Source organism: Peromyscus eremicus, chromosome 3, assembly GCF_949786415.1.
Source record: "Peromyscus eremicus chromosome 3, PerEre_H2_v1, whole genome shotgun sequence".
NCBI classification, from domain to species: Eukaryota; Metazoa; Chordata; class Mammalia; order Rodentia; family Cricetidae; genus Peromyscus; species Peromyscus eremicus.
Genome location: NC_081418.1, coordinates 82,993,151 through 83,124,811, shown reverse-complemented (window position 1 = coordinate 83,124,811; position 131,661 = coordinate 82,993,151). Strand labels below are relative to the sequence as shown.

Genomic DNA, 131,661 nt, shown 5'->3' with positions numbered 1-131,661 from the left:
AACAAAAAAAAATCAGCTTCCATAGCAATGAAAGAGATATCTTGAGGCAGACATCATGGGGATAGGGAGAAACCTGGTGCTAGGAAAATTCCCAGGAATCCACAAGGATGACCCCAGCTTAGACTACCAGCAATAGTGGAGAGGGTGTCTGAGCTGGCTTAACTTGGCAATCAGACTGGTGAATACCCTGTCATCGTAGAGCCTTCATCCAATAATGGATGGAAACAGATACAAAGATTCACAGTCAAGCACCAGAGCAAGCTCCAGGAGTCCAGTCGAAGAGAGAGAAGAGGGATTCTATGAGCAAGGGCATCAAGATCATGATGGGGAAACCTACAGAGACAACCGAACCAAGCTAGTGGGAACTCATGAACTTTAGACCAACAGCTGTAGAGCCTGCATGAGATTGGACTAGGCCTTCTGTATAAGGGAGACAGTTGTGTAGCTTGGTCTGTTTAAGAGGCCCCCTGGCAATGGGATCGGACTCTATCCCTGGTGCATGAGCTGGCTTTTTGGAGTCCATTACCTATGGTGGGACACCTTGCACAGCCTTGGTGCAGGGAAGAGGGGCTTGGGCTTGCTTCAACCGAATGTACCAGGCTTTGCTGACTCCCCATGGGAGGCCTTATCTTTTTGGAGGAGAGGATGGGGGGTGGGTTGTGGGGGAAGCCTGGGGGGGGCAGCAGGAGGAGCGATGAGAGGGGAATCTGTGGTTGGTATGTAAAATGAATAAAAAAATTTCTTAATAAAGAAAAAAAAACCAGCTTCAAAGAGAATACTGCATGGCCCCTTTTCATGTTAAGGCGATTGTTTCCACATTATGCTCAAAGAAAGAATCATGAAAATTCTTCACATTGCCATGCACAGACAACAGCTTGTTAGCCATGAAGAGACAAGTCATCCAACCCAACCAGTTGCCTCATGTTACAGATAGGCAAACTGCGGCCTAGTGAGTTGTTCAGGATTGTGAATAAAGTAGAGTCAACCATGGGCTCCAGTCTGTTCTCTAGGACTGCACTGTGGCCATTTGATGCTTGTTGTGATGCCCTAGTCTATGAGTGAAAACAGACCCAGCGAGTGTCAATCGTGACTGGGAGCTCCTTAAATTATGGAGCTTTTTGTAGTTAATAAACTGTTTTTTGAACATATTTTTTAATTGATTTTTTTGGAAATTTCATATCATACACCCTCCAATCCCAGCCATTTCCCAGTCCCTCCATATCTACCCTTCACCCTTGTAGCATACCCCCCCAAGGAAAACTTAAAAAGAAATAATAAAAATAAGAAATACAAATACAAATAAGAATATTAATTAATTAAAAACAAACAAAAAAGAAAGAAAAAAAACCCAAAACTCAAAAACTAACAAACCAACAACCAAAAAAGCCAACAAACAAATACCACTTCCCTCCTCCATCTTTCCCACCTCTCCATCACCTCTTCACTTGTCTTAGTGGCATTGGGAGATGCTGTGTAGTAGTTAATAAACTCTTACACATGCAGAGGCATGGATATGTAGAAGGTTTATTTAACATTTCATGAAATAGTCTTAATCTACTAGCTTTTTTTTATAGTGCTTTCTTGTGATTTATGAATTATTAAGGGAAAAAGTCAATGAAAGGAAACTATATATACTGATTTTATTTTACTTTAGTCATGATCATTAAAAAATTATTAATTTTAACTCTAAGCTTTCATTCCTTAAGTAAGGCAACAAATGTGGAAATTTCTGAGGTTATTTAGGAAACTCTGGACATTTCCTTATCTCTGCATTGAGGTTTTTTTGTGATGTGTATGTACATGTGTGTGTGTGCAGGCGCAAGTGAGTGTATGTACATGTATGTATGTATGTATGTGTGGACACCAGAGGACAACCTCAGGTACCACTCACCTTTATGTTTTTGAGACAAGTACTTTCATGGGTTTGGAGATAACCAAGAAGGCCAGTCTGGCTAGCCAGTGAGTCCCAGGAATCTAGTCTTTCCAGTCCTGGGATTCCAAGTGTGTGTCACTCACTGTTCCTGGCTGTTTTTATATGGGATCTGGGGATCAACTTACAAGGCAAGCACTCTACTTGCTGAGCTGTATTCCCAGCTCTGAATTGAGATGAAAAACAATTATGTGTGTATGTGTGCATCTGTGTATATGTTTATACCACGTGTGTATGGATTCTTATAGAGGGCACAAGAGCATGTCAGCTCCTGTAGAGTTACAAGTGATTGTGAGCCACCAGCTGTGGGTGCTGGGATATTAACCTGGGTCCTCTGCTAGAGCAGCAAGTACCCTTAGGCACTGAGTTAGGTACCTCTTCAGCCCCTGGATCGAGATGTTTGATTTCATCATTTTTATGTGAGCGCTGGGGGTTTGAACTTGTCTTCATGCTTGCACAGCAAGTGTTTTTACACACCAGTCATCTCCCTAGCCCTTTGACTGATTATTTTTTGTGAAAGGAATTGAGTTTGCGGATTAAAAAAAAAAATTGTACACAGTAAGTCTTCATCAGGTTTTGATGGAGAAAGGTGGTCTAAGACATGATTTAAGCTAAACTTTGAAAAATCTTTCCGATTTGATTGGCAGATTCTCAGAGGGAGGGAGACAGTGCAGCCTGGTCTCTGTGTCACTGGTGAGACACTACAGATGGGATTATTGCTTGTGTTCTGGTGTGAAGACACAGAAAAGTGAAGCCTCTCCTCTGAGCGTTGGAGCTCATTTAGTGGTGTTCACATGAATTTATAACAATAAGAAGAGAGGCCTGCAAAACGGCTTAGTGAGTGAAGGTACTTGCCGCCAAGCCTGACAACCTGAGTTCAAGCCCCAGAATTTACGTGGTGGAGTGAGAGAACTGACTCCCCTAAGTTGTCCTTTGACCTTCACATGTATGCTGAGGCACACTCAGGGGTGTGTGTGTGTGTGTGTGTGTGTGTGTGTGTGTGTGTGCAACTAAATAATATAGAAAACAGCAGAAACATTTCCCTTCCCCTCGATCCCGCCCTAGGTGCTGTTCTGCCGTCACTATAGTTGTAATCATGCTCAGAGGTGTGCTTTGTTATTATCTTGAAACATTACAAGTGGGGAAGCTGAGGTACAGGTAATGTTAGCAATTGGGTCAAGACTAGTCAACTGGGTTGAGGGAGAGCTAAGGTCATAATCAGGTTTGCTGGCTTCCTGGTTTGCCATTTTTTCACTGCGGTTTTGTTATTATACTGAAGACACGATGGTTAAGATGGTTTCCTGCCTTTTCCTGTCCCATGGCTGCTGAGCAGGGAGCACAGAGCCCTAGGCCCCTCGCTTCTGGCCAATGGCAGTGCTCTAGCCTCTCCCATTCTTTCTGCTCAATCAGCAAGCATTGGGACTACACAGCAGCCAGGATATTAACAGTTCTTCCCTCTGACTTTGCCTTGTTTTTCCCTTTGGTGTTGGGGGACAAGCTAGAGGAGAGGAAAACTGGAACTCTTAAGGCCAAAGATTCTCCATCTGGATGGCCTGCATGGCAGAAAACTTGGCTCCTTCATCGTCACTCAGCTAGCCTGTGTCCTGCACCTTCATGCCAGCCTGGCAGTGAGAAAAGACTGTTTTCATTTCTTCTTTTGCGAAGGCCATCTGCCCTGTGCAGGTGCAGGGCCGGGCTCTTAAAATAGAAGCTTTCTTGTGGTGATGTGGCATGGTGGAAAACCCCTGGCTTCCTTACATCATGTTCAGATGAATGAAATGATGATCTGTCCCTTCCTTGTGGCGTTGTCCTGGCTTCTGTGAGATCTTTCATTTCTCAGTTAACGTCTCTAGTTTCTCTGTCTGTCGAACAGCACCTGCTCTTGGTGGTGTTCGGTCCCACCCTACCTTTGATTTCCTGTGCTTGCGTTTCTGATTAGGACTCTGACTTGGAATTCTCTTTGTCTTGTTGGATTCTCCCAGCCATGCTGTTCTGACAAAGATAGCTGGGGATAACAATGGTTTTTGAGACTTACAATCCCTTGTCTTACCATTTTGACACCACACTCACCCTGTGGTAGTCGGGGTAAACTAAATGTCAGTCAGTGTATCTAAAATGGTTATAACACCCAAAAGCTTGATTAAGTGCTCATGTGTATGTTTAGAATCCCAGAAAGTGAGAGCTGGTTCATTTTAAAATTTGGGATGGATGTTTCCATGACAGCTGTTTTTACATTTTAGCTTAAACATTTAAGATTCTTCTCAGAAGCTCAACATCCTGAGATGTTGTACTGTGGAAGGTTGGTATTTATTAAAGTTCACTAATTTCTACAACAACCCTAAGAAAAGGGGATTGTTACTGCTTTACAAAGAAGACAGCAAGGGTCAGGATCTACCAACAATCCTGGATGGGAATTTATGAGAGGAAAGACACAGTACTGTTTAGCAAGTGTCTGGCGAAGCATCAAGAAAATGGTTACTCTGGGTCAAATGGTTAGCTCCATTTCCTTTGCTATGAGCACTAGCTAGTGATTAACTCTGAGGTTAGAAAATGTTTAAGATGGGCCCTACGGTTTCAATTTTATTTACTTGTTTGTTTATTGTTGTGGTGGTGGCGATCACGTTCAGGGCCTTGGATATGCCAGCCATCTCTCTACTACTGGGCTAGACTTTGAGCCCATTATCAAACAAGCTAGCAATGTTTTCATGAGACCAAATAAATACAGGTGAAACATTTACAACACGAGTAGTGGATGGATTGGATAAAACATACCCCAGGCAGAGCAGGTGAATTCTCACGGTGATGGAGACTGTGGAGAGCCGCATAGCTGATCATCCTAGGAAAAGTCGAGACTGCAGCTATGAGCTGTAACAACAGAGAAAAGACCAAGTCAACTACGGACTGTTAGAATGAGAAAAACACAGCGTTCAAAGTGATCAGTGTGATGCCTTGGTAGAAACAAGTGCTCTGTGTGCACAGAGTTGAACATGAAATTGTAATTTTGTGGCAGATCCAGGGGCTATGGGTAGAATATGCAGATAAATATCAGAAAAGAACATGATGTGAGAACTGAAAGTAATAGATACAGTGGTTAGAAATTTATAGGTGGATTTGAAAGTCTTTCTCTTTAATAATTGACATATTTTTTTAAATTAAATAATGACTGGATTGAATGATCAAGCAGTCCCCGCCGGAGGGCTCCATCCATCTCAGAACTCCCTTCCTGGTTTTCATGGTGTCTTAGCCTTGGATGGATGGTTTTCTTAAAGAGTGTGGGGTGCAACACACACAGTGGGTGATGGGACTCTCTCCTGCTTGTCTTGCTGTGGCTCTGCTTTCCCAGATTCTCTGTCACACTGGTTATAACCCAGTACTGAGTGCAAAGGAAGGGAGGCCCTGGGAGCTCTGCTGTCAGGGTTGAGGAGCCTGTCCCACTGTCCCTTTGGGAAAATGCCCAGTTCTTCTAAGAGCCAGTCAGTTCCAGAGCTATAAATCCTTTAGAAGAAAGAAAGAAAAAGAAAAAAAAAGCAGTACAGCATCTCTCAGCTTACCAAGTAGACAGCAGAGAGATTTACACCTTCATTTTGAAGCATGTGTGTGTGTTGTGTGTGTGTTTTCTAGATGTATAATTTGTGTATTTGGATGTGAGTTCAGACACATGTTGCTTTATGTGGAAGTCAGAGGACAACCTTGGGCCCTGGTCCTCCCCTTCACTTTGACAGAGGGTCTCTTGTTTGCCATTACATACAGCCGGCTGGATGGCCTGTGTACTTCTGGGGTTTTTTTCCTTTCAACCTCCCATGTCACTATAGGAGTGGCACAATTACAGATGTGTGCTGCTGGGTCTGGTTCTGTGTGACTTCTGGGGATCTGAACTCAGGACTTTGTGCTTGCATACGTGGCAAGCGCTTTAACCACTGGGGCATCTCCTCATCCCCACATCTTTCTTGATAGATGGAGACTATTCTCAGAGGAACTTGTAAACTTAGGAAGTTTGACTTTTTAGCAATGTGCTGATTCCTCGCAGCACTTGACGCTGTAGCTAGCGGTACTTTCTTAGGGCTTCCCTTTTTGGGACTTGAACAGCTGGGTTCTTGCCAAGGACAGGAACCTGAGGACCTGAGGACACACAACACCACTGTGACATTTGTCAGCCTTCTAGCTGTTGGTTTGATTCAAGGCACATCAGTTTAAACCAAGCCAACCCAGGGAAACTTGTTCAAAGAACTCATTCCCTAAATCCATGAGTGTTTGTGCCAGTCAATGTAGTGATTACATTCCTGCCTGAATTAGAAATTAAACCGGATGGCTGATATGCTCTGGCCTTTCTGTCATAGAGGGGAAGCTCATGGACATTCTCATGCCACTGACAGCTTCTCAAGGTCTCCTGGCTTAAGTTAGGTTAAGAGTGAAGGGAATGAACAAGATAGAAAGTCCTGAGCTCTAGTTTTTAATCTTGTTTTAAAGTTAGCTGCTAACAAGGCCGAGTAAGCCAGGCCATGCTGTAAGGTGTGTACCATCACACGTGAGCTCTATCCTGGACTCTTTCTTGTGTCTATAAAACAGTTGTAACTCAAGTGAACAGTAGTCACTTTTTAATAAGTCTGGAATGTTACAGATCATATTTATATATGTATATACTGCAATAAATGTTGAAAAGTTTTAAAAAAGATTTATTTTTATAATTAAATGATGTTTAAGAAATTTTTCTGGAGATGCGCGCGCGCGCGCTGCGCGCGCGCGCGCGCGCACACACACACACACACACACACGCACACACACGCACACACAAACCTGTTCGCCAACTTAATGAACTCTTACATGGGACCAAATCACTCACCCCCATTGTAGTCTTGCCCTCTTGACTCTAACAGCAAATGACCACGTGCACTCAGAGGTGGTGAGTGTGGCCATGGTACTGGGTGGAGGGTTGGGTTGTGGAATAGGATTGGATTATCCAGAGTCAGAAGTGAAAAATAATTTCTAGCTGCCTGGTTCCGGAAGGTGCAGCCTGCTGTCTCTGGAGCATTAAGTAAAAATGCACAGATATGACACACAGAGTGGATTGCTTGTGCAGCAGAACTCTTCAGAAGCTGGTGACATTGATCCAGGCATTTGATTGTGTGTACAGAAGGACTGACTTCACAAGGCAGGTGTGAGAGGTGACTTCCACTCGAGCGAGTCTCTAGATGGTTCTGCTCCTTCACCTGTAAACAGAGGGTAATAATGTCACACTCTGTCAGTCAACGTACCCAGAAAACAAGTAAATACACCCATGCGTATAGAAAAACAACCCTATAAACCCTGACAAACATCAACAGCCCATAGCCATCAACAACTCTTTTGCTCATCTATTCATTTATTCAGCAGGTGCTTGTCTGACCCAGGCGCCATGCTTTGTCCAAAGCTCTGTAACAGCTATAAAATGATGTAAGCTTCAAGGTGTGAAAAGTCCTAGTTCAGGTTTCCAATGAGTGGTAGATAAGCGGAAGTGTGGAAATCAAGAATGATTTTCTATGAGTCCTCTATGATTACAATTACAATTACATTACATGCTTTGGTGCACAGTTTTCAAGGGAACAGTGTCAGTTTCTGCTTAGTGGACTATAGATTCTGACCCTTGGGAGTTAATGAAATATATTTATAAAAGTTTGCTATATAAAATTTATTATTATTATGTACATTGTTGTTTTGTGGTACATGGAATTAAATCTAGGGCCTTATACATGCTAGGCAAGTACTCTGCCATGGAACTATATCCCCAGCCTTTCAAATATATATATTTTTAATTTTGAGACAGGGTTTCACTCACTTGACCAGGCTAGCCTTACACTTGCACTGCAGCCCTGGCAAGTCTTAAATGTGAGATCCTCCTGCCTCAGCTTCCCAAGTAGCTGGGCTTTCAAGTCTGTGCTACTGGGCCCAGCAGCTTTGCATTTTAAAAGGAAATACTTGGAACCTGCACAAGTCAAATACATATGTGATAGGTGGTATTTAATAAATACTTTGACATGGAAAAATCAAGGAGAGGGTGAGCGTGGGGTGGATAGTAATAGGAGATTTTCATTACGGATGCTCTAGGTAAAAGGAAATTTCTTCAGGTCAGATGGAAGCAGAACCAAGCTTTCATTGTTCAGACATGCCTGAAGATAAAAACTCATAGGAGTTTTGAAGTTGACAGATTTGATGGTGTTATAGTGAAGCCATTTATACCTCATTATTTGGGGGCATTGCATGAAACTGGGAAGCAAACTCAAGTCCTCTGGATGAGCGGTGCACCCCTTGAATGCTGAGTCATTTCTCTATAGCCCTATGACATGTATCTGGTATCTGACAACATGGTGACAATGTTATTTGCCACTGTCAAACAGTAGGTCAGTGCCACACATGTTAGGAGTTTGTTTAACGTCACTTAACATCTATTGCAACAGGATAGAGGACTGGAAAGAAGACATGCTTTCTGTTTTCTTATGTGATAATTAGGGCTCACTGTATTTCCGAAGAACAGTGTGTTAGAAAACCACAGTGAGATTGAGAGTGGAGAGAGCCAGCAGGAGAGCAACAGGCAGTCTGGGCAAAAGCATGTATGTACGTTTGCATGTCCGTACGCTGGGGTGGCAGAAGTGGGCTTGGGCACCGCCATTTTTCACACACGCCTATTTTGCTTCTACAGTTCTAGAATTTTGATACTTTTTAACTAGTTATCCTTAGAAGATTCTGTCTGTGTGTTCAACATTTCCAACCCTAAAGGGATGCATGAGATGGAGGGCAGACAGACAGATGTAATTCAAGCACAAACCACTGCAGGTCTATGAAGCATGAGCTTTTCCAGCCTTTTGGCTACAGTGGGTCATATCCTTCTTGCAATAATCCAAGGGAATCTTTCCACATTGGTTTGAGCTGCTTTGGTTAACATCACCATTGGAGTCTCCAAAAGCATGCCATTTAACAATGGATCCTGGTATACGGGGTGGCAGACCAGGTGATAAGCATTGCAACACACAGCCTCATTCCCACACACACACAGCCAAGCTCTTCGGTCATTGTAACCTCCCACTGGTCTCCTTGTTTTCTTCATTATTTCTACCTCTAGTATCTTTTTCCCTGTTCTTTTTAATCTTTTCTGGATAATCATTTAAATTTTTTCTATAATTGTGCATATTATAGAACTAAAACATAAACATTAATTTGTTAAATAAAATACTTCATGAATACTCTTACCCACATCCATGGAGTATTCTCACTTGCTTGATAAAGAAAGAAAAAAAGATTGGAGATGGTGGCACACACATCTATAATCCTAGCACTCAGGAGGTTGAGGCAGGAGGATTGTGAAATTAAGGCCAGCTTTGGTACATCATGAAATCCTGTCTCAATAAAGTCAAATAAACAAAAACTAAACCAGAACACACACACACACACACACACACACACACACACACAACACACACACACACACACACACAAACACACACACACACACACACACACACACACACACACACACACACACACACACGGTGGTGGGTGGGCAGGGGAGGGACAGGCAGAGGAAGAAGAAGAGACTGGACAATTGTAGAGAGTGTCAAATTTAGTGTTTGGGTGGTGAACCTCCATCCAGAATTTCCTCATGTCTAGATTATTGTGTTTGGTGGTTGACAAGGAAATTATGTAATGGGAACCTGTATGTGGACCCTTAAGTCTGTGAGAGAACATTGTGAACTGAGTAGGACTAGGTTAGAGGCCTTCTCCTCCTCCTCTTCCTCCTTCCCCGGCAACACATTTGAACTTTTGTCCAGAGACAGGCTCCGAGTGGAAGGAGGGTGAGTGCTGAGTGTGGGCGAGCTCCAGCACCAGAAAGGCAGGGCTTGCCACTTCCTCCTGGTCCTTGACCACCTTCCCCAATCTTCCTTTGATTCTAATGTGCAAGTCATATCTATAGACAAAACAATTCAGGGATGCCTGTGGGGGTAAAATGTTATAATCTCTCATAACTTCTGTGTTAAATATGTCTTAATCCCCTAAGGTGGTTTCTTTTTCTTCCTTCCTTTCTTTCTTTCTTTCTTTCTTTCTTTCTTTCTTTCTTTCTTTCTTTCTTTCTTTCTTTCTTTCTTTCTTCCTTTCTCTCTTTCTTTCTTCTTCCCTTTTTTATTCTTCTCTATCTACAATGTAGTTTGTTCTCTTAAAAATCGCTGCATAATGAAAGCCCCCATTTTGTGCCCCCAATTCTTAGGCACGAAAGAGTGTCAGTAAACACACCATCACTCCCTGACTGTGAACTGAGTGGGTAGGAAGGCAGGTCTTGGTTGGTTGTAGGCCAACAAGTGTTTGTGATGTTTTAGTGACCAGGGTCTCTGTTCCCACAAGGGTAAAGATCACACCCTCAACTCATGGTCCTGGTGAGGAAAACAGCTGGATGGTTGGATTTCTTGAAACTCTATGCTCATGATTAGAAAGCATGTTTCTTTTTTCTTCAGTATTAGTCTTTTGGGAAATGCATGCTGTACCTTAAGCCTGCAATATTTCCTAAGCTCCTTTATGGCACTGGATGGTGTGGATGGGGGAAATATGGGGAGCCAACCAAGATTCCTAAGCCTGGGGGTCAGACACAGGATTTGCAAACAATCTCTTCACCTAGTGCCTCATTTTCTCTATCTTCCCAATTGTGAGATTTTTTTTAAATCACCATTTTCTGTTGAATTGGTAAATGTGTTATTGCATATTGGAAGAAACAAATGTTTCAGTCTAAGTTGGATGATTCCTTGTGGCATTACTGCAGGGAGAATATCTACTGAGCTTAGCTATGGACCCAAAGAACCTGTTAATAATTAAGAATATAAGCTGGGTGATGGTAGCACATGCCTTTAATCCCAGCACTTGGGAGGCAGAGGCAGGTGGATCTCTGTGAGTTCAAGGCTAACCTGGTCTACAAAGTGAGTTCCAGGATATCCAGGGCTACACAGAGGAACCTCATCTAAAAAATCCCCCAAAAGGAAAAAGTAACTAAGAATATGAACCATATACAGTGCCACATGCCTCCAATGTAAATACTGGGAAGTGGAGGCAGGAGGATCACTGCAAATTTGAGGCTACCTTGTTCTACATAGTGAGTTTCAGGTCAGCCGGGGCTGTACAGAAGGAGGCTTTGTCTCAAAAACCAAATAAGCACAACAACAGCAACAAAATCAAATCATCAAACAAACGGATCAATAAAAAGAGACTATAAAAGGTTCGAGCACATGTGCTACACCATGTCCTATACTAAGCAGATTATATGTAGTACTTCGTTGATTGCTCATGGTGACATTGAGGTAGAGACTTTATAGATACTGCTTTACTATAGCTGGAGAACTAAAGACAAAGGAAGAGCAAATACATTTGTGATTGATGGACTCCCACCTGACCCATTTCTAATCAGAGGGCTGAAGCATTGGAATGATCTGTGAGGACACCCTCAGTGCCAGGTCGTTCCCAGCTTGGCTAGCATTTGGCAGGTGGGTGAGGGCATACATTCTCTGACCTTCAACATGAGTTACCTGCCCTTCTTGAAGCTTGCTTCTGCAGAGCCATCTAGATAATTCACCCATGTTGCAACTTCCGGTTGATGATTGCTTCCACTGTAGGCTAAGAGCTCCTTGATGCTGGATTTCTTTTTGTTGACTATATTGTTTGCAGAACAAAACCCAGAGGCAGGTGCATGGAGACACCAATGATTGGAATGAAGTCCAGCATGGTTGTATACATCTGTAACCACGTTAGGTGGGAGAATTATGAGTTTGAGGCCAACCTAGGCTTCATAGTGAGACTCTGCCTCAAAATCCATCCACAAGCCAGGTGGTGGTGGTGCATGTCTTTAATCCCAGAATTTAGGAGGCAGAGGCAGGTGGCTTTCTGTGAGTTTGAGGCCAGCCTGATCCACACAGCTAGTTCTAGGACAGCCAGGGCTACACAGAGAAACCCTGTCTTGAAATACAAAAACCAAACCAAGCCAAACCAAACCAAAAAACCAAAAAACAAAATCCACAAAATAAATAAAAGTGACTACTTACATATCCAAACACACAATTTTCTCTCCTGGATGCTAGGCTTTCCTGGTGAAGGACAGATGACCCAGCTTGAGTTGGGTAGGAACTTACATCTGGATTAATAGATATGAGGATGGCCATATGCATGGATGGAAAGGGATACAGAAAGAAGAGAATATTTCTGTTGTGGGCTCTGGAGCATTTGCTGACATCTATCCTGAAATGCTGATAGAGTCCATCCCTATCTTTCCAAGTCTCTCAGCCTTGAGATGGCCAAACTATTTAGCACAACTATTTCTTGCTGCTCTCAGGTACTTCCAGAACCTGTCTGGGCCTCATGAAACATCTTTTTCACATGTCTTACGTTGTATATGGGCCCAGTGACTGTATCAGAACTGTTGAAGGGCACTGGTTATTCCAAGCTGAGCTTTGACAGTGAAAAAACATTAGGACTGGGAGACCAGTCTGGAGCTTGAGATAGAGTAATATCAAACAAGATGGAGGTTGGTATCATTTCCATCCCAGTGCTGGATACAGCCTTGGCCAGGTGCTGGGGTGGGGAGCAGGTGTGTGAGGCTTTGGAAACTTGCAAGGGTGTGGAGTGCACCACCCAGTCTATCGGTGGAGGATGGGAGTGAAAGCAGCAGATGTGCCTAAGGTTCTGTTTTCAGTTCCTCAAAGGGTCTTCTTGATCAAAGCAGTGTGACGGTTGCTATGACAGCTGCTATCTTGGTCCATGGGACACTCCCTCATAAGGTAGCATTGCTTTTTTTAATATTCTCAGACCAGTCACCATGAAACTCCATAACCAGTCTGGGGTGGGGGGATGGGTGGGGAGATATGTGAGGGTCCTCAGTACTGTATCAAAGTGGAAGATGTTGGCTGATAGTACTTTCCTAAAGGAATCTAACACTCTCAGTTGTTGTAGAGATCAATAAAATGTTCTCATTGTATGTCTACACTTAGATCCTTATTGCACTTTAAAAACATAGCAGGCAGAAAACACTGGCTTTGAATCTCAAGTCTGTCTCTTAGTGACCAGATCTTATCATTCAATTTCCTATTAATTAAGCAGTTAGTAATTATTTTGGGGACAGTTTCTATATGTAGCATAAGCTGGTTTGAGCTTGAGGACTTCTTGTCTCAGTCTTCCTAGCATTGGGATTACAGGAGTGTACAACTGCCCTGAATCTATCATTCTGTCTCCATCTTTTCATTTCCTCGTTTGTTAACTGGGACATTGACTGATCCTTTGTATCTGGAATCAGAAATTGTATCCAAGAACTAGTGAAAGAACAGCATTAGTTTTGAATTGGGCCTCTCCATCAGGCCAAGTTGGACTTAAACTGGTTGTATGATCTTAGACATGATATTTATTCCTTCTGAATCTTAGCTTCCCTATCTTTAATAAAGGGAATGATACAAGTTGCTTCAGGGGCTTCTTGAAGATGGCATGAGTTGGGACACTCCGTTCCTGTTAACAGAGCAAAACTGTTACAAGTTGGCGTCTGTGGAGCCACCGCAGGGTAGAAGGTCTCTCTGCTGGTTTTCCATTTGGTCATCAATGTTTTACAGCGTTGTCTTAGGTTGGGGGCTATTTCTCATTTGCTCTTGAACCCATAGTGGAATCAAAGCTTATGCATTTATGTAGATGGCTGACAGAGAGTGAAAACCATTATTCATTATCCATTTGAGCTTACAAACCAATGTTCTTAAAAAAAATCCATACCCACCTTACCATGTGGAAAACTTGGAGAAGGCATGGGCCATTGGGCTTTATAGCCCTGCCTTAAGCCTTATTCTCCATCAGCCCTGTAATACTCAACTATGAGAACTCTAGCACTGGCTTCTTCATCTGTGAGCCACAGCTAACAATGCCTGAGTGTGGGGTATCAGACGTTACGGTGCCATGCAGGGGACAATGCCCGTCAGCCTTCCCTACTGTGTTACCCCTCTTCTGTCATTTCCTTTCTGAGTCTATGCAGACAGTCTCAGAGCTCCAGGAATACAAAAAGGCCCATCCGGATTTGGGAGGTGGAACCTTCCATGAGATACTCAGTCACACAGGAGACATGATAAGGACGACCCGATCTTGTGACAGGAGTGCAGGCAGATGGAAGGACAGAGCAAGTAGAGGGGAGGAGGCAGACACTGGGAGAGAAGAGTGAGGGCACGTGGACAAGGAACAAGAGGAATGGGAAGGGGCAGGAACGTGGCACGTGCGGGGAGAAACGCGAGGAATGAGGTTTCTTAGGATGCAAAGACAATGTGTTGGGGTGTGTCTGTAAGGAATCTTTCAGGGAAGAAGACATCAGGAAGAGCCAAGGCAAGGCACATGACAGGCAGCAAGGGCATTCTCTAGCAAGAGCTCTCTCCTTTCCTGTACTCTCTTCTCTTAGCTACATCTTGCCTACAACCTTGAGGGGCGTACACCAATCTGCAGGGTCTTCTCCAATGTCTGCAGCTACAACATCTGAGCAATACGTGTTTACCGATGTCACGGGCTTCTCTGCAGCTATGTCTGGCACACTCCCTTCTCCCTTGCTGTGGTGGCGAGCCTTCTGTGCCCACTCAAGGGTGACACTTCCACCTGTGTCACCTAGCCGGGGACATCGTTCCAGAAACTGCTCCTTTTATGCTGCACTACATTTTTTCCACCTCTACTGGATCCTTCTTGTCAGCATTAGCAATGCTGCCATTTCTCTGAAATTCACATATATTTTCTTTCTTCTTTTCTTGGTTTTTAGAGACAGGGTTTCTCTGTGTAGCTTTGGCACCTTTCTTGGAACTCACTCTGTAGCCTAGGCTGGCCTCGAACAGAGATCCACCTGCCTCTGCCTTCCGAGTGCTGGGATTAAAGGCATGTGCCACCACCGCCCGGCCACATATATTTTCTGTAGATACCTTTCTCTTTCTATTCTTTCCCTCGTTACGGCCTCATTCTCTCCCTCCACTTTCTACTTCTTTCCTGGAAATACTTTCCCATGCATTCTGTGTCCGATCTTCTCCCTTTCGTTTTCTCTTGAATCCCTTTTGATCAAATAGTTGCCCTTGCCTTCTATAGAGCTTCCCTCTTTTAGTTTACCAGTGATCCTCACATCGCTGAATCTGTCAGCCTATCTCTATCCTAATCTTAGTGACCTGTCATATTCCATCAACGCAGCTGAAATATTGATCCTTTCTGTAACATTTTTTTCCCCTGGATTATCCTGGATTCTAGTGTATCGCCGTCTTCCGAGTGTCTCTCAGCCTCTGGGGAGTCCTTTCTGCCTTCTTTTTCTGGTCTTTCCTCATTTTGCCAGCTTGCTAATGCTGGAGTGCCTCCCAGATCAGGGCTTGGATTTCTCTAGCCATGCTCTCCAGCTGATCATGATGGCATCTCTGTTTCCAGGATTTGCCTCTTTGTCCTGACTCTGGATATAGTATTCAGCTGTCCACCTGACATCCCTGCTTGGTTATCCAACAATTGTCTTAGAATCAGCATGTTTGAGAAAGATCTCCTAAGGCCTCAGCAATCAAGACGCTGTCTCATGGCATCAGGATGGTCAATTATTTCCATGGAGTGAATAGGAGACTTAGATATAGGGTCAACTTATATGATCAGTAGAGTTTCACAAAATAACCCAAATCAATCCAATGGAGGAGGGAAGTCTTTCTAAGCAAACAGTGCATATCCATATGGAAAAGAAGGAACCTTGAGTCTTACTTCACAGTATGCACAAAATAAATTCTAGAGAGTCTTGGCTTTTTCGCCCAAACCTGTGCCTTGCATCAGATTTCTAGTTAAGACAACTGGGTCCTTCTAATTACAAGGTGAAGAATCCCAATTCACCCTTGAATCTCAACAGATGCCCTGTTAGTGTGTCCTGTCAGTCTGAGTTCCTAAGTAGCACCATGTCTTGTTTGGACTCCTGCCCTACGTCCATTCTTTTTTTTTTTTTTTTTTTTTTTTGAGACAGGGTTTCTCCATGTAGCTTTGCGCCTTTCCTGGGACTCATTTGGTAGCCCAGGCTGGCCTTGAACTCACAGAGATCCACCTGGCTCTGCCTCCCGAGTGCTGGGATTAAAGGCTTGCGCCACCACCGCCCGGCATCCATTCTTGAGAATTTATCAGCAGAGTGCCCAGAGGAGGCCAGATAATATATGTCATGTGAAATTTATTCTCCCCCCCCAGTACTCTCTATCACTAAGCTTTATTCCCACCCCACCCCCCATTTTTAAAATTGAAGCTACCAACCCTCACTCATTTGAAGTCAAATTAATTCTTTCTGTGATTCTGGAGGGTCTGCCTGACCTGCTTTTCATCCCTGTAATCATGAGCTGTGCACACATCAGCCACAGGTATACCTTAGGACTTTCCATTGCTATTCGTCAACATCTGAGATAGTGTATTTTGGGTGTTTAATGAACACTTGTTGAATGAAAGCATAAACAAAATCAGGTCCTTAAGTTTACAATTCCCCCAAATTTGATAGGATTTGTTCAATTTCCCTATATATGGCTTGGCTGTTTGCTGGATTATAAGAACATTAATGGCAGGAACTATGGATCATTTCTCACATGACTTTGTATTCTCCACTATTGGCCACATCAGGAAGGGCATATGGGAGTGACTTACCTTCTCTGAGTCTCCTGTATCATGTGTCATATCATGTCAACATACCAGTGTTTATGAGGTCCACTTATATTTGAGTCTTAGTGAATTTATGTTCTGGGACAGTGATATAATTATGACTTATATTTTCATAACTACTTTGATCACAATTGCAAGCAAAAACATTGAGGGTATTTTCTGCAGAGTAATTAACTAGCATGAAATAGAATGGGAAAAAAGAATGAATTTCTGGAAGCCACAAACTACTTTCAGTAGTTAGAGAATCTGAGGCAAACCTTTGCCAGTTTCTCATCTATTGCCACCAACCCTGAACAGCGCTGGAGATTGAACCTGGAGCCTATGCATGCTTGGCAAACATTATCACTGAGCTGTGCCTTTAGCTTGGGACTGGATCCTTCTGTTAATGTTTATTTAATATCTGGTAAGGTATAGAGTGTTCAGGCAAACTCCACCTTAGTTCTTCATACTTAATATCAAGTCTAGAAACCTTTTGTTAAAACTTAGGATCACTAGCCAGGCATAGTGGCACACACCTTTAATCCTAGCACTCAGGAGGCAGAGGCAGGTGGATCTCTGTGAGTTCAAGTCCAGCCTGGTCTACATAGTGAGTTCCATGACAGCCAGAGCTTCAGACCCTGTCTCCAAAAATAAAATAACCAACCAACCAACCAAAAAAAAAAAAAAAACAACAACGAAAAACAAAACCAAAAAACAAAACAAACAAATAACTTGGGATCACTTTGAGGACACATTTTGTAGTTTAGTATTATCTAGAGAGCACTATCTGATAGAAATAGAATACGAGACATATACAAAATTTAATAATTTCTAATATCCCCATTATAAAAATAAGCCTGTGAAATTAAACTTATGAATATATTGATTTAACCTAATACATCCATAAAGTTATCATTTTGACATGTAATCAAAATGTAAATTGTATCATAGCATTTATTAATTATACATATATTGTATAAACTCTTCAAACTTTGGTGTTAAAAATATTGTAGCACATCTCAGTATGGACTTCCCTCTCTTCACAAGGGTACCCAGTAAAAACAGCACTTCTATGAGAAGATAAAAGGGCCTGGCATAGACACCAGTTTACTGGGGGCCTGGTTGTAAGACAGAACAAGATGTTGCTGGGTTGACACAAGAGAAGAGCTCAGTCTTAGATTCATCAATAACTTTGCCATGACTAAGTGAAAATCACAAACACTGTCCATATTGGCTTCCCCTTCCTTCCTGTTTCCTTTCTTACCCAGCATCAATCAGCTTTGCCTCCTCTTCCTCCTCCTCCAGCTCCCTCCACCCCTTTCCTAATTTCCTTCTCTCTCTCTCCCACTAGTCCCCTCTCTCCATTTACCTTTTCTCCAAAGTGATTTATTTGACTTGTTAACTTCTCCAGAAGCACATTTTAGGAAGCATAGTTGACCCTGGAAATTCTCTGTTTTAAAAAGAAAAGTTTTAATTAATTCTTTGAGAATTTCCTGCATTTCCTTCACTAACTCCTTCCAAATCTACCCCCACCTTTCTAATCCCCAGCTTCACACCCCTTTTTATTTTTAAAATGACCCACCGACTCCAGTTTCTGCTGTCTGTGTACTCCTGGGTGTGAGGCCATCCATTGGAATATGCTGGATCCAGCAGAAGCTGGACTCTTAAAGAAAACTGACTCTCCATCCCCTAGAAGCCCTCAGTTGTCCATAGCTCCTCATTAGTGCTGGAGGGCTCATGCACCCTTTCCCACTTCAAAATTCTTTCATTTATAGACAAAAAAAGTTGCAAATGGAAAGCTACCACTCATTTGAAGTCACAGAGGATCCCACTCTGAGATGTAGACATTAAAGCTGGAAAGGAACTTCAAGATCTCTGATGCAGCTCTTTGTCTTGCTGACAGGTGTGTGTGGAGGCAATCACACACCTAAGGGAACCAGGACTGGGCTGGAGGAATGTGGGTGACTTGAAGAGGTGGTGGCTTAGCTTTCATCCCAATCTGTGATACTAAACTCCATTGCCTACTATCAAGAAGTTCTAATTTTACCTACTATCTTTTTGTCTCAGTATAATCTATACACTGCTCTTAAGATGTCTAGGCTTATTTACTATACAGTAATTGACACCCCCCTCTGTACCGTGAGTGTGGGCCTGCCTCTTCTCTCTCACTAACAGGCAAGCCCCACAGTGTGCTAAGAATCTATCTGACCTGGAGATGGGACACCCTTCTTGCTATGGGTGGGGAATGCCATGGCAGGGCCTTCCTAGTTTTCCTTAACAGATCTCCTCCTCTTCCTTCCTTCTTCCTCCTCCTCTCACTCATTATGTAGCTCTGGCTGGCCTGCAATTCACTCTGTAGACCAGAGTAGCCTGGAATTCACAGAGACCCGCTTGCCTCTGCCTCCTGAGCTTGGGGATTATTGTTTTATTTTCTCCCATCTTTTTCTTGTCTTCCATCTTTTCTTTCTCTGTAGCATCTTTTCCCTCCTATATCTACCACAAGACTCATGGGACTTGGTGCCAAAGCCATAGTCCATCCTGCACATCACTGAAAGCAAATGTACTTATTCACTGGCTAGCTTCACTGGGCTTTGAATATGAGGCCTGCAGTGTGTCCAACTCTACACTGCTCCTTTTAACCTTCACAACTTCTTGCCTGTCCAGTGATTGCCATCATTACATGCATCATACACGAAAGAAATTGAGTCCCATGCAAGGTAACGAACTTATATAGCCAGTACACGACACCGTTGAAGGCTGATTCCACACTATTTTAGAGTAGAAGGCATGTATGTTACTTACCAAGAGAAGCAGTTCTTCTGTATTTGATCTTTAATTCAAGTTGACTTGAACTTTCCAAATTTGAGGGGCTAGGGAGGCCTATGAGTGGACACAGCCATCTTTGGGCAGATGAACATAGCCATCTTTGGGCAGATGAACACAGCCATCTTTGGGCAGATGAACACAGCCATCTTTGGGCAGATGAGCACCTGTGGGCCAACTCATAAATTTAGAAGGAAGGTCCTTGAAAGCTAAGCTAGCCTTTTGGCTGTCTGCTTTGTACTGGTTTCCTAGCTCTACCCTAACAAGGCGCCAAACACTGGGGCTTAAAACAATAGGAAGTTACCCTCTCACAGTTCTGAAGGCTAGAAGTCTTAAGCAAAAAGGTATTGGTTGGGTTGGTTTCCTCTAGATACTTTGAGGGAGAAGCCATTTCATACCTCTTTCCCAGCCTTTGGTTGCTTCAGGCAGTCCTTAGTCTTCCTTGACATGCTGCTGTGTTACTCCAGTCTGTCTCCACAGTGATAGGGTGCACTCTCTGCATGTCTCCACGTCATTAATCTCTTTCTCTCTATAAAGAAGCCAAACATTGGGTTTAGGACTCATTTGGATCCAGTATTGTGGAAAGATGGGCCTATGGGCTGTAAGGCTCTCCTCAGGATGTCCACACAAGATATGTCTTTTTAATATGCTTTATCCACACAAACATTCCTTATAGTATCATATTAATATAAAAGTTAAGCAGACATCTCACCAGGCGGGAAACACTTATTTGGGCAGAAATGCTGCTGCAGGGTTCCACTGGGGAATCTTCTTTGGTGAGGATGCTTTGGAAACTTTCAGGCTCAACCCAAGTCTGCAGTGACGGTCTTCAGCCGTGGCAGCTTGGGAGACAGGCATTGATGGAGGTTCAGGAGGTCCTTGAGAATGTAGGCCAACAGCTAGTGCTGACAGATGGGCCTATGTGGGCCCAGCGACTGTGGGAAGTTCAACAGCAATCGAAGCCAGGGCCACACAGAGTCTCAAGTCCCCTTGCTGATGAATAGCAACACAAAAGCTAGAGAAGCCATGTCTCAGGAGCATTGCAAAGTGATCCTAGAGACCATTCCCAAAGTTCCAATTTTTGTATCATTTTATTGGCAGTAGCTTTGTGCTATCAAGGCTCACAGCTTGAGGCTGATTCACTAGCCTATCAACACCACCACCTTGGGGTTAGTTCATTAGTATATCAAGATCTGTCCTGGGCTTAGGTCCTATCTGAGTTGCTTGGTGACCTGCCAGGGGCTTGCTTCTGAGGCTTAGGTCTTATTAGATCTACTTAGTGACAAGCTTAGGCATCATACTATTTTAAGTCACACAAAATGGTTTTTAAGTTATGTTCCTAACAAGTATGGTCTCATCTTTGATGTGAACTCCACTCACTTTATCCAAATAGTTATTGCATAATTATAATATAATGCCAAAACTAAGCATTTGACATTGGCGCAATGTGTGTATATAACTCTAAACCATTTTATCACATATCTAGATGTATATAACCACTACTGAAATCAAGACAGTGATTCCATGACCATGATAGTCACATCTGCTTTCTTGTCCCTACTATCCCTAGCTCTTAGGAATCTGTGATCTGTTCTCCTCTTTAATAGTGTAATTTCAAGAATGTTAAATAAAAAGAATATGGCATGGGGCATTAGACTAGTTTTTTTTTCACTAAGCACAAGGATGCTCAGAATTATCTCAGAGCTTATATATATATCCTTCCTCCCTTTATATTGAGGGCACTGTTGTAGTTAAGACTTGAGCATATATATTTTTGAGGAGCATGATTCAACATACAACATTTATTTTCTCTTGTTTGGGTCCTGATAGTCTGGCTTCAGAATCTTGCCTCAGAAGAGGCTTGCTTTTCATTCATAGCCAGATTAGAGGTGTTGTTGATTGCTAAATTTGGTTCACAGATATGGGTGAACAAGTTCATGTTATTTGAAAAGACATATTAAGTAAAAAACAAAACAAAACTCAAAACCTCTAAAGTTTCAAGAAGTGGATAGTAATGAATATTCTCAAGCAGTAGAAAGGCAAAGTGTTTCCCTATCTGATTGGGTGACTGTCCTTTCTCTTCATTTTAGAGCCGATTGAGAAAGAGGAGGAGTAGGAAAACTAGACTTGTACTAACTGAGGGGTGGGATATTATCTTAATTATTTCTCTATCCCCTTCAGAGTGTAGGCTGAGAAGGTGCTTAGTAAATGTGTGTTGAGTGGATGAACTCATGAGGGACTAAACCCAGGCATCTCCAGGAAGAGGGGGAGGGTGAAAGTGTTATGTATCCTCTTTCTTCCAAAACATAACCTTTGATACACAGCCTCTTCATACCTGGACAAAATTATATGCCTTGACCCATTGCTGAAGGTCTCCTCCATCCCATTTTTATACATGGATGTTCCTAGTTTGATGGATGGAGGAGGACACCCCAAGGAAGTATCACGTGTTTGACTCACTACAGTCTGAGTTCTGGAAGGTAGAATAACAGAGGGCACAAGAGAACAGATTTAGGAATGTGGACATTTGATCCTGGATCTCCCATTAGTGTCTTTCTGGCCTTGACCTGTGGTCCGTTCCTTCTATCTTTTCTTATCTGTGCACTAGGTATTAGCTATTTCTTTATGTGAAGTTATTAAGAAAGAACATAGATTCCAACACCACAATATTAATTTTCACAAAGTGACACAGCCCACACCGAGACACAGAACATGCTCCAATCTCCAGAATTCCCTTCTTGTTATGTCATAACTTATCCCACCTCCACCAATGTGTCTTCCAAATCTTATTTTTTGTCTCTTTCTTTTTTTTTTGCTTAATATCATGTTTATGAGATTAAACTAGGTTGTTGGTTTAGTTGTACCTCACTAATTCTTTATTGAGTAGCAGCTCATTTGTGAACATACCAAAATGTAACTGTTGGTGGACATTTTGGTTGTTTCCAGTTTTAGGCTTTCATAAATGAGTCTCTGAACATGGATTGCTGCTTAAGGTTTCCTTCTGGTGTATAGAGACAGGCATGTAAGAGTGGTATGGCCAAAAATAATGATGACCACCTCTCAGCTTTATGGAACCTTTCCATAATTTTGATGAACATGTTTAATCTCACGGTATAGTGAGTCTTGAAGTAGGCTGTGGACAGTGCCCAGCATTGCCGATGGCAATAGGAATCTACCCATGTTTAAGAACACAATGAAGGCGTAAGAGCTCATAATGCTCAGGTGCTATGATGGCCACAATCCTTTCCTATTGCTTGTTCCTTTAGGTTCTCTCCACTCCCTGGGGCAAAGGCTCTCCATTGCTTTGTCAAGTTTTCAGGGTAGGCTGAATCAGATCATAGAATACGTGCTTGTAAGAACTGTCCCCTTCTGGACTTTGAGGACTTAAGAGAGGAAAACTAGGAACCTCTTCTGACCCACCATGGCCCAGAAGGGTGAGATGTGAATAGTACTTGTGAACCTTAGAGAGGGCCGTCATGTAGAGGACAGCCACACAGGGCAGACGGAGGATTTTGTTTATGTTTTAAGTGTCCTGGATTTCAGGGTAACTAAATATTTAACTTTGTTAGAAGAGAAACCAGGTAACTAGAAAAAACAACTGTTAACAGTTAGTAAGAAAGGAAACAAAGATCTCAAGTGCAAAGATTCACTTTATTCAATATCTTCCCCAAATATTAGCAGGATAAAAGCCAAGGAGAGGGAGGGGTTGAAGTGGGGAGGGGACTTGGAGGACTGCAAAAGTGGTAGGTCATCTGTGGAGAAAGCTCCAAGACCTTAGGAGGGAAGACTGAGGATGGTCCCAGAGAGCAGGGTCCCAGGGAGCAGGTGGTGGTGACTCAGGACCTGTGGCTCTAACACTCATCCTTCTTGAAGCTCTTGACGATGGCTGTAGGCGACGTCTTATGGGTGACCTCACAGGCATACATACTATGACTCTCATACTCTGCTTTGGTCAACGTGAGGGTGCTGCTCATGCTGTAGGTGCTGTCTTTGCTGTCCTGATCGGTCACACTGTTCAAAACTCCATTTTGTTGTTCACTGCCATCTACTACCCACTTGACTTTGGCGTCCTTGGGGTAGAAGTTGTTCAGGAAGCACACGACGGAGGCAGTTCCATCCTGTAACTGCTCTTTGGATGGTGGGAAGATGGAGACAGTTGGCTTAGCATCATCCCCTGAGGAAGGAAACACAGAGGATGTATGAAGGAACAGGGAAAGTCTCTCCTTGGGTGCATTGTGTGTGGACAGTCACATGCATTGTAGACAGACACACAGAAAAGCACACTTCTCCTTCAGACTAGGAGCAGTGAATCCAGGAAGTACACATATACAATCTTGTTGGTTTTGAGTTATTCCCTAGTTCCTGGCTACTTCTTTGGAAAGCAAATTGCATCTGACCCTTTGAAGCTGTTTCCAGACTTCTTTCTATACCTATCTTCCCTGAAACTGTGTTCCCCATCAGCTGCAATGGTTGCATGCTTCAGAGAGAGAAAAAAATAGGTCAGTTTACCTGACATCCCTGGTGTTTGGGAGACTGAACACACAAATACCTAAGGTAGGAGCAGAAGGTTGGTTTTCATTTTCTCCTGCCTCTTTCAAGAATACTCTGATTTCAACTTCTCTATGGCTTCCTTTAGAGTGGCCAAGCTAGAGACCCACCCTATGGATGGGGCCTTGAGCCAGGGTCTGTGTTTAGGTGCATGTTCAGCAACTCTCTCAGCTCTCACTAAGGCCTCCAGGTGAGACCTGGGCCCTGGTCTGATGGTCTGTAACCACATGGGGCAATTTTTAGCCACCCCAGAAGAGGTCAACTGTAATCTTGGCCACCTGCCTGGGAGGAACTGGCTGGCTTCACTTCTGACCTCCAGCAGCTGCCAGATGGCTTCTCGGAAATCCCCCTCTGTGGGGACACCAACCCTTAGGTGACAGAGTGACAGCAAAAATGAAAACCGAGAGCCCTTTGTCAAGAAAAACAGCAGAATTATGAGCAGCTTTCTCCCCCTCTAAATAAATTAGCAGTTTTGAAAGAAGTTGACATCGTTTTAAAGTAATTAAAAGTGGTTAAATAACTTAAATTGACTCTAAAATAGTTTCAAGAGTTTTAAAAGGCCCTTCAATAGTTGTGGTTAGCTGGGAAAGGCTCAACCACAAAAACAAATCAGCCAACAATTCTAGAGATTATGGAATTAAAATAGCCAGCTTAAACATTTTTCTATCACTGAATTAAAGTGCTGGAAAATATGTTTACGCTAAATTTTTATTAGTCATATTTTTGTACAAAGAAAAATAGCTTACCTAACCAGCTAAAATCATGTCACCAATTTATCTCATTTTAACCAGTTAATATGCCATACAATTTAATGGAATTTAATGAGAGTTCAGTCAAAGTAAATTTACCATGACTTGAATGGCATATGAGTGGTGTTAATTCAATTTCCCTGGAATTGGTTTTACCTCCAAAGAATTACAGGCATTAAGATCTTTATATAACACTGGGTAAAACAGTTTTCTGCCTTTTATAATCCCCTAATGGGAAAATAAGGGAATACAATGATAAATACATTTTATCTCTGAGATCTCCGATAAGTCACCTTTCCCCCATGTTAGTGTATTGTCTTTCCATTAGTGGCACTGTTCTTAGCACCGTGTCCCAGGAAAGCGAACCGCACGGAGTGAAGGGCCCTGCCGCGGGCTTCATGTGGCCCTTAGCAGCCACTCTGAATGGTTGGCATGGCCGCGAAGCCATTCAGTCATAAAGAAGAGGCTACGGACCATTTCATACCCCTTTTTGGCGGTATAAAAATACAAGCATATAATAACTGGGAAAAACAAAGGTCCATATATCTTACAAAACCTTGGCCATTAAAAAAAATATAATTTACTTTTTGAGCATTTGGACCCAACTGTATTTCTACTATAATTTACATTCATGTAGAAATGTGACAAAACACCAGCTGTCTATCAAGAAGTTGTTCCCATAGAGTCATTTTGACATTTTGTGAAATATTCTGGACTCTAAGAATCACATCTCTTCTGATTATTCAGTAAGCCACCTTTTCTACATGCCAAGCAGTCATGCTTTTAAACATTTTACTGATTTTTATTTCAGGGCCTGATATTGATTTTTATAGTTATAAAAAATTATGAGACAATAGAGGCAAGCCGCTTAGGGCCCAGCTCACTCAATGTTGCTCTACCACATTTACTGTAAAACAACACAGTAGTGAGGAAACCCAATATAAAGGAATCCATTTCTGTTCTCAGAGCTCCAAGTCCCTCTTTTCATCTGTAGTTTTCATCCTTTGAGTCCTTCAGCTCATCTCAATGAGAAACTTTGCTTCCACATCCATTTTTACAGCTGAACTTGACTTTAGCTCTTGTCCATCCTGAAATGCCCTCTTTTCTCCTCTGCCCAAATCTCCCACTTAAACATCTAGAAGTCAACACTACCAGCAGTTAGACCCAGGTCTCAGAAGAATATAGACAACAACGACTTACATTTAATCGCCAGTCTAATCTCCGGATGCTGACCACAGTATTAACTACCTTTTTCCTCAGCTAAAACCCCCTTTTCGCCCCTAATCTCAGTAGCTCGATAAACAGAAAATCGGACACTGTATGCCATGTTAACTGATGAGCCCCTTCCACTTTCTCAAGATGAACAGATTTTCTGCCACTCAGCTTCTTTTTGGACCTGACTTTAACTCCTAACATGACAATCTTACATGTAAAAGAAAGATGAGAAAACTGCACTTACGTTTGATTTCCAGCTTGGTGCCGCCACCGAACGTGAGCCACAGTGACGACTCTGACATGTCCCCCCTCAACAAAAACCTGCCTCTGAAGTCAATCCAACTAGACTTCAGACGGAAAGCCCAGCTCTTTCTTATCCACTCCCTTCACAAACCTATTCCCACAAGTCTAACATGAATTTCTTGGCTCCACTTTCCACTGGCTATTTTTCTGGGACTATTGATGTATATGGGTCACCAGGAATGACTCATTTAGCCAAAATATCACAAACTAACAGAGATGATACAACAGAATCAAAATGTCACAAATAATTGAGCAAAAATCTACTTACGTTTCATTTCCAATTTGGTCCCTGCGCCGAACGTGAATCACAGTGGTTCACGTCAATGCCCCCCTCTGTCAAAATCTGCCTCTGAAGCCAGTCCAATTAGACTTGCCAAATTCAGAGAAAAACTGTCTCTTTCCCCTTCCTCTCACAAATCCCACGTTTTCTCACAGAGCCAATGTGAGGCCAGTCTGTCTGTCCAGCTTCCATACTGGCTATTTTCTGGTGCTCCTATTTAACTTTTGGATGACCTGGAACAGTTCATTTAACCCAAAATACCACAGACTCACACAAAAGACACAACGGGACCCAAACTTCACAAACAGTTGAGCAAAAATGTACTTACGTTTTATTTCCAATTTGGTCCCTCTACCGAACGTGATTCACAGTGATTCACTTTAACTTCTCACTCTACAAAAACCTCCCTTGATAGGCAAGTATCCCTCTTCCCCCAACTTAGTTACATTGGTTTAGAAAGCCTAAAAATCAGTCACTAGCCAGACTCCTGTGGAACAGTTTTCCCTCCCTAACACCTAATCTGAGACTTGAGTTTGTTACATCCCTGAAATCCCATTAAGGAAGGCACACAAAAAAGTACAAAATAATCTGATTAGACACAATGAAGAATTGGTTGAGAAGAATACTTACGTTTGATTTCCAGCTTGGTCCCGGCTCCAAACGTGTATACACATTGGTTTCCCTTCACTTCCCCCCAATACAAAAACTGAGTATTGCCTTCTGACCACTGAGTAACACGTTGTCTAGAACTATCTTGTCTTAATTATTACACTGACATTTGCTCTTCAGAGAACATGTACAATCTATTCCCAGTTTGGCCTACAGTTATTATTTATCTTTGCCCTGGAGAAAGCCAGAATCTGGTTTCAAAGTCAGATTTTTGTACATTACTTTTAGACACAGAGACCATGAGACATAGACAGTGCAGGAAAGAGAGTTTGGAGTCTACTTACGTTTGATTTCCAGCTTGGTCCCGGCTCCGAACGTCCACCACAGTGGTAGTCCTCCATTGTCTGGCTGTACAAAAACCCTCCTCACCGAAGAGGAACAGAGCCCTCGGTCAGCTGCTAAAGCTTAACCCCTTCTCCAAGCATGCGTGGAAGCTCTTTGGTTTCTCTGACAGAGAAATGCTCATTTTCATAGGCGAGACTTGAATTTGTAGAAGATAATTTATTTTATATATATAATATTATACATTTTGTCTCTTTCTTTAGCAGCCTACCACATAGGATTGCTTATTATTTATCCATTTAAAAATAAAGAAAAACAGGGTTGGAGAGGTGGCTTAGCAGTTAACAGCACTTGCTTTCTTCCCTAGGCCCTTAGTTCCTGGCACCCACATTAAGTAGCTCACAACTGCCTAACTCCAGCTCCAAGGAATCTGATTCTGGCCTCAGTACTCACAAACTCGTGACACTCACTCACACATAAAATGAAATAAATGAAAGAATAGCCATTTCTTTATAACATTTCCTGGGGCGAGTTGGTATGGGGACTTCTGCAAATTATAAACTTTGATATTAAGTTAGAACCCAGTAGCATCTCTCAGTTAATAATAACTAACACTGATCTGCTATTTGAACTTCTTTGCTTTAATGCTGTTTAATAAAAGGTAATGTATATATAGATATGTACATAGGTACACACACACACATATATAAAATCAAGGCTCATATCTTTGACATGCACTTTGGAATTGAGTTATGGGTGACATATGAGGCAATGGCAACCATCAGTAAAGGAGAAAAATAAGCTTTTAGTCTTGGATTGGTTTGTTATTACAGGGCAGGTAGTGCTCAGGTGTCACAGAGATCAACCAAATTTATACTGCCTTTGGAGTTAGTGTCTCCATAACAACCAATTAAAGACACCGAAGAATTTGCTTTGAGTGCCAGCTTCATTGACCTGTTTCCCTTGACCATCCATTCCCATCCTCTTCCGACCACCCTAAACTCCTTAGAGTTCTACCATGGCCCCCAGCATTTGCAAAGCATCTTTCTTGCTTCTACCCTCCCTTAGGATAGCTCAGAAATAGCAGTCATTCAAGATTCAGCTCAAGAGATTCTTTACAGATAGGTCATTAGGCCTATAGAACTTCTTTACTCTTAACTGATGTTGGATTCTCTCTTCCCTATTAGATGGTAAGCAGTTTGCTGTTTTATTAGCCAGATATTTGGGAACCTTGATCTATTATATCTAACTGACAAGCACTCATCAGATATTTGCATAATAAATGAAACAGGCAATTGAAAAGTCAATAATATAATCAGTGATAGTAATCTACAATATAGATGAAAGGTTAGTATACAGATCACGACAACAACCAACTTTCCTAGAGAAATTACAAGTGTAACCAGATTAGAGAGACCAATTTGTTTTTGTTACTGGGAGTTTTGCTAATCTGGAATGGCAGATTCTACAATATTTTTCACCAGAAGATGCAGGAAGAAAACAATTGAGTTGGAAGTAGAGAGAAAACAGAAATTGTCAATAGAAAAGAAGTGTGTAAAATAGCCGATGAACTCAACCAAAATGCATTCTAAAGAGGACAGAGAGTGATTTTCTCTTTAGTTATAGATGTGATATCAATCATAAAGATTGACATTTGTTGAGAACTTATAAAATGCCAGGCATCACATATGGCTCACTGTATTTAGTCTTATATCCATAAGACTCTATGAACCAGAAATTAATATCGACTGTCTTATGGCATTGAAGGGTAGAGCTTGGATCTGAATCTGCTGCTCATGTGCTTAGCACTCTTACTGCAGGGTGGACACCAGCAACACAATCACCTGACGGAAGCAGCATGCATGTGAGAGAACACCGGAGTCGGAGGAAGGAAAACTCCTTAGGCCGTCCTGGGGCGGGAAATGAGTGGCTAAGTGTGCCCAGACGTCTGTACAGATTACATTGTTATTTAAAAGGTGAAAAAAAATACAAATACTAAATATCCATCAATAGGAATTTGCTTAAGCTAATTTTTGTAGAGCACAATGAACACAAATCAGTTGATAAGAGGAAAAATATGGATATTTTCATGAAAAGGTGGGGCAGTGAATACTGTATATGGCCTGACACCATGAACCTTTTAAAATGGATCCTGAAGTACAGGCTTCTTCTAGAAGGTTACACAAGCTGTGCTCAACAGTTTTTCCTGGGACTGCTTAGAAAAACTGATGGACATTCTATTCTCTTGTCTATTGTATATATGCCTTTATATTGCATATTATTTAACTGTTATATTCACTCGTTTTATAATAATTCATTTCCTACATTTATTTTATAGTTGTCAGAAACAGTGAGACTATGCCACTCAGGGGGAAATGTAAATTCTGAGATTACCTTTTCTCTTTTTCTCTATTAATTTTTAAAAATATCTTTAAACAGAGTTCAAAAATGATAAGAGCCTCTCTGGTTCTGTATAGGAGATATTTTTTTCCAAATACAGAATTGGGGACTGTAACATGCGAGTGGATTAGATGCGCTGGCAGTACAAGAGACACATTTCTGAGTAAACAAGATGTAGTTTGAACAGTACATGACTGAAGCAACAGATGATCATTATGAAGCTGTGTTTGGCCACACAGTGGTAGCTGATGGGTACGGGGCTGGGATCTCTATTCTAGTAAAAACAGATCACTGAGAAGTGGCTGAAATGTTTAATATGGGACTCATTACTTGCAGGCAAAGGATGTCTCAGGAGGGTTTATGAGGCTCTGCCAGGATTTATGATTCTATAGAGTGTCCAGGTTGGGCATTAGTTGATCTATGGAGGAAAGCCTAAGTGTCAATAAAACAACCTAGGTGGTTCCTGGACAATGCATGATGAGAATGATGGGAATAGAATTCTGAGGGAAGCTTTCCAATAAACTCATCCTTAATGTTGCTTCCCATTTCAACCTCAGGAAAGTCAAATAAACTCTCAGAATAAATTTAAACCTGTTTGTGAAGAGAAAGGGAAACGGGGAGGAATAGGGAGAGGGAAAGGGAGCCAGTAAGTATAAAAACATGTCTATAAGTTATCCTAAACACAATTCACAAGCTATGTCAATAACATTCCTTAGATATAACAATTCCAGAAACATGTTTTTTTTTTGTCAACATAAATAATTTTGCCACCATTAAACAGTCTTTTAAGGGAGATTCTTTTCATATTAGTCACACAGAAGATTACTCAACATGTCAGAAACAAACAATTTTGTTCTCTGCAGGTTTGAGGGGTGTTGGCTTCCCTACCTGGCAGCGGAATATCCACCTTGAAGTCTCTGGTTCACTATTTCCTTTTAAGTTTATCAGTCATGATAGAGTCCTAGATAGGCAATTCTTCATGCTCCAGCTGGACTTGACTTTGGATAGTAAATGCACAGTGTAAGAGGTGGGCTGGTCCCCTTGGCCAGGAGGGAGGGAGACAAAGGAGGTCCCTTGAGAATGAAGTGCCTGTCTCTGCTTGTCCCTGAAGAAAGGCGAGTGGGCACAAGTCAAATCCTTTTCCACCATGTGCATGTGTGCAGGCCATCAACATGACCCCAAACTCTGGTCCCAGTCTGGAAAAATGCAGATGTGTCTCTGGTTTCCAGAAGGACATTAGGCTACAACCATTTTACTTCCCATGAAAGAGAAAACAGCAACTGGGTCAGGGTTTACCAACCTCAGAGGGACTAAGCCACTGAAATTTACATATTGGCTGCTGTGGGTTCCAGCTCATCTTACAGGTGTGATAAGCTGAACTCTGAGCTCTCTGCCTTCCCCCATGTGTCTGTTACTGGCACATTGTGAGTGGTTGTTTTTGTCACTCTAGCTTTGCTCCCAAGGTGACATCACTTGGCACATATGTAGCACAAATCTTAAAAGGTCTTATTAATAAAAAAAAACTCAGGGCCAGGTATTGGGGTGAATGCTGAATGAATGATCAGAGAAACAGAACAAGCCACAGCCACCTCACCTTGCCAGTTCCTCAGCTGATCCTATTTCCTCAGACTCATCTGTGGAATGTGTCCTCATCTGGAATGAATCTCAGCTGAACTGCTGCTAAAAGCCTAAAAGCTTAACTAGCTCTAGTTTCTGGTCCTCACGCCTTAAATACCTTTCTGCTTCCTGCCATCACTTCCTGGGATTAAAGGCATGAGTCAGGCTTTAAACTCACAGAGATCTGGATGGATCTTTGCCTCCCAAATGATAGGATGAAAGGTGTGTGTGCCACCATTTTCTGACCTCTATATCTAGTGGCTGTTCTGTTCTCTGAACCCAGATAATTTTATTAGGGTGCACAATATTTTGGGGAACACAATATCACCACACACATATGTGTGTTATATTTGGATGGCCTCCTTTGCATAGATCATTGAGGAGGAAGGCGGTGAGCTAGCTGGTTTGGAGATGCTGTGTCCTGTCCATGGACTTGTACGTTATTTGTACTATGCAGAAGGAGTGTAATACATTTCTTAGTGTAAGAGACAAGATCTGTACATAAACTTATTAAGCTAAGTAATATTCCCAGGGGAAAGCAGGCAGGAGTAACTAGGAATGGGAGCCTAGCTGCACCAGGCTGTTCTAGTGAGGGCAGTGGAAACCTCCAGGGAAGCACTCCTGTTCATACATGTGCTCTGTAGAAACAGTCAGCTGGGTGGCCAAGGGTTGGATGCATGATTTGCAGTGAAACATGGGAACTGAAGAAACTGAAGGAGAGTGTAGAGATCAGCTGAGGTCTATGGGAACCACCAGGCAATGACTATAGCCTCCCCTTCTAGCCAAGTACACACATGCATACTCCCTAAAACACTCAAGGCTTCTACTGAAGCCAAAGGCTTCACTTACCCTTCTGTCTCAGAGCACCAAGACAAGCTGGAGAGCATCCCAAGGAGGGAAGGGAGAGTTACACTACCCAGCTTGGTGTGGTTGTGCCAGAAACTCATTCCAGAAGGTAAGTGGTCCGATTAAGCCCACTGGGGCAATACATACCACAAATGGGTTCTACAGGTTTGAACTGGAATTGCAAATTACATCTCCCTTATCAATACAGTTTGATACATGAACTATCAAAAGGAAGGAAAGAAGTCAAATTCCATGGAAGAAATACAGACTGATGTGATCGTTAAAAATTGAATGCATTTTTTTTTTTATCACACTTAGCATTTTTGTTTGTTATTGTTAATTTTGGGGTCACTTTCTGTAGTTTTTACTTTTCATTTTCTCGTCTTCACTCTTGCGTTCACACCCCACAGTGGCCTTGCTTTGATTGTGTATTGCTCATTTAGGTTTTTGGATGGTTCTGTGTGCTTTGCTACTCAGGCTGTTGCTGTCACTCTCTATTCTTCCTCTGCCATGACTCATAGATGTTCCTTCTCATTCCTTCCTTTCTCTCTCCTTCCATTTCCCCTTTCTCCTCTCTTATGTATGTGTTAGACATAACCTCCCATAGCTTAACAACCTCCAGAAGCTGTGGACCTTACCAGTACCCCAACTTTCCCTTCCCAGCTACTTTCCCATCTTGAATCTATTTTTTTTCAAAGTTGATCTAGTATTAATACCTATCTTCATCCCCACTCCTTCCTTCTCACTGCTGATCTTAACAACTAAAATCCTAGTATACACCTTACCATCCTTTTTCATTCATTATCCAGTATTTGTTGAAGTTAAAGGGGGCACTGTTAATTAGCTGTTGTGATATTTGCATGTTACTGGGCACATCCAGAAGCTGCGGTTGCTTCTGCAGTTACTATCCTACTCTGGAAATATTACAGAAGGTCACAGAAGACATCCTGAACTCTTCACTTGAGGATATAACATCTGAAAACTATGCACCTCAACAATAGTTGGATAAACGAAGATCAGGAAAACACTACAAAGTCAACAAAATGATAGAAATTAATATACGTTGCTCAATAGTAACAATGAATACTACTGTCTCAACTTCCCAAACAAAAGATACAGACTAGCAGGTTGAATTAAAAGCACAGGATCCATCTATTTGATACCTCAAAGAAACACACATTATCAGCAAGGGTAGACACTGCCTTCAGTGAACGGATGGAAAAAAGTATTCCAAGCCACTGGAACTAGAGGGTAAGCAGGTTATTACCATTCTCATACCTGACAAAATTTTAATCATATACATACCCAATTATGCATGGACATACATAGATGATAAATAGAGGATTCTTCCTAAAAGGTTACTAAAGGACAGTTTTACCTTACTGTAAATGCACCCAATACCAGCTCAGGACAGATCAACCCTTCAGTTTTTCGTTCTCTGATACAATGAGAGTGCACTTAAGTAGACACTGGCTAACAATATTATTGTCAGAGGTGGGGAAGTTTACACCACTGTTTAGAGATGGGTGTGTGTGTAGCCCTTTGATGTGCAGGAGCTTTTTAAATTTCACATGATCACGTTTGTAAATTCTTGGCTCTATTTCCTGAGCTATTTGGAGTCCTTTTCAGAAGCCTTTGCCGATCTTGAAGTGTTTCCCCTAACAGTTTTAGAGACCCAGGTCTTACATTGATTTACTTTGAATAGATTTTTTTTTTTTTTTTTTTTACAAAGCACAAAAGGATCTAGCTTCATTACTTTACATTTGGCTATCCAGTTTCCCCATCTTCTTCATAATACTTTGTTTTGATAGATCCTCTGTCCATGACACTTCTCTCTCTCAGCTCCCCCCACCCCCGTCTCTGCTTGTACCCATCCACTTTTCGTATTCCACTTTCCACTTTTATATTGCACATCAACTTCTTCACCCCTCACATCTTCTTCTAAAGCACTTTTATTTACTTCTTATGAGTCGTAGCTTCTTGGTTCCTGACCTCGATCTAAACTCTCACATAAATACACACACAAAAATTAGAAGCTGGGGGCTGGAGAGATGGCTCAGAGGTTAAGAGCACTGACTGCTTTTCCAGAGGTCCTGAGTTCAATTCTCAGCACCCACATGGTGGCTCACAACCATCTGTAATGAGATCTGGTGCCCTCTTCTGGCCTGCAGGGATACATGCTGTATACATAATAAATAAATAAATCTTTAAAAAAAAATTAGAAGCTGGGATCTGCACATGAAGGAGAATGTTTTTTTCCCCAGTTCTATTTGTTTTCCCTAACTATTTCATATGAGTAAAAATACATTGTGTTTATATATAAGACTCTCATAATTTATTTATAGGTTGGTGGACATCAGGTTGACATTACTTCTTAGTTTTTGTGTATAGAACATCGATAAACATGAATGTGTAAGTATCTCTAGTAGGATATAGAGTCCTTTGGGTATATGCCCAGGAGTGATATAAATGGGTCTTATGGTAGTTCTAGGTTTAAGTGTCTGTGAAAACTTACATTTATTTCCATGGTGGCCACACCAACTTACATCCCCTAGCAATGAATAAGGACGCTTTCTCTACATACTTGTCAGCCTTTGTTGTCGCTTGTCTTCTTCAGGATAGCCACACCGACTAGAGTGACATACACTATTACTTTAGTTTTGATTTGCGTTCCCTGACGACAAATTAAAATATTTTTTGACCATCTATATTTTTTTATTCAGCTCATCCTCTCATTTATCGATTGGAAGTTTCGCATTTTTGATGTTTGTTTTTTGCAGTTCTTTATGTATTCTAGGTGTCAACCCCTTATTAAGGTATAATTGGCAATGATTTTCTTTCATTCTGTAGCTGGACTACCATTATGTTGAAAGTTTCTTTTACTGTGCAGAAGCCTTTTGGTTTTATGTAATGTCACCTGTCAATTCTTGAGGATGTTTCCTGTGTTATGGAAGTTTTATTCAGAAAGTTCTGTCTATAATTAGACTTTAAAGTTTTTTCTTATGTAGTTGCAACTTTCAGGTTTTAAATCAAAGCTTTTGATCCAACTTTGAATTAACTTTTGTGCAGGATGACAGATACAGATGTATCTAATGTAGTTCTTGTGGATGTCCAATTTGCAACTTTTTTTCTAATGTACATTTATGCTTTTGACACTTTGGTTAAAAAAATATGTGTGATAGAAGTGCCGGTGTATGCACTTTCTGGGCCCTCTTACAGTTCATTGTTCTACATGTCTGTTTTTGTGGAAGTACCTTGCTGTCTTTGTTACTATGGCTCTGTGGTGTAGTTTGAGGTCAGGTGATATGATGGCTCTGGCAGGGTTCTTCCTGCTTAGGACTGCTTTGTCTATTTGTGGTCTTTTGTGTTTCCATAGAAGTTTAGTATTTTTCCAGTTCTGTAAAGAATGTCATTGGAATATTGATAAGGATAGCATTAAACCTGTAGATTACTTTTGTTAGTATAATATTTCACCACATTATTTCTGCCAGTCCAGGAACATAGATCCCTCTTATGAAATTTATCCTTTCCTGTGCTTTTGTGATGGAGAGTGTCATTCTTCCTTCTCTGTATAGTATTTTTAGAACTATCTTCTGTAGTGTTGACTTGATGGTCATGAACTCAGACTTTGCTTGTCTCATACTTTATTTCATTATTAATTTTAAAAGAGTAGCATTGGTGAGTATATCAATTTTGGTTGGCTGCTGTTTGCTTTCAGGGCTTGAAGCAAATCATTCATGATTTCTTGGCTTTTAGAGTTGCTAATAAGAGATTGGACGTGTTCTGGTGTTTGTGTCGTGTAGATGAGTTGGTGTTTCCCCCTACAGTTCCTAATATTTGTTCTTTGCTTAATATTTTTTTATTTCTTGATTATTGTTACTGTTTTGTTTTTTGAGACAGGGTTTCTTTGTGTAGCCTTGGCTGTCCTAGAACTAGCTCTGTAGACCAGGCTGGCCTCAAACTCAGAGAGATCCGCCTGCCTCTGCCTCCCAAGTGCTGGGATTAAAGGTGTGTGCTACTATGCCCAGCCTATTTCCTGATTATAATTTGGCTTGAAGAGGCTCTTTTGTGAGAACTGTTTAGAGTTCTGAATTCCTTTTGTATTTCAATGTCTGTTTCTTTTTCTAGATTTGGAAAAAGGAAAGAATGAAAAAAAGATTTGCCAACAATGAAAAAGTTTAAAACCATAAAACTAGAAGACAGAAAAAAAACTTAAGAAAATTATAGAACAATTGATAGTATCAAAATATTACTAAATGTATGTGTGTTTGTGTGCGTGGTGTGTGTGTGTGTGTGTGTGTGTGTGTGTGTGTGTGTGGTGTGTGTGTGTGTGTGTGTGTGTGTGTGTGTTTTAGAAACACAGGGATAAACAAGAAAGAAAGAAGGAAAAAAGAAACTAAGAAAAATAACTGCCCTGAACTGTAAAAATGCATGAACAAACTTAGATGATTGTATCAAGAGGGATAACAAAAACAAAAAAATAAATACCATATACTAAAAATTCTGCTGAGTGGTGTAACACGAATCTTAAAAGGTTTTTTTTTATTAATCAAAATCTCGGAGTGGGATATTGGGGTGAAAGCTGAAAGATCAGAGAGACAAACAACAAGCCAGTCACGTTCTTGCCTCTACGAAATCCTCAGCCTCAAGAGCGGGAGTTCCTGTTTCCTCATGCCTTACACATTACTTATCAGAGGAGTCTTCACAGATGGTTTTCCTTGTTGCTGACTAGGGGCCTCTGCTAGCCACACTGAGCTTTGCAGTCTGTGTTTCACCCTCCCAAGAGGGTGCCACGTAGGGTTTCTGTTCATGGCTGATCATGATGCCAGAGGAATCTCACTAAAACCTGCAACTGGATTTCAGGATGTGAGAGCTGTGCGCTTGTGTTGAGGGTAGGACTGCTCTGCTATGGTTAGCTCTCGGTTCTGGAGCCGCTTTTGCTTCTAAGTTGGAGGCAGTATTTAGCTGATTTCTCTGTCACACTTAACCTTTTTGCCCTCTTCTTTTCAAGTATCCTTTCACTGTCTTAATGAACTTCTGAAATTCTTCCTCTATTTCTCTCATCGGGAAAAAGTCCATTTTGTCCCCTGACTCACTTTCCTCACCTCACACAGATGCACTCCTTTGTTTTACCCACGTGAATCAAAGTCCCGGTCCCCACTGAACCCCACCGGAAGAATCTGCACCTTACGTTGAACACTCTTCTACAAAGGCCTAATAACTGATTAGAATTTCAGAGATTGCGGAGAGGTGGAAATGAGCCAAGTCATCTTGGGTTCTCTTTAGCCCCCTCAAGTGTCCATTTACTGACACTTGAGGCCATTTACTGCCCTCTGCATGGGACCTAACGTCTTTGTGATTATTCGATAAATCCTTTGGAATTTATGAACAGATCCCAACTCATCCACCAACTTGAGTTGTTGGATGAGCCGCATCCACCAAGTCCAAAGCTAAGAATGTCATTAGATAGCATCTGAGGCCGGTTGCTGGGGTTCCCCCCACTTGGCTCTAACCTGCCCTCTTGTGGCCACCAATATATATACATGAAAAGAACCTTGCAGCTCGCTTTGTTCTGTTACTACAAAACCTCTGAAAATTTTACCTTGTTGGAATTTGGGGTAACCCAAAGCAAGGAAGCTGGGAAGGGGTGAGGGGAGGTAGAAAGGAAAGAGTGTTTAGGTAGTGAAATAGTAGGACACATTTGAAAGGAAGTGGGAAAGTAGTACAGAGAGATGGGAAAGGGGAGAGCCTGGGGGAGTTGGCCAATCAAAACAGCATATATGAAAAAAGCCATAAGGAAACCTACTACTCTATAAGCTAATTAGCATACAATTAATAAAAAGAAGTTGGTGTGAGGTACCCTGCCTGGGCGGATGGAGCTGCTTCCAGAAGCCATAGGTTATTAAATGAAAACCTCAGTACCAGGGGGTGAGATAAACATCCTGTATGTTGTTGGTCATTGAGGTCAGTTTTATTTGTCATTATAAATAAACAATATAGGCAATTACTGTAGCTAATAACTAGATGATAAGGTCCTATGGCTGAATACAGTACACACTTTGGTATGGGACATAGAGAAATCAAGCTGGAACTGATCTGGAGGCTTCTTTCCAGCTGGGTAGATTATGTAGTACCTGAAGATGCTATGCAGGCTTCTGGGGGAGGAAAGGCATCAGCAATTGTAGTCAGCTGCAGACCCTCTGCCCTATACTACCTATCTCCTTCACAGACGTGCCCACTGGAGCAATGGTAGTGGGACTACTATGGGGGTAACCACCCATCTCTGATTGGATTTGAGGTCCTCTCCACAGGCTTCATTCCTGCTACTGTAAGCCTGGTTAAAGGCCCATGGTGGTGGGGCGCGTCAAAGGTTCTGGTGGGAAACTAACTGCTGTTGTTTTGCTAAGTGGACATGATATGCCTGTTGAAATAATTAAGTTTTAGCCTATAGGTTAGTGCTGCTCAGAACGTTTATTATTTTTTGGTGGTTTTTACTGCGGAGACTCATAACTGGCCAAAGTGCTGAAAATAAGGGACAACTGAGTGCTGAGCCCTGAATGGGACATCTTTATTACTACCCTCCAAGGCTCAGGGAACGTTGCAGAAGAGGGGCCAGAAAGAATGTAAGAGCTGGAGGAAGGAAAGGGACTTGGTGTACCATCTTTGGGAACTAGATGTGGTTGTTGCCCTTACGAACGCAGAACAGCTTGATTACATGCCCCAAACTGGAACAAGATCTGGCTTGTCAACGTTCCATCATGGGCAGAGAAGGGGCTCACGTGACCGTTCTCTTCTCCTAGGATTTCTAGTCAGTTTAAGATTTCTAGCTAGGTTGTTTGGGCTCCTAAAGCGCCCCCCACCCTTTCCTAAAGAGTTTTTGGCTGTTAATAGTTGCTGGGGATGAATGAAATTTTCTTCAGTGATATAGCCACAGCTAAGCAGTTTATGCTCTGTTAAACAACCCCTCACCATGTTTATGTAAGTTGCCTTAACTAAACTTGATGGATTATAAAAAAGTGTGTATGTGGCTTGTGGAAAGATGGCCTAGTGGTCAAAAGCACTTGCTGCTCTTGCAGAGGACCTGCGTTTGATTTCCAGCACCCAAAGCAGGCAGCTCATAGCTGCCTGTTACTTCTTATGGTCCACACAGAAACATACGCTCATACACACAAATAAAAATAAGTCTTAAAAACAGACATGAAAGTAGCAGATGGTGTAGTTGGGAAGGGGAATGCAATCCGAAGAGGTGGGGTGGGGAGCAAGAGAAGGTGATGGGTGTTGAATATGGTAAAAATACAGGACATATGTGGGTTTCAGGGGGCAGTTGGATGGTGGGGATAGGTGAAACAGACAGATTAGGAGATGCATCACTCATGGGGACACGGAGGCAGGAGTTACTCATTCTTAGAGCATTGTTAAGTCACTGTGAATGGCACGGGGTACTGCAAACACCGCCTTCACTATTTATTTAAATGGCTTGGGTGATTTGGATACCGAATCAACAACTGCTTCATCCTGTGGAGCTATGGCCGTGAGGGAAGGAATATCAGTCAAGAAGGCAGTCAGAAGGTGTGTGTGTGTGTGTGTGTGTGTGTGTGTGTGACTTCATTTGTCTGAAGGATTGATGTGATTGGTGCTGGTGACCCCCTTCATTTGCCAGATCACTTGTGTCATGCTGGGTGCGAACACTGTTCTTCATGGGCATGAAGTGCAGATGCGGTGCAGATTCGCCAGCTACACGCCGCCTCTGGCTATCTAAGCGCTTTGCTTGGCTCCCTCTGCAAGTCGGCTGGGAGATGCCTTCCTGTGTCGCCCTCTGGTGTGGAAGCATTAGGTCCAATAAAAGACCGGATCTTGTCTTTTTTTTTTTTTTTTTTTTTTTTTTTATCATTACTAGAGTGAATTAAAGCTGGTAACAGGAAGAAAGGGAGGAGACAGCAGCGAAGGCAGTGTTGCCGGTCGGTGAAGGAAGTGTCGCTGGTGACATTAGCAGTAACATAAAGAGTTCCAGAGCATGGCTGAGGCAGACACAATGAGGAGTAGACACAACAGGGACAGTGAGGGCTGTGAAGAGCTGCAGACAAGAAACTTCCGGCTCTGGTCACTAGGAGATTTCCACGGATCTGCCAAAGGGCCAAGGGTCTCAGGCACTCCAGGAGGAAGAGCTGCAACACTGTCACTGCAGGACCTTCTGCTTGCGGCTGCTCCTCGGGACTGTGGGCTGCAAACATTCATTGCTGAGGATCAAGAGAGTTGTCCAGTGCCCGGGCTGCTGCTGTTCAAAGTCCAGAGCAATAGTCCTTCCGCTTGAATACTTTGAGCCATGTCTTTAGCTTTTTAGAAAGGACTTATTTCAATTATATGTAGGTGTATGTGCTTGTGTGTGGGTGTGTGCATGTGAGCACAGTACCCAAGGAGGCCAGAAGAGAGGTTCAAATCCCTTGGAGGTGAAGTTATGGGCTGTTGTGAGCTGCTGGATGTGGGTGCTAGGAACTGAACTCACATCCTCTGCAAGAGCAGGACATGCTCTTAACCACTGAGCCATCTCTCCAGGTCCATGCTGTTGGGTGTTACGCCTGGAACACTAAATCTCTAGCTCTCAGGGCTCGGAGTTGTAAGCCTCTGGTTCTTCAGCCCAACCTCTAGGTTTCCAGGGCTTGGGCTACAGTTCAGGGAGAGCTTTACTCCCCTGTCTTGGTAGGACAGAGGAACCACGACAAGCCATTTGATAACAGTAAAAGGAGGGGAAATGTTAATTTGTAAAATCGGAGTTAATTGTACAATTTGTTTATGTCTATACATGGCAGAAATGTTGTTTAGATATCAAAAATGAAAGCAAATGAAAGGCAATGATCTCACCATGCTTCCAAACAACTCATCACCTACTCTAGTCAGGATGCAGAAGCTCTGCCAGAAGATGGCAGTGTTGTATAAACAATGAACTTACAGAGGCCCAGTCATGGGTCACTGAGCTGGCCTAGGAACAAAAGCAGTGATCTGAATGTTCTCAGTTCCCCACCCGAGTAATGGGTTCAGACTTTGTTGTTTTTAGAAAATATGCTCGCTCTCTCTCTCTCTCTCTCTCTCTCTCTCTCTCTCTCCCTCCCTCCCTCCCTCCCTCTCATTCATTTCTTCACTTTCTTTCTCTCTCCCTCCCCACTTCCTCCCCACTCCCCCCTAGAGTATCTATGTAGGTATATAGGTACAGAATAAACACACATATATGTATGCTTACATAAAGCCTATATACATGCTTCCTATCTGAATTTTTTTCTTCAGAAGCTCTGCCAGCAGATGGCAGTGTTGTATAAGCAACGAGCCTACAGAGGCCCAGTCATGGGTCACTGAGCTGGCCTAGGAACGAAAGCAGTGATCTGAATCAGGTCTCCACCCCCATAATGGGTTCAGATTCTATTGTTTTTAGAAAATATCCCCCCTCTCTTCCTCCCTCCTCTCTCTGTGTGTCTGTCACTCTCTCTCACACACATGAATGAATATCACACATGGTAGGTACATATATATGCTTCCCACCTATCAGGACATTTTTTTTTTTTTTTTTTTTGACTGTTCAGACTTTATTTTTAGAATGCATGGATAGTTTTGACACAGAGAGCAGTGATAAAATCCATAGTCAACAGAGCCAGTTATCAGGCTTTAATTATAGTATCAAACTTGAAAATAAATAATCCTCCTTTAAAAAATCAATAGGCAATGTTTCATAGATGATAAATTATCTCACTAATACTGCTGTTTTGAACATAGGTTATTTGAAATAGTTCTGTAAAGTTCTAATAGCTGTGGAATTAGATACATGAAAAACGATACAGAGATAGACCTTGTAATCCAGCCAGTGTATGGTAGAGACCTTTCTTGTGTGCGTTGCAAATCAATTATTTATGCTTCCTGAGCCCCTGGTTTGGATACAGCTATAAAAAGGCTGTAATATAGGCCTTGTGAGATGGTTCAGCTGATAAAGGCACCTGCCGCTAAGCCTGACGGACTGAGTTCAATCTTCAGGACCCACATAATGGAAGAAGAGAATCAACTCATATAAGTTGTCCTTTGACCTCCACACATGTGCTATGGTATGTATTACCCAACCTCATGCACACATCAAACAAACAAACAAACAAACAAACAAACAAATAAACAAGGGCAATGCAAAACTTTGAAAAGCCTGTAATGTGTGTTCATAAAGTCATGAGGTCTAAAATTAGATAAGCTGAGTGGTGGCATCACTTGGGAGGAAGGGGCAGGAAGATCAAGACTTTGAGGCCCTATCTTAAACAAATAACAAATGTAAACTCTGTTCCTGTAGCTGGGCAGTGGTGGTGCATGCCTTTAATCCCAGCACTCAGGAGGCAGAGGCAGGCAGATCTCTGTGAGTTCGAGGCCAGCCTGGTCTACAGAGTGAGTTCCAGGAAAGGTGCAAAGCTACACAGAGAAACCATGTCTTGAAAAACCAAAAAAAAAAAAAAAAAAATTTCTGTTCCTGTGTAAGACACTGTATTTGCATATAGTCTGTGAGCAGCCTCCTGTTTATTACAAATCATGTCTACACATGTCTACAAATCATATTTAAAAATATCAAGTTCAGGCTGGGCAAGGCGGTATATGTCTTTGATTCCAGCACTTGGGAGGCAGAAGCAGGAGGATCTCTGTGAATTCAAGGACAACCCCTGGTCTACACAGCAAGCTCCTGGACTGTGAACTGCATAGAAAGACCCTGTCTAAAGAAGAAAAAACAGGAAAAATTGAAGTCCAATATAAACGCTGTGTAAACACTTGTAATGCGGTGCTGTCTAAGGGTCAATGACAAGGGAAAGTCCATATACGTTCAGCAGAGATGCAATTAAAGAATATTTTTGGAGCTGGGGTACTGCTCAGTGGAAGTGTATTTGATAAGTTCTTTGTCTTTAATCCCAAGCACCACACACACAGACACACACACACACACACACACACACACACACACACACACAGAGCATGAGACAGACACACAGACATGCATGTGTATGCACACACGCACATGTACATACATACACAGACATACAGGCACACACAATCAGATACATAAACACACACACACACACACACACACACACACATCCCTCCAAATAATTTTCATTTGAGGTTGGTTGAATGCTCAGATGGGAAACACACTAATATAGAGGGCCAAGTTAACTCTGCCTCTGCCTGTCCCACAAATATTGGGACACTCACACAACTCACCGAACATGGAGAGGTAGATCTGGTGCCTACATAGACCCTTCACCCCTATGTTCTATTGTCTTTGGTATGGGAAGGTACTCTTCAGGCTATCAAAAGATAAATATAAACACCAACCCAACCACAAAACTTTGATCTACAATCTATTCTGCCTGCAAGATATGCTAGGGCAATGGTGGCACAAAATTTTGGAAATAATCAAACAATGTCTTATCTGACTTGAGGAATACTCCACAGGATGAAATCCATATCCAACACTGCTTGGATTACCAAAAACCAACTCTGAGACTAGATATCTCAGAGACTTAGGGCAAAACAAAATACTACCAATCTAAAAAAAAAAAAAAGTAACAATAAAATGATACTCACAGACTAGTGCCCTTTTCAGTCATTATCAGGGTGGTTTCCTCCTGCAGAAGATGGGGGCAAATACAGAGATCCACAGCCAGACATTATGCAGAGAGAGTGAGCAAGAGATAGAGATAGAGAGAGAGATAGAGATAGAAAGATAGAGTCAGAGAGAGAGACAAAGAGACACAGAGAGAGACAGACAGAGACAGAGAGAGAGAGAGAGACAGACAGACACACATATACACACACCCCTTGGAACACATAGCTCTAAATGGGATGTCTCCATCAAATCCTTCCCCTCAGAGCTCAAGGAACCCTGAGGAAGAGGAGCCAGAAGGAATGTTGTAGCAAGAGGAGATGGAGGACACCAGGAGAACAAGGCCCTCTAAATCAACTGAGCAAAGCTCCTATGAACTCACAGAGACTACAGTAGCATGCACAGGGCCTGCATGGGTCTGCACCAGGTCCTCTGTATACATATTATAGCTTTCAGTTTAATACTTTTATGGGAATCCTGAATGTGTGAATGGTGGATCTCTGATGCTTGTGCCTTTTCTTGGGGTTCCTTTCCTTCTGTTGGTTTGCCTTGTTCAACTTCGATGTGATGGTTTTTGTTTTATTTTATTATATTAAAAATAAAGTTATTAAAATTAAAAAACTATAAGAATACAGGAAAAATTTGTAATTAAATTAAAGGAGGAGAAGAAGAGGAGAAGGAAGAGGAGAAGAAAGAGGAGAAGGAAGAAGAAGAAAAAGAAGAAACAGAAGAAGAAGAAGAAGGAGGAGGAGGAGGAGGAGGAGGAGGAGGAGAAGAAGAAGAAGAAGAAGAAGAAGAAGAAGAAGAAGAAGAAGAAGAAGAAGAAGAAGAAGAAGAAGAAGGAGAAGGGATAGTTTCCTACTATAATTGGTCATTGATGGATACCTCCAAACCCCCATGGGAAGCCTTTTAATTGTAGCTGAAACCCTAACTTGGATCTGAAAGACTGAGCTGACTGTTAACACCAAGCTGAAATCTCCTTTTGAAGTCCCTGTCTAGTGCTACAGGGGTGACACATGCAGATCATGGGACAGGAGGACATGTGGCATGTTTTGCCAAGTAGCATTCCCCATTTAAAATGGAACAAATGTGACATAACACAGGGAGCTTATGGGTAATTTTGGAATTACAGAAAGATGTAAAGAAGAAGAAATGACAGAGTTCTATCATAATCCTGTTACTCAGACACAATGGTAACTGTCTTGGACCGGCAGAAATAAGGATCCCAAACAATAAGATGTCAAATGGGAGGACTGAGGATGAGAAATAAAGAAGACAAAAGCAATAGCTGGGTCAGGAGGTCTTGCATAAGCTGATGACTTATGCCAAGAAATTTTGCTAAGAAGCATAGCATCATATATACAATTTTCAGGGAGAAATATGGCCAGCGGAGAGCTAAGTCAGACAATGTTGGTGGAGAGATGTATGAGGCTTGTGATGATAAATGAAACCACAATTCAGGCACTGGATTAGAACCCTGATTGAATGCCTTTTGAATTGTGTACAACCTAAGGCCAACTCCTTAACTTCCTCAAGCCTCAATTTCCTGCCAAGGAATTTGCCTTGGTTGTAAAGTTTAAAGGGGTATCTCCAAATTCATAATTCAGAGGAATAATATTTAACATAATATTAGAAGATCAATGCAAAATAGCAGTGTTTAACTTTGTGAATAAGGAAATGTTGGTAAGGACTTATGTTGTGCAATATAGTGATTGAAAGGCTAAGTGTATGCTCATGCTGTGTTCCTGCCACTAGGTGTAGTCAGTGTATAGGCTGAGGGAAGCATTAGCAGCTCATAATGGAGTCTGTGACCATTGCATGCTGTGATGTGCAGAGTGGCCTGTGTCTGCTGGTGGACTGCTGATATGGCTGAGTGGGAGTGGTGGTGGTGGAGTCAAATGATGGGCAGAGCACTTGGAATCAGGTTTGATAACCTAAGCAAACAGCCTCCCATTTCCTCCTCTCTGGGTGAGCCTGTTTCTCATGTGTAGAATAATAGATGAGATGAGTCTGACTCCGTAGCTTTGATACTCTGAAATACTGACAGCAATCCTGCAGCACCTAAGCTGGGTCACTGCAGGAAAGGCAAAGGATTTCAAGATGGTTTAAAGGATGATGAGCTACCACCCCTTTAGATTTGCCTAAAACAGACCACCCAGCTAGTGCTTTATTATTATTATTATTATTATTATTATTATTATTATTATTATATTATTATAATGATCTTCCAAATCTTTAAAAAAATATTTATTTATTTATTATGCATACAGTGTTCTGTCTGCATATATGCATGCAGGTCAGAAGAGGGCACCAGATCTCATTATGGAAGGTTGTGAGCCACCATGTGATTGCTGGGAATTGAATTCAGGACCTCTGGAAGAACAGCTAGTGCTCTTAACTGCTGAGCCATCTCTCCAGCCCAATCTTCCAAATCTTGTACTTGCCCAGGGAGACTTGTAGTCCCTCAATGGAATGTGTTAGAATATTTGATGTCTGACCATTTAGTAGCAACGAATCTTACATTTTTCTTTTCATTAACACTTTAATTTTACATTAAAACTGAAAGGACAATCTTGGACAACATTATTGGTTCAAGCCTTCTTGGTAGCTGTGCCTTTCTCCATGGTAACTCCTCCTCATGTATTAACTTCTCTGTACTGGGTTATCTTGTAGGACTCAGTCTGTTTTCATCTATTTATATTCTTTGTCTGGTGATCTCACCCTGTATCCTAAATTTGCACCTCTGGCTCAGCCTGCTCCCCTAGACTATGCGACATTGCTGGCTGGCATTCTGTCAGCATCTCAGAATTCTAATGTGTTCTGCACAAAGTCCTGGTTCCCACCTGCCTCCCAGAGCTGATTTCCCTCAGTATTATCCAGCTCAGAAGACACTGTTTCAAATTATGCGGTTGCTCAGATTCAAACACATGCAGCAGTTACCTTTGATTTTGTCTCTCTCTTACTTCACATTTGCTGCGTCAGCAAAACTTGTTTGTCTAGACTTTAAAATCTGCAGATTATCTGACCATCTTTCACACCACTGCCAACAGGTCAGGAGTCCTGAGCAGGGAGACACATTCTTACCTGGATACATTTATCAAAGGCTATGGAATGGAAGGGGAACATTTTTTGTACTGACTGTACAAGCCGTCTCCAAGTTCCCAAATACAACAGCAAGTATCCAGTGGTCCTGTAAGGAGACCCTGTGTTTTCTTTATTCCTACCCTGAATTTTGGGGGTAGTGGAGTAGGACTGGAGGACAGGGGTTTTTAGACTGTGGAAACACTTCATATATAGTGGTTCATCAGATGTCAGAAGGGCCCAGTGGAGGTGAGGAGTACCTCTTGGTTGCATGCAAAAGGTCTAGAACAAATGTCTCTATGGAGCATAAACCTTGTAGGTCTTGGTCAGTAATAATGGAAAGTAGAGGATTCAATTGGATCATGCATCTCTTGGCCAACTGCCATTAATTGATGTGAGAAAATTTCCAAGAATGCTCCTACTCCATTTCAATGGCAGCTGTACTAGTGGTTTCTGGAGCATGAACATCACTAAACTAAACTGACTGCAGTATGAATGATGTAATAGTCGGGATTCTTTTAAAAAGCAGCCAACATCAGCTTTAACAGATACAAATAAAAATGAAATTTATACGATATATATTAGAAAAAGAATACTAGTCCATGTTTTGGTCTGTACTTGCCAGCTTTTTGTTACTGTAACAAAGTACCCAAGACAACCAGCGTATAATGAGAAAACATTTGTTTTAATTCATAGCTGTGTAGGTTCCACTGGCTCTGTTGTTTTGGGGTTTCTGGTGTCATAGAGGGTGCACCATATAGACTCACCTATGTATAGAATGCAAAAAAGAGAGGATTCTACAATTTCTTTCAGAGGTAAGAACCTCAAAGACCTAAAGAGCTCTCACTAGGCATGGCCTCTTAAAGGCTCTATTGCTTCTCAGTAGTGCCAAAGGCTGGAGATTTGGGGGAGAATTCCAAACTCAAGTTACAGCATTCACAAATTCACTGAGGAAGCTGGAAAACCAGGCTCAGAGTTGTTTAAGAGGGAATTGTTTCTTCTGTTATGCTATTGAACTAGACCATGTGTAAGTGTTATAGCTCTGAAAGAAAAGGTATCCTGACTCTCAGAAGCCAGCCTACGCCTACAGCTGTGAAGGGAAGTTATCCTGTCAGAAGTCAGGCCATACCTACAGCTATGAAGAGAAAGGTATCCTGGCTGTTGGAAGCCAGGCTATAACTATAGTGTGAAAGAAAGGTATCCTAGATACCTATAGCTGTGAAGGAAAAGATAGCCTGACTGTTGGGAGCCTGGCTATACCTACAGCTCTGAAGAAAAAGGTATCCTGGCTGTCAGAAGCTAGGCTATACCTATAGCTGTGAAGGGAAGGTATCCTGACTGTTGGGAGCCAGGCTATACCTACAGCTGTGTCCTGGTGGGGGATGGTTTCCCTGGAGGAATGTCACAATTCTGCTCCTCTCCAAGAGAGCTGTTAGAGCTCAGCCCTGCTCTACTCTGCTAAGAGAGTTTCCTAGCAGAGATGTCCGTTGCTTCTCTGTTCTGCTCCATTATGGGAGTTTTCCAGCAGAGATGTCTGTCTCTTCTCTGCTCCACTCCACTCTGGTGAAAGAATGTCTTCACCCAAAACTCATTCAAGAGATTTATTGGGAGGGAGGAATCCAGGTGAGTGGCTGCTTCTGCCAGGGTGGAAAAAGGCAGCTCCCAACTGAACAGGCAGAGGACTTCTACAGGGCTTCTTAGGGTTGGCGTTTTTTTTTTTTCCAAGGTGAAGATTTTCAGGGTGGGAATTGGTCGGATTTCAATCCATGAGCTTGGACAAGCTCAGAGATTGGTTGGATTTTGTGCTCAGGGATTGGTTGGTTTTTGTGCTGAGTTGGTCAGGGACAGAGTGTATTTCTTTAGTTTTGGTTTCAGGGACAAAGTGTGTTTCTTTGACTGGCCCTTTTCAACCGTTTGGCTCTTGTTTCAGGGCCAGGGTGTGTTTCTTTTATTGGCTCAGGTTTCATGGACAAAGTGTGTTTCTTTCACTAGCTCTGGTCTCAGGGTCAGGGTGTGTTTCTTTGGCTGGCCCTTTTACCCTACACCATGGATATGCTAGATGTGGTCATGGGCTAGAACCAGTGACATTACTGCTGCTGGATTCAGGGTACTGCCTAGACTCTGATCTTGCTGCTTGCTATAGCTGCTTTTGGGATTTTTCCTTGCTTTTCTCAAATTAGCATGACTGAAATCTATAATTCATATATCATAAGAGAGGCATTGTAAAGGCAGGCAACTCCACTGAACAGTTCATTGGAGTGCCCATTTCAATGTTTCATAAGAAAAGTGTTATGCAAAAATTGACATGCACATGTGTACCCCAACAAGTTCAAAGTGTTGTGAGAAATGATAGAATTTAAAAGATATGCTTTCATCTATGCGAACAGCAGTGGGGAAGGTGTTCATTCACTTCCTGCTAGAGTCTCTGTGAATAGAGAAGAAGTCCCACCTTAAAAAACCTAAAATGAATTCAGATTGTTTTCAATAGCAGAGTCATATAGCAGAGTCACATAAGGTGTTTATCAACCTGTGATTCCAGACTTGGGACTGGAGAAATGTTCAGAGGCGGCAAAAGACACAAAAGCAGAAGTTGAGGATCTGATTTTAGCCTCAGTTCTGCCATGGACTACATAACTGATCTGGTTGAGATATTTGTGCCCTGGCATCTATTTCCTCATACCAAGGGTGCAGTGGATGATTTCTAAGGTGCATTTAGACCATTATTAGCCTCTAAATCATTCAGGGGAGGAAGTGGTCTTACTTGGGACTCTTGAAATAAGAGTGAACATCAGAGCCCAGGCTCCTGTGGACATCACAATCTTGAATCCTCAGTTTCCCACTGACATGAATTTTATGCACATGTTGCCCTATGTATTGCATGCCTGAGGGAGATGTGAGCTTCTAGATACATCAGAAAAAAGCATTTAGAATGAAAAGATCTTATTTTTTTTTAAAAAAAAAACACTACTACATTTTGATTGACAAAACAATTTTATAAGAATAGATCAACACATAAGTATCTCTTACTACTCTCTCTTAAGTTTTCTTTAGATGAATTATGTTGATCAAGACAGAGTAGGTAATGTCATGTCCCAAACTCAGTGCACAACACCTTCTCTAGTCACGTTCTGTACCCCACCTTTCTCCACAGGGCTCATGAAGATGGTTCGTCCCATACATTCGTTCAAAGGCCCCTGACTTAAGTTCCACCATCTGAAGCACATGGCCTCTTCAGTTGCTGCTGCAGGGGAATGAGGGATTAAAGAATGTATATTACTTGAGTGTTAATTTTGCACAATAAAATGATTTTATTTTTCAGAAATCACAGCATGGTATCAACATAAAATTAATGAAGATTGATTCAGTAACACAGAGGACTCAGAGAAGTCTACACAGGTACAGTCACCTGGTTTTTGAGAAAGATGGGAAAACATACATTGCAGAAAAGATAGCCTGTTCAAAATGGTGATGGGAAATTAGATGTCCATATGTAGAGGAATGAAATGAGATTCTTGTCTCACAATGTGCATGAACCAATTCAAAATCAATCAGTAACCTTAATGTATGACAGAGGGAAAAAAGAGTATTCCAATATCTGGAAACAATTATCTGGAGGTTCAGGAAAAGCCCAGATCAGCTCATTTTTCTCTGCTCCAAGTGACTCCTAAGACCCAGATATCCTAATGCTGCTTCTGGAGCAACTGCTTCTGGCCTGTGAACAGATTGACACTACCTGCTGCTCCCTAAAATACAGAGAGGAAGTGAGATTTTGTAGATGTAAAAATATACAAATTCTGAGCATTTGAAGTTCCTTTAAAGGGAGATTGACCTGGGTATGCCTGACTTAATCAGGTCAAAGCCATTAAAGAGAAGCCATTTCCTCTCTGCTGGGCATCCCCTTGCTGGTGTAATAACTGAGATCGCACATGTCAGGGGACTCTCAGTGCCTGTAGGACCTTAGGGAAGCCACCAGCCCACAGTTAATAAGGGTGTAGCAACTCAGCCACAGAGTTCCTGTGTACACATGCTGACTGAGCTGGGAAGGAGAGTCTCTGAGCACCCAGATGAGAATGCAGCCCTGACAGCACCTTGAGTGTATCCTATGAGACCCTGAGCAGAGGACCCAGACACACCCTGCCCAGATTATAGGTGTTGAGCTCATAAGGCACTGAGTTTGCATTAACTATTGTGCATCGGTAGAAAACTACTACAATACAGTTTCAGTACGGTGATCTAGGACTGTGAACTTGAAAAACTCAGGAGATGTGCATCTGAGAGAAGTTGCTAAAGATCATTCTCTTGAGCTTTCCTGTTCCACATGGGAGGATACAGACTCTCAAAGAAGGCTCACGTAGAAGTAGAAGGTGTCTGGGAAGTTAACCGTCCATGATCATGGCTGTGCACTCTTGGTCCTCTGGAGTTCCTGCATCTGCAATGGTAGAACAACAAGAAAATGAAATGGAGGTGGGTGTGGTTCCGTGATCCAGCTGCTGGGGGAAGGGGCAGGTGGGTTGTAAGTTCACTGTCAGTGAGTGTTAGATAGGGATTCCCAGGTGAGCGCAGGATATATAGTGTAATTATAAATGAAGGAAAGCAAAAAGAGAGTGTGTGTCCACACATGTGGAAGATACTGCAGAAAAAGACTTGACTATCGTACATGGAGGAGAGAAGAGCTGATAAATCCAAGACTGTGATACATGTTCATGATGGACACAGAGATGCAGGTGAGAATCAAAGCAGTAGAAACAGCTACAGAAGCCTCACATCTGTGATTTACTGAAAAGGGATTTTTGTAACCCCAAGCACATAGAAGTGAAAACACATTAGGGTGAGAACGTCAGCAAGACAACTGACAACCTTCAATGTTCAAAGCTCTTATTATTTTGAGTGATCCAGAAAAAGTTTTTGCTGTAAGTTCAAAATTGCTTTCTAGTCAATCTATTGAGTATAGAAATGCTTCGAAATAGTACCAGAGAGGTCTTTATTAATAGACAAGTTGTTAAATTATAAAGCACACAGAGTGGTACAAACACACATAACTGTTTAAAAAATTTCTATGTCACACCTTTCTCCTTTTGGAAACAAAACTTCTAGGTTCTATGGCTGAGATGTACTGGGGAAAGAGACAGCTGAGTGATTGAGCCTTAGTGAGCAGCAACCCCAGGAGGTTTTTGTTTAGCCCTGGAGCACTGTGGGAGGAAGCTCCTTACTCTGCTGACAGTAATAGGTTGCAGCATCATCAGCCTCCACAGGATGGACTGTGAGGGTGAAATCTGTCCCAGACCCACTGCCACTGAACCTGGCAGGGACCCCAGATGCTAGGTTGGATGCTTCATAGATGAGGAGTTTGGGGGGGCTGTCCTGGTTTCTGTTGATACCAGTGCATAAAACTGACAAAGATGTTACTGACACTCTGGCTGGCCTTGCAGGAGATGGTGACCCTTTGCCCCAGTGACACAGGCAAGGAAGCTGGAGATTGGGTCAACACAATGTCCCCAGTGGTGCCTAGAATGATAAACATACACATTACTGTCACAGATGTACTGAAACCATCCTGTGTAGCTCCATTGTATGTGGAGTCTTTAACAGCAAAAATGAACTTTACTTTGAAAAAAAAAAAAGAGGAGAGAGCTAGGTAAATCGGGCCTGGGGAGATGGCTCGGTGACTAAAAGCCCTGGCCAGGGAACCTAGGACTGGTCCACAACAAACATGGTGTCTCACAATGTCCGTAACTCCAATTACAGAGGATTAGAGGCCTGTTCTTGCCTCCACAAGAACCAGGGATATACGTGATACACAGACATGCATACAAACAAAACACCTATACACATAAAATAATTAAAAAATAAGAAAATAAGGTAACTAGGAACCGCAAAACCAATTAAATGCCATAATTTCAATGATCAGGACACCAAAGCATGGGAAACAGTCATGGCCACAGTGGATGCTCCCAACACTGCACCCTCTCACCTGGAACCCAGAGCAGCAGTACCCACAGCAGGAGAGCAGATGACCCCATCTCTAAGACCTGAACTAGAGGCTGTTCCATGGGCACTGGCAAGCTGCCTTTAAAGATGCTTTGAGCATTCTGCACTGTGGCTAAAGTCTCAATATGCAAATCAGCTCAGAAAAGCTTGACTTGGTGCTCACAGGACACCTGTTCTTGTGTCACTCTATCACCCTATGACAGTTAGGATCAGCAAAGGATTCTCTAGAGTATTCTAAGTGTATCCCAAGTGATTTTGGGGCTGCCCTATGGAATCACGGTCTGCTATTTTGAGGTTACATGTGGGGAGTTCACTCTCACTCCTCTGCTGTAGAGGATATTATATGTAGGAACACTTTTATCCCTTAGAATTATTTTTTTTGAAAACCTTTTTATTGATTCTTTGTGGATTTCACATCATGCCTCCCAATCCTATCCATCTCCCTGTTCCCCTGCTTCCTTCTTCTGTCCTTACAACCTCCCCTCAAAACAAAATTTAAAAGTAACACCCGAGACCCCAAAACCAAACCAAACAAAGAAAGAAAATAAACAAAAAGAAATGAAAAAAAAAATTGGTCATGGATGCTATAGTGTGGCCCTATGAGTCACACAGTATATCCTTTAGTCCATATGTCTTTAGTTGTAAGTATTAATTTCGAAGAGTCATTGGTCTGGTTGGAGGCCTCTGGCTTTTATTACACCCTCAATACCGGGCCCTCACTGGGACTCCATTTGGATATCCTATTTTTACCATGTGTCCTGGAGATTCTGTAGCTTTGGATCTGTGTGTCTGGCCCCTTCACATGCTCCAGCAGTTCATAGATGAGGTGAGTGTCTGGGTGGGCTACCTGTAGTCCTGGTTCTGGGCCTGTGTGGCAGCTGGGTTGGTCAGCCTGCCAGCTTTCTCTCATTTTCACCACCCAGGCAAACTCTCCAGCAGTGCCCCAGCCAGCTCACCAATGCAGCAGACAGCAAGGACCAGGACCAGTGTTCCTGCTCTCACACCCTCGGGTCTAGCTCACTGATGCTCACACCACCAAGGCCAGCTCTCCTGTTTTGTCCAGGTGAGGTGTAGGGCACACTCTTGGGTTTCTGCACTTGGTGAGGGGGGCAGGACTAGCTCTTCTGTTCTCATGCACCTTCGGTGGGCTCTCCTGCCTGTCACAGGTGGCAAGTTGTGGGGAGAAGGCCTTTACCTTTGTCATCCCATAGCATACCAGGGATGGGGTGAGGGCAGCTCTCCTGCTCTCATGCCTACAGGCCTGGCTCAACTGAGCTCCACCAACAGGGTCAGCTCCAGTGTGCTGCCCTGGTGAAATCCCATACCGCTCTTCCACGTGCTGCAGCTGATGAGGGGCAGGGCCAGTTCTCCCACTCTGTGGTCCTGGGGCCAAAGGGGTGAGAGGAGGGAGGGCATGTTTTTTTCTCACCCATGCTACCACAAGGTAGATGAGTGGGTTGGGATCAGTCCTCCTGCTCTCCTGACCCCCAGCCCGCTCATCTGCACCCCTCACCAACAAGGTCAGCTCTATTATGCTGCCCAGGCGAGATGCGGGGCCTGCTCTCCCTAGTGCTGCTTCTGGTGGGGGACAGTGCCAATTCTCCAACTCTCATGACCTCAGGGTCAGCTCTCTCATGTGCCACAGGCAGTGAGAAGCAGGGGATGGGGATGTCATCTCTCCTTTACTCCCTCCACCATATGGAAGATGAAGGGTGGGGCCAGATCTCCCACAAGCACTAAAGTTAGCTTGACTATACTGCCTGGGCTAGGTGCAGGGTCCACTCTCCTGAGTGCTGCAGCTGGTGAGGGGCAGGATCTGCTCTCCCACTCTCCTGACTCCAGGACCAGCTTTTCCAGCTTGCAGTAGGTGGCAAGGGGTGAGGGGCGGTTATCTCTCTCTTGCCTATGCCACTGAGCGACAGACTGTGGGGCTAGCTCTCGCACTCTCTCATATACAGCGCCAGCTCACCTGCACTTTTGCCAACAGGGACAGCTCTACTGTGCTGCCCTGGGGCGGCACAGGGCCCCTCTCTTTGGAGTGGTGCAGTTCGTGAGAGGCAGGACTAACTGTATGTAGTCCCGTCCTCACTGCTTTCAATTGTAACAGGAGCCAAAGACATCAGCACAGACCACAGCTGCAGCAGGGTCGTGGACCAGACATGGTCACTGGCAGCAGCCAAGTTCCTGACGACACCATGGTCCTGGGTAGCAGCGTAGGTCACTTAGATTGGCATGATCCAACGGCAGCATGGCCCTTGAACTCCAACATGGTCCCAGGTGTGGGCTTAGATTCTGGACATCTACTCTGCCTTCGATGGTGACAGGAGCCTCAGACATCAGTGAAGATCCTGTCTTTGGCAGGGCTACCGACCCAGACATGGCCCTGGCTGCAGCTCACACTGGTACAATGCCCTGGCCCTGGGTGGCAGCACGTTTTACCCAGGTCTGTATCGGCCCAGCAGCAGCACAGCCCTTGGCACCAAGAAGGCCACAGATGGAGGCTCAGATCCTGGGAATTAGTGTGGACTTTGATATATTAGTATTTTGTCTGCATGTCTGTGCACCACATTTGTGCCCGCTGTTCTTGGATGCCAGAAGACAGCACGGGATTCTTTCTCAAACTAGAGTTACAGATAGTTGTGAGCTGCCATGTGGATGCTGGAAACTGAACCTATGTCCTCTGAAAGAGTAGGATGAGCTCTTAACTACCCGACCCCAGGTTGCGAATTATTTTCTGTATCTTATAACAACAATGTATTTCATATTTTGATTCTTCTCAACAAAAGAAAGCAATCAGGTTTCACAAAAAAGAAAAAAAAGATTGTGGTGTGGTTCAGATTAGAAGGGGCTGTGGGGTCATTAGATGGCTTTGATTCCAACCATCGTTAGGAGCAGGAAAGGCAGTGAACAGGGAGAATGACATGCAGATGGGCTCTGAAAGCCCAACTTTGAAGATGAATGGACTTCACCATGGGTAAGACATGCTTGTCCACCCACTCAACCTAAGGCCAATTCTGGGCCCACATGACTCCTTCACAGTGTGAGGAGTCACTCCCCTGAGACATATTCAGAGTGGTAAGCACCCAGTCCTCTACATTCCACTAGTTCAATCCTTATTGCAGAAGGATATTTGAAGTTAGGAACCCCACTTGAACTGTCAAAATCATGGTGTCCCACAGATGATAGGAATGTTTATGTAGTTAATGTAGTAAATGTTAGATTCATTTAAATTAAAATGTTCAAATTAAAATCAAGTCTTGGTGTTTTTGGATAAGGAATCAACGAAAATAAATCAGGGTGGTATTTTACTTAATACACACATAGAGAAATGCATAGCTTGGCTGGAGAGATGGCTCAGCCATTAAAGGCTAGGTTCACAACCAAAACTACAAGGTAAATGCATAGCAGTCATTACAACTTTAGAGGAAAATGCACTAGTCAATGATAACAGATATTTTTTTAAATTATATGTGAGGGTTAATTTATTTTCATATGCTTTACTCATATTTTTAAAGTCTACAAGATACCACTTTTATTAAGCAAAAATATATTTGAGAAGATATCTTAAGTGAAAACACCAGCTACAGGAACAGTTTTTTATAAATCTGAATCCTGATTCCACAGAAACTAACAGAGATGGTAAGGTCTGAACATCTGAAAGCCATCATCAAGTATGCAGACAGCCCCCAAAAGCATGAATGCTTACCCAGAACTAACAATATCAGATCAGAATCCTGGATTCCTGTCAATAACACCTAGCTCTCCTTTCCCAACCTGGTGTGTGGAGAGAGTGCCAGATGTCCTGACAATGTCTTCACTGTGAAATACAAGGGGCTGGTGACACTGGGCTTTGTGGCTTTCTGGATACTCACCATCAAGTCCACACAGCATCACAACCCTTAACACAAGCTCTAGATTAGCAGAGTCATGAGCTTCTTTTGTAAGAAGCACTTTCCTTCTCCGTATCACCTGCCCTGGAGACACTGACAAGGGCATGTTTAGGAGAAAGTTATATTCAATGTGAGGGGAAGTCCTAAGTCTCAGCTTCCAGGGGTTAGATGAATAAAAAGTTCTCAGACCCTGATATCCAGTATTACTACAACTCAAGGGGCTGAGTGAAGCTCAGGGCTTCCCTCTCAAGACTGAAGTAAATTACAGTTTGACTGTGTCCAGAAGGCCCATGTAGCCTTGGTCTCCACAAGATGCTCAGCTTCGCTCCACATGTTCCTGTCCTGATAGACTGCCTCACCACAGACTCATACAGAGCCTTCTTCTCATGGAGCAGAACATCCAAACCTGAGCCAATGTTATGCTCCTTATGTCCTTTTCTTCCAGTGATGGGAACAGTGATGCACACACAGGGCTGGCTTCATCCTTTCAATGCATTCAGAGCAAAATGTGCTGAAGTGATTGCCGGACTGAATACTGAAAAGCACACACACACACACACACACACACACACACACACACACACACAAAGAGACACATACACACACATACACACAGATACACACAATACACACATACTTACACACACAAACACACACATACACACACACTTACACACACACACACAAAGAGACACATACACACACATACACACAGATACACACAATACACACATACTTACACACACAAACACACACATACACACACACTTACACACACATACACACACATACACACACACACACACACACACACACACACACACACACACTCCGTTGATGTTAGTGAGGTAAAGAATTTCAGCATTATTTTCCAGTTCTGTAGGGAATGTCACTGGCATATTGACATGGATTTGTTCTTGAATCCCATTGGTGCCACAGGCCACCGCCCCAAAACTTTCACTATCTATTATCTTCATTTTTGAGTGTCCCAATGATTTCATTGTAGGGTCTCTAACCTCCTTGTTTAAATTGGTTCCTGAGTATTTTATTTGTTTTGAAGTTGTGAATGGAATTGACCTCTGACTTCTTTCCTAGTAAGTTTGTTACTGTTACACAGAAAAGCTGCTGACTGTTGTATCTTGACTTTATATCCTGCCCTTTGTTTATATCCTGCTCTTTGCTGAAAGTATTTTCAGATCCAAGAGGACTTTGGTCGAGTGTGGAGAGTCTGTTGAGTTTAAGAACACATTATGTATACATGTTTGTAATCTGACGCTTTCATTTACTGTTTCTAGCTCTTTCATTTCTTTCTCTTCCCTTGCCACTGTGCTGAGACCTCGAGCACTTTATGGAATAAGAGTGGGGGAGTGGGTTTGCAACCTTTTCTCATTCCTGATTTGAGAAACAACACTCTCCGTTTCCTCCACATGAATAGTTATGGTGATAGTTTGTCATTTGCCTTCTGTATTGTTTTCAGGAATAATCCTTGTTTGTGGTCCCTTCAGCGATTTTTGTCACAACTCTAGATGACTTTCTGCACTGACTGAGATGATTATGAAATTTCTGTTCTGAAGCAGTTTTGGTTGAGCTGAGGTTATTGGTTGTTTTTGTTTTGTTTTGTTTTTTGTTTCAAAGGCTCCTCTGCATAGCCTTTGCTGTCCTAGAACTCACTCTGTAGACCAGGCTGACCTTGAATTCACTGAGAATCGCCTTCCCCTACTTCCCCAGGTGCTGGGATTAAAGGCATGTTCCACACTGGCCTGCTGTTTTCTTTTTGGAACCAGCCTTTCATCCCTGGATTGAAACCAACATGGTCATAGCGTATAGTCCTCTTAATGTGTTCTTAGATTGGGCTTGCAGGGTTTTGGGAGGCTATGTTAATCAGGGACATTGGTCTCTGTCGTTTGTCCCTATGTCTTTGTGTTGTCATCCAGGTAATGCTGGCTTCATAGCGGTGGTGATTTTTCATTTTCTTGTGGTGTTTCTTCCTTCTGCATGGCTTGGAGCAGTTCCAGGGGCATTAGTGTCAGCTCTTCATTAAAGGTCTGGCAGAATTTTCAGAGGACCCCTCCAGTTGTAAGCTTCACCCTTGAGAGTCATTTTATTACCATGTCAATAGAGTGGCTTGCTATGGTTCTGTTGAAGTTGTTGACATTATTTAAATTTAATGTGATTATGTCATCTGTGTCTAGATATATATCCATTTCTTCAATTTTTCCATTTTGGGGGAGTATGAGATTTTAAAGTACTACCCAATGGTTGTCTGGATATCATTTGAATGTGTTGCAAGTGCCTCCCTTCCATCTCTGATTTTATTAATGTAGGTCTGCTTCTCTTGCTGTAGGCTGTGGATTTATTCAAAGAACAAAGTCTTTGAATAATTTTTATGCACTGTTATTTTACTATCCATTTCATTAATTTCTGTCCTGATACTTACCATCTCTTGCCATAGACTGACTTTGGGTTTGGCTTAAATATTGCCTTAGACCTTGAGGCTCATCATTAGGTACTTAACTGAGATTTTTCTGAATTTGGTCATTTTTGTCATTATTTGAGGTCTTCCTGCCTTTTTTTTTTTTTTTTTTTTTTTTTTTTTTTTTTGGTTTTTCGAGACAGAGTTTCTCTGTGTAGCTTTGCGCCTTTTCCTGGAACTCACTTGGTAGCCCAGGCTGGCCTTGAACTCACAGAGATCTGCCTGGCTCTGCCTCCCGAGTGCTGGGATTAAAGGCGTGCGCCACCAACGCCCGGCGTCTTCCTGCTTTTTTAAGTAGGCATTTACAGCCATAATCTTTTCTCACCATGACTTAGATGCATCCTGAAGATGCTGGAAAGCTGTGCTGTCATTTTCATTGGATTCTAGGAATTGTTTTCTCACTGATTTCCTTAATAAATCAGTGGTAACTCAAGAGGATACTGTGCAGTCTCCAGTTACTTATGCGGTTTCTTCCTAAGAGATGTCATCAATTGGGGCATAAAGGAAGATATTATCTGCATATTGGAGGACATTAACTTGCTATTAAGAGAATTCAGAAAGGTCCTGTGACATTGTCTGTCCAAATAAGTGAGGACAGTCTTGGTACTCTTGAAGCAATATAGTTTAAGAGAGTTGGGTGGTTTGGTTTAAATGATCCCCAAAGTGAAAAAGATATTGGTAATCAGGATATAAAGATAAGCAGAAAAATACATCACTTAAATTAAGACTGAACCATTTGGTCCTGTCAGGGATTTTTGTTAATGAAGAATAGAGGTTGGGGGATCATAGGTGTGTAGGAACTATGGCCTGACTAATGAGGAGGAGGCGCTTTACTGACTTCCATTACTGAATAGTCTTTTGAACACCCAACATTAGGGTTTTACAGGGACTGTTGCTTGATTTTGAGACCCTGTGACTTTAAGTCATCTATTATGATTTCTAATCCTTCCTAAGATTATAATTTTAGAGGTTATTGTCTTTAATGAGGGAAAGAAATGGGGTTCTTTAGATGAATTTGAACTGGGATGATAGTGGAGGCATTGGAAATTGGAAGAAAGACTACCCTTGTAAGCAAAGGAAGCTGCCATGATAGCATCCAACTTGACAAGGGGAACACTGGAGGCTAGACTATCTTTGGAGGCAGAATTCTCTGCATCCAGACCCCGTCCCAAAAGTGGTCCAACAGGATGATTAGGTTCTCAGGCTCTCATCTTCAGGCATAACCCATGTTCTAGGCCTGGGTATTCCAGGATTTGTTCAGCCTGCCAGCTCTCTCCTGTCTTCACCACCAGGGTGAGCTCTTCCGCCATTGCTCTAGCTAGTTCACCCCTTGCAGTGATGAGCAAGGAACTGGGCTAGTTCTCCTGCTTTCATGCCCTCAAGGTTGGCTCTCCCAGAAGCTACATCTTCAGGACCAGCTCTACTGTACTGTCTAGGCAAGGCTTAGGGACCACTCTCCTGAGTGCTGCAGCCAGTGAGGGCCAGGGCCAGCTCTCTTGCTATTATGACCTCAGGTCCAGCTAGCTCTGCCACCTGCCACAAGCTGCCAGGGGCACCCCTGCCCACACCACCATATGGTGAGGGGAAGGGCCAGATTTCCTATGCTCACCTTCTTAGGGTGGTTTATCAGCACTCCCACTTCCCATCAATAGAATCAGCTCTACTGTGCTGCCCAGGCAAGGTATATAGTCCAATTTCCTGAGTGCTACAGGTAGTAAGGGAGAGGCTTCGCTCACCTGCCAGTATCACATGGAAGGGACAAGGAGGGGAAGGGCATTTTTCTTTTGCCCTGTGCTTTTTAAGGAAGGTACAGGGCTTCCTTCCCACAAGGCCTTGACCTATTGGAGTAGACTGAGATTTGATCCTGGCCTTTCCGAATCCATCTACTGTACAACTTTGAAAATGTTTATCTTACTGTTCCATGAAAAGACTGTCATGGCCCCATTAATGGTTTTCTTGGGAAATGGCCTCCTAGACTCCGGGGTCGGTTTCCTCTTCAGAAAAAAACTGGTGAGATAGACTGTAGGATACAAGAAGGTCATCAGGCTACACGTTAGCAGCCTGCAAACAACATGTTTTCCTATACTTACATTTGTCTGACCCAGGACTAACACTGTCTTTTCCTAGGTTATATCTACTAACAGGGCAGATTTTAGAAAGTTTCAGTATGTGGGTTAGGGTCAACTAAAAAATCTCCTTAAGTCTAATTTAATCTGGATTTAAGTTTTTCAAGGAAAGAAGATTTATATTTTAAAGAACAAAAGTTATCTTGACATTTCCTTTAAGTGGAAAGTAAAGGAATCAGGGACAAGTTGATTGTGGTCAACTAGTAGAGAATCCTACCTATTGTTTTCTTAGAGAGGCATTGATCCTCCACAGATGCAGTATTAGTGGAGGCTAGAAGGGCAAATTCCACATAACAGTGTCCATAGAGATTTAAATCTTTCAAAGAAGCAAAAGAATTGTATATAGGGGACCTCAGATCATTTTCCATCCTCATGGTTGGATAGGTCTAGTTGGATGTTAGTAGTATAGTTCGTACTTCTCTTAGGAGGCCATTTCTTCTTTTTTTCCAGCTTCTAGCCACAGCAAGGCACAGTACAGGAAAATACTAAGCACTTCTCCTTAGGGACTGAGGATCTAAGAAGTTCTAGTGTCTCAGTGCTCTAGAGAAGTCCACGCTGATGAGAGCTCATTGCCCATCTGAAAACTTAAGAAGGTGTGAATTAGGTCTTCTCTCCCAATCCCATGTCTTGAAAGTTCCCTGATTTCACCCTGCCTCAAACAAGGTGGAATTTGGGGACAAACATCTGATGTTGTCCTCTGTTCCCCATGTGCATTCTGTGTCACACTCACACTCACTCACATATTTTACACACCATACACAAAGGATGAAGAAAGAAAGGATGAAAGAAAAGAAAAGAGCAAGAAGACTTTGACCACAAATATAGAGGTTGTTAAAATAATGAATATTTTTAAAGACAAAAGGTCAATCAATAAATCTTATATTAAAGACTCAATATTGAGGATGGACACAAAGATAGAGACATTGGAATCAAAACAGAAAAGTAACTGCAGCATAGTCTTATGATTCTAAGTAACTGGAGTAGGTTGTCAATTGGAGAATGAAAACCCTGGGGTGAGAATGTAAGCCTGCATCTGAAAGATTTACTTACAATTTTAACTTTTCAAAGCTCTTTCTGCTTAGATGATGATCAACAAAGCTTCCATTAAGTTTATCATTGTCCCAAGGCAGAAGGGTTAGAAATTTTAAAGTAGACCTTAATAAATGGTAGATTAGATGTGAATAAGCAGGTTAGCAGTCAAGAGCACTTCTTGCTCTTGCAGCTTGGTTTCCAGCACCCACATCAACTACTTCAAAACCTCCTGAAAGTTCTGCACCCTAGGATCTGATGCTATCTTCTGACAGATATGTATACACTCACCATTCCCCACCCCAATTTAAAATAAACTAAATCACTAAAAATAAGAAATGGTAGGTCAGACTGGCAACATTGCTCAGCTGGTTACAGGAAAGGTGCTTACAGCAAAGACTGATGACCCTGTGTTTGATTCCTAGACCCCACATGGTGGAAAGAAAGAATTAACTTCTGCAGTTATCCTCTGACCTACTCTCTCTCTCTCTCTCTCTCAAACACACACACACACACACACACACACACACACACACACACACACACACACTAAATGTCTTTGGTTAAATTTTTCCCCAGTGAAGTAATTTGCATTTACTAGCTCTGAAAACACATTAAAAAAGAAGAAACAGTAAATCTTAAGTGATAGGAAATTCAAAGGAGGAATACTGAAGGTGGGAGGGACTGGGCAGAGATGTGGTCAGGGAGACAGGGGAGAAAGAGAGAAAAATCATCCAAAGATAAATGTGTATTAATAAAAATTTAAATGAATAAGTAATAATTAAGAAACAATGATAAAAGTCTATCTTTTGTTGGGAATTCAATAAACTATAAAGTATATGGGATGATACAATCATGCATATCAGTTTATAAAAGCTCGTTTCATTGTTTAACGTTTTTCCCCAAACAAGCCTAGAGCCCTGTGTTGAGACTTTAGCCAGTAACAGAGTGCTCAGAGACTGAGCTTCAGTGAGCAGCAACCCCAGGAGGTTTTTGTTTAGCTCTGGAGCACTGTGGGAGGAACCTCCTTACCCTGCTGACAGTGATAGATTGCAGCATCCTCAGCCTCCACAGGATGGATGGTGAGTGTGAAGTCTGTGCCAGACCCACTGCCACTGAACCTGGCAGGGACCCCAGATTCTGTATTGGATGCTGCATAGATGAGGAGTTTGGGGGGCTGTCCTGGTTTCTGTTGATACCATTGCAATAAATCTGTGCCATAAATATTGACACTTTCACTGGACTTGCAAGAGATGGTGGCCTTTTGTCCCAGAGAGACAGCCAATGAAGCTGGAGACTGGGTCATCACAATGTCCCCAGTGGAACCTGGAATCATAAACCCACAAGCCATGGTTAAATATGTTTAGAAACCTTCCCAGAAAGGGGATTTTTCATTGTAATAATACTTGTGGGCATCACTTTGAGAAACCAGAAAATCAAAGGCAATGGGAGATTTAAAACCAATTACAAATGCCTTAATTCTAATGATCAAGATACTAGAGACATGGAAAACCATGATGGCCACTGTGAATGCTCCCAACACTTCTCTGCACCCTCTCACCTGGAACTCCGAGCAGCAACATGCATAGGAGGAGTGTGTTTGACTTCATCTCTGGGAGCTTGAAGAAAGGGTGCTTCTTAGGCTCTTGGCAGCTGCCCTTAAAGAAGCCTGGGCTGTTGTATAATGACGCAATATGTAAATCAGCCCAGAAAAGTGTGTGCTGGTGTTCAAAGGGGCACCTGCTCCTGATTCACCCACTGGGAGTTGGTGTCAGCAGAAAATTTACCAGAGCATGGCAAGTGTATCTTAAAGGTGCCTTGCAGCCTATTCTATTGAATCTTTACTCTCTCCTCTTTCTGAGGTGTGATACAGGGGAGTGAAGTATGGTTGTACTATGTAAAGAGTGTGAGTTATTTCAGGAACAACTTGCTCCTTCAAAATTGTACACACCCAATGAAAATATTATCTAAGAGTAAATGGAGAATAAAGACTGGAAGGAAAGTAATGTAATGAACTTTTGGCATATTTCCTTATTTAAAAAAATCTGTGTTTCAATGTGTGATGTTGTGTGTGTATGTTTGTATGTTTGTGTCTGCTCTTGTTTGAAGGCCACCTCCTTGTCATGGGACATGGGTAGAGATAAGAGGCCAACCTTGGGTGTGGCTGTTGCCTTCTGCCTTATCTGAGACAGGGTCTCTTGTTCACCACCTCTCATGAAAGGCTGCCTCCTCAGGGTCTTCTGGGGATTCTCCAGTCTCCATCTCTCATCTTGTCACAGCATCACTCTAAGTACAGTCATGTGGTGCAGCTGCATCTGGCTTTATGTGGTTTCCCAGATGTGAAGCAGGTCCTCACACTTACGTGGCAAGCACATTACACACAGAGCCACCCCAGCCCATTTTTAAAAATAAATGAAACACTGAAAGGAAATTCTTCAGGCTGAACATAAATAAAACTTCAGGAAATAATAGGACATCATAAATGAAGAAAAGAACTTTGTAAAGGAGATGGGCTCAGATACTTGTAAAAATTCTTTTGTACAGTTCTTTAAAACATTCAAGACTGTTGAAAGAGAGATACCTTGCATCTTGTCATGGTGATAAAAAGCTAATTAACAGAACTGTGGATTCTTGCTCAGAAACATTGTAAGACAGATAGATGGATAGACAGTTAGGCAGATATAGAAGTGAGTATTTCTTCCCGTTCTGAGCCCTCACCCCTTTCTTGATTTACCTAGCCAGAAGGATGGATTTTCTAGCAAGATTTTAAGGGAGAAAATGACACAGTAGTATTTTAATTAAATAAGACAATGAAAAAAATTTATTAGTTAATAAGAAGTAAGAATAAGAGAGAAAAAAGAAGCACTGGAATAAGATATGTAGGAAGAAAGGAGTGAGCGAGTGAGGAGGTAGGAGAGGAAGGAGAGAAACTGGTGAGGTGGGAGGAAGAGGAAAGAAGTAGAGGAGGGGGGAGTGAGAGGGAGTGAAGGGGAAGAGGGAGGAAGGAGGGGAAGAATGACGATAGAGAGAGGGACCAAGGAAGGGAGGAAGAGAAAGGAAGAAAGAAAGAGAAAGGAAGAAAGGAAAGAAGTGAGGAAAGAAAGAGAAGAATGGACAATTCCCTACTCCTCAGCTCACACTCACTGTTTCTTTTTCCGGGTCTCTGCTCTATAGAGTTGGCTCCTTTTATTTTACTGTGCACATTCACTGTACTGTTGCTCAGTGTGAACCAACTAGAGTTCAAAGATGAGAGAAACATGGCAATACAAGTACACATCCTATGAAATAAACAAGTTATTCTTCACATTTTGTCTTTTTTTTGAGGTGTGGGTGTGCTCATTTATAGTTGATTTTTGAATTCAAAACTAGAGTGTTGACCTGTTATAATATGGAAAGTAAGGTGATATTTCTTATTTATGTTCATAATAAAAACATTCCTATATTATACCATGTATAATATCCATGCAAAGGGCCATGTAATTTTTAAACAGCTCCCAATCACATAGTTCTTACTTTGAGGGTGGTTCAGTGGTGGTGGGACATAATAATGAATATTTGTGATGTCATTCCTCTACTGCTTCCATGAGATTCTCCTGTTGTCTTTGGTGCTCTTGACTTCTTTTGCATTATGGCATCAAGAACCACTCTTCTGTCAGACATGGTGATGTATTCCAGTAATCCAAACAGGTAGGAAGCTGAGGCAGGAGGATCTTGAGTTTTCAGGTAGCCCTGGATACAATGCCTGGCTTACACAGGTGACCAAATCTTCTGCCTCACCCCAAGCCCCACATCTTCATCTATTTTTGTATATAGTTCTGTTAATATTTATTTTTATTCATACTGATTTCATTCTTGTTTTTATTGACTTATAACTTAACTTTCTAATCCTTAACATTGGTACTTTTCTTCTGTGCAGCAGAACTACCCTCTCATCAGGAAAGGCCAGTCAGTACCCTCTGACAGAAAGAATGACAAGATGATGGAACAGAAGATGTAGGGGACAGGGATATAAGTAGCTGTGTGGAAAGCAACACATGTGCAAACAGGGATGATCACTGAGAAGTAGGTACTTGATGCCAGCCCTGAGAGAAGAGATTTGGTCATAAACAGTTCAAGATGAGCCCTTTAAAATGCACAGGAGGCCTGAGCACTGGGTACGGTGAAAGGATGGGCTGGGCTTTAGGAAGGAGGACAATGGAACTGATATATGAAAGCCTGGCCTGCTGCTAACATGCTGGAATTTGACCAAGAAGGATGAGGTTTATGTATAGTGCAAAGAGAACTCCTGGAACAATGGTCACAATTAGTTCGTGTGACTACTATCTAGTGGGTGTTGTGCTTGACACACAATGAAGAAAACCGTGTGGACACTGTTGTCATTTCTGTCCCAGTTGAACTGTTGGCTTTTTTACTTGTCATTTTCCTATTTTACAAAATGATATTAAGAATTGTAACCTTGCCTGTAATCCCAGCACTTGGGAGGCAGAGGCCAGACTGGTCTACAAAGCAACTTCAAAAGATAGTTAGTGCTGTTAGACAAACCAACCCTGTCTTGAAAATTAAAAAAAAAAAAAAAAAAAAAGAAATGTTATCTCTATACTGCATGATCCACAGCAGCTCCCAAATCTCCTAAGACAAATGGAGAGAGGTGATGGAGAAGTTGGAAAGATGGAGGTTAGAAGTGTTTTTTTTTTTTGTTAAATTAATATTCTTATTTGTATTTTTAATTTTTTTTAACTTCATATAAAATAAGAGGTTTTATTTATGTGTGTGTGTGTATGTGCGTGTGTATTTTTTTAATATTTTTTTTATTTTCTAATTTAATTTAATTTAATTTTACACATCAGCCATGGATTCCCTTGTCCTCCCCCACCCCCCTTCCCCCCATTCCCATCTCCTCCAGGGCAAAGACTCCCCTGGGGATTCAGTTCAACCTGGTAGATTCAGTCCAGGCAGGTCCAGCCCCCTCCTTCCAGGCTGAGCAAAGTGTCCCTGCATAAGGCCCAGGTTCCAAACAGCCAGCTCATGCTCTGAGGACAGTTCCCACTCCCACTGCCTAGATGCCTCCCAGACAGATCAAGCTAATCAACTGTCTTACTTATCCAGAGGGCCTGATCCAGTTGGGGGCTCCTCAGCTATTGGTTCATAGTTCATGTGTTTCCATTCATTTGGCTATTTGTCCCTGTGCTTTTTCCAATCTTGGTCTCAACAATTCTCGCTCATACAAACCCTCCTCTTTCTCGCCGATTGGACTCCCGGAGCTCCACCTGGGACCTGGCTGTAGATCTCTGCATCTGTTCCCTCAGTCATTGGATGAGATTTCTAGCTCGACAATTAGTGTGTTTGGCCCTTCTATCACCAGAGTAGGTCAGTTCAGGCTTTCTCTCACGCATTGCCAGTAGTCTATTGTGGAGGTATCTTTGTGGATTTCTGTGGACCTCTCTAGCACTTTGCCTCTTCCTATTCTTATGTGGTCTTCTTTTATCATGGTCTCTTATTTCTTGTTCTCCCTCTCTGTTCTTGATCCAGCTGGGATCTCCCGCTCTCCTAAGCTCTCTTTCCCTCAAACCTTGCCCTTCACTACATCTATTCACATCCAGGTTTTTCATGTAGCTCTCATCCATTTCTCTGTCACTGGGCGATCCCTGTGTCTTTCTTGGTGTCCTGTTTTCTAGGTAGCCTCCCTGGAGTTCTGAGTAGCAGTCTAGTCATCTTTGTTTTACATTTAGTATCCTTCTATGAGTGAGTACATACCATGTTTGTCTTTCTGAGTCTGGGTTACCTCACTCAGGATGATTTTTTCTAGATCCATCCATTTGCCTGCAAATCTCATGATGTCATTGTTTTTCTCTGCTGAGTAGTATTCCATTGTGTATATGTACCACATTTTGTTTATCCATTCTTCAGTTGAAGGGCATCTAGGTTGTTTCCATGTTCTGGCTATTACAAACAATGCTGATATGAACATAGCTGAGCAAGTACCCTTGTGGTATGATTGAACATTCTTTGGGTATATGCCCAAGAGTGGTATAGCTGGGTCTTGGGGGAGATTGATTCCCAATTTTCTAAGAAAGCATCATATTGGTTTCCAAAGTGGTTGTACAAGCTTGCATTCCCACCCGCAGTGGAGGAGAGTTCCCCTAGCTCCACATCCTCTCCAGCATAAGCTATCTTCAGTGTTTTTTATCTTAGCCATTCTGACAGGTGTAAGGTGGTATCTCAGAGTCGTTTTGATTTGCATTTCCCTGATGATTAGGGATGTTGAGCAATTCCTTAAATGTCTTTCAGCCATTTGAGTTTCCTCTGTTGAGAATTCCCTGTTTAGTTCTATAGCCCATTTCTTAATTGGACTCTTGGGCATTTTGATGTCTAATTTCTTGAGTTCTTTATTTATTCTGGATACCAGTCCTCTGTCAGATGTGGGGTTGGTGAAGACCTTTTCCCATTCTGTAGGCTGTCGCTTTGCCTTGTTGACCATATCCTTTGCTCTACAAAAGCTTCTCAGTTTCAAGAGGTCCCATTGATTGATTGTTTCTCTCAGTGTCTGTGCTACTGGTGTTATATTTAGGGAGTGATCTCCTATGCCAATGCGTTCAACACTACTTCCTACTTTATCTTTTATCAGGTTCAGAGTATCTGGATTTATGTTGAGGTCTTTGATCCACTTGGACTTAAGTTTTGTGCACAGTGACAGATATGGATCTATTTGCAGCCTTCTACACGTTGGTATCCAGTTATGCCAGCACCATTTGTTGAAGATGCTTTCTTTTTTTCATTGTACGGTTTTGGCTTCTTTGTCAAAAATTATATGTTCACAGGTGTGTGGATTAATGTCAGGGTCTTCAATTCGATTCCATTGGTCCACATGTCGGTTTTTATGCCAGTATCAAGTTGTTTTTATTACTCTATAGTAGAGCTTGAGGTCAGGGATTGTGATGCCTCCAGAGGTTGTTTTATTGTACAGGATTCTTTTGGCTATCCTGGGTTTTTTGTTTTTCCATATGAAGTTGAGTATTATTCTTTCCAGGTCTGTGAAGAATTGTGTTGGTATTTTGATGGGGATTGCATTGAATCTGTAGATTGCTTTTGGTAAGATTGCCATTTTTTACTATGTTAATCCTGCCTATCCATGAGCATGGGAGATCTTTCCATTTTCTGATGTCTTCTTCAATTTCTTTTTTCAGGGACTTAAAGCTCTTGTCATATAGGTCCTTCACTTGCTTGGTTAGTGTTTCCCCAAGGTATTTTATGTCATTTGTGGCTATAGTAAAGGGTGATGTATCTCTGATTTCCTTCTCAGCCTGTTTGTCATCCACCAGCAATTTATGAGTGTTCTTTTTACTCCACATCCTTGTCAGCATGAGCTATTAATCATTTTGTTGTTCTTAGCCATCAAATACCTCCCCTCAGAGCTCAGAGAACCCTGCAGAAGAGGAGGATAAAGAGTGTAAGAGCCAGATGGGATAATGAACACCAAGAAATAGTATTGTCTAAATCAACAAGAGAAAAGCTCATATGAACTCACAGAGACTGAAGCAGCATGCACAGGGTCTGCACAGGTCTGCACTAGGTCCTTTATCTATATATTATAGCTTCCACTCTATTGTTTTTATGGGATTCCTGAGTGTGCAAATGAGTAGGTCTTGATTTTGTGCTTTACCTTGGGCTCTTTTCCTTCTGTTATTTTGTCTTGTCAAATTTTGATGTGATATTTTTTGTTTTATCATATTATATTTCATTTTGTTATATTAAAAATGAATGAATAAAAACCTATCTATTAGGGTAAATCTTAGCAACTGAACTATCACACACTCTGCAAGAGGGAAAATCAGTTTTCTCCAATATAATGACACTGGGTATATCAACCACTCCAGGACAGGTAGGAATATTTGACCAACATATAGAATTCCACATTTGTGTGTGCGTGTGTGTGCCTTTATTTGGGTATAGTCTTTTTCTATTTGGTGTGGTTTTATTTTGTTTTCTTGTTTTTTTTTGGGTTTTGTGGTTTTATTACTTTTGAATTTTGAGAAAGAACCTAAAGTTAGATGGATAGGCAAGGGACAGGGTGTGGAAGGACTAGGGGGAGTGGAAGAATATGATAAAATATATTTAAATTTGAATTTTCTAAAAAGACAGAGCAACTACCTGAATGTACCTAACCTATTTATAGGAGCCCATAAAGTCTCAACTCAGAAAGTAAAATCAGAAAGACTCAAGGCATGCAAGTGACTTGATGTGAGGCAACATCTTTGAGGGCATCTTTGGGGACAAAAGGGGCCACATTTAAAAAGAAAATTTCCAATTTCCTTTCAATTTAGACTTTAAATGAGTCTGATCAGAGAAGCCAGCCATGTCATTCCTAGTCTTGAGGGGTACAGGCTTGAGGATGATTGAGCTACTCAGTTAATGTGGATTTGTTATGGAATTTGATGCACCCCATGCTATTAGGAGTTCTAGAGATCTGTACCAAGGACATCTTCCCACTGAGCTCATGGCCTGAGATGCTACAGACATCCATGGCATGAGTGATAGTGTGTTGAAGCTCTGCCATTTCTGTTACTACATTTATTCCCTAAATGGTTCCATTTCCTCACAACCAAGGCTGAATTTCCTTCTGTAAAAATGCAAATAGAAACTGATTAGATTTGAATAAAGTCATGATCTGTCACTTCTGTGTTCACAGCCCTGTTCAGTAATAATGGGAGGGAATCTGGGCAAGGTGTACTGTATGTGACACGTGGAGTGAGGACTTAGGACAATCCAAACAGTCCGGAACCCTCTGTTGCTTGCAGCTTTGGTGATGGCCCACTGCTCAGTGTAAAAGAAGCTTCTCTGACTAGGGTTAAGAACAGCACCAATCTAGGGGTGTAAATATAAATATTTAGAAGGCAGTTTGACAACAAGACCATTTATCAAAACCTCTACAGTAAATCTTCCCCTAGTGTCTGTGACTTCCCTAGCCATGGGTTTCTGGCCAGGTTTACAGTACCAAGAATGAAATCCCTCCTGTGGAGCATGCTGAAACTCCAATCAGAAAATAGTTGACTTCTCCAATAGCAGTCATGCCACTTATACACCAGTGGACACATCTTGCCTGGCAAGTCACTGTGTCTAGCACTGGATGAGATCACTGACATCTTTTCTCCCTTAGCAGCCTGCATTGGGTCTTCCAGCACTGTGAAAACTATCCAATAAAGAACTTAGGACATTCCAAACAGACATGAACCCTACTGTTGCTTGTAGCTCTGGTAATGTTCCACTGCTCAGTGTAAAAAGAAGCTTCTCTGACTAAGGTTAAGAATGTCACTGATCTAGGGGTGTAAATATAAATATCTTTTTTTTTTTGGTTTTTCGAGACAGGGTTTCTCTGTGTAGCTTTGCACCTTTCCTGGGACTCACTTGGTAGCCCAGGCTGGCCTCAAACTCACAGAGATCCGCCTGGCTCTGCCTCCCAAGTGCTGGGATTAAAGGCGTGCGCCACCACTGCCCGGCCAAATATAAATATCTTGAAGGCAGTTTGACTTCCTGTTTCCAGTCTTGTTTGAGACTGACTTCTCTGTGTACTACATCCAAAGTGTATGGTGCCTTCAGTATAATAGCGTTTAACCAATTAGTTATGGCTGGCAGTCAAGAGGGATGGTATAGCCCATGTTGCTTTGGGTGCTTTGAGGGCTCCCCTGACCAATAACTCATAGGACAGGAGCCTATGCCTAACACTGAGATCTTCTTTTAGTATCCCATGGCTTCTGAGAGCAGACTTGTCCACACACACAGAACCTCTTTTCAAACACTTGTAAACATATTTATAAATGGCTTGTAGACTAGTGGGTTTTCCTGAGGCATCTTCACACATCCTTAGTGTTAGTTAACTTCCCCCTACTTTTCTCCCATCTCCCTGCTTCCATCTCCCTTAAACCTTTAACCCACACAACCCTTGATAGGAAAATATAATAAGGATGTTTACCTTAAAGGTTGCTGTTGCAGTTGCAGTTCCTGAGTTATATTACATAAAAAGCTGTTAAATGTTCTGAGACAAAGACAGAATTTTCAAAAGTTTCTGAAATAGTCCCAAACATATTTCTGCTACTTTTACAATATGTTTATATGAAACAGGACTTTTAGTTTGATAACTCAATACTCTGAAATATGTTGAAATTACTCTGTGTACTGTAGAATCAACTATGCAGGAAGTTCTTACTTGACCTGTGGACGATAGATGGATCTTGAAAACAAATATAACATAGTGTTGTATGTGAGAGATGACGAGGGCTTGAGGTAGGGCAAGGATGAAGAGATTGAGGAGAGAAGTATTCACTTACACAATTCAGATGACCTAGAAATCAAAGTATCATTATCTGCAGATGACATGAGAGTATGCATAAGTGATCCCAAAAATTCTATCAGGGAACTCCTACTGCTGATAAACACCTTTAGTAAAGTGGCTGGATACAAGATTAACTCAAAAATTCAGTAACCCACTAGGCAGTGGTGCTGCACACTTTTAATCCCAGCACTCGAGAAGCAGAGGCAGGGGAATCTCTGTGAGTTTGAGGCCAGCCTGGACTACAGAGTGAGTTCCAGGAAAGGCTCCAAAGCTACACAGAGAAACCCTGTCTTAAACAACAACAACAACAACAACAACAACAACAACAACAACAACAAAAATTCAGTACCTCCTGTATACAAACGACAAAAAGACTGAAAAGAAATCAGGGAAACAATACCCTTCACAATAGCCAGAAATAATATAAACTATCTTGGGGCAACTCTAACCAGCCAAGTGAAAGACTTGCTTGACAAAAACTTCTTTGAAGAAATATTAAAGATTTCACAAGATGGAAAGCTCTCCCATGTCCATGGACCAGTAGGTTTATATAGTCAAAATGGCCATCCCACCAAAAGCAATCTACAGATTCAGTGCAATCACCATTAAAATTCCCACACAATTCTTTACAGACATTGAAAGGACAATACTCAACTTCATATGGAAATATAAAAATTCCAGGAAAGCTAAAACAATCCTGTACAATAAAGCAACTTCTGGAGGCTTCACCATCCTTGACTTCAAGCTCTGCTATAGAGCTATTATAATAAAAACAGCTTGATCTTGGCATAAGAATAGACACATGGATCAATGGAATCAAATTGAAGAACCAGACATAAATCCACACACCTATGGACACCTGATTTTTGATAAAGAAGGCAGAAGTACACTATAGAAAAAAGAAAGCATCTTCAGCAGATGTTGCTGGTCTAACTTGATGTCTGCAAATAGATCCATATTTATCACTCTGCACAAAACTTGAGTCCAGTGGGGCAAAGACCTTAACAAAAAACCAGATACACTGAAAGTGATAGAAGAGAAAGCAGGGAATAGCCTTGAATGCATTGGTATAGGAGACAACTTCCTGAACAGAACACTAATCATGCAGGCACTAAGGTCAACAATTAATAAATGGAACCTCATGAAACTGAAAAACTTCTGTAAGATAAAGAACACTGTCAATAAAACAAAAATTCAGCCCACAGAGTGGAAAAAGATGTTTACCAATTCCATATCTGCCAGAGGGCTAATATCCAAAACATAAAAATAACTCAAACAACTAGTCATCAACAAATCAAATATTCCAGCTAAAAAAATGGGTCACAGATCTAAACAGAGAATTTTGTTTATTAAATTTTTTTTCATTTTACATACCAACCACAGTTCCCTTTTCCTCCCCTTCTCCTGTTCCCTTGTCTCCCACCCCCATCCCCACCCACTCATCAGAGGGAGTAAGGCCTCCCTTGGGGAGTCAACAAAGTCTGGCATATTAAGTTGAGGCAGGACCAAGCCACTTCCTACTGCATCAAGGCTGAGCAAAGTATCCCACCACAGGGCATGAGCTCCAAAAATCCAGTTCATGCATTCAGAATAACTCCTGGTCCCACAACTAGGGGCCCCACAAGCAGGTCAAGCCACACAACTGTCACCCACATTCAGAGGGCCTAGTCAGTCCCATGCAGGTTTCCCAGTTGTCAGTACAGAGTCTTGAGCTCTCACTAGCTTGGGTCAGCTGACTGTGGTTTTCCCCATCATGATCTTAATCCCCTTTGCTCATATGATCCCTCCTCCCTCTCTTCAACTAAACTTCTGGATCCCAGCCCTGTGCTTGGCTGTGGATCTCTGCATCTGCTTCCTTCAGTTATTGGATGTAAGTTCTATGATGACAATTAGGGTAGTCACTACTCTGATTACAGGGGAAGGCCAGTTCAGGCACCTTCTCCACTATTGCTTGGAGTCTTAGCTGGGGTCATCTTGTGAATTCCTGGTAATTTCCCTGGTAGCAGGTTTCTCCCTAACCTCATAATGTCTCCCTCTATCAAGAGATCTCTTTCATTGCTCTCCCTCTCTGTCCCTCCCCCAACTCAGCCATGTTGATCCCTCATGTTTCCATTCCCCATCCTGTCCCTTCTACCCCCTCCCAGTTTACTCAAGAGATCTTAACTATTTCCCCTTCCTTGGGCACTCCATGTATGTCCCTCTTAGGGTCCTCCTTTTCCCCTAGCTTCTCTGGGATTGTGAATTGTAACCTGGTTATCCTATGGTTTGTGTCCAATATCCACTTATGAGTGAGTACGTACTGTTTTTGTCTTTCTGAATCTGGGTTACTTCACTCAGGAAGATTTTTTCTAGTTCAAGAAAAGCCCAGATCAGCTCATTTTTCTCTGCTCCAAGTGACTCCTAAGACCCAGATATCCTAATGCTGCTTCTGGAGCAACTGCTTCTGGCCTGTGAACAGATTTGACACTACCTGCTGCTCCCTAAAATACAGAGAGGAAGTGAGATTTTGTAGATGTAAAAATATACAAATTCTGAGCATTTGAAGTTCCTTTAAAGGGAGATTGACCTGGGTATGCCTGACTTAATCAGGTCAAAGCCATTAAAGAGAAGCCATTTCCTCTCTGTTGTGCATCCCCTTACTGGTATGATAACTGAGATCGCACATGTCAGGGGACTCTCAGTGCCTGTAGGACCTTAGGGAAGCCGCCAGCCCACAGTTAATAAGGGTGTAGCAACTCAGCCACAGAGTTTCTGTGTACACATGCTGACTGAGCTGGGAAGGAGAGTCTCTGAGCACCCGGATGAGACTGCAGCCCTGACAGCACCTTGAGTGTATCCTATGAGACCCTGAGCAGAGGACCCAGACACACCCTGCCCAGATTATAGGTGTTGAGCTCGTAAGGCACTGAGTTTGCATTAACTATTGTGCATCGGTAGAAAACTACTACAATACAGTTTCAGTACGGTGATCTAGGACTGTGAACTTGAAAAACTCAGGAGATGTGAATCTGAGAGAAGTTGCTAAAGATCATTATGTTGAGCTTTCCTGTTCCACATGGGAGGATACAGACTCTCAAAGAAGGCTCACGTAGAAGTAGAAGGTGTCTGGGAAGTTAACCGTCCATGATCATGGCTGTGCACTCTTGGTCCTCTGGAGTTCCTGCATCTGCAATGGTAGAACAACAAGAAAATGAAATGGAGCTGGGTGTGGTTCCGTGATCCAGCTGCTGGGGATAGGGGCAGGTGGGTTTAAGTTCACTGTCAGTGAGTGTTAGATAGTGATTCCCAGGTGAGCGCAGGATATATAGTGAGACCTTATTTATCCCCACCCACTAAAAGAGAGTGAAAATGGAATTATAAATGAAGGAAAGCAAAAAGAGTGTGTGTCTGCACATGTGGACGATACTGCAGAAAAAGACTAGACTATTGGATGTGGAGGAGAGAAGAGCTGATAAATCCAAGACTGTGATACATGTTCATGATGGACACAGAGATACAGGTGAGAATCAAAGCAGTAGAAACAGCTACAGAAGCCTCATATCTGTGATTTACTGAAAAGGGATTTTTGTAACCCCAAGCACATAGAAGTGAAAACACATTAGGGTGAGAACGTCAGCAAGACAACTGACAACCTTCAATGTTCAAAGCTCTTATTTTGAATGATTCAGAAAAAGTTTTTTTTTTTTTTTTTTTTTGTAAGTTCAAAATTGCTTTCTAGTCAATCTATTGAGTATAGAAATTCTTTGAAATAGTACCAGAGAGGTCTTTATTAGCAAACAAGTTGTTAAATTATAAAGCACACAGAGTGGTACAAACACACGTAACAGTTTAAAAGTTTTCTGTTACCCCTTCCTCCTTTTGGAAGCAAAACTTCTAGGTTCTATGGCTGAGATGTACTGGGGAAAGAGAAAGCTGAGAGACTGAACCTTAGTGAGCAGCAACCCCAGGAGGTTTTTGTTTAGCCCTGGAGCACTGTGGGAGGAAACTCAATAGCCTGCTGACAGTAATAGGTTGCAGCATCATCAGCCTCCACAGGATGGACTGTGAGGGTGAAATCTGTCCCAGACCCACTGCCACTGAACCTGGCAGGGACCCCAGATGCTAGGTGGGATGCTCCATAGATGAGGAGTTTGGGGGGCTGTCCTGGTTTCTGTTGATACCAATACATGTAAGTGAAAAACTTGTTACTGACACTCTGGCTGGCCTTGCAGGAGATGGTGACCCTTTGCCCCAGTGACACAGCCAAGGAAGCTGGAGATTGGGTCAGCACGATGTCCCCAGTGGTGCCTAGAATGATAAACATACACATTACTGTCACAGTTGTACTGAAACCATCCTGGTGTAGCACTGTTGTATGTGCAGACTTTAACAGCAATCTTGAGCTTTACCTTGAAAAAAAAAGAAGAGGGAGCTAGGTAAATCAGGGCTTGAGAGATAACTCAGTGGCTAAAAGCACTGGCCAGGGTACCTAGGTCTGGTCCCCAACGCCAACTTAGTGTCTCACAATGTCTGTAGCTGCAATTACAGAGGATTGGATGCCTGTTCTTGCTTCCACAGGCAACAGGGCTACTTGTGATACACAGATATTCATACAAACCAAACAACCATACACATAAAGTAATTAAAAAATAAGAAAATTAAGGTGACTAGGAACCACAAAACTAATTAAAAGCCATAATTTCAATGATCAGGACACCAAAGCATGGAAAACAGTCATGGCCACAGTGGTTGCTCCCAGCACTGCACCCTCTCACCTGGAACCCAGAGCAGCAGTACCCACAGCAGGAGAGCAGATGACTCCATCTCTGAGACCTGGACTACAGGCTGCTTCTTGGACACTGGCAAACGGTCTTTAAAGGTGCTTTGAGCATTCTGCACTGTGGCTGAAGCCTCAATATGCAAATCAGCTTAGAAAAGCTTGACTTGGTGCTTAAAGGACACCTGCTCTGTGTCACTCTATCACCCTATGACAGTTAGGATTAGCAAAGAATTCCCTAGAGTATTTTAAGTGTATCCCAAGTGATTTTGCTGCTGGCCCTGTGGAATTATGGTCTGTTATTTTGAGGTTCCATGTGGGGAGTGCACTCTCACTGCTCTGCTATAGAGGATATATATGTATACATATATGTATATGTATGGATATGTATGCAGGAGCACTTTTACTCCTCAGAATTATTTTTTAAAAAGCCTTTTTATTGATTCTTTGTGGATTTTACATCATGAATCCCAGTCCTATCCATTTCCCCATTTCCCTGCTTTCTCCTTCTATCCTTAAAACCTCCCCCAAAACAAAATTTAAAAGTAAACCCCAAGACCCCAAAACCAAAACAAACGGAAAAAAAAAGAAAAGAAAAAAGAAAATTAAAAAATCTCGGCATGGAAACTGTAGTGTGGCTCACTGAGTCACACAGTATATCCTTTAGTCCATATGTCTTTACTTGTAAGTATTTATTGCAAAGAGTCATTGGTCTGGTTGGAGGCCTCTGGCTTCTGGTACACCCTCAATATCAGGCCTTCACTGGGACTCCATTTGGATATCCTATTTTTACCATGTGTCCTGGAGATTCTGTAGCTTTGGGTCTGTGTGTCTGGCCCCTTCACATGCTCCAGCAGCTCACAGATGAGGTGGGTGTCTGGGTGGGCTACCTGTAGTCTTGCTTCTGGGCTTGGATGCAGCTGGGTTGGTCAGCCTGCCAGCTTTCTCTCATCTTCACCACCCAGGCAAACTCTCTAGCACTGTCCCAGCTCTGTTGTGTTTCCCAGATGAGATGCAGGTCCTGCTCCTCCTAGTGCTGCTTCCATTGGGGAACAGTGCCAATTCTCCAACTCTCATGACCTCGGGGTCAGCTCTCTCATGTCCCACAGGCAGTGAAGGGCAGAGGATAGGGGATGTCATTTCTCGCTCACACCTTCCACCACATGGCAGTTGAAGGGTGGGGCCAGATCTCCCACAACCACTGGGGTCAGCTTGACTATGCTGCCTGGGCTAGGTGGAGGGTCCACTCTCCTGAGTGCTGCAGCTGATGAGGGGCAGGATCTGCTCTTCCACTCTCGCAACTCCGGCACCAGCTTTTCCATCTTGCAGCAGGTGGCAAGAGGTGAGGGGCAGTATTTCTCCCTTGCCCATGCCACTGAGTGACAGACTATGGGGCTAGTTCTTCCACTCTGTATATTCATGGTTTGCTAACCTGCAACTTTGCCAACAGGGACAGTTCTACTGTGCCTCCCTGGGAAGGCACAGGGCCCTGTATGGTGGTATTTTATTTGTACTGAAATGTGATTTTAATTGTATGTTAATAAATAAAGTTGCCCGGGGGTCAGAGCTATTAGAACCATATCAAGAGCGTGGTGGTGGTGGTGACGCACACCTTTAATCCCAGCTCTTGGTAGACAGAGCTAGGTAGATCTCTGTGTGTTCAAGGATACAGCCAGCATTGGAGACACACACCTTTAATCTCAATTCCAACCATAGAAGACCTGGAAGTCTCTACAGACAGGCAGTGACAGTGATGAGGCAGTCATGTGTTTGGGTTTACAACCAATGAGAAGGCAGAACAGAAAGACTATATAAAGACAAACACACAGGTCTCTTTCGGAGAGGTCTCTTGGCTTAAGAGGCTAGCTGCAGCAGATGGGTAAGGCTCTTAGCTCTGATCTCTTGGCTTTCTTCTTTGCATTGGTTCTGTGTTTCTTATTTAATAAGACGGTTGGTTACATCTACATTTGGCACCCAACGTGGGGCAAATCCATTAAAAACTGCTTAACTTGGCTTGGTGGCAGGTTCGGTTTCCTGTCTGGGTGGCCGGCTCCCTAGCCCAGGCGGCTTAATCTCAGAAGCTAAGCAGGGTCGGGCCTGGTTAGTACTTGGATGGGGCCCTATCTTCTTCCTGGAGACTTCAGTTGTCTCATTCCCCGCTCTCACTGGAGTGGTGCAGTTGGTGAGGAGCAGGGCTTTCTGTGTGCAGCTCCATCCTCACTGCTTTTGATGGTCTCAGGAGCCAAGGACATCAACACAGACCATGGCTACACTCAGGCCGTGGACCCAAATGTGGTCACAGGGAGCAGCCCAGTCCCGGACGACACCATGGCCCTAGGAGGCAGAGCAGGTCACTTAGATTGACATGGACCTAACAGCAGAATGGCCCTTGAACACCCACACAGCCCCAAGTGTGGGCTCAGATTCTGAACATCCACACTGCCTTTGATGGTAACAGGAACCTCATACATCAGTGCAGGTCCTGTCTTCGGCAGAGCTACAGACCCAGACATGGCCCTGGCTGCATGTCAGGCCTGTACAATGCCCTGGTCCTGGATGGCATCATATGTTTTTCAGGTCTGTATGTGCCCAGCAGCAGCATAGCTGTGGGACCAAGAATGCCACAGGTGAAGACCCAGATCTTTGGCATCAGTGTGGCCTTTTGTGGCAACACAGGCCAAGGGCATCAGCACAGACTCAGGCTGCAGTAGGACCATTGTCCAAGACATGGTCCTTGGCAATAACCCAGGCTCAGATGTCATCATGGCCCTAGCTGGCCTTGCAGTTCGAAGAGATGGGCATGGCACAAGTTCTAGCATGTCTCCCAAATGCCAACATGTTCCAATGTAGCAGCCTAGACTCCTGGACATCCACTAAGCCTTCAAAGGTAAGAAGAGCCACCGACATTGACACAGACTCTGGTAGGGCCTTGGAACCAGACATGGCATACTTCCTTAGTTCGGGACTAGATGACACTATGGCCCCTGGTGGCAGTATGGGCTATCCAGGTGTTTATGGCCTCGGTGACTTGACCATCTAAGACCAACATGGTCTCAGGTGTTAGCTCAGACTTCAGATCTCTGCAGAGCCCTTATTTGGCAACAGGAACCATGGACATCAACTCAGAGCCCAGCCACAGCAGGGCCATGGACCCAGACATCTCCTCTGGCAGCAGTTTGGGCTGGACATCACCATGGTTCTGGATTTTGGCACATGACTCCTGGATTGACATTCCCTGTGGAAGCACATCCCTTGGACATCAACCTGGTCACAGGTAGTGGCCCAGACTCAGGGTGTACACAGGGCCCTCTTTGGTAACAAGAGCCACAGACATCAACACAGACAGCCTTAGCTGCATCAGGGTTTTGTACCAAGTCGTGGCCCTCAGAAGCAGCCCAGACCTGGACATCTGAACCTGGATGGCTGTAGGGCATCTACATCAGCCTGTTCCTCACTGCCTTTGCCTCTTCAAATCTGCCTTTCCCCTCATGAATTGTTCTGTATCTTACTGTCTCCCATTTTGCCTACTAGACTCACTCACCATAAGGATGCCTGACTGCCTGGTGGGCAGGTTTGTGGGAGAAATTCTTTCTGCAATGAGTTAGTTACCTGAGGTGGAGCTGTGCTTTTCCTCTGGAGTCTGCCTAGCCTAGATCAGAATTAAACTTTTAAAAAATGCCTTTATTTTTATTTTATGTATATGAGTATTTTGCCTGCATGTCTGTGCACCACATTTGTGCCTGTGGTCTTGGATACCAGAAGAGTGCATGGGATTCTCTCTCAAACTAGAATTACAGATGGTTGTGAGCTGCCATGTGGATGCTGGAAACTGAACCCATGTCCTCTGAAAGTTCAGGATGGGTTCTGAACCAATGGCCTATCTGTCCAGGTTGCAAATTGTTTTCTGTATCTTACAACAACAATTTATTTCACATTTTGATTCTTCTCAACAAGAGAAAGCAATCAGGTTTCACCAAAAAGAAAAAAAAAGATTGTGGTGTGGTTCAGATTAGAAGGGGACATAGGGTCATTAGATGGCCTTAATTCCAACCATCGTTAGGAGCAGGAAAGGCAGTGAGCAGTGAGAATGACATGCAGATGGGCTCTGAAAGCCTAACTTTGAATATGAATGGACTTCACCATGGGTAAGACATGCTTGTCCACCCACTCAACCTAAGGCCAATTCTGGACCCACATGACTCCTTCACAGACTGAGGAGTCACTCTCCTGAGACATATTCAGAATGGAGAGCACCCAGCCCTCTATATTCCAGTTCCATTCTTATGCAAATGGATATTTGAAGTGAGGAACCCCACTTGAACTATCAAAATCATGGTATCCTAGAGATAATAGTGATGGTTATGTAGTTAGTGCAGTTAATGTTATAGTGTACAGTCCTCTTAATGTGTTCTTAGATTGGGCTTGCAGGGTTTTTGGGAGGCTATGTTAATCAGGGACATTGGTCTTTTTGTCGTTTGTCCCATATGTCTTTGTGTTGTCATCTGGGTAATTCTGGCTTCATAGCGGTGGTGTTTTTTAATTTTCTTGTGGTGTTTCTTCCTTCTGCATGGCTTGGAACAGTTCCAGGGCATTAATGTCAGCTCTTCATTAAAGGTCTGGCAGAATTTTCAGAGGACCCCTCCAGTTGTAAGCTTCACTCTTGAGAGTCATTTTATTACCATGTCAACAGAGTTGCTTGCTATGGTTCTGTTGAAGTTGTTGACATGGTTTTGATTTAATGTGGTTATGTCGTATGTGTCTAGACATCTATCCACTTCTTCAAGATTTTTCAGTTTGGGGGAATATAACATTTTAAAGTACTACCCAATGGTTGTCTGGATTTCATTTGAATGTGTTGCAAGCTCCTCTCTTCTATCTCTGATATTATTTATGTAGGTCTGCTTCTCTTGCTGTATACTGTAGATTTATTCAAAGAACAAAGTCTTTGAATAATTTTATGCACTGTTATTTTAATATCTATTTCATTAATTTCTGTCCTAATATTTATCACCTCTTGCCATTGACTGACTTTGGGTTTGGCTTGAACATTTCCTTAGACCTTGAGGCTCATCATTAGGTACTTATTTGAGATTTCTCTGAATTTGGTCATTATTTGAGGTCTCCCTGCTTGTTTAAGAGGGTATTTACAGTAATAATCTTTTCTCACCATGACTTAGATGCATCCTTAAGACGCTGGGAAGCTGTGCTGTCATTTTCATTGGATTCTAGGAATTGTTTTCTCACTGATTTCCTCAATAAATCAATGGTAATTCAAGAGGATACTGTGCAGTCTCCAGTTACTTGTGTGATTCCATCCTATGAGATGTCATCAATGGAGGCACAAGGGAAGATGTTATCTGCATATTGGAGGACATTAACTTGTAAGTAAGTAAGAGAATTTTGAAAGGTCCTGTGACAGTGTCTATTCAAATAAGTGAAGACGGTTTTGGTACTCTTGAAGCAATATAGTTTAAGAGAGTTGGGTGGTTTGGTTTAAAGGATCCACAAAGGCAAAAAGATATTGGTAATCAGGATGTAAAGATAAGCAGAAAAATTCATCGCTTAAACCTAAGACTGAAACATTTGGTCCTCTTAGGGATTTGTGTTTACAAAGAATAGGGTTGGGGGCTCCTAGGTAAGTAGGGACTATGGCCTGGTTAATGAGGAGGAGGCGCTTTACTGGCTTCCATTACTAATCAGCCTTTTGAACACCCAATATTGAGGTTTTACAGGGTCTGTTGCTTGATTTTGAGACCCTGTAACTTTAAGTAATCTATTGTGATTTCTAATCCTTCCTAAGATTATAATTTTAGAGGTTATTGTCTTTGATGAGGGAAAGAAATGGGGCTCTTTAGATGAATTTGAACTGGGATGATAGTGGAGGTGTTGGAAATTGGAAGAAAGACTACCCTTGTAAGCAAAGGAAGCTGCCATGCCTGCATCCAACTTGAAAAGGGGAACACTGGAGGCTAGACTATCTTTGGAGGCAGAATTCTCTGCATCCAGACCCCTCCCCACAAGTGGCCCAACAGTATGATTAAGTTCTCAGGCTCTCATCTTCAGGCCTCAATGCTCAGACACCATGACCATCCAGGATGTTGGGGTGGGCCAACTCATAACACTGGTTATTGCATAGTATGTCAGCCTGCCAGCTCTCCCCTGTGTCCAGCCATTGCTCCACTTAGTTCACCTCTTGCAGTGATGAGCAAGGGGCTGGGCTAGTTCTCCTGCTTTCATGTCCCCATGGTTGGCTCTCCCAGAAGCTACATCTTCAGGACCAGCTCTACTGTGTTGTCTAGGCAAGGTGTGGGGACCTTTCTCCTGAGTGCTGCAGCTAGTGAAGGGCAGGGCCGGCACTCTTGCTCTTATGATCTCAGGGCCAGCTAGCTCTGCCACCTGCCACAGGCTGCCAGGGGCACCCCTGCCCACACCACCATATGGCAGATGAGGGGCAGGGCCAGATCTCCCATGCTCATGTTCTCAGGAAAGTTTATCAGCACCCCCACTTCCCATCAAAAGAGTCAGCTCTCCTGTGCTGCCCATGCAAGGTATATGGTCCACTTTCCGGAGTGCTGCAGCTGGTAAAAGGGAGTGTTAGCTCACTTGCCCTTATAACATGGGAGGGGCAAGGAAGGGAGGGCATCTTTCCTCTGCCCTGTGCTTTAACGAAGGCACAGGGCTTTCCCACAAGGCCTGGACCTATCATAGACAATTTGGAGTAGACTGAGATTTGATCCTGGTCTTTCTTAATCCATCTACTGTACAACTTTGAAAATGTTTATCTTACTGTTCCATGAAAAGACTGTTATGGTCCCATTAGTGGTTTTTTTGGGAAATGGCCTCCTCAACTGGGGGCGGGTGTCTGTTTCCTCTTCAGAAAAGAACTGGTGAGATGGACCATAAGATACAAGAAGGTCATCAACCTAAGAGTTAGCAGCCTGGAAACAACTTGTTTTCCTATACTTACATTTTTCTGACCTAGGACTAACACTATCTTTTCCTAGGTTATATCTAGTAACAGGGTGGATTTTGGAAAGTTTCAGTATATTGGTCAGGGTCACCTGAAAATCTGCTGAAGCCAGATTTAGTCTGATTTAAGTTTTTTTTTTTTTTTTTTTTTTTGGTTTTTCGAGACAAGGTTTCTCTGTGTAGCTTTGCGCCTTTCCTGGAACTCACTTGGTAGCCCAGGTTGGCCTCGAACTCACAGAGATCCGCCTGGCTCTGCCTCCCGAGTGCTGGGATTAAAGGCGTGCGCCACCACCGCCCGGCTGATTTAAGTTTTTCAAGGAAAGAAGATTTGTATTCTAAAGAACAAAAGTTATCTTGACATTTCCTTTAAGGGGAAAGTAAAGGAATCAGGGACAAGTTGATTGTGGTCAACTTGTAGAGAATCCTACCTATTGTTTTCTCAGAGAGGCATTGATTCTCCACAGATGCAGTATTAGTGGAGGCTAGAAGGGCAGATTCCATATAGCAGTGTCCATAGAGATTTAAATCTTCCCAGGAAGCAAAAAAAAAATTGTATATAGGGGACCTCAGATCATTTTCCATCTTCATGGCTGGATAGGTCTAGTTGGATTTTAGTAGTATGGTTGGCATTTCTCTTAGGAGGCCATTTCCTCTTTTTTCCAGCTTCTAGCCACAGCAAGGCACAGTACAGGAAAATACTAAGCACTTCTCCTTAGGGACTGAGGATCCTATTAGTTCTCATGTCTCAGTGCTCTAGAGATGTCCACGCTGATGAGGGCTCATTGCCCATCTGAAAAGGGAAGAAGGTATCCATTATGTCTTCTCTCCCAACCCCATGTGTTGAAAGTTCCCTGATGACACTCTGCCTCAAACAAGGTGGAATTTGGGGACCAACATCCTGACTTCCTCATGTACATTCTGTGTCACACTCACACTCACTCACATATTTTATACACCATACACAAAGGATGAAGAAAGGAAGGATGAAAGAAAAGGAAAGAGCGGGAAGAGTTTGACCACAAATATAGCAGTTGTTAAAGTGATGAATATTTTATAAAGACAAAAGGTCAATCAATAAATCTTATATTAAAGACTCAATATTATGGATGGATGCAAAGATAGAGACATTCGAACCAAAGCAGAAAAATAACTGCAGCACAGCCTTATGTTTCTTAGTAACTGTAGCAGGCTGCTTGTGAGTTCAAACAACAAAAACAATTGGAGAATGAAAACACTGGGGTGAGAATGTAAGCCTGCATCTGAAAGATTAACTGACAATCTGATAGATTGCAGCATCATCAGCCTCCACAGGGTAGATGGTGAGTGTGAAGTCTGTCCTAAACCCACTGCCACTGAACTTGGCAGGGACCCCAGATTCTGTATTGGATGCTGCATAGATGAGGCGTTTGGGGGGCTCTCCTGGTTTCTGTTGATACCATTGCATAAAATCTATACCATATTCATTGACACTTTCACTGGACTTGCAAGAGATGGTGGCCTTTTGTCCCAGAGAGACAGCCAATGAAGCCTTCTTGCTTCAACTACTCTAAGCTCTTTTCAGCTTAAATGACAAACAGCAAAGCTACTATTAAGTTTACCATTATCCTAAGGCAAAAGAGTTAGAAATTCTAAAAAAGACCTTAACAAATGGTAGATCAGAGGTGAATAAGCAGGTTAGCAGTTAAGAGCACTTCTTGCTCTTGCAGTTTGGTTTCCAGCACCCACATCAACTACTTCAAAACCTCCTGAAACTCCTGTTCCCTAGAATCTGACACCCTCTTCTGACAGATATGTATACACCCACCATTCCCCATCTCAATTTAAAATAAACTAAATCATTAAAAAAAGGAATAGTAGATCAGACTGATAAGACTGCTTAGTTTGTAACAGGAAAGGTGCTTATAGCAAAGACTGATGACCCTGAGTTTGATTCCCAGACCCCACATGGTGGAAAGAAAGAATTAACTCCTGCAGGTATCTGACCTCTTCTCTCTCTCTCTCTCTCTCTCTCTCTCTCTCTCTCTCTCTCACACACACACACACACACACACATACACACACACACACACACACACACACACACACACACTCTTAATGTCTTTGGTTAACTTTTTCCTCATGATTCAATCTGTATTTATTATCTTTTAAAAACACATTATAAAAAGAAACAGTAAATCTTAAGTGATAGGAAATTCAAAGTTGGAATACTGAAGGTGGGAGGGAATAGGCAGAGATGTGGTCAGGGAAACAGGGGAAAAGAAGGGAAAAATCATCCAAAGATAAATATGTGTTAATAAAAATTTAAATGAATAAGTAATAATTAAGGAACAATAATAAAGGTCTATCTTTTGTTGGGAATTCAATAAATTATAAAGTATATGAGATGATACAACCATGCATATCAGTTTATAAAAGCTTGTTTCATTGTTTAAGGTCTTTCCCCAAACAAGTAAGTCTAGAGCCCTGTATTGAGACTTTAGCCAGTAACAGAGTGCTCAGAGACTAAGCTTCAGTGAGCAGCAACCCCAGGAGGTTTTTGTTTAGCTCTGGAGCACTGTGGGAGGAACCTCCTTACTCTGCTGACAGTGATAGATTGCAGCATCCTCAGCCTCCACAGGATGGATGGTGAGTGTGAAGTCTGTGCCAGACCCACTGCCACTGAACCTGGCAGGGACCCCAGATTCTGTATTGGATGCTGCATAGATGAGGAGTTTGGGGGGCTGTCCTGGTTTCTGTTGATACCAGTGCATAAAATCTATACCATATTCATTGACACTTTCACTGGACTTGCAAGAGATGGTGGCCTTTTGTCCCAGAGAGACAGGCAATGAAGATGGAGACTGGGTCATCACAATGTCCCCAGTGGAACCTAGAATCAAAAACACATGAACCATGGTTAAATATGTTTAGAAACCTTCCCTGTGGAGGAATTTTTGGTTGTAATAATACTTGTGAGCATCACTTTGAGAAACCAGAAAATCAAAGGCAATGGGAGATTTAAAACCAATTACAAATGCCTTAATTTTAATGATCAAGATACTAGAGACATGGAAAACCATGATGGCCACTGTGAATGCTCCCAACACTTCTCTGTACCCTCTCACCTGGAACTCTGAGCAGCAGCATGCATAGGAGGAGTGTGTTTGACTTCATCTCTGGGAGCTTGAAGAAAGGGTGCTTCTTTGGCTCTTGGCAGCTGCCCTTAAAGAAGCCTGGGCTGTTGTATAATGACTCAATATGTAAATCAGCCCAGAAAAGTGTGTGCTGGTGCTCAAAGGGACACCTGCTCCTGATTCACCCACTGGGAGTTGGTGTCAGCAGGAAACTTACCAGAGCATGGCAAGTGTATCTTAAAGGTGCCTTGCAGGCTATTCTATTGAATCTTTACCCTCTCCTCTTTCTGAGGTATGATACAGGGGAGTGAAGCATGGCTGTACTATGTAAAGAGTGTAAGTTATTTCAGGAACAACTTGCTCCTTCAAAATTGTACACACCCAATGAAAATATTATCTAAGAGGAATGGAGAATAAAGACTGGAAAAAAATAATGTAATGAACTTTTGGCATATTTCCTTATTTAAAAATATCTGTGTTTCAGTGTGTGATGTTGTGTGTGTATGTTTGTATGTTTGTGTGTGCTCTTGTTTGAGGGCCACCTCCTAGTCATGGGACATGGGTAGAGATAGAGGCCAACCTTGGGTGTGGCTGTTGCCTTCTGCCACATCTGAGACAGGGTCTCTTGTTCACCACCTCTCATGAAAGGCTGCCTCCCCAGGGTCTTCTGGGGATTCTCCAGTCTCCATCTCTCATCTTGTCACAGCATCACTCTAAGTACAGTCATGTGGTGCAGCTGCATCTGGCTTTATGTGGTTTCCCAGATGTGAAGCAGGTCCTCACACTTATGTGGCAAGCACATTACCCACAGAGCCATCCCAGCCCATTTTTAAAAATAAATGAAACACTGAAAGGAAATTCTTCAGGCTGAACATAAATAAAACTTCAGGAAATAATAGGACTTCATAAATGAAGAAAAGAACTTTGTAAAGGAGATGGGCTCAGATACTTGTAAAAATTCTTTTGTACAGTTCTTTAAAACATTCAAGATTGTTGAAAGAGAGATACCTTGCATCTTGTGATAAAAAGCTAATTAACAGAACTGTGGATTCTTTCTCAGAAACATTGTAAGACAGACAGATGGATAGACAGTTAGGCAGATATAGAAGTGAGTATTTCTTCCCATTCTGAGCCCTCACCCCTTTCTTGATTTACCTAGCCAGAAGGATGGATTTTCTAGCAAGATTTTAAGGGAGAAAATGACACAGTAGTATTTTAATTAAATAAGACAATGAAAAAAATTATTAGTTAATAAGAAGTAAGAATAAGAGAGAAAAAAGAAGCACTGGAATAAGATATGTAGGAAGAAAGGAGTGAGCGAGTGAGGAGGTAGGAGAGGAAGGAGAGAAACTGGTGAGGTGGGAGGAAGAGGAAAGAAGTAGAGGAGGAGGGGGGGAGTGAGAGGGAGTGAAGGGGAAGAGGTTGGAAGGAGGGGAAGAATGACGATAGAGAGAGGGACCAAGGAAGGGAGGAAGAGAAAGGAAGAAAGAAAGAGAAAGGAAGAAAGGAAAGAAGTGAGGAAAGAAAGAGAAGAATGGACAATTCCCTACTCCTCAGCTCACACTCACTGTTTCTTTTTCCAGGTCTCTGCTCTATAGAGTTGGCTCCTTTTATTTTACTGTGCACATTCACTGTACTGTTGCTCAGTGTGAACCAACTAGAGTTCAAAGATGAGAGAAACATGGCAATACAGGTACACATCTCATGAAATAAGTTATTCTTCACATTTTGTCTTTATTTTTGAGGTGTGGGTGTGCTCATTTATAGTTGATTTTTGAATTCAAAACTAGAGTGTTGACCTGTTATAATATGGAAAGTAAGGTGATATTTCTTATTTATGTTCATAATAAAAACATTCCTATATTATACCATGTATAATATCCATGCAAAGGGCTATGTAATTTTTAAACAGCTCCCAATCACATAGTTCTTACTTTGAGGGTGGTTCAGTGGTGGTGGGACATAATAATGAATATTTGTGATGTCATTCCTCTACTGCTTCCATGAGATTCTCCTGTTGTCTTTGGTGCTCTTGACTTCTTTTGCATTATGGCATCAAGAACCACTCTTCTGTCAGGCATGGTGATGTATTCCAGTAATCCAAACAGGTAGGAAGCTGAGGCAGGAGGATCTTGAGTTTTCAGGTAGCCCTGGATACAATGCCTGGCTTACACAGGTGACCAAATCTTCTGCCTCACCCCAAGCCCCACATCTTCATCTATTTTTGTATATAGTTCTGTTAATATTTATTTTTATTCATACTGATTTCATTCTTGTTTTTATTGACTTATAACTTAACTTTCTAATCCTTAACATTGGTACTTTTCTTCTGTGCAGCAGAACTACCCTCTCATCAGGAAAGGACAGTCAGTACCCTCTGACAGAAAGAATGACAAGATGATAGAACAGAAGATGTAGGGGACAGGGATATAAGTAGCTGTGTGGAAAGCAACCCAGATGTGCAAACAGGGATGATCACTGAGAAGTAGGTACTTGATGCCAGCCCTGAGAGAAGAGATTTGGTCATAAACAGTTCAAGATGAGCCCTTTAAAATGCACAGGAGGCCTGAGCACTGGGTATGGTGAAAGGATGGGCTGGGCTTTAGGAAGGAGGACAATGGAACTGATATATGAAAGCCTGGCCTGCTGCTAACATGCTGGAATTTGACCAAGAAGGATGAGGTTTATGTATAGTGCAAAGAGAACTCCTGGAACAATGGTCACAATTAGTTCGTGTGAATCCTGTCTAGTGGGTGTTGTGCTTGGCACACAATGAAGAAAACCGTGTGGACACTGTTGTCATTTCTGTCCCAGTTGAACTGTTGGCTTTTTTACCTGTCATTTTCCTATTTTACAAAATGATATCAAGAATTGTAACCTTGCCTGTAATCCCAGCACTTGGGAGGCAGAGGCCAGCCTGGTCTACAAAGCAACTTCAAAAGATAGTTAGTGCTGTTAGACAAATCAACCCTGTCTTGAAAATGAAAAAAAAAAGAAAAAAAGAAAAGAAATGTAATCTCTATACTGCATGATCCACAGCAGCTCCCAAATCTCCTAAGACAAATGGAGAGGTGATGGAGAAGTTGGAAAGAGGGAGGTTAGAAGTGTTTTTTTTTTTGTTGTTAAATTAATATTCTTATTTGTGTTTTTAAATTTTTTAACTTCATATAAAATAAGAGGTTTTATTTATGTGTGTATGAGTATGTGCGTGTGTATTTTTTATATACCTTTTATTTTCTAATTTAATTTAATTTTACATATCAGCCATGGATTCTCTTGTCCTCCCCCCTCCTTCGCCTCCCCCACCCCGCCTTCCCCCCAGCCCATCCCCCATTCCCATCTCCTCCAGGGCAAAGACTCTCCTGGAGATTCAATTCAACCTGGTAGATTCAGTCCAGGCAGGTCCAGTCCCTCCTCCCAGGCTGAGCAAAGTGTCCCTGCATAAGACACAGGTTCCAAACAGCCAGCTCATGCAATGAGGACAGTTCCGACTCCCACTGCCTGGATGCCTCCCAAACAGATCAAGCCAATCAACTGTCTCACTTATCCAGAGGGCCTGATCCAGTTGGGGACTCCTCAGCTATTGGTTCATAGTTCATGTGTTTCCACTCATTTGGCTATTTGTCCCTGTGCTTTTTCCAATCTTGGTCTCAACAATTCTCGCTCATACAAACCCTCCTCTTTCTCGCCAATTGGACTCCTGGAGCTCCACCTGGGGCCTGGCCGTAGATCTCTGCATCCAGTTCCCTCAGTCATTGGATGGGGTTTCTAGCACGACAATTAGCGTGTTTGGCCATCCGATCACCAGGGTAGTTCAGTTTGGGCTTTCTCTCACCCATTGCCAGTAGTCCATTGTGGAGGTATCTTTGTGGATTTTTGTGGGCCTCTCTAGCACTTTGCTTCTTCCTATTCTCATGTGGTCTTCTTTTATCATGGTCTCTTATTTCTTGTTCTCCCTCTCTGTTCTTGACCCAGCTGGGATCTCCCGCTCCCCTAAGCTCTCTTTCCCTCAAACCTTGTCCTTCATTACACCCACTCACATCCAGGTTGTTCATGTAGCTCTCATCCATTTCTCTGTCACTGGGCGATCCCTGTGTCTTTCTTGGGGTCTTGTTTTTTAGGTAGCCTCCCTGGAGTTGTGAGTAGAAGTCTAGTCATCTTTGTTTTACATCTAGTATCCTCCTATGAGTGAGTACATACCATGTTTGTCTTTCTGAGTCTGGGTTACCTCACTCAGGATGATTTTTTCTAGATCCATCCATTTGCCTGCAAATCTCATGATGTCATTGTTTTTCTCTGCTGAGTAGTATTCCATTGTGTATATATACCCCATTTTATTTATCCATTCTTCAGTTGAAGGGCATCTAGGTTGTTTCCAGGTTCTGGCTATTACAAACAAGGCTGATATGAACATAGGTGAGCAAGTGCCCTTGTGGTATGATTGGGCATTTCTTGGGTATATGCCCAAGAGTGGTATAGCTGGGTCTTGGGGGAGATTGATTCCCAATTTTCTTTTTTTTTTTTCCAAAAAAAATCTTTATGTTCCTTTATTGGAGCAAGTTTCCTGACGTATACAGTGATGTATTTACTAAACAGAGTCCTGTGCAGAAATTACACACTATCCATCTAGACAGATTTTGGTTACACTTTGCCTATTGATGGAGTAGTTTCATTTATAAAGTTTTATACATCAAAAAGCTTTGAATTTGACCAGGCTGTCTATTAATCATCTCTGAAAAAGTGGCATTTAATTTTAGCTCTATTTTACAGCATTAAAAAGCTTACGCATCAGGTAGCTTCCCAAAACATTATTTTCTGCACAATGGCGTGGAGCAGAGCTCTTCATCCACCCAGATTCAGAGTCACAGCTGAGAGCTTCTGCTACATACCTGGGACAGAGCACTCCCGACCACCCCATGGACTGCATACTCTGATAGCCCACTTCCTTGGCCAGTTCATACTGCTAATGAAGACACACCAGCAGCTGTCCTTCGTACAGATGGCATTAGAGTAACGGTCTGTGACACGGTGGGAGCAGGTGCTGTCATGATATCCAGGTAACTAAAGGCCCATTTAAAAAATGCCAAATTGAGATAAAAATCAAGGGTACAAGTCCATTGCAGCAAACTGTACCCACATCACTCAGTTACGGAGACATTAACACATGATTCAAATCCCTTTAACTCAAATCTGCATAGCCCTGAGGTCATCTTGCAAAGTGCGTATCAAAAAATAGGAAGTTAGGGAGACAAAGTTTGACATGATGTCATTATGCAGGTCAAACTTGGAAGGTCATGTTGAACATCTGTTCTGACAGAAAAGCATCCGGTCCTTTGTGTACACATTGGTTTTATTGTAACAAAGCAACTTGTACACTTCAACATTTAAAATGAGCATTTTTCCTTCCAGTGAAAACCAAAAAAAAAAAAAATTAAAAAATTAAAAATAAAGTTACAACAGAGAATATCAACTCCAAATAAAACCCTACAGGTTCTGCTGATTCTCCCATTGAGTGGCAGGGCTCAAGTCATCGTTAGGAGAGAATTTTATTTAAAAGTGTCATCTTAAACTGCAAGGATGTCTGTTAAACATCACCATCAAACATGCCAAAGGAGAAACCATGTTGTCACGATGCCCACTTACCCCCCCAGACACCTCAACCCATCCTTGCTGACCTTCTATACCCCCCTTTTTTTCTTTTTTTTTTCTTTTTATTAAACAAGAGAAAGTAGACAGATACATGTTGGTAAATGCTAATTGTCTGTATTCACATAGAGACACAGTGTAATCTCTGAGCCCAATATACAGAGAAAGGAAAAAAGCTAGAAGTCTATGCACTACTACACAGGGGCCTGGCACCCCCAGCCTCCAGCAGAGCCAAGGGGGCCGAAGGGTTTTCTTTTTTCCCACAGAGCACAGTGGTGGTGTTGAATCCACAGTTTGAGACAACAAAGGATAAAAATGAATTCAGAACAGAATAGTGGAGATTCTTTTCCTGTTGTATTTTGTTCAAGGTATTTCCCCCAAATAGGTTGAGAACCATGGTGTTGAGAAGAGACCTCAAAAACAGGGCTACTGAGCACAAGAGGGGTTGGGGGGAGGGAAATGACTGCAACTTGCTCCCAGGGACTGGAGAAAATTAAAAAATAAACAGAAAATAAAAAAGAGGGTTGGAATCCATCAGTCTTCTGTGCTAGTCATCCTCGCCTTCATCCTCCTCTCCTTCCTCCCCTTCATCATCATCTTCATCTTCTTCACCTTCATCTTCATCCCCTTCCTCATCAATATCTTCCAAGACTTCCTCTTCATCATTATCATCATCATCATCATCATCATCTTCTGCCTCTCCTTCTTCATCATCTATATCAGGAACCAAATAGGACTGCAAGGCATTTGACCAAATATCGTCTTTGATGACCTCTCCTGACTCATCTGCACCTGCATCAGAATGGTCAGTGAACCAGGTGAAGAAGCTCTCCGGCTCTTCATGCTGCCTCTTCCTGCTGGCCTTATTCTGTGTTTGACTTGAGCGTTTTGTCAAATCCTTTCCAGACTTCCATTTGATTTCAGTGGACTTTGAAGATGTATCGCCACTCTCATTCAGATGAAATTCTTTGGAGAGAACTTTATTTTCAAAGTAAGGATTTTCATCAAAATTAAAATCTATTCTGTAACCTGATTTAATGTCTTCAAATTCTGTCACTTCAACTCTGGTCAAGTAATGCAGAGCCTCTTCATCTTCCTCCCCAAGCAGTGCAGACACTTGTGGATGGTTGACAAATGTTGTTACCCAAAAATTTGGGATTTTGGCGATCAATTCTGACCTCTTCTGAAAAAATGGTTGGCGGAGTTTGTTATATTTTTGTTCTACTTTCAAAATTTCCTCACTGGCTTGTTCATTAAGTCTGTCTATTTCATTTTGTACTTCGTCAATGTGTTCAATTGCTTCTTGCTGTTCTTTTTCTCCCTTCGGCAGGCCGGGAGAGGCCGACTTGTCCTCCAGCTTTGGGGCAGGAGCCGATTTGGGTTTCTTGGACTGAGGCAGGAGCGCAGATTGCCGTTTCAGGGCCATGGCACAAGGGAAGAGGCCAGGAGCCAGAGGCCGGCGGCCCGATGCTCACAGCAGGAAGGAACTCGCAGGAACTTGATTCCCAATTTTCTAAGAAAGCACCATATTGATTTCCAAAGTGGTTGTACAAGCTTGCATTCCCACTAGCAGTGGAGGAGAGTTCCCCTAGCTCCACATCCTCTCCAGTATAAGCTGTCTTCAGTGTTTTTGATCTTAGCCATTCTGACAGGTGTAAGGTGGTATCTCAGAGTTGTTTTGATTTGCATTTCCCTGATGATTAGGGATGTTGGGCAATTCCTTAAATGTCTTTCAGCCATTTGAGCTTCCTCTGTTGAGAATTCCCTGTTTAGTTCTATGGCCCATTTCTTAATTGGACTGTTGGGCATTTTGATGTCTAATTTCTTTAGTTCTTTATATATTCTGGAAATCAGTCCTCTGTCAGATGTGGGGTTGGTAAAGATCTTTTCCCATTCTGTAGGCTGTCGCTTTGCCTTGTTGACCATATCCTTTGCTCTACAAAGCTTTTCAGTTTCAAGAGGTCCCACTGATTGATTGTTTCTCTCAGTGTCTGTGCTACTGGTGTTCTATTTAGGAAGTGATCTCCTATGCCAATGTGTTCAAGGCTACTTCCTACTTTCTCTTCTAGCAGGTTCAGAGTAGCTGGATTTATGTTGAGGTCTTTGATCCACTTGGACTTAAGTTTTGTGCACAGTGACACATATGGATCTCTTTGCAGCCTTCTACACATTGATATCCAGTTATGCCAGCACCATTTGTTGAAGATGCTTTCTTTTTTCTATTGTACGGTTTTGGCTTCTTTGTCAAAAATTATATGTTCATAGGTGTGCAGATTAATGTCAGGGTCTTCAATTTGATTCCATTGGTCCACATGTCGATTTTTATGCCAGTACCAAGTTGTTTTTATTACTGTAGCTCTATAGTAGAGCTTGAGGTCAGGGATCGTGATGCCTCCAGAGGTTGTTTTATTGTACAGGATTCTTTTGGCTATCCTGTTTTTTTTTGTTTTTCCATATGAAGTTGAATATTATTCTTTCCAGGTCTGTGAAGAATTGTGTTAGTATTTTGATGGGGATTGCATTGAATCTGTAGATTGCTTTTGGTAAGATTGCCATTTTTACTGTGTTAATCCTGCCTATCCATGAGCATGGGAGATCTTTCCATTTTCTGACGTCTTCTTTAATTTCTTTTTTCAGGGACTTAAAATTCTTGTCATATAGTTCCTTCACTTGCTTGGTTAGTGTTACCCAAGGTATTTTATATCATTTGTGGCTATTGTAACGGGTGATATATCTCTGATTTCCTTCTCAGCCTGTTTGTCATCAACCAGCAATTTATGAGTGTTCTTTTTACTCCACATCCTTGCCAGCATGAGCTATTAATCATTTTTTTGGTCTTAGCCATCAAATACCACCCCTCAGAGCTCAGAGAACCCTGCAGAAGAGGAGGATAAAGCGTGTAAGAGCCAGATGGGATAATGAACACCAAGAAATAGTATTGTCTAAATCAACAAGAGAAAAGCTCATATGAACTCACAGAGACTGAAGCAGCATGCACAGAGTCTGCAAAGGTCTGCACTAGGTCCTTTATATATTATAGCTTCCAATGTATTGTTTTTACGGAATTCCTGAGTGTGCAAACGAGTAGGTCTTGATTTTGTGCTTTTCCTTGGGCTCTTTTCCTTCTATTATTTTGTCTTGTCAAATTTTGATGTGATAGTTTTTGTTTTATCTTATTATATTTCATTTTGTTATATTAAAAATGAATGAATAAAAACCTATCTATTAGGGTAAATCTTAGCAACTGAACTGTCACTTATACACTCTGCAAGAGGGAAAATCAGTTTTCTCCAATATAATGACATTGGGTATATCAACCACTCCAGGACAGGTAGGAATATTTGACTAACATATAGAATTCCACATTTGTGTGTGTGTGTGTGTGTGTGTGTGTGTGTGTGTGTGTTTGTGTGTGTGTGTGTGTGTGTGTGTGCACTTTTATTTGGGTATAGTCTTTTTCTACTTGGTGTGGTTTTATTTTGTTTTCTTGGTTTTTGGGGGTTTTGTGGTTTTATTACTTTTGAATTTTGAGAAAGAACCTAATGTTAGATGGGTAGACAAGGGAGAGGATGTGGAAGGACTAGGGGGAGTGGAAGAGTATGATAAAATATATTTAAATTTGAATTTTCTAAAAAGACAGAGCAACTACCTGAATGTACCTAACCTATTCATAGGAGCCCATAAAGTCTCAACTCAGAAAGTAAAATCAGAAAGACTCAAGGCATGCAAATGACTTGATGTGAGGCAACATCTTTGTGGCCATCTTTGGGGACAAAGGGGGTCACATTTAAAAAGAAAATTTCCAATTTCCTTTCAATTTAGACTTTAAATGAGTCTGATCAGAGAAGCCAGCCATGTCATTCCTGGTCTTGAGGGGCACAGACTTGAGGATGAATGAGCTACTCAGTTAATGTGGATTTGTTATGGAATTTGATGCACCCCATGCTATTAGGAGTTCTAGAGATCTGTACCAAGGACATCTTCCCACTGAGCTCATGGCTTGAGATGGTGCGGACATCCATGGCATGAGTGACAGTGTGTTGAAGCTCTGCCATTTCTGTTACTACAGTTATTCCCTAAATGGTTTCATTTCCTCACAACCAAGACTGAATTTCCTTCTGTAAAAATGCAAATAGAAACTGATTAGATTTGAATAAAGTCATGATCTGTCACTTCTGTGTTCACAGCCATGTTCAATAATAATGGGAGGGAATCTGGGCAAGGTGTACTGTATGTGACACGTGGAGTGAGGACTTAGGACAATCCAAACAGACCTGAACCCTCTGTTGCTTGCAGCTTTGGCGATGGCCCACTGCTCAGTGTAAAAGAAGCTTCTCTGACTAGGGTTAAGAACAGCACCAATCTAGGGGTGTAAATATAAATATTTAGAAGGCAGTTTGACAACAAGACCATTTAGCAAAACCTCTACAGTAAATCTTCCCCTAGTGTCTGTGACTTCCCTAGCCATGAGTTTCTGGCCAGGTTTACAGTACCAAGAATGAAATCCCTTCTGTGGAGCATGCTTAAACTCCAATCAGAAAATGGTTGACTTCTCCAATAGCAGTCATGCCACTTCCGCACCAGTGGACACATCTTGCCTGGCAAGTCACTGTGTCTAGCACTGGATGAGATCACTGACATCACTTTTCTTCATTAGCAGCCTGCATTGGGTCTTCTAGCACTGTGAAAACTATCCAATAAAGAACTTAGGACATTCCAAACAGACATGAACCCTACTATTTGGTAGCTTTGATAATGTTCCACTGCTCTCTGTAAAAAGAAGCTTCTCTGACTAAGGTTAAGAACATCACTGATCTAGTGGTGTAAATATAAATATCTTGAAGGCAGTTTGACTTCCTGTTTCCAGTCTTGTTTGAGACTGACTTCTCTGTGTACTACATCCAAAGTGTATGGTGCCTTCAGTATAATAGCATTTAACCAATTAGTTATGGCTGACAGTCAAGAGGGATTGTATAGCCCGTGTTGCTTCGTGCTTTGAGGGCTCCCCTGACCAATAACTCATAGGACAGGAGCCTATGCCTAGCACTGAGATCTTCATTTAGTATCCCATGGCTTCTGAGAGCAGACTTGTCCACACACACAGAACCTCTTTTCAAACACTTGTAAACATATTTATAAATGGCTTGTAGACTAGTGGGTTTTCCTGAGGCATCTTCACACATCCTTAGTGTTAGTTAACTGCCCCCTATTTTTCTCCCATCTCCCTGCTTCCATGTCCCTTAAACCTTTAACCCACACAACCCTTGATAGGAAAATATAATAAGGACGTTTACCTTAAAGGTTGCTTTTGCAGTTGCAGTTCCTGAGTTGTATTACATAAAAAGCTGTTAAATGTTCTGAGACAAAGACAGAATTTTCAAAAGTTTCTGAAATAGTCCCAAACATATTTCTGCTACTTTTACAATATGTTTATATGAAACAGGACTTTTAGTTTGATAACTCAATACTCTGAAATATGTTGAAATTACTCTGTGTACTGTAGAATCAACTATGCAGGAAGTTCTTACTTGACCTGTGGACGATAGATGGATCTTGAAAACAAATATAACATAGTGTTGTATGTGAGAGATGATGAGGGCTTGAGGTAGGGCAAGGATGAAGAGATTGAGGAGAGAAGTATTCACTTACACAATTCAGATGAGCTAGAAATCAAAGTATCATTATCTGCAGATGACATGAGAGTATGCATAAGTGATCCCAAAAATTCTATCAGGGAACTCCTACTGCTGATAAACACCTTTAGTAAAGTGATTGGATACAAGATTAACTCAAAAATTCAGTAACCCACTAGGCAGTGGTGCTGCACACTTTTAATCCCAGCACTCGAGAAGCAGAGGCAGGGGAATCTCTGTGAGTTTGAGGCCAGCCTGGACTACAGAGTGAGTTCCAGGAAAGGCTCCAAAGCTACACAGAGAAACCCTGTCATAAACAACAACCACAACAACAACAACAACAACAACAACAACAACAACAAAAATTCAGTACCTCCTATATACAAACGACAAAAAGACTGAAAAGAAATCAGGGAAACAACACCCTTCACAATAGCCAGAAATAATATAAACTATCTTGGGGCAACTCTAACCAGCCAAGTGAAAGACTTGCTTGACAAAAACTTCTTTGAAGAAATAAATTAAAGATTTCACGAGATGGGAAGCTCTCCCATGTCCATGGACCAGTAGGTTTATATAGTCAAAATGGCCATCCCACCAAAAGCAATCTACAGATTCAGTGCAATCACCATTAAAATTCCCACACAATTCTTTACAGACATTGAAAGGACAATACTCAACTTCATATGGAAATACAAAAACCCCAGGAAAGCTAAAACAATCCTGTACAATAAAGCAACTTCTGGAGGCAACGCCATCCTTGACTTCAAGCTCTGCTATAGAGCTATTATAATAAAAACAGCTTGATCTTGGCATAAAAATAGACACATGGATCAATGGAATCAAATTGAAGAACCAGACATAAATCCACACACCTATGGACACCTGATTTTTGATAAAGAAGGCAGAAGTACACTATAGAAAAAAGAAAGCATCTTCAGCAGATGTTGCTGGTCTAACTTGATGTCTGCAAATAGATCCATATTTATCACTCTGCACAAAACTTGAGTCCAGTGGGTCAAAGACCTTAACAAAAAACCAGATACACTGAAAGTGATAGAAGAGAAAGCAGGGAATAGCCTTGAATGCATTGGCACAGGAGACAACTTCCTGAACAGAACACTAATCACGCAGGCACTAAGGTCAACAATTAATAAATGGAACCTCATGAAACTGAAAAGCTTCTGTAAGACAAAGAACACTGTCAATAAGACAAAAATGCAGCCCACAGAGTGGAAAAAGATGTTTATCAATTCCATATCTGCCAGAGGGCTAATATCCAAAACATAAAAATAACTCAAACAACTAGTCATCAATAAATCAAATAATCCAACTAAAAAAATGGGTCACAGATCTAAACAGAGAATTTTGTTTATTAATTTTTTTCATTTTAAATACCAACCACAGTTCCCTTTTCCTCCCCTTCTCTTGTTCCCTTGCCTCCCACCCCCATCCCCACCCACTCATCAGAGGGAGTAAGGCCTCCCTTGGGGAGTCAACAAAGTCTGGCATATCAAGTTGAGGCAGGACCAAGCCACTTCCTCCTGCATCAAGGCTGAGCAAGGTATCCACAGGGCATGAGCTCCAAAAATCCAGTTCATGCATTCAGAATAACTCCTGATCCCACAACTAGGGGCCCCACAAGCAGGTCAAGCCACACAACTGTCACCCACATTCAGAGGGCCTAGTCAGTCCCATGCAGGTTTCCCAGTTGTCAGTACAGAGTCTTTGAGCTCTCACTAGCTTGGGTCAGCTGACTGTGGTTTTCCCCATTATGATCTTAATCCCCTTTGCTCATATGATCCTTTCTCCCTCTCTTCAACTAAACTTCTGGATCCCAGTCCTGTGCTTGGCTGTGGATCTCTGCATCTGCTTCCTTCAGTTATTGGATGTAAGTTCTATGATGACAATTAGAGTAGTCACTACTCTGATTACAGGGGAAGGCCAGTTCAGGCACCTTCTCCACTATTGCTTGGAGTCTTAGCTGGGGTCATCTTGTGAATTCCTGGTAATTTCCCTGGTAGCAGGTTTCTCCCTAACCTCATAATGTCTCCCTCTATCAAGAGATCTCTTTCATTGCTCTCCCTCTCTGTCCCTCCCCCAACTCAGCCATGTTGATCCCTCATGTTTCCATTCCCCATCCTGTCCCTTCTACCCCTTCCCAGTTTACTCAAGAGATCTTAACTATTTCCCCTTCCTTGGGCACTCCATGTGTGTCCCTCTTAGGGTCCTCCTTTTCCCCTAGCTTCTCTGGGATTGTGAATTGTAACCTGGTTATCCTATGATTTGTGTCCAATATCCACCTATGAGTGAGTACATACTGTTTTTGTCTTTCTGAGTCTGGGTTACTTCACTCAGGAAGATTTTTTTCTAGTTCAGGAAAAGCCCAGATCAGCTCATTTTTTTCTGCTCCAAGTGACTCCTAAGACCCAGATATCCTAATGCTGCTTCTGGAGCAACTGCTTCTGGCCTGTGAACAGATTTGACACTACCTGCTGCTCCCTAAAATACAGAGAGAAAGATTTTGTAGATGTAAAAATATACAAATTCTGAGCATTTGAAGTTCCTTTAAAGGGAGATTGACCTGGGTATGCCTGACTTAATCAGGCCAAAGCCATTAAAGAGAAGCCATTTCCTCTCTGCTCTGCATCCCCTTGCTGGTGTAATAACTGAGATCGCACATGTCAGGGGACTCTCAGTGCCTGTAGGACCTTAGGGAAACCGCCAGCCCACAATTAATAAGGGTGTAGCAACTCAGCCACAGAGTTCCTGTGTACACATGCTGACTGAGCTGGAAAGGAGAGTCTCTGAGCACCCAGATGAGAATGCAGCCCTGACAGCACCTTGACTGTATCCTATGAGACCCTGAGCAGAGGACCCAGACACACCCTGCCCAGATTATAGGTGTTGAGCTCATAAGGCACTGAGTTTGCATTAACTATTGTGCATCGGTAGAAAACTACTACAATACAGTTTCAGTACGGTGATCTAGGACTGTGAACTTGAAAAACTCAGGAGATGTGCATCTGAGAGAAGTTGCTAAAGATCATTATGTTGAACTTTCCTGTTCCACATGGGAGGATACAGACCCTCAAAGAAGGCTCATATAGAAGTAGAAGGTGTCTGGGAAGTTAACCATCCATGATCATGGCTGTGCACTCTTGGTCCTCTGGAGTTCCTGCATCTGCAATGGTAGAACAACAAGAAAATGAAATGGAGGTGGGTGTGGTTCCGTGATCCAGCTGCTGGGGGAAGGGGCAGGTGGGTTGTAAGTTCACTGTCAGTGAGTGTTAGATAGTGATTCCAAGGTGAGTGCAGGATAAATAATGAGACCTTTTTTATCCCACCCACTAAAAGAGAGTGAAAATGGAGTTATAAATGAAGGAATGTAAAAAGAGAGTGTGTGTCTGCACATGTGGAAGATACTGCAGAAAAAGACTAGACTATTGGACATGGAGGAGAGAAGAGCTGATAAATCCAAGACTGTGATACATGTTCATGATGGACACAGAGATGCAGGTCAGAATCAAAGCAGTAGAAACAGCCACAGAAGCCTCACATCTGTGATTTACTGAAAAGGGATTTTCTTTTTCTTTTTTTTTTTAAATTTTTATTTTGCAGTACAATTCAGTTCTACATATCAGCCACAGATTCACTTGTTCTCCCCCCTCCCGCCCCCCTTACCTTCCCCCCAGCCCGCCCCCCATTCCAATCTCCTCCAGGGCAAAGCCTTCCCCACAGACTGAGATCAACCTGGTAGACTCAGTCCAGGTAGGTCCAGTCCCCTCCTCCCAGGCCGAGCCAAGGGACCCTGCATAGGCCCCAGGTTTCAAACAGCCAACTCATGCAATGAGCACAGGACCCGGTCCCACTGCCTGGATGCCTCCCAAACAGATCAGGCCAATCAACTGTCTCACCCACTCAGAGGGCCTGATCCAGTTGGTGACCCCTCAGCCATTGGTTCATATTTCATGTGTTTCCATTCGGTTGGCTATTTGTCTCTGTGCTTTATCCAACCTTGGTCTCAACAATTCTCGCTCATATAAACAAACCCTTCTCATTCCCGCTAATTGGACTCCCAGAGATCCACTCGGGGCCTAGTCATGGATCTCTGCATCCAGATCCCTCAGTAGTTGGATGAGGTTTCTAGCACGACAATTAGGGTGTTTGGCCATCCCATCACCAGAGTAGGTCAGTTCGGACTGTCTCTCGACCATTGCCAGCAGTCTGTTGTGGGGGTATCTTTGTGGATTTCTGTGGGCCTCTCTAGCACTTTGCTTCTTCCTATTCTCATGTGGTCTTCATTTACCATGGTCTCCTATTCCTTGTTCTCCCTCTCTGTTGTTGTTCCAGCTGGGATCTCCCGCTCACCCAAGCTCTCTTTCCCTCGACCCTCGCCCTTCACTACCCCCACTCATGTCCAAGCTGTTCATGTAGATCTCATTCCATTTCTCTGTCATTGGGCGATCCCTGTGTCTTTCTTGGGGTCCTGTTTTCCAGGTAGCCTCCCTGGTGATGTGAGTAGCAGTCCAGTCATCCTTGTTCCACATCTAATATCCTGCTATGAGTGAGTACATACCATGTTTGTCTTTCTGAGTCTGGGATACCTCACTCAGGATGATTGAAAAGGGATTTTCTTAAACCCCAAGGGCATAGAAGTGAAAACACATTGGGGTGAGAACATCAGCAAGACAACCGACAACCTTCAATGTTCAAAGCTCTTATTATTTTGAGTGATCCAGAAAAAGTTTTTTTTTTTTTTGTAAGTTCAATCTATTGAGTATAGAAATGCTTTGAAATAGTACCAGAGAGGTCTTTATTAGCAAACAAGTTGTTAAATTATAAAGCACACAGAGTAGTACAAACACACGTAACAGTTTAAAAATTTTCTATGTTACACCTTCCTCCTTTTGGAAGCAAAACTTCTAGGTTCTATGGCTGAGATGTACTGGGGAAAGAGAAAGCTGAGAGACTGAGCCTTAGTGAGCAGCAACCCCAGGAGGTTTTTGTTTAGCCCTGGAGCACTGTGGGAGGAAACTCAATAGCCTGCTGACAGTAATAGGTTGCAGCATCATCAGCCTCCACAGGATGGACTGTGAGGGTGAAATCTGTTTCAGACCCACTGCCACTGAACCTGGCAGGGACCCCAGAATCTAGGTGGGATGCTCCATAGATGAGGCGTTTGGGGGGCTGTCCTGGTTTCTGTTGATACCAGTACATGTAAGTGAAAAAGATGTTACTGACACTCTGGCTGGCCTTGCAGGAGATGGTGACCCTTTGCCCCAGTGACACAGCCAAGGAAGCTGGAGATTGGGTCAGCACGATGTCCCCAGTGGTGCCTAGAATGATAAACATACACGTTACTGTCACAGATATACTGAAACCATCATGGGGTAGCACTGTTGTATTTGCAGACTTTAACAGCAAGCTTGAGCTTTACCTTGAAAAAAAAGAAGAGGGAGCTAGGTAAATCAGGGCTTGAGAGATAACTCAGTGGCTAAAAGCACTGGCCAGGGTACCTAGGTCTGGTCCCCAACACCAACTTAGTGTCTCACAATGTCTGTAGCTGCAATTACAGAGGATTGGACACCTGTTCTTGCTTCCACAGGCAACAGGGCTACTTGTGATACACAGATATTCATACAAACAAAACAACTATACACATAAAGTAATTAAAAAAATAAGAAAATTAAGGTGACTAGGAACCACAAAACTAATTAAAAGCCATAATTTCAATGATCAGGACACCAAAGCATGGGAAACAGTCATGGCCACAGTGGTTGCTCCCAACACTGCACCCTCTCACCTGGAACCCAGAGCAGCAGTACCCACAGCAGGAGAGCAGATGACCCCATCTCTGAGACCTGGACTAGAGGCTGCTTCTTGGGCACTGGCAAGCTGCCTTTAAAGATGCTTTGAGCATTCTGCACTGTGGCTGAAGCCTCAATATGCAAATCAGCTTAGAAAAGCTTGACTTGCTGCTCAAAGGACACCTGCTCTGTGTCACTCTATCACCCTATGACAGGATTAGCAAAGAATTCCCTAGAGTATTTTAAGTGTATCCCAAGTGATTGTGCTGCTGGCCCTGTGGAATCATGGTCTGTTAATTAGAGGTTCCATGTGGGGAGTTCACTCTCACTGCTCTGCTATAGAGAATATTGTATGCAGGAGCACTTTTATTCCTCAGAATTGTTTTTTTTAAAAAGCCTTTTTATTGATTCTTTGTGGATTTCACATCATGAATCCCAATCCTATCTGTTTCCCCATTTCTCTGCTTCCTCCTTCTGTCCTTACAACCTCCCCCCAAAAACAAAATTTAAAAGGAAAACCCAAGACCCCAAAAGCAAAACAAACAAACAAAAAAAAAAAAGAAAAGAAAAAAAAAAGAAAAAGAAAATTAAAAAATCTCGGCATGGAAACTGTAGTGTGGCTCACTGAGTCACACGGTATATCCTTTAGTCCATATATCTTTACTTGTAAGTATTTATTGCAAAGAGTCATTGCTCAGGTTGGAGGCCTCTGGCTTCTGGTACACCCTCAATACCAGGCCTTCACTGGGACACCATTTGGATATCCCATTTTTACCATGCATCCTGGAGATTCTGTAGCTTTGGATCTGTGTGTCTGGCTCGTTCACATGCTTCAGCAGTTCACAGATGAGGTGGGTGTCTGGGTGGGCTACCTGTAGTCCTGGTTCTGGGCCTGGGTGGCAGCTGGGTTGGTCAGCCTGCCAGCTTTCTCTCATCTTCACCACCCAGGCAAACTCTCCAGCAGTGCCCCAGCCAGCTCCCCCAGTGCAGCAGACAGCAAGGACCAGGACCAGTGTTCCTGCTCTCACACCCTCGGGTCTAGCTCACTGAAACTCAGACCACCAAGGCCAGCTCTACAGTTTTGTCCAGGTGAAGTGCAGGGCACACTCTCGGGTTTCTGCACCAGGTGAGGAGGGGCAGGACCAGCTCTTCTGTTCTTATGCCCCTGCAGTCGGCTCTCCTGCCTGTCACAGATGGTAAGGCATGGGAGGAAGGCCTATTTCCTTTACCCTTGCCATCCCATAGTATACCAGGGATGAGGTGAGGGCAACTCTTCTGTTCTCATGCCTACAGGCCTGGCTCAACTGAGCCCCACCAACAGGGTCAGCTCTAGTGTGCTGCCCTGGTGAGATGCCATGCCACTCTTCCACGTGCTGCAGCTGGTGAGGGGCAGGGCCAGTTCTCCCACTCTGTGGTCCTGGGGCCAGCTCTCTCACCTGCCACAGGTGGCAAGGGGTGAGGGGAGGGAGGGCACGTTTTCCTTACCCATGCTATCATGAGTTAGATGAGGGGGGTGGGATCAGTTCTCCTGCTCTCCTGACCCCCAGCCCGCTCATCTGCACCCCTCACCAACTAGGTCAGGTCTGTTGTGTTTCCCAGATGAGATGCAGGTCCTGCTCCTCCTAGTGCTGCTGCCAATTGGGACAGTGCCAATTCTCCAACTCTCATGACCTCAGGGTCAGCTCTCTCGTGTGCCCCATGCAGTGAGGGGCAGAGGATGGGGGATGTCATCTCTCCCTCACACCTTCCACCACATGGCAGAAGAAGGGTGGGGCCAGATCTCCCACGAGCACTGGGGTCAGCTTGACTCTGCTGCCTGGGCTAGGTGCAGGGTCCACTCTCCTGAGTGCTGCAGCTGGTGAGGGGCAGGATCTGCTCTCCCACTCTCGACTCTGGGACCAGCTTTTCCAGCTTGCAGCAGGTGGCAAGAGGTGAGGGGCAGTATCTCTCCCTTGCCCATGCCACTGAGTGACAGACTGTGGGGCTAGTTCTCCCACTCTGCATATTCAGGGTATGCTAACATGCAACTTTGCCATCAGGGACAGCTCTACTGTGCCTCCCTGGGGAGGCACAGGGCCCTGCTCTCACCGGAGTGGTGCAGTTGGTGAGGGGCAGGGCCATCTGTGTGCAGCTCCATCCTCACTGCTTTCAGTTGTAACAGGAGCCACGGACATCAACACAGACCATGGCTACACTCAGGCCATGGACCCAAATGTGGTCACAGGGAGCAGCCCAGTCCTGGACGACACCATGGCCCTAGGAGGCAGAGCAGGTCACTTAGATTGGCATGGACCTAACAGCAGCATGGCCCTTGAACACCCACACACCCCCAAGTGTGGGCTCAGATTCTGGACATCCACACTGCCTTTGATGGTAACAGGAACCTCATACATCAGTGCAGGTCCTGTCTTCGGCAGAGCTACAGACCCAGACATGGCTCTGGCTGCATTTCAGGCCCGTACAATGCCCTGGTCCTGGATGGCATCATAGGTTTTCCAGGTCTGTATGTGCCCAGCAGCAGCATAGCCCTCAGGCACCAAGAACGCCACAGGTGAAGACCCAGATCCTTGGCATCAGTGTGGCCTCTTGTGGCAACACAGGCCAAGGGCATCAGCACAGACTCAGGCTGCAGTAGGACCATAGTCCCAGACATGGTCCTTGGCAATAACCCAGGCTCAGATGTCATCATGGCCCTAGCTGGCCTTGCAGTTAGAAGAGATGGGCATGGCACAAGTTCTAGCATGTCTCCCAAATGCCAACATGTTCTAAGGTAGCAGCCTAGACTCCTGGACATCCACTAAGCCTTCAATGGTAAGAAGAGCCACCGACATTGACACAGACTCTGGTAGGGCCTTGGAACCAGACATGGCATACTTCCTTAGTTCAGGACTGGGTGACACCATGGCCCCTGATGGCAGTATGGGCTATCCAGGTGTGTATGGCCTAGGTGACACTTGACCCTCTAAGACCAACATGGTCTCAGGTGTTAGTTCAGACTTCAGATCTCTGCACAGCCCTTATTTGGCAACAGGAACCATGGACATCAACTCAGAGCCCAGCCACAGCAGGGCCATGGACCCAGACATCTCCTCTGGCAGCAGTTTGGGCTGGACATCACCATGGTTCTGGATTTTGGCACATGACTCCTGGATTGACATTCCCTGTGGAAGCACATCCCTTGGACATCAACCTGGTCACAGGTAGTGGCCCAGACTCAGGGTGTACACAGGGCCCTCTTTGGTAACAAGAGCCACAGACATCAACACAGACAGCCTTAGCTGCATCAGGGTTTTGTACCAAGTTGTGGCACTCAGAAGCAGCCCAGACCTGGACATCTGAACCTGGATGGCTGTAGGGCATCTACATCAGCCTGTTCCTCACTGCCTTTGCCTCTTCAAATCTGCCTTTCCCCTCATGAATTGTTCTGTATCTTACTGTCTCCCATTTTGCCTACTAGACTCACTCACCATAAGGATGCCTGACTGCCTGGTGGGCAGGTTTGTGGGAGAAATTCTTTCTGCAATGAGTTAGTTTCCTGAGGTGGAGCTGTGCTTTTCCTCTGGAGTCTGCCTAGCCTAGATCAGAATTAAACTTTTAAAAAATGCCTTTATTTTTATTTTATGTATATGAGTATTTTGCCTGCATGTCTGTGCACCACATTTGTGCCTGTGGTCTTGGATACCAGAAGAGTGCATGGGATTCTCTCTCAAACTAGAATTACAGATGGTTGTGAACTGCCATGTGGATGCTGGAAACTGAACCCATGTCCTCTGAAAGTTCAGGATGGGTTCTGAACCAATGGCCTATCTGTCCAGGTTGCAAATTGTTTTCTGTATCTTACAACAACAATGTATTTCACATTTTGATTCTTCTCAACAAGAGAAAGCAATCAGGTTTCACAAAAAAGAAAAAAAAAAGATTGTGGTGTGGTTCAGATTAGAAGGGGACATAGGGTCATTAGATGGCCTTAATTCCAACCATCGTTAGGAGCAGGAAAGGCAGTGAGCAGTGAGAATGACATGCAGATGGGCTCTGAAAGCCTAACTTTGAATATGAATGGACTTCACCATGGGTAAGACATGCTTGTCCACCCACTCAACCTAAGGCCAATTCTGGACCCACATGACTCCTTCACAGACTGAGGAGTCACTCTCCTGAGACATATTCAGAATGGAGAGCACCCAGCCCTCTATATTCCAGTTCCATTCTTATGCAAATGGATATTTGAAGTGAGGAACCCCACTTGAACTATCAAAATCATGGTATCCTAGAGATAATAGGGATAGTTATGTAGTTAGTGCAGTTAATGTTATAGTGTACAGTCCTCTTAATGTGTTCTTAGATTGGGCTTGCAGGGTTTTTGGGAGGCTATGTTAATCAGGGACATTGGTCTCTTTGTCGTTTGTCCCATATGTCTTTGTGTTGTCATCTGGGTAATTCTGGCTTCATAGCGGTGGTGTTTTTTAATTTTCTTGTGGTGTTTCTTCCTTCTGCATGGCTTGGAACAGTTCCAGGGCATTAATGTCAGCTCTTCATTAAAGGTCTGGCAGAATTTTCAGAGGACCCCTCCAGTTGTAAGCTTCACTCTTGAGAGTCATTTTATTACCATGTCAACAGAGTTGCTTGCTATGGTTCTGTTGAAGTTGTTGACATGGTTTTGATTTAATGTGGTTATGTCGTATGTGTCTAGACATCTATCCACTTCTTCAAGATTTTTCAGTTTGGGGGAATATAACATTTTAAAGTACTACCCAATGGTTGTCTGGATTTCATTTGAATGTGTTGCAAGCTCCTCTCTTCTATCTCTGATATTATTTATGTAGGTCTGCTTCTCTTGCTGTAGACTGTAGATTTATTCAAAGAACAAAGTCTTTGAATAATTTTATGCACTGTTATTTTAATATCTATTTCATTAATTTCTGTCCTAATATTTATCACCTCTTGCCATTGACTGACTTTGGGTTTGGCTTGAACATTTCCTTAGACCTTGAGGCTCATCATTAGGTACTTATTTGAGATTTCTCTGAATTTGGTCATTATTTGAGGTCTCCCTGCTTTTTTAAGAGGGTATTTACAGTAATAATCTTTTCTCACCATGACTTAGATGCATCCTGAAGACGCTGGGAAGCTGTGCTGTCATTTTCATTGGATTCTAGGAATTGTTTTCTCACTGATTTCCTCAATAAATCAATGGTAATTCAAGAGGATACTGTGCAGTCTCCAGTTACTTGTGTGATTCCATCCTATGAGATGTCATCAATGGAGGCACAAGGGAAGATGTTATCTGCATATTGGAGGACATTAACTTGTAAGTAAGTAAGAGAATTTAGAAAGGTCCTGTGACAGTGTCTATTCAAATAAGTGAAGACGGTTTTGGTACTCTTGAAGCAATATAGTTTAAGAGAGTTGGGTGGTTTGGTTTAAAGGATCCACAAAGGCAAAAAGATATTGGTAATCAGGATGTAAAGATAAGCAGAAAAATTCATCGCTTAAACCTAAGACTGAAACATTTGGTCCTCTTAGGGATTTGTGTTTACAAAGAATAGGGTTGGGGGCTCCTAGGTAAGTAGGGACTATGGCCTGGTTAATGAGGAGGAGGCGCTTTACTGGCTTCCATTACTAATCAGCCTTTTGAACACCCAATATTGAGGTTTTACAGGGTCTGTTGCTTGATTTTGAGACCCTGTAACTTTAAGTAATCTATTGTGATTTCTTTTTTTTTTTTTTTTTTTTTTTTTTTTTTTTTAATTTTTATTTTGCAATACAATTCAGTTCTACATATCAGCCACAGATTCCCTTGTCCTCCCCCCTCCCGCCTCCCTCACCTTCCCCCCCCAGCCCGCCCCCATTCCAATCTCCTCCAGGGCAAAGCCTTCCCCACAGACTGAGATCAACCTGGTGGACTCAGTCCAGGTAGGTCCAGTCCCCTCCTCCCAGGCTGAGCCAAGGAACCCTGCATAGGCCCCAGGTTTCAACCACCCGACTCATGCAATGAGCACAGGACCCGGTCCCACTGCCTGGATGCCTCCCAAACAGATCAGGCCAATCAACTGTCTCACCCACTCAGAGGGCCTGATCCAGTTGGTGACCCCTCAGCCATTGGTTCATATTTCATGTGTTTCCGTTCGTTCGGCTATTTGTCTCTGTGCTTAATCCGACCATGGTCTCAACAATTCTCGCTCATATAAACCCTCCTCATTCTCGCTAATTGGACTCCCAGAGATCCACCTGGGGCCTAGTCATGGATCTCTGCATCCAGATCCCTCAGTAGTTGGATGAGGTTTTTAGCACGACAATTAGGGTGTTTGGCCATCCCATCACCAGAGTAGGTCAGTTCGGACTGTCTCTCGACCATTGACAGCAGTCTGTTGTGGGGGTATCTTTGTGGATTTCTGTGGGCCTCTCTAGCACTTTGTTTCTTCCTATTCTCATGTGGTCTTCATTTACCATGGTCTCCTATTCCTTGTTCTCCCTCTCTGTTGTTGATCCATCTGGGATCTCCCACTCACCCAAGTTCTCTTTCCCTCGACCCTCGCCCTTCACTACCCCCACTCATGTCCAGGCTGTTCATGTAGATCTCATTCCATTTCTCTGTCATTGGGCGATCCCTGTGTCTTTCTTGGGGTCCTGTTTTCCAGGTAGCCTGCCTGGTGATGTGAGTAGCAGTCCAGTCATCCTTGTTCCACATCTAGTATCCTGTTATGAGTGAGTACATACCATGTTTGTCTTTCTGAGTCTGGGATACCTCACTCAGGATGATTTTTTCTAGATCCATCCATTTGTCCGCAAACCTCATGATGTCATTGTTTTTCTCTGCTGAGTAGTATTCCATTGTGTATATGTACCACATTTTGTTTATCCATTCTTCAGTTGAAGGGCATCTAGGTTGTTTCCATGTTCTGGCTATTACAAACAATGCTGATATGAACATAGCTGAACAAGTGCTCTTGTGGTGTGGTTGGGCATTCCTTGGGTATATGCCCAAGAGTGGTATAGCTGGATCTTGGGGGAGATGGATTCCCAATTTTCTAAGAAATCGCCATATTGATTTCCAAAGTGGTTGTACAAGCTTGCATTTCCACCAGCAGTGGAGGAGAGTTCCCCTAGCTCCACATCCTCTCCAGCATAAGGTGTTTTCAGTGTTTTTGATCTTAGCCATTCTGACAGGCGTAAGGTGGTATCTCAGAGTTGTTTTGATTTGCATTTCCCTGATGATTAGGGATGTTGAGCAATTCCTTAAATGTCTTTCAGCCATTTGAGTTTCCTCTGGTGAGAATTCTCTGTTTAGTTCTATAGCCCATTTCTTAATTGGACTGTTGGGCATTTTGGTGTCTAATTTCTTGAGTTCCTTATATATTCTGGATATCAGTCCTCTGTCAGATGTGGGATTGGTGAAGATCTTTTCCCATTCTGTAGGCTGTCGCTTTGCTTTGTTGACCGTATCCTTTGCCCTACAAAAGCTTCTCAGTTTCAAGAGGTCCCATTGATTGATTGTTTCTCTCAGTGTCTGTGCTACTGGTGTTCTATTTAGAAAGTGGTCTCCTATGCCAATGCGTTCAAGACTACTTCCAACTTTCTCTTCTAGCAGGTTCAGAGTAGCTGGATTTATGTTGAGGTCCTTGATCCACTTGGACTTAAGTTTTGTGCACGGTGATAGATATGGATCTATTTGCAGCCTTCTACATGTTGATATCCAGTTTTGCCAGCACCATTTGTTGAAGATGCTTTCTTTTTTCCATTGTGCACTTTTGGCTTCTTTGTCTAAAATTATTTGTTCATAGGTGTGCGGATTAATGTCAGGGTCTTCAATTCGATTCCATTGGTCCACATGTCGGTTTTTATGCCAGTACCAAGCTGTTTTTATTACTGTAGCTCTATAGTACAGCTTGAGGTCAGGGATCGTGATGCCTCCAGAGGTTGTTTTATTGTACAGGATTCTTTTGGCTATCCTGGGTTTTTTGTTTTTCCATATGAAGTTGAGTATTATTCTTTCCAGGTCTGAGAAGAATTGTGTTGGTATTTTGATGGGGATTGCATTGAATCTGTAGATTGCTTTTGGTAAGATTGCCATTTTTACTATGTTAGTTCTGCCTATCCATGAGCATGGGAGATCTTTCCATTTTCTGACATCTTCTTCAATTTCTTTTTTCAGGGACTTAAAGTTCTTGTCATATAAGTCCTTCACTTGCTTGGTTAGTGTTACCCCAAGGTATTTTATGTCATTTGTGGCTATAGTAAAGGGTGATGTATCTCTGATTTCCTTCTCCGCTTTTTTGTCCATTGTATATAGGAGGGCTACTGATTTTTTTGAGTTGATCTTGTATCCTGCTATGTTGCTGAAGGTGTTTATAAGTTGTATCAGTTCCTTGGTGGAATCTTTGGGGTTGCTCAAGTATACTATCATGTCATCTGCAAATAGGGAAAGCTTGACTTCTTCCTTTCCAATTTGTATCCCCTTAATCTCCTTATGTTGTCTTATTGCTCTGGCTAGAACTTCAAGTACTATATTGAATAAGTATGGGGAGAGCGGACAGCCTTGCCTCGTTCCTGATTTTAGTGAAATTGCTTTGAGTTTCTCTCCATTTAATTTGATGTTGGCTGTTGGCTTGCTGTAAATTGCCTTTATTATGTTTAGGTATGTTCCCTGTATTCCTGATCGCTCCAAGACCTTTATCATGAAGGGGTGTTGGATTTTGTCAAATGCCTTTTCAGCATCTAGTGAGATGATCATGTGGTTTTTTTCTTTGAGTTTGTTTATATGGTGTATCACATTGACAGACTTTCGTATGTTGAACCATCCTTGCATCCCTGGAATGAATCCTACTTGATCATGGTGGATAATTGTTTTGATGTGTTCTTGGAGTCTGTTTGCCAGTATTTTATTGAGTATTTTTGCATCAATGTTCATGAGGGAGATCGGTCTGTAGTTCTCTTTCTTTGTTGTGTCCTTGTTTGGTTTGGGAATCAGGGTAATTGTAGCCTCATAGAAGGAGTTTGGTAATGTTCCTTCTGTTTCTATTGTATGGAACAATTTAGAGAGTATTGGTATTAACTCTTCTTTGAAGATCTGGTAGAATTCTGCACTGAAACCATCTGGTCCTGGGCTTTTTTTGGTTGGGAGACTTTTAATGACTGTTTCTATTTCGTTAGGGGTTATTGGACTATTTAAATAGTTTATCTGGTCTTGATTTAATTTAGGTATGTGGTAACTATCCAGAAAATTATCCATTTCTTTTAGGTTTTCCAGTTTTGTGGAATAGAGGTTTTTGAAGTATGACCTGATGATTCTCTGGATTTCCTCAATGTCTGTTGTTATGTCCCCCTTTTCATTTCTGATTTTGTTGATTTGGATGCTCTCTCTCTGTCTTTTGGTTAGTTTGGATAAGGGCTTGTCTATCTTGTTGATTTTCTCAAAGAACCAACTCTTTGTTTCATTAATTTTTTGTATTGTTCTCTTTGTTTCTATTTTATTGATTTCAGCTCTCACTTTGATAATTTCCTGGCATCTATTTTTCCTGGGAGACTTTGCTTCTTCCTGTTCTAGAACTTTCAGGTGTGCTTTTAAGTCACTAGTGTGAGATTTCTCCAGCTTATTTATGTGGGCGTTTAGTGCTATGAATTTCCCTCTTAGTACTGCTTTCATAGTGTCCCATAGGTTTGGATATGTGGTGTCTTCATTTTCGTTGATCTCTAGGAAGTCTTTAATTTCTTTCTTTATTTCTTCCTTAACCCATTGGTGATTCAGGTGGGTATTGTTCAGTTTCCATGAGATTGTAGGTTTTCTGTAGTTTTTGTTGTTGTTGAAATGCAACTTTAGACCATGGTGGTCTGATAGAACACAGGAGGTTATTCCAATTGTTTTGTATCTGTTTAGATTTGTTTTGTGACCAAGTATGTGGTCGATTTTAGAGAAGGTTCCATGAGGTGCTGAGAAGAAGGTATATTCTTTTTTGTTAGGATGGAATGTTCTGTAGATGTCGATTAAGTCCATTTGAGTCATGACATCAGTTAAGTCCTTTATTTCTCTGTTAAGTTTCGATTTGGGGGATCTGTCCAGTGGTGAAAGTGGGGTGTTGAGGTCTCCCACTATTAATGTGTGGGGTTTTATATGTGATTTAAGCTTTAATAATGTTTCTTTTACATATGTGGGTGCCCTTGTGTTTGGGGCATAAATGTTCAGAATTGAGACTTCATCTTGGTGGATCTTTCCTGTGATGAGTATGTAATGCCCTTCTTGATCTCTTTTGATTGATTTTAGTTTGAAGTCTATTTTGCTGGATATCAGGATGGCTACACCCGCTTGTTTCTTAAGACCGTTTGATTGGAAAGTCTTTTCCCAGCCTTTTATTTTTAGGTAGTGTCTATCTTTGAATTTGAGATGTGTTTCTTGTATGCAGCAGGAAGATGGGTCCTGCTTTCGTATCCATTCTGTAAGCCTATGTCTTTTTATAGGTGAATTAAGTCCATTGATATTGAGGGATATTAATGTCCAGTGATTGTTCATTTCTGTTATTTTTTGGTGGTGATGTGTGTGTACTTTTCTTCATTGGGGTTTACTGCTGTGGCTTTATCTATTGCCTGTGTTTTCGAGGGTGTATCTGACTTCCTTAGGTTGGAATTTTCCTTCTATTGCTTTCTGTAGGGCTGGATTTGTGGATAAATATTGTTTAAATCTGGCTTTGTCATGGAATGTCTTGTTCACTCCATCTATGATGATTGAAAGTTTTGCTGGGTATATTAGTCTAGGCTGACATCCATGGTCTCTTAGTGTCTGCATTACATCTGTCCAGGACCTTCTGGCTTTCAAAGTCTCCATTGAGAAATCGGGTGTTATTCTGATAGGTTTGCCTTTATATGTCACTTGGCCTTTTTCCTTTGCTGCTCTTAATATTCTTTCTTTATTCTGTACGTTTAATTGTTTAATTATTATGTGGCGAGGGGACTTTTTTTGGGGGTCTAGTCTGTTTGGTGTTCTATAGGCTTCCTGTATCTTCATAGGCATTTCCTTCTTTAAGTTGGGAAAGTTTTCTTCTATGATCTTGTTGAATATATTTTCTGTGCCCTTGAGTTGGTATTCTTCTCCTTCTTCTACCCCTATTATTCGTAGGTTTGGTCTTTTCATGGTGTCCCAAATTTCTTGGACATTTTGGTTCATGACTTTGTTGACTTTAGTGTTTTCTTTGACTGATGAATCTATTTCTTCTATTGTATCTTCAACGCTAGAGATTCTCTCTTCCATCTCTTGCATTCTGTTGATTATACTTGCATCTGAAGTTCCCAATCGTTTTCTCAGATTTTCTATTTCCAGCATTCCCTCTGTTTGTGTCTTCTTCATTTTTTCTATTTCCCTTTTCAGGTCTTGGACTGTTTCCTTCATTTGTTTCATTGATTTTTCTTGATTTTCTTTCAGTATTTTATTGTTCTCTTCCAGGACTTTTTTGATTTCTTCTAATTTGTTTGCCCTTTCCTCTAGTTGTTTACAGCGTTCTTCACATTTTTTGGTCTTTTCCTCTACACGAGCCTCTAGCTTCTTCATGATGACATTCATAAGGCTATTTTCTTCTGCTTCTTCCAATTTCTGATGTTCAGGTCTAGGTGTTGGAGGAGGGCTAGTGCCTGGTGATGGTGTATTGCTATTCATTTTGTTGTATGTGTTTCTGCCTTGACGTCTGCCCATCTCCTTGTGGTTCGTTCTTGGCCTTATCCACACACTTGGTTCAGACAGAGCTGACAGATTCAGGAAGTCTCTCTCTCTTGTCCAGATGGGAGCTCTCTTGTCCAAATTGGAAGTCCGGGGCAGGATGGGAGCTCTTGTTCAGAAGGGATGTCCAGGGAGTATGGGTGCTCTCCTCTCTCTCTCTCTCTCTCTCTCTCTCTCTCTCTCTCTCTCTCTCTTTCTCTCTCCTGTGCTTCAGAAGGGAAGTCCGGGGCAAGATCCTATTGTGATTTCTAATCCCTTCTAAGATTATAATTTTAGAGGTTATTGTCTTTGATGAGGGAAAGAAATGGAGCTCTTTAGATGAATTTGGACTGGCATGATAGTGGAGGTGTTGGAAATTGGAAGAAAGACTACCCTTGTAAGCAAAGGAAGTTGCCGTGACTGCATCCAACTTGAAAAAGGGAACATTGGAGGCTAGACTATCTTTGGAGGCAGAATTCTCTGTATCCAGACCCCACCCTAAAAGTGGCCCAACAGTATGATTAAGTTCTCTGGCCTCAATGCTCAGACACCATGACCATCCAGGATGTTGGGGTGGGCCAACTCATAACACTGGTTATTGCAGAGTATGTCAGCCTGCCAGCTCTCCCCTGTGTCCAGCCATTGCTCCACCTAGTTCACCTCTTGCAGTGATGAGCAAGGGGCTGGGCTAGTTCTCCTGCTTTCATGTCCCCATGGTTGGCTCTCCCAGAACCTACATCTTCAGGACCAGCTCTACTGTGTTGTCTAGGCAAGGTGTGGGGACCATTCTCCTGAGTGCTGCAGCTAGTGAAGGGCAGGGCCGGCACTCTTGCTCTTATGATCTCAGGGCCAGCTAGCTCTGCCACCTGCCACAGGCTGCCAGGGGCACCCCTGCACACACCACCATATGGCAGATGAGGGGCAGGACCAGATCTCCCATACTCATGTTCTCGGGAAAGTTTATCAGCACCCCCACTTTCCATCAAAAGAGTCAGCTCTCCTGTGCTGCCCATGCAAGGTATATTGTCCACTTTTCTGAGTGCTGCAGCTGGTAAAAGGGAGTGTTAGCTCACTTGCCCTTATAACATGGCAGTGTCAAGGAGGGGAGGGCATCTTTCCTCTGCCCTGTGCTTTAACGAAGGCACAGGGCTTTCCCACAAGGCTTGGACCTATCATAGACAATTTGGAGTAGACTGAGATTTGATCCTGGCCTTTCTTAATCCATCTACTGTACAACTTTGAAAATGTTTATCTTACTGTTCCATGAAAAGACTGTTATGGTCCCATCAGTGGTTTTCTTGGGAAATGGCCTCCTCAACTGGGAGCGGGTGTCTGTTTCTTCTTCAGAAAAGAACTGGTGAGATGGACCATAAGATACAAGAAGGTCATCAACCTAAGAGTTAGCAACCTGGAAACAACTTGTTTTCCTATACTTACATTTTTCTGACCTAGGACTAACACTATTTTTTCCTAGGTTATATCTAGTAACAGAGTGGATTTTGGAAAGTTTCAGGATATTGGTTAGGGTCACCTGAAAATCTGCTGAAGCCAGATTTAGTCTGATTTAAGTTTTTCAAGGAAAGAAGATTTGTATTTTAAAGAACAAAAGTTATCTTGACATTTCCTTTAAGGGGAAAGTAAAGGAATCAGGGACAAGTTGATTGTGGTCAATTAGTAGAGAATCCTACCTATTGTTTTCTCAGAGAGGCATTGATTCTCCACAGATGCAGTATTAGTGGAGGCTAGAAGGGCAAATTCCACATAACAGTGTCCATAGAGATTTAAATCTTCCCAGGAAGCAAAAAAAAAAAAATTGTATATAGGGGACCTCAGATCATTTTCCATCCTCATGGCTGGATAGGTCTAGTTGGATGTTAGTAGTATAGTTGGCATTTCTCTTAGGAGGCCATTTCCTCTTTTTTTCCAGCTTCTAGCCACAGCAAGGCACAGTACAGGAAAATACTAAGCACTTCTCCTTAGGGACTGAGGATCCTATTAGTTCTCATGTCTCAGTGCTCTAGAGACGTCCACGCTGATGAGGGCTCATTGCCCATCTGAAAAGGGAAGGAGGTATCCATTATGTCTTCTTTCCCAACCTCATGTGTTGAAAGTTTCCTGATGACACCCTGCCTCAAACAAGGTGGAATTTGGGGACCAACATCCTGACTTCCTCATGTGCATTCTGTGTCACACTCACACTCACTCACATATTTTATACACCATACATAAAGGATGAAGAAAGAAAGGAAGGATGAAAGAAAAGGAAAGGGCGGGAAGAGTTTGACCACAAATATAGCAGTTGTTAAAATGATGAATATTTTATAAAGACAGAAGGTCAATCAATAAATCTTATATTAAAGACTCAATATTATGGATGGATGCAAAGATAGAGACATTCGAACCAAAGCAGAAAAATAACCGCAGCACAGCCTTATGTTTCTTAGTAACTGTAGCAGGCTGCTGGTGAGTTCAAACAACAAAAACAATTGGAGAATGAAAACACTGGGGTGAGAATGTAAGCCTGCATCTGAAAGATTAACTGACAATCTGATAGATTGCAGCATCATCAGCCTCCACAGGGTAGGTGGTGAGTGTGAAGTCTGTCCTAAACCCACTGCCACTGAACCTGGCAGGGACCCCAGATTCTGTATTGGATGCTGCATAGATGAGGAATTTGGGGGGCTGGCCTGGTTTCTGTTGATACCATTGCATAAAATCTATACCATATTTATTGACACTTTCACTGGACTTGCAAGAGATGGTGGCCTTTTGTCCCAGAGAGACAGCCAATGAAGCCTTCTTGCTTCAACTACTCTAAGCTCTTTTCAGCTTAAATGACGAACAGCAAAGCTACTATTAAGTTTACCATTGTCCTAAGGCAAAAGAGTTAGAAATTCTAAAAAAGACCTTAACAAATGGTAGATCAGAGGTGAATAAGCAGGTTAGCAGTCAAGAGCACTTCTTGCTCTTGCAGTTTGGTTTCCAGCACCCACATCAACTACCTCAAAACCTCCTGAAACTCCTGTTCCCTAGAATCTGACACCCTCTTCTGACAGATATGTATACACCCACCATCTCCCATCTCAATTTAAAATAAACTAAATCATTAAAAAAAGAAATAGTAGATCAGACTGATAAGATTGCTTAGTTTGTAACAAAGTTTATAGCAAAGACTGATGACCCTGAGTTTGATTCCCAGACCCCACATGGTGGAAAGAAAGAATTAACTTCTGCAGGTATCTGACCTCTTCTCTTCTCTTCTCTTCTCTTCTCTTCTCTTCTCTTCTCTTCTCTTCTCTTCTCTTCTCTCTCTCTCTCTCTCTCCCTCTCCCTCTCTCTCTCTCTCTCTCTCTCTCTCTCTCTCTCTCTCTCTCTCTCACACACACACACACACACACACACACTTAATGTCTTTGGTTAACTTTTTCCTCACGATTCAATCTGTATTTATTATCTTTTAAAAACACATTATAAAAAGAAACAGTAAATCTTAAGTGATAGGAAATTCAAAGTTGGAATACTGAAGGTGGGAGGGAATAGGCAGAGATGTGGTCAGGAAAACAGGGGAAAAGAAGGGAAAAATCATCCAAAGATAAATATGTGTTAATAAAAATTTAAATGAATAAGTAATAATTAAGAAACAATGATAAAGGTCTATCTTTTGTTGGGAATTCAATAAATTATAAAGTATATGAGATGATACAATCATGCATATCAGTTTATAAAAGCTTGTTTAATTGTTTAAGGTCTTTCCCCAAACAAATCTAGAGCTCTGTATTGAGACTTTAGCCAGTAACAGAGTGCTCAGAGACTGAGCTTCAGTGAGCAGCAACCCCAGGAGGTTTTTGTTTAGCTCTGGAGCACTGTGGGAGGAACCTCCTTACTCTGCTGACAGTGATAGATTGCAGCATCCTCAGCCTCCACAGGATGGATGGTGAGTGTGAAGTCTGTTTCAGACCCACTGCCACTGAACCTGGCAGGGACCCCAGATTCTGTATTGGATGCTTGATAGATGAGGAGTTTGGGGGGCTGTCCTGGTTTCTGTTGATACCAGTGCATAAAATCTATACCATATTCATTGACACTTTCACTGGACTTGCAAGAGATGGTGGCCTTTTGTCCCAGAGAGACAGTCAATGAAGCTGGAGACTGTGTCAGCACAATGTCCCCAGTGGAACCTAGAATCAAATACACATGAACCATGGTTAAATATGTTTAGAAACCTTCCCAGCAGAGGAATTTTTCATTGTAAGAATACTTGTGGGCATCACTTTGAGAAAACAGAAAATCAAAGGCAATGGGAGATTTAAAACCAATTACAAATGCCTTAATTCTAATGATCAAGATACTAGAGACATGGAAAACCATGATGGCCACTGTGAATGCTCCCAACACTTCTCTGCACCCTCTCACCTGGAACTCTGAGCAGCAGCATGCATAGGAGGAGTGTGTTTGACTTCATCTCTGGGAACATGAAGAAAGGGTGATTCTTAGGCTCCTAATAGCTGCCCTTAAAGAAGCCTGGGCTGTTGTATAATGACTCAATATGCAAATCAGCCCAGAAAAGTGTGTGCTGGTGCTCAAAGGGGCACCTGCTCCTGATTCACCCACTGGGAGTTGGTGTCAGCAGGAAACTTACCAGAGCATGGCAAGTGTATCTTAAAGGTGCCTTGCAGCCTATTCTATTGAATCTTTACCCTCTCCTCTTTCTGAGGTATGATACAGGGGAGTGAAGCATGGCTGTACTATCTAAAGAGTGTAAGTTATTTCAGGAACAACTTGCTCCTTCAAAATTGTACACACCCAATAAAAATATTATCTAAGAGGAATGGAGAAAAAAGACTGGAAGAAAATAATGTAATGAACTTTTGGCATATTTCCTTATTTAAAAAAATCTGTGTTTCAGTGTGTGATGTTGTGTGTGTATGTTTGTATGTTTGTGTCTGCTCTTGTTTGAAGGCCACCTACTTGTCATGGGACATGGGTAGAGATAGAGGCCAACCTTGGGTGTGGCTGTTGCCTTCTGCCTCATCTGAGACAGGGTCTCTTGTTCACCACCTCTCATGAAAGGCTGCCTCCCCAGGGTCTTCTGGGGATTCTCCAGTCTCCATCTCTCATCTTGTCACAGCATCACCCTAAGCCAGTCATGTGCTGCCGCTGCATCTGGCTTTATGTGGTTCCCCAGATGTGAAGCAGGTCCTCATACTTATATGGCAAGCACTTTACCCACAGAGCCACCCCAGCCCATTTTTTAAAAATAAAAACACTGAAAGGAAATTCTTCAGACTGAACATAAATAAAACTTCAGGAAATATAGGACTTCATAAATGAAGAAAAAAAACTTTGTAAAGGAGATGAGCCCACATACATGTAAAAGATTCTTTTGAACAATTATGAAAGCATTCATAGTTGTTGAAAGAGGGCTATCTTGCATCTTGTCATCGTGATAAAATGTTAATTAGCAGAACTGTGGATTCTTGCTCAGAAACATTGTAAGACAGACAGATGGATAGACAGTTAGGTAGATACAGAAGTGAGTATTTCTTCTCATTCTGAACCTTTACCCCTTTCTTGATTTACCTAGCCAGAAGGATGGATTTTCTAGCAAGACTTTAAGGGGGAAAATGACATAGTAGTATTTTAATTAAATAAGAAATTGAAAAAAGTTATAAGTTAACGAGAAGAAGGATTAAGAGAGAAAGAAGAAGCCATGGAATAAGATATGTAGGAAGAAAGAAGTGAGGGAGTGAGGAGGGAGGGGAGGAAATAGAGAAAGGGGTGAGGGGGAGAGGGAGGAAGGAGTCAGAGGAGTGAGGGGGGAGGATGTGAGAGGGAGTGAAGGGGAAGAGGGAGGAAGGAGGGGAAGAATGACAGATACAGTGATCAAGGAAGGCAGGAAGAAGAAGGAAGAAAGAAGAAAAGGGAAGAAAGGAAAGACGTGAGGAAAGAAAGAGAAGAATGGACAATTCCCTACTCCTCAGCTCACACTCACTGTTTGTTTTTCCAGGTCTCCGCCCTATAGAGTTGTCTCCTTTTATTTTATTGTGCACATTCACTGTATTGTTGCTCAGTGTGAACCAACTAGAGTTCAAAGAAGAGAGAAACATGGCAAAACAAGTATACATCTCATGAACTAAACAAGTTATTCTTCACATTTTGTCTTTATTTTTGAGGTGTGCTCACTTACAGTTGAATTTTATATTCAAAACTAGAGTGTTGATCTGTTATAATATGGAAAGTAAGGTGATATTTCTTTTTTATGCTCATAATAAAAACATTCCTATATTATACAATGTATATAATTTTTATATTATACAATGTACATTATACAGTCCATGCAAAGGACCGTGTAATTTCAAACAATTTCCCAATCACATAGCTCTTACTTTGAGGATGGTTCGGTGGTGGTGGGAGGCAATAATGAATATTTGTGATTTCATTCTTCTACTGCTTCCATGAGATTCTCCTGTTGCCCTTGGTGCTCTTGACTTCCCTTGTATTATGGTGTCAAGAACCACTCTTCTGTCAGACATGGTGATGTATTCCAGTAATCCAAACAGGTAGGAAGCTGAGGCAGGAGGATCTTGAGTTTTCAGGTAGCCCAGGATTCATAGCCTGGGTTACATCAATGACTGAATCTTCTACCTCACCCCAAGACCCACATCTTCATCTATTTTTGTATATTCCTTTGTCAATATATATTTTATTTATACTGACTTCATTCTTGTTTTTATTGGCTTATAACTTAACTATTCCTTAACATTGGTACTTTTCTTGAGTGCAGCAGAACTACCCTCTTATCTGGAAAGGACAGTCAGTACCCTCTGACAGAAATAATGACAAGATGTTTGAACAGAAGATGTAAGGGACAGGGATACAAGTTGCTGTGTGGAATGCAACCCAGATGTGCAAACAGGGATGATCACTGAGAAGTAGGTACTTGATCCCAGGCCTGAGAGAAGAGATTTGCCCATAAACAGCTCAGAGATGAGCCCTTTGAAATGCACAGGAGGTCTGAGCACTGGGTACGGTGAAAGGATGGGCTGGGCTTTAGGAAGGAGGACTCCACCATATGGCAGATGAAGGTTGAGGCCAGATCCCCCACAAGCACTGGGGTCAACTTGACTATGCTGCCTGGGCTAGGTGCAGGGTCCACTCTCCTGAGTGCTGCAGCTGGTGAGGGGCAGGATCTGCTCTCCCACTCTGGTGATGCAGGGACCAGCTTTTCCAGCTTGTAGTAGGTGGCAAGGGAGTGTCTCTCCCTTGTCCATGCCACCAGTGATAGACTGTGGGACTAGCTCTCATACTCTGCATATTGAGGGCCTGCTCACCAGCACTCCTGCCAGCACCCTCGGGAAGCACAGGGCCAGCTCTCCAGAGTGGTGCAGTTGGTGAGGGGCAGGGCTAATTGTGTGCAGCTCCATCCTCACTGCTTTTGTGCCAGGGACATCAACACAGAGATGGCTGCATTCAGGTCATGGATCCAGACATGGTCACAGTCCTGTCTTCAGCAGAGCTACAGACCCAGACATGGCCCTGGCCGCATCTCAGGCCTGTACAATGCCCTGGCCCTGGGTGGCAGCATGTGTTATTGAGGTCTGCCTGGGCACAGCAGCAGCATAGCTGTGGGCACCAAGAAGGCCTTAGGTGGAAGCCCACATCCTGGGAATCAGTTTGGCCTTTGGTGGCAACACAGGCCATGGACATCAGCACAGACTCAGGCTGCAGTAGGACCCTGGTCCCAGACATGGTCTTTGGCAACAACCCATGCCCAGATGTCATCATGACCCTAGCTGGCACTGCAGGTCACCCAGACGGGCATGGCAAAAGTTCTGGCATGTCCCCCAAATGCCAACATGTCCCCAGGTGGCAGCCCAGACTCCTGGGTATCCACTCAGCCTTCAATGGTAAGAGGAGCCACCAACATTGACACAGACCCTGGCTGTGGTAGGGCCATGGACCCAGACATGACATGCTTCCTCAGTTCGAGACTGAATGACACCATGGTGGCAGTATGGGCCATCCAGGTGTGTATGGCCTCAAGTGAAAGCTTGACCCTCTAAGATCATGTAAGACCAACATGGTCTCAGGTGTTGCCCGAGACTTCAGGTCTCTGAATAGCTCTCATTTGGCAACAGGAGCCATGCATATCAACTCAGAGCCCAACCACAGCAGGGCCATGGACCCAGACATCTCCTCTGGCAGCAGTTTGGGCTGGACATCACCATGGTCCTGGGTTTTGGCACAGAAATCCTGGATTGACATGGTCCCTGTGGGAGCACATGCCTTGAACATCAACTTGGTCACAGGTAGTGGCCCAGACTCAGGGTGTACACAGGCCCCTAGGTGGTTAACAGGAGTCACAGACATCAACACAGACACCCTTAGCTGCATCAGGGTCATGGACCAAGTCATGGCCCTCGGGAGCAGCCCAGACCTGGACATCTGTCCCTGGGTGGCTGTGGGGTATCTACATCAGCCTATTCCTCACTGCTTTTGCCTCTTCATGAATTCTTCTGTCTGTCTCTCTCTCTCTCTCCAATCTTGCCAGTAGTACTCATTCACCAAAAGGGTGCCTGACTACCTGGTGGACGGGTTTGTGGGGGAAATTCTTTCTGCACCAAGTCTAGACAACTGGGGTGGAGCTGTGCTTTTCCTTTGGAGTCAGCCAAGCCTAGATCAGAATTAAATTTTTTAAAAATGTCTTTATTTTTATTTTATGTATATGAGTATTTTGTCTGCATGTCTGTGCACCACATTTGTGCCTGCTGTTTTTGAATGCCAGAAGTCTTGGAATTCTCTCTCAAACTAGAATTACAGATGGCTGTGAGCTGTCAGGTGGATGCTTGAAACTGAGCCAGAGTACCAGGGGTTGAAATGGGGAAGGGCATCTATCCCCTGCTCACACCACCATATGGCAGATGAGGAGCAGGCCCAGATCTCCCATGCTCACTATCTCAGGACAGTTTATCTGCTCCACCCATCAATAGGGTCAGTTGTACTGTGTTGCTTAGGTGTGGTGTGATGCAGCTGGTGAGTGGAATGATTAGCTCCCTCGCCTACCTTTGGTGACAGGGCAAGGAGGGAAAGGCATCTTTCCCTTGCCCTGTGCTTTTCAAGGAAGGCACAGGACTTTCCTACAATGCCTTGCTTGACCTGTCATAGACAATTTGGAGTAGATTAAGATTTGACCCTGGCCCTTCTTAATCCCTCTATGATACAAGCTTGAAAATGTTTATCTTACTGTTCCATGAAATGACTATCATGACCCCTTTAATGGTTTTCTTGCGAAATGGCCTCCTCGTCTCGGGCGTTGGTTTCCTCTTCAGAAAAGAACTGGTGAGATGGACCATAGGATACAAGAAGGTCATCAGCCTAAGACTTAGCAGCCTGGAAACAACTTGTTTTCCTATACTTACATTTGTCTGACCTAGGACTAACACTATCTCTTCCTAGGTTATATCCAGTAACAGGGTGAATTTTGGAAAGTTTCAGTATATTGGTCAGGGTCACCTGAAAATCTGCTGAAGCCAGATTTAGTCTGATTTAAGCTTTGCATAGAAAGGGGATTTGTATTACAGAGAGCAAAAATTGTTTCGACCTTTCCTTTAAGGGGAAAGTAAAGGAATCAGGGACTATTTGATAGTGGTTAATTAGTAGAGAATCCTACCTATTGTTTTCTCAGGGAGGCATTGATCCACCACAGATGTAGTACTAGTGGAGGCTAGAATGTAGATTCTATGTAATAATGTCCATAGAGATTTAAATCTTCCCAGGAAGAAAAAAAAAGTTATTTGCATATAGGGGACCTCAGATTAGTTTCCATCCTCATGGCCGGAAGGTCTAGTTGGATGTTAGTAGTATAGTTGGTACTTCTCTTAGGAGGCCATTTTCTCTGTTTTTCAGCTTAAAGTCACAGCAAGGCACAGTACAGGAAAATACTAAGCACTTCTCCTTAGGGACTGAGGATCTAATTAGTTCTCATGTCTCAGTGCTCTAGAGAATTCCACGCTGATGAGGGCTCATTGCCCATCTGAAAAGGGAAGAAGGTATCCATTACGTCTTCTCTCTCAACCCCATGTGTTGAAAGTTCCCTGATGACACCCTGCCTCAAACAAGGTGGAATTTGGGGCCCAACATCTGATATTGTCCTCTGTTCCCCATGTGCATTCTGTGTCACACTCACACTCACTCACATATTTTATACACCATACACAAAGGATGAAGTAAGGAAGGAAAGATGAAAGAAAAGGAAAGGGCGGGAAAACTTTGACCACAAGCATAGAAGTTGTCAAAATGATGAATATTGTATAAATACAAAAAGTCAACCAATAAATCTTGTGCTAAATACTTAATTTTGGGGTAGACACAGAGGTAGAGATTTTGGAAGCAGAAAAGAAGCAGAAAAAAAAATAGCCGCAGCACAGCCTTATGTTTCTAAGTAACTGTAGCAGGCTGCCTGTGAGTTTAAACAGACAAAAGCAGTTGGAGAATTAAAAACCCTGAGGTGAGAATGTAGGCCTGCATCTGAAAGATTAACTGACAATCTTAACTACTCAAAGCTCTTTTCTGCTTAGATGACGAACAACAAAGTTTCCATTAAGTTTACCATTGTTGAATGGATCTAGAAAATATCATCTTAGTGAGGTAACCCAGACTCAGAAGGACAAACATAGTATGTACTCACTCATAAGTGGATACTAAATGTGAGGGAAGGGATGGCCAGACTGCCAACCACAGCTCCAGAGAGGCTAGCTAACAGGGAAAGACCCTAGGAGGGACACATGGATGGCTCAGTGAAGGAGAAGTGGATGAGATCTACATGAGTGGACTGGGTGTGTGTGGGGTGGCAGAGGGCGAGGAGTGGGGGATGAGAACATAGGGAAATGGGAGTGTCGAGCTGTAACAGGGACAGAGTGGGAGGGCAGAGAGGAAGATACCATGATAGATGAGGACATCATGGGAATAGGAAGAGGCAGGGTGCTGGGGAGGCTCTCAGGAATCCACAAGGTTGACCCTACCTTGGACTGCTGTCAGTGGTCCAGAGGGTGCCTGGACCGGTCTACTCTGGTGACCAGCCTAGCAAATAACCTAACTGTCATCATGGAGCCTTTGTCCAGTGACTGATGGATGCAGAGATCCACGGCCAGGCTCCAGGCTGAGCTCCGGGAATCCGGTTGATGAGAGAGAGGAGAGATGCTGCAGGCAAGGGACATCGAGATCATGATGGGAGGACATGCAGAGATGACCGGCCACACTAGTGGAAGCCCATGGACTGTGGACTGGTGGCTGTGGAGCCCCCATGGGACTGGACTAGGCCCTCTGGATACGGAAAACAGTTGTTTGGCTCAAACTGTTTGGGGGACACCCAGGCAGGGGGATCGGGATCTGTCCCTGGTACATGGGCAGGCTCCTGGAATCCGGTGCCTGTGGTGTGACACCTTGCACAGCCTTGGTGCAGTGGGGAGGGGCTTGGACCTGCCTAGGCTCAGTGTGCTGGGCTTTGCTGACTCCCCATGGGAGACCTTGATTTGGGGGATGTGGGGATGTGGGGTTGCTCGGGAGAGAGGGCTGGGGGGGTGGGAGGAGGGAGGAGGGGGGGTCTGTGGATAGCATGTGGAGTGAGTGGACGATTTCTTAATAAAGAAAAAGGAAAAAACTTTTCTTAAGGTATTGAAAACAAGTTTACCATTGTCCTATGGCAGAAGGGTTAGAAATTCTAAAATAGACCTTAACAAATGGTAGATCAGAGGTGAATAAGCAGGTTAGCAGTTAAGAGCACTTCTTGCTCTTGCAGTTTGGTTTCCAGCACCCACATCAACTACCTCAAAACCTCCTGAAACTCCTGTTCCCTAAGATCTGATGCCTTCTGACTGATATGGACACTCATGCATGTATACACCCACATCCCAATTTAAAATAAAATAAATCATTAAAAAAAGAAATAGTAGGTCAGACTGGCAAGAATGCTCAGCTGGTAACAGGAAAGATGCTTACAGCAAAGACTGATTAAGTTTGATTTTGAGTTTGATTCCCAGACTCCACATGGTAGAAAGAATTAACTTCTGCAGGTATCCTCTGACCTCTCTCTCTCTCTCTCTCTCTCTCTCTCTCTCTCTCTCTCTCTCTCTCTCTCTCTCTCTCTCTCTCTCACACACACACACACACACACACACACACACACACACAAAATATCTTTGGTTAACTTTTTTTCCCAAGTGAAGTAATTTGCATTTATTATCTACGAAAACACATTAAAAAAGAAGAAACAGTAAATCTTAAGTGATAGGAATTCAAAGTCGGAATACTGAAGGTGTGAAGGAATAGGCAGAGATGTGGTCAGGGAGGTAGGGGAGAAAGAGAGAAAAATCATCAAAAGATAAATATGTGTTAATAAAAATAAGTTAATGAATAATAATAAAGGAACATTGATAAAGGTCTATATTTTGTTGGGAATTCATTAAATTATAAAGTATATGGGATGATACAGCCATGCATATCAGTTTATAAAAGCTTGTTTCATTGTTTAAGATCTTCCCCTAAACAGGCTTAGTGTCTGTATTGAGACTTTAGACACTAACAGAGTGCTCAGAGACTGAGCTTCAGTGAGCAGCAACCCCAGGAGGTTTTTGTTTAACCCTGGAGCACTGTGGGAGGAACTTCCCTAGTCTGCTGACAGTAATAGGTTGCAGCATCATCAGCCTCCACAGGATGGATGGTGAGTGTGAAGTCTGTTTCAGACCCACTGCCACTGAACCTGGCAGGGACCCCAGATTCTAGGTTGGATGCTCCATAGATGAGGAGTTTGGGGGGCTGTCCTGGTTTCTGTTGGTACCAGTGCATATAAGTAAAGCCAAATAAAGTGACACTCTGGCTGGCTTTGCAGGAGATGGTGGCCCTCTGCCCTAGTGACACAGCCAAAGAAGCTGGAGACTGGGTCAGCACAATGTCCCCTGTGGAACCTGGAAATATTAACACAGAGTCCATGGTTATACATGTTCAGAAACCTTTCTAGCAGAGAATTTTTTCATTTAGAAAGTTTTAGAATACTTGTGGGCATCACTTTAAGACTCCAGAAAAATCAAAGGAAATGGGGGAACTTAAAACCAATTACAAATGCCTTAATTCTAGTGATCAAGATACTGGAGGCATAGAAAACTATGATGGCCACTGTGGATGCTCCCAACACTTCACTGCACCCTCTCACCTGGAACTCCGAGCAGCAGCATGCATAGGAGGAGTGTGTTTGACTCCATCTCTGGGAGCTTGAAGAGAGGATGTTTCTTAAGCTACTGGCAGCTGCCCTTAAATAGCCTGGGCTGTTGTATAATGACTCAATATGTAAATCAGCCCAGAAAAGTATGTGCTGGTGCTCAAAGGGAAACCTGCTCCTGATTCACCCACTGGGAGTTGGTGTCAGCAGAAAATTTACCAGAGCATGGCAAGTGTACCTTTTTTTCTTTATTAAATTTTTATTTATTTTACATATCGATCACAGATCCCTTTTTCTTCCCTCTTCCTGCTCCCTCCCAAAATTCCACCCCCCCCAATCCACACCCTATTCCCTCCTCTGAAAAGGTAAGGCCTCACATGGGGAGTCAGCAAAGCCTGGTACATTCAATTGAGGCAGGACCAAGACCCTCGCCCCTGCATCAAGGCTGTGCAAGGTGTCCCACCATAGGTAATGAGCTCCAAAAAGCCAGCTCATGCATCAGGGATAGGTTCTGATCCTATTGCCAGGGGCCCCTTAAGCAGACCAAGCTACACAACTGTCTTGAATATGCAGAGGGCCTAGTCCAGTCCCATGAAGGTCCCACAGCTGTTGGTCTAAAGTTCTTGAGTTCCCACTAGCTTGGTTAGGTTGTCAATGTAGGTTTCTCCGTCATGATCTTGATGCCCCTTGCTCTTAGAATCCCTCTTCCCTCTCTTCAACTGGACTTTTGGTGTTTGGCTGTGGATCTCTGAATCTGCTTCCATCAGTTACTCTATGAAGGTTCTATGATGACAGTTAGGGTATTCACCAATATGATTACTGGGGTAAGCCAGCTCAGGCACCCTCTCCACTATTGCTAGTAGTCTAAGCTAGGGTCATCCTTGTAAATTCCCAGAAACTTCCCTAGCACCAGGTTTCTCTCTATCCCCATGATGTCTCCCTCTATCAAGATATGTCTTTCATTGCTCTCCCACTCTGTCCCAGTTCCAGCTCACCCATACCATTCCCTTATGTTGTCATCCACCATCCCCTAACCTCTATTGCCCCCCTCACTTCTTGTCTACTTAGGAGATCTCCTCTATTTCCCCTTCCCAGGGTAGTCTGGTTATCCTTTGCTTTACACGTAGTATCTACTTCTGAGTGAGTACATACCTTGTTTATCTTTCTGAGTCTGGATTTCCTCACTCAGGATGATATTTTCTAGTTCCATCCATTTGTCTGCAAATTTTATGATGTCATTGTTTTTTTACTACTGAGTAGTACTCCATTGTGTACATATATATCACATTTTCTTTATCCGTTCTTTGGTTGAGGGACATCTAAGTTGTTTCCAGGTTCTGTCTACTATGAATAATTTTGCTGTGAACATAGTTTATCAAGTGTCCTTGTGGTATGATTGAGCATTCCTTGGGTATAAGCCCAAGAGTGGTATCATTGGGTCTTGGCAAGTATATTTTAAAGGAGCTTTGCAGCCTATTCTATTGAATCTTTATCCTCTTGCCTTTCTAAGGTGTGATACAGGGGGGTGTACTATGGATGTATCATGTAAAGAATGTAAGTTATTTCAGTAACAACTTGATCCTTCAAAATTGTACACACCCAATGAAAATATTATCTAAGAGCGAATGGAGAATAAAGACTGGAAGAAAAGTAACATTACTAATTCTTGGCACTAGAGTATTGACCTGTTATAATATGGAAAGTAAGGTGATATTTCTCATTTATGCTCATAATAAAACATTTCTATTTTATACAATGTATATTATACAATCCATGCAAAGGGCCATGTGATTTTAAACAACCCCCCAATCACATAGTTCTTACCTTAAGGATGGTTTGGTGGTGGTGGGAAACAATAATGAATATTTGTGATGTCATTCCTCTACTGCTTCCATGAGATTCTCCTGTTGTCCTTGGTGCCCTTGAATTCCCTTGTATTATATGTCAAGAATCACTCTTCTGTCAGGCATGGTGATGTATTCCAGTGATCCAAACAGGTAGGAAGCTGAGG

General features: G+C 42.8%; 1 protein-coding gene, 2 long non-coding RNA genes and 1 gene segment (V, D, J or C); 1 reads left to right on the top strand and 3 right to left on the bottom strand.

Annotated features, from left to right (window-relative positions):
• Window positions 1-23,022: 23,022 nt before the first annotated feature.
• LOC131907030 (Ig kappa chain V-III region MOPC 321-like) lies at window positions 23,023-129,717 on the bottom strand. The segment is given in 4 exon segments: window positions 23,023-23,564; window positions 27,116-27,153; window positions 129,093-129,399; window positions 129,645-129,717. Coding segments are annotated over 4 exon segments (717 nt in total).
• LOC131907031 (uncharacterized) lies at window positions 66,084-108,256 on the top strand. 6 transcript variants are annotated; one of them, XR_009378269.1, is made up of 9 exons: window positions 66,084-66,190; window positions 66,420-66,565; window positions 89,252-89,361; window positions 90,006-90,153; window positions 96,177-96,325; window positions 102,305-102,466; window positions 103,448-103,514; window positions 105,706-105,846; window positions 107,257-108,256. It is a non-coding gene; the product is annotated as an uncharacterized LOC131907031 (long non-coding RNA). The 6 variants fall into 6 exon arrangements; XR_009378271.1 differs by having other exon boundaries at window positions 96,156-96,325; XR_009378274.1 differs by having other exon boundaries at window positions 66,159-66,258.
• Window positions 75,838-77,119, bottom strand: LOC131907032 (uncharacterized). The gene is made up of 2 exons (XR_009378275.1): window positions 77,023-77,119; window positions 75,838-75,996 (listed from the first exon to the last, which is right to left on the bottom strand). It is a non-coding gene; the product is annotated as an uncharacterized LOC131907032 (long non-coding RNA).
• LOC131907029 (protein SET-like) lies at window positions 93,650-94,822 on the bottom strand. The gene has a single exon (XM_059257924.1). The coding sequence runs from the start codon at window positions 94,738-94,740 to the stop codon at window positions 93,862-93,864; it is 879 nt and encodes a 292-aa protein (XP_059113907.1). The 5' UTR covers window positions 94,741-94,822; the 3' UTR covers window positions 93,650-93,861.
• Window positions 129,718-131,661: the final 1,944 nt, after the last annotated feature.

What these genes read in the sequence shown, in the direction of transcription:
- LOC131907029 (XM_059257924.1), bottom strand. Translation starts at nt 94,740, where the DNA reads ATGGCCCTGAAACGGCAATCTGCGCTCCTGCCTCAGTCCAAGAAACCC.